Here is a 144,026-nt window from a genome sequence, read left to right as displayed (position 1 = left end):
TCTGAATGCCTTTTGTCACAATTGCAGGGTGGAAATGGGCAATCATTTGAAACTTCTGTCTGTTTTTAAACTGCACAGAACAGCTCAAATTCTGTTCGACACTGCACTATCAGCTCATTGTGGAAATAGATGTGAATTAGGATTAATGTCTACTGTAGTTGGTACAGAATTCTTGCTTGCTCTGTGGCTAGCAACCAAAAACATGCTTGGTATGAAGTTTCAAAGTGTTCTCTTTAAAAAATCTTAATACTAAATCAGGTGGAGTTGATGCCTTGCAGTTTTGGTCATTATTGTTTGGCTTAGATTTGAGTTTTTTCTCTTTCTGTTTAGAAATTCACAGCAAACGTTTGAAAGAGAAGTAAGAATCTCTACCAGTGATCAAAGACTTGAAACGTGTGCTGGTCATCTGTCATGAGTCAATAAACCGTGGTGCCCAGATCGTGTCATTCAGCCTCTGAGAATGGTTTAGTATTTTAGTGCAGCTGCCAGAAGGAAATTCAATGCTAGATTCAATACTAGAGTAAGAGAGATGGGGACTTAAGACACATTTACCACCTGAATGAGTTATTTTGATGCTGTTTAATACTGTGATCTTGAGATGCACACATTGGCAAACAGCAACTTCTATTTTGTCAGGTGTCCACATTTTACAATATCAGTTCTGTATGAATTCCACTCCTGCCTGTGTTTTAATGGCTTGATACAGGATTTTTTTTATTCTTAGAGCTATGTACAAAAATCATGTGAAATTGTGTGAAATAATGCCCATTTTGTCATTGTTCTTTTGGCTATTAACTGCTGTTTCACAATCTCAGGGACTAATAGGCTTGTATTCCTGTTTTATAAAACACTCAAAATGTTGATAATGAACCTTGAGAAAGACTTAAAATGGACTATATTCCAGAAGATTAGAGCTGATGTATCAAAGCGTATCCAAAATTAGTCAGAACTTTTCATGCAGAACATAAATATCATCTAGTTTGTGTACATTACAGCTAAAAATTTGAGGAAACTGAAAATTTAAAGCTTGCTAATTTAAAGTTGTCTTTCTGAGAGTATGTAGTATTTGTCTGAATAAGGTTAACTCTGATTCCTTGGACATACACATGTACTGCATGTGTGTAGTACATGTATGCAAAGTTGAGACTTTCCTAATATTTATAAGCTTAACAGTATACATATTTGTAACAGAGCAGGGTATTTAAAAAAAAAAAAAAAGGCAGCCTAGCTGAGAGAGAGAAGACATAGCTATAAATACAGTAAAAATGGTAAAAATGTTAATTTTAAAAGTTCAGAGATCGATATCCTGTTTTTCTGTGGCATATATACACTAGAATAATTTGACTTAAAATAGGAAATTGAAAGCTGAGATCTCAATTCTGTGCATGGAAAAAAGGTTTAGATATTTTCCCAGAAGGTCCTCTTAAATCCGCAGTATATACTGAGGTAAAATTAAAATAATCTTGTTTTGCAGTTTGTCCTTTTCAGCTACATATTCCTTACATGACTGCTTTAAATGCTGAATAATTTAGTACTTCATTTTTGCTAAATCCTCTGATGGGGCGCTGTGTGTCTAAGTAGCCAGACTGATTGATTATCATATCAGTGGTATCTAAAACAAAAAAGCTTTTGAAAATATTTTATTTAGTAGAGCTGAAATTTAATACTTTCTTGCCAACTTTTATATTCTCCTAGTGTCTTTTCTGTGATCTTCTATTTCAATAGCTTTTGGCTATTGTGTGGCTCCATATTTTAGCAAGTTTAAATATTTTTTAACCCTTTTGCTTTTTGTAACATGTTTAGCAAAGGAACACCGGTTTAAATTGGCCCCATCTATGCTATGGACTGTGCTAACTGTAGACCCCCGAAACATGCCTTAAATTGAGCTGCTTAACCTGCTTGTTGGATTTCTTGGATTTTAACAGGGAATAAGATTTCAGAAGAACAAGACTGGCCAAAATTTGTGCCAAATGTAATGGCTGCAACAATAACATGAAATGGTGTTTAACGTCAAGGTTAGATAAGAACAACAGTTATAATTTTCCTCTTAATTTAGTTCCAACATCCCTGCCTTGCTGCTCAGGAGAGCACAAGGCAATTTGATGTACCTTAAGATAGCAGTCAGCTTTAATTTCTTTTTGATTGTTTCTCTTTAATCATCTACTTTGTCATTTGATTTTTATATGTTGCAGGGGCATAGTCGAGCAGTCAGCTAATGCCTGTGGTAGCTGTGTGCACCCTCTCTCTGTAATGGGATATTCTGGGACCATTTACTAAAAGCAGCAATCGGATGAGAACCTGATGTCCTCCCTCAAGACTGCTCTGTGATCTGGCGGCCACAGTTCAAGATCAAGGTGTTTCCTTGATAGTGCTTTGTCCAACCCACACGTTATTTTAGCCATCAGTTTGTCATGCTTCTGGGAACCTCTCCTTCTGGGTTGTTTTTTTTAATGAGATGTTTCAAGTTCATTGAGTCAGTGGGTCATAGTTGTAGACTGAGTTTTTGAACTATAGTTCATAACACAGTCTATAACTGCCTGTGTTATAATCCAAGGGCATGGGTAACTCCCATTTCCAGCCTCCACTGATTTCAGACAGTCCATCGAGATAGAGCTGTGACTTCTACACAATCACACAATGCTATAAAAAAAAAAAAAAAATGCAAATCCTTCAATTTCACAATTAGAGTTACTAGAAAGTACTTAACACACTACATCTAACTTTCATTTCCCTCACTGATCTGCAGCCAGGGCACAGGGCAGCGTTGGACAGAGTCCACGTGATTTGGGGCTCACCCTGCTAGCAGGGATCTGCAAAGGCGATGTTGGCGGGGAGATGCAGAGCTAGCAAGGGTGAGTCGATGCTGTCTTCATCAGGACTGCCTGTGCAGCCCCAGAGGAGGACATCCTCCCGTCACAGCAGCCTCTCTGGTGGGGTGGCCCGAGGAGCCCTGCTCATTTTGAAAAAAAAAATAAAAATATATAAAAAAAAACAAAACAAAACAAAAAAAAAACTACACAAAACCAAAAGTGAGAAATGGCCTTTTTGAAATTGCTATCTGTTTGGTTTTTTTTTTTTTTTTTAGCAGTGTTGAGAGAGTAACAGCTCATGATGTTAGGAGTCAATTCTCTGGTGAGGTTTTGCACATTTCAAATAAGGGAAGATTCCTGGAGGGCGATGCTACTGTCTTCAGAATGGACAATCCCTCTAGCCAGGTGATATTTAAACACAGAGTTGTTGATACATTGCATGATCAGATGCACATTCCTTTCTGTTTAATCCTTGAGCTTGTGAGACCTTTCTCCAAAGGTCACAAAGTGTTAATCTAAATCTGACAAACCAGTTCACAAAGGTTTTACCAACAGGGAATCTCGTCTTGGTCAGTATTTGTATGATGCCTGGAATAGCTGGTTCTCTTGCACTCTATTACCACACACACAAAAAATCAAATTAATGAATCAGAATTTAAAGGCCTGTATGGTTGCAAATGTTTTTTCACTGCTCAGATCTTTGCTGTCCTGGTGTGACATATTTTGGAGGAAAAACAACCTGTGCTGTAAATTGGGAGATGTACACACATTCTAGCTTTAGCCAGAAATCTGCGCTGAAGCAATTTTGAGGTGGTAAAAAGTAGGTAGGACAAAAGGCCCTGCAGATCTGGACACCGCCTGGCCAAGATCAGGACTTTAAAAAAAAATTACATATATATATTTTTCTCATTACTGTCTGGTTCTTTCCATCTTTGCTGGGTATGGAAACCATAACTGTAATCTTCCAGCAAGAACCACATTTCATCTGCAATTTGTGCTCGGGTCTAAAAATGAGGAAAACTAAAAACAAGGTTTAGGTTTGCTGCAGTTTGTCACTTACAGTTTTTGCCCACCTCCTTCCTAATGCAGTTTATGGCCAACACTGAATGGCAAATCTTAAGAGCAGGTTCCAGCTGAGATTTCTAGGTATAATTTAGTAGCATATCATTACCTGGGTGGCAGATCTTCAAAAGCCATGGAGACCTTACTGCCTTTGCAGGTATCTTCAGATGTCTTCAGCAAGCCCTAACACATCTTCTTATCTCACAGATCTCTTAGAAGCCTTGAAACTTAGTATGTCTTAATTTGAAAAATCGCTTGTGAAAAGATACTCTCTCATCCAAGTAAAGGCATATAGGTTTGTGAAGTGAGTGGTGTTTTTCTGCGTAGCTGGTTGGCACTAGAAGTTTCTTTTGGAAAAAAAGGACTGCTGTTCTGGCTAGGGGTGTGTGTCCTGAATTTCTCCTTCATGAGGTTATTCTTGTTAGGTACAAATGATAGACCTGTTTATTCTAAATGTCTGTTCAAAAGTGGCTAAGAGGAGAGCATGAAGGGATTGGGTGTTGAGCATGTCTCTGCCTTTCTCCTTCCTCTCTTCCACTTTTCACCTCAAGCACTAGTGCCGTTGGGCAAAGGCTTCTCTTGAAGTGAGTGAGCATGCACCATTGGCTGTGATGGTGACACTGAGTTTGTCAAGAAACTACAAACCACAGTTTCCAAAACTGCTTTCTGCTTTTCACTAAATAAAAGCTTCGCTGGCTACAGGCTATCACTCTGTGTCTTAAACCTTCAGGTTCCTTTACAGCATTACAAAATGTGCTCTACTTTACCTGCATTCAAATATATTCTAGCATGCTGCTCAATTTGGTGGTAGTCTGTAGAGATTCTATGCAAATACTGAGCCATCCATGGCACGGGATATTTGGTAACTTCTCTGTTCTTTTTTGGTTTAAAGTTTATGCTGGTTTTGTCATTCTTTCATTGTTACCTTCTTTTATTATGTTAATTTATTCCAAAGATAAACCAGCCTTTCTTGAAGACAGAGTGAACATTAAGTGAAACACTATTATGCCGCAATTAATAGAAACCTAGGTGCACTTGGCAGTGAGAATCACAGGATGGTTTGGGTTGGAAGGGACCTTAAAGATCACCTGGTCTCACCCCCCTGCCCTGGGCAGGGCCCCCTTCCCCCAGCCCAGGGTGCTCCCAGCCCCGTCCAACCTGGCCTTGAACCCTTCCAGGGAGGGGGCAGCCACAGCTGCTCTGGGCATAAAGATTCCCTTCCCACCTTTCCTGTCCCCCCTTTAAGTACTGGAAGGCACTGTAAGATTTCACCAGGCCGAACAACCCTGACTCTCTGAGCCTTGACCTCACAGGGGAGCTGCTCCAGCCCTTAAATTATTGTAATTACTGAAAATGGTCTGGATTTCCTAATGATTACTTTGTTCTGCACAAATTTGTTTTGCAGACAACTTACTATACTGAATTCTTCTTGGATAATGAATTTGTGAATCATTTTCAGCATCACCCTGTGGCAATAGCAGAAATTGCCTCCTCACTGACCCCATATGTTAAATAACTAAAATGGATAGGATCTTGCACAGACCCTGCACACCTGAAAAGCCTTCACAATTCGTAGCTTCTGGAGGGAAAAAAAAAAAAGATCATGTAAGTGAGAACTGTGCTAGAGAATTTGAGCATTATCATCATGGTACACCATTAAATTCATGGAACGTGTCTTTAGGTAAGAGGCATAAACAAATGATATGTGAAAAACAAATTGGAGTAGCTGTAAACTCTCCTAATGTTTCGCTTTCTGCTTTATTAGTCATTGTAAACCTCCTGCTACCCAGGTTATAACTGTGGGATTATTCTTCATAGGATGAGCATATTTAGAGTGAAATCATGTGTCCCATAACTTTAACCATAGCATACGTTATTAAAAATTAATTTAATGGTCCTCTAGGATCTAGCTCTGGAGGTAGCAAACAAGCGTCTCAGTTATATATTGTCTTCAATTATTCATTAAGAACTATGGGGATTTTCTCAAACATATCTCTAGCGAAGCTCAAAGCTGTTCTCTTAATGCCAGCGACAAAGCTCTGCTACTTAGTTTAACAGAAATGGACAGGATTTCCCTGTTGGGTTTCTCTGTATGAACTGTGTAATATTTTATCACATTTAATAAAGTTTATTACAAACATGACTTGGTATGAGAAAAATCCTAGTGGTGAGGCTAAAGCATCATTTAATTTTGAATGGACATTTTGCGAAGAAGAATTTTAGTACATCGCCGTGTGTGAGCATAATAGTTTAACACACAAATTGCACAGCATCGGTATGGATAATTATCGGGTAGGCTAAAGCCATTTTTCAGCAGCTTGCTTGCACTCCTGATTACGTTTCTTCTATCTTCGATGTTACTCTGGTTTGGACTTTGTAGTTGTTGCCAGTTCTTTTTTTTTTTTTTTTTTTTTTTAAGCAAACCTGATTTTCCTCAAAGAAAGTGCTTAATGATGGAGTTGCCAGTGCTGCATCCTCACTCTGGGAAAGGGTCTTGTTTCACATTCTGCACCAGATGTACAGTTGCACAAAAGTACATGGGTCTATGGGAACGGTGTATCTGGGAAAACGTTACCAGTTTGAGAGCCAGAATTGAATTCAGGGTGGTTAAAGTAGTGTAACCTCTTGTGTGGATAACTGTTCCAGTATTTCATTTTCTTTTTAGTTGTATTTCCTTAAACACATACTCTTAGCCATAAGTAAACTTTAAAAGGTGTATTAACTGTTCCAGAAATGATTTCCCGGTGGAGAATTACACCAGGGTTATCATAAGTTAAATGTACACTTATAGTAGGATCACTTTTGTGATGACCAGCCCTTGTGCAGCTTCATTGAAGCTGTTTCTGATTTACACCGCAGCTGACGTTTTTTAAAAATATTTCCCCGTTCCTAAAGATTGCATTGGAGTGTGGTGTTTCTGTAATCCCCACTGGATGCTTTGCATCCAGCAGTTGCTGTTCAATCAATAGTGCACCAAGTGTCCTGGATTTTGTTTTGTAGATAGCGAATTCCTGCTATGAACAGGTCAAATGCACAGATTTTTTTTTGGGGGGGGGGGGGGGGGGCGGAAATTCCCTTATTTCCCTTAACATCTTGCTGTTTGAAAGGTAGAGTTTGCTTTTTCCTGTAATTTTACTGCCCTAGCAGGAGGGCAGAGCATAGGGAGAGGTATGTAGGGAGAAGATAGATTGGTACAATTTTCAACACAATTATAACTGAACTTTCAACAACAGCAATATGACTTTTCCCTCCCACTTGGAAGAAGGTTCGGAAGAGAATACCGTACCACAAACTTCACACTGGCGAATTCCCTCTGCAAAGGCAGGCACAGGTTTGGAAACCTGGGCAGGAACTTGACTGTGTTTTCATCGTGCGGAGACGTGGCTTTCCTGCAGGATTCCTCTTGGAGAAAGGTCCTGGCTGCTCGCTTTCACAGCCGTGTGCTGCTCCCAACAGCCGAACACGGAACCCAGCCCCTGCTCTGTGTGTTTGCTCGCCGATACCTCCAAAACCGGCTGAGCTGCAGCCCTGCTGGTATGTGCCAGCACCCCTTCCTTTCCCAGTGGCACATGTGCAACCTGGATTGCAGGCTTGCAGGGAGCTGATCAACCGCTGCCTTCGCCTGCGCGACGGCCAGGAGCTCTGCATCAGTGCCAGGGTGCAGCTGCGGGGTGACCTTAAGCCCAGAGGTAATGCTGGTGTGGATCCTGGTTGACTTGCTTGGGTGAATTTGCTGGAGAAGCTCTGGATTTCTGGGCCTGTATTTTCTTTGCTAAACCAAATTCGGATTTGACATCAGTATGATGCAAGACAACCCCCTACCAACGCCTCCCTTGCACATCTTTTTAAATTGAGAAGGGGTTTTTAATCTTCCTGGCCAGACTGTCCCTTCCAGCTTTAGAAATGCTCCTGCCCTTTGTATCGAGGCACTTATCACCTCCTGGGATGGTAAATGTCCTGCTAATGATAGTTGCTGTGCTTGCATTACTTGTGACTAATTCGTTAACCCATTTTGAGATGAAAATGTCAATTTTTAGAATAAATGAGGCATCCAAAGTACTGCTTTTTCACATGCTCGTTTTCCCAATGTGCCTTTATATTCCAGGGATGCATGAATACATGTGCATTTATTTGCCAGTCGTATCTTACAAAGCCGTGCAGCTGGGGCAATGCCTGTATGCATGCAGCATGGTCCTATCACTCAAGGTGAGGAAAGCTGCTGCGCAGTCTCTGTGGGGACAAAAGGGCCCCTGGGCTAAGTGAACACCTAGGCCAGTCCTTATGGATATACCCTGCCTACGATTTGTTTCCATGCCGTCTGCTTTAGCTGGATCCTCTTGCTAAATTTCCAGCAAGCGAAAGATGAGTTGATGGTATTACGTGATACGGCAGCTCATCAGGCTCCAGCCCGGAGCCGGAGGGAAGGGCTGTGAGTACGCAGCCTGGGCTGGGACCATGGGGACCCCCAGTCCTCCTTCCCTGGCACCACCTCAGTTCTGGCTGCAAGGGGAAGGTTCTGATGATCCTTCGGTCTGGTCCTTGTGGGAGGAGATTCATGCATGCTATTGGCTTTACCAGTCTCCATCATCTCTTGCAGCCTCTGGGAACAGCATGAACCAGCGTCCGATGGACCCGTTGATCTGCACAGAAAGATCAAGAAAGCAAAGGCATTGCGGGTGGTTTCTGACCATCGTTCGGGTCACGAGCTCTGGGGAGAAACAGTGCTTGGTCCTGTGACATACGTATGGTAGAGACCAGGTAAGGATCAGAGTATGTCTGCAGGACCTGTGGAGACCTCAGTGAAAGGAGAGCGTTTCAGTAATCCCTGTGGTGGTTCGTTTGCAGGTCCCCTTCAGACAGCCTGGCTGTGAGGGGCAGTGCCGCTGCTTGCTGGCCACGTTGGTCATCTGCAATTTGGATGCTGCATCTGATGCTACATCTGCTGCTGCTGAGGGCCACAGGCCAGTGACGCCTGGGCAGCCCAGGGACCCACAGTGAGCAGGTATGTCTTGGCGGGGTGAGGGGCTGGCTGGGGCGAAACCTCTCACCCAGAGCTGGGGCTTGAGGGAAAAAGCTTGTCGTCTGCGGGGAGCCCGGCCACGAGAGCTGGAGGCTGCCTGGAGATGGGGCAAGGGCCACGGCGGGCAGGGAGTGCAGCCCCGGCCGCAGGCAGCTGCTTTACACCGCGCTGCGGGAGCGGGAGAGCTGCGGCCCTGATGAAGCCGAGGGCTGTGGACCAGCACTAGGGATGCTGATCCCTTGCCAGGCTGATCCAGGGCACGCGGGGTGGCTGGGCTCCTCCTGCTCACCGCTTGTAAAAATCACGCGTCGGTCACCCGCAGATGCTTCTTATAATGGAAATGCTTAGGTTTGGTATGGGATAACTCTGAGAACTGGAGTCGTCCCGGTATGGGGGGGTTCGCATCTGGAGAGACCACACAGTCCCCACCAGCCTGAAGCTGACCCAAGCTCTGGGGACAGGGCTGCTCCTGGGGCAGAGAGGGGTGAGCAGGCTCCCCCTGTTTGCTCATGCTATCTCCATAGGTTTGCCTTATCTCCAGACCTTAAGTTGCTTTTTCTTCCTGAGTAAGGGCAGTGATAGTCAGCAAGCAGCATCCCTAAGGTGCTACCAGTAGAGGACAAAAGAGTTTCAGAGGAAGCGTGCCGTGGCAGCAAAGCTGGCATAGAGACCCCGCCACAGTTCTCCACTGCCCATCAGGCACCTCTTGGGACGGGCTGAATACCCCTCCTCTCCATCATCGCCCCGTGCTGCCCTCCTCGGACGTGAGGCAGCAGCTCCACGGCACTTGCCAGGACACAGCACCATGTCCCCAGCGCCTTCATGCACGGCCACCACCGCATCCCCCCGGGAGCACGGCCGGGGCCCTCGGCTCCAGCCCCTTCAGTTGCAGTGCAGGACGTGCTCTTTAGGGCTCTGTTAGCCCATCAAATGAATTATATTCTGTCTTTTTTTGTAGCACATTCAAAGACAGAAATATCCAAGTTATTCATATACCTTGAGGGCTATATTCGGTCTGTCTGTCCATGTGAACGCTTTGGGTCTTTTTAATACAAAATAGAAAATGTCTATTTTTAACTTACCTATTTTAAAGATAAATCTACTGTGAAGTGTGGTCTAATGCAGAATGAATCTCTAAAATGTTTTAACAAAGGGGAGGAGGGTATATGAGACCTGGAGCTCTGTCCTGTCAGAGAAGCAGCCCCGCCAGCGCGATGAAAGATATTCCACCGGGGGATTTCTGACACATGCTGCCCCTACGTTTCTGGTATTTATTATAGAGGGAAAGGAAGACAAAAGCTCAAGGGAAAACAAAAATCTAGGTCTGCCTCAGGTTATTACAAACTGAGAATTGATAGGCAGACTCAATTGCCTGTTGCTAAGCAGCCAAGAGAATTGGTTGACCATAACCTGGGCCTTTAAAAAAAAAGAAAACCAAACCAGAGAGCTCTCTGTGTGTTTGTGTGTGTGTGTGTGTGTTAGGGGTATATGAAATAATGTATAAATACTATATTAGCATACAGAGCCCCAGTATTGTCTTTTTGTTGAATGTGTTTGTAAGACACGGCTGCATGGGTAATGTGAAACAAGTCAGGCCTTGGGTGGACAGGATAACCTCTGCTTTACAATAAAAAGAAAGAGAGGGAGAGAGATTCTGCCACGTCAGCAAGGCCAAGCAGCACTTCCTTGGGTTTTGAAGGGTCCCTTTAGGGCATGATCTTGCATTCCCCTGAAAAGCTGCATGCTGATGGTCACAGGGACCAATTCCTGGGGATCCAAGTCCCTCCTTTCCCAGCCACTGTCCCCAAACTGGCCTTCAGCATTGTTTTTTTCAACTGGACGCAAAACTTATACTGGGTGAAGTAACACCCACTCACGAGGTCCTGGCAGCCCCCACGGATGCCCCCAGGGAGGGAAGGGAGAGCCCAGCCCCACCTGGGCACACCCCCCCACTGACAGGTCCTGCTCAGCTCCCAGCTTTCCCCACTTTGTGCTCCTGGCAGTCGGGTAGCTGGAGTGGGAGAAAACCGGTGTCTGTCTGGCGGGATAGTCTGCCAGAAGGTTATAGGGGTTTTTTTTTGTTGTTGTTTCCTTATTGCTCAGCTAAGCTAAAACGGTAAAATAAAATAGACATTATGTTTGGTGAAGGGGGTGGTGTTTCCCCCCCTCTCCCCACACTCAGAGCGAACCCCCTGGGAAGCTGCTGGCGGCCGAGTGCCGCTCCCCGTCCCGCACCAGCCGTGGCACGTGCTCCTGCTCCACGCACACGCTGAGCGGACAGGGCGGACGTCGGTCCGCAGGGGATTTGGGGTGGTGAAAGCACCCCAGGACCCAACCCAGCTCGCTTGGTGTGACTCCGGAGTGTGCACGGACACGGGGGGGGTGGTGGGGGGCTGTGGCTGCGATGTGCGAACAGGGGCACGAGCGGGGTGGGGGACAGCAGCGGAGCCGCGCTATCGGGCTGGATCAGGCCACCCCTGCCCCCCCCCCCCCCCCCGCCTCCTTCCCCAAGCACGGGCCTAAAAATAGACGTAATCAGGTTTCAAAGAGGAAAAGAAATGAAAAGGTCGAGTGTCACGACCTTAGACATGCTCCGAGGCTGCTTTTCTCCCTGAGTGGCTCGCCTTCACTGGGCCTCCCGCCAGTGTTTCCGGACCAGAAGCGGCCGGGGCACACGCCCTGGGCACAGCCATCAGCTGTGGCCTCTGGTCGGGGGGTTCTTCCCTTTTATCCCTCCCTGTCCGCTTTCCTGCCGCCTGCGACCGGCTCCTTCCTCACCTGCAGAAAAGCACCAGTGGGTACCCAGGGCTCCATCCCCGGCTCCTTGCTATGGTCGCCTCGAGGTGCCAACCCACTCTGCCGGGGCTTCTGCCAGAGCCGCATTCCTTTTGGGGTGCTTGAGCCTCGCTCCGTGCTGGGGGGGGCGCAGGGAGGCACCCAGCGTTTTCCCTTTGTAAGCCCGTGAGCGTTGGGTTTCCATGGCCAGCCCATGCAGCTGTGCTGCTCCATCTGATTTTGTTGAAATCATAATAGAACAAGGTGATGCATTTACTGGTTATCTGCTTCATCTGCAATGCCAGGATCCGCCGTCCGAGGCAAGTTTTGCCTCAGGACCCTTAAAAAACTTTAGCCTGTCAAATAAATCAGAGCTGCTTTAAAAAAATTAAAACCAAGCCCTTGCAGTAGGAAGTTTCCCTGTCCCAGATGGGATCTGGCGTGCAAACTGATGAAAATGTTTCTGCAGGAGACTGTCTCAGCCTGACTGGTTGGTGCCAAGCGGTACTTGGAGACTTCAGGTGTTGCATGAGCTCTTAGTGCTCCCGGTTGAGCACAAGAAAGTTCATGGTCACGGGTATGTTCAAACTTAAAAGGTGTCTCCACGCAGCAGGTACCCCTGCTCGTGGTCCAAAAGGATGTGTGTGGGCCATCATCTCCAAAACAGCTTACATGACCTGGTGGAGGAAAGGCGAGGCAGTGTTATGAGACTGCAGGCTTAACGCACTTGCACCCTCTTGAGCCACATTTTGTAAAATGGGATCCATTGATTTTTTTTTTTTTTTTATTATTATTCATACTGATCGATTCTTGTTGGAACTATTGATGCCAATGCACCTCCCCCTCGGTCCCCCCAGATCCACCTCTGGGACATCAGAAACAAAACCATTCAATGCCAGACCACATGCGGTCCCAGGGAAGGACATGGGGGCTCAGGGTGTTGATGGGGACATCAGCAGCAAGACCCCTGCGGGCTCCCGGGACACCGCAGGGACAACAGCACCCTGAAGACTTTGACAACTGGTTTTTATGGTCTTGTGCGCTGCATGTGCTGACTTAGCAGGTCCTGGCACAGCAGCCCCACGCCGCTGGTGAGCAGGGATTGCTATTTTGGGGATCGAAATCTTGCTCTTACCAAGCCAAGGCGGGGCTGTCACAGGCTTTCTCTTCCCACTAGAGTCAGGGAGGGTCATCTGCCAAACTGCAGGTTGTCAGCCGCATGACTGCCGCAGTACATGGGGCTGTGTCAGCGCTGAGAGTCGCGGGATTACCTCGTGTCCAGTCCGGAAAAAAAAAAAAAAAAATCTGTGAATTTCTACGAACGTAGACTGCAACTTCTCCTGAAAGTTGATGGAAGCTTTCCCCAAAAGCTGGCTTGCTTGTGCAACGAAAACTAGCCTCTGTGTCCATCCTAGCTGAGCAACTTGAGCAGCTTGAACAGGAGCACCAAGCTGACCCGAGGAGGCTGGACCCAAACCTTGCGATGTGCAGCGTGACCTCCCCCGGCAGACAAAGAGCTGCGCTGGCGAGCCAAGTTCCGGAGGTTTTTCTTGAGTTTTTTTTCCACAGCGTTGGCTGACCTTGGCCAGACCCTCGGGTGTTTACCCCCAAGCAGCAGCAGTGTTGCGGAGTACATAGCGAGGGAACAAGAACATGGCAGCGTGCGGTGCTGTGGGTTCTGGGGCACAGAGCACGTGCCCGGGCTGTGCACCCGGGCAAATCCTGCGTCAGGGCTTCTGACACATTCAGCAGAAGCCAAACACGCTTGTGCCCCCTCTGCTTCAAATTTCTGCTCCAAGTGGCACAGTTACACAAAGACAGGGTATGTGGGCTGAGCTATGAACTGACTCGGCGAAAGCTGTAGCTCAGCCCAGGGCCTATACCATGAGATTGTCCCACCTCCTCTTACTCATCCTGTGAAGAAAAATGTGTGCTGGAAATTAAAACTTCCTGAGAGAAGCCTGGTTTAGACAAGAGTGAAAATACTGAGGGATAAATCACACTGGCTAAAGGAGAATTGGTCTCGCATCAAAATATTTCTCGTGAAAGATACTGATTTCTCACGGCATTTTGGCGTGAGCTCCTTAGGCTTCACCAACTTCCCAAAGTACGAGTTTTGCATCAGCTGTCCTTGAGAAACTTCATATCCCAGCAGCCGAGCGGTGCTGCAGAGCCTGTGGCTGTTGCTGGGGCAGATGGAGTTCAATTAGCTGCTGTGCTGCAACCATGATTTTCAGGCTCTTGCTGCCTCACAGCTTGAGCAGGAGGGTCAGAAGCCTTAGTGCAGTTTGAGAGGGGAACCAGAGACAAATAGCCATTTTGCATGGGTAACTCTTTCCAGTGCTTGATCAGAGGAGTGCGATACATCTGAAATATGGAGCCATTTCTTCCTGCTGCTTTGCCAGTTGACTTAGACATGAGGAGACTTCCTTTCAGTCTACCAAAGTGGGATTATCTCCCTGAATGTGAGGCACCCAGAGGACAGCAGTGGTTATCTGAGACCACAAAAAGGTGGAGGAATCTGCTCTTTCAAGATACGATTCCTCAGGATGTGGCACCTTTTCTAAAATTGAGAGCCAAAGCAGGGCCATCATGCTCTGGCTTTTTGACATGAGCACATTTGTAATCCACAATGCAGCAAACTCATGCCTCCAAGGTGTGTTCAATCCAGCAAGACAGACCTGACATATTTTAACAAAAGCTTTTTAATTACTCATTGGGAAATGCTGATGAATTATCGGGAGGAAATTTTCTCAGCTGGGCATTCTCAGAAGATGCAGAGCAGCTCTCATGGAGGTTGGTGGATGAGCCTTGCTGAGCTGTTCAAAGTGAACTGGGGTTAAAAAATGAATGCTACATAGCAGAAAGTAAAAGAACGGTGACAGTGGGTCAGATCTGCTGTGTCTCCTCATCTCCAACCTGCCTCTAGCAACAACAAGTAGATGTTCAAGGAAAGATGAGAAACAGCATAAATGCAAAGTGATCTTCTCCTTGTACGTCCTCCCAACTTCCAGCACACAGTGGTTTTGACACATCTGTAAGTCCCAGGGAAACATCATATATGAGATCTTTTTTAATTCTTATTTCTGTCGTGCATGACTATGGGATTTTTGTCCTGAATCCGCATGGGCTCATTCAGCCACTAAACAGGCTTTTCAGAACGACAGCATTATCGCGATAGTCGGATCTTCTCCGTGGCTTTCCGCATGACTGCTGCGGAAGGGCAGCGTGCCAGGCTATCTAAATCCAGCCAGGAAGCCTACCAAATGCCACCCACCAAGTGACATCAACTCCAGTTTCCTAGTGGTTCCATTAATGGTTGCGACTCTAACCACGTGGGGAATGGTGCGCACTCCTCTGTGGCATGAAAGCAAGGCCACAACATTGTGTTGCTCGGTCTTCCAGGGCTAAAAGGTTATTAAGGTCTGCCGGGATGGCTGCGGATTTCTCTGCAGCTTGGTGGAACATCCCAAAGGTTTTGTGGAGAAGGGAAATGCCTAAAAGCACAGGGGAGAACATTTTGTCTGCACAAGGGCGCTCTACCCATGGTCTGGTGGAGGGGTTTTGAATAAGGCGGGCTCCGCACACGGAGTGGGGAGGACCCCTTCGCAAAATGCTCCGTTTAGGCCCCAGGCTTTGCACAGCAGAGGTGGGTTGTGAGTCATAACCCCAAGGATCTCCCATCCCCATGCCCTCGGGGCATCCTGGAGCGCACCCCCCATCCATCAGCCTCCTGGAGATGCTTGGAGAGGCAGCGGGGCTGCCGGGTCAAGGAGAGGACGTGGCCACCCCGAGGGGCAGTCCCAGGCCGTAACCCACACCGGAGACAGCCCGTTTCCATGGGCTGAGCTAGTGTTAGGAAGGAGAAAAAGGGAAAATTTGGAGCATCCTGATCCAGCATTAAAGTCCTCGCTAATTCTCTCCTTTCTGAGGACACCTGAGCCATGGGGCTGGCGCGTGGGGGCCGGCGGCTGCCGTCTCAGTTGGCTCGAGCAGCTGCAGCCATCTGCAGCCCTTGTCTCCGGCAAGGTACAGTTTCTGCGGGATGGACGCCCCAGGGTTGGATTTCTGCTCCTCAGGAGTCACCCCAGACCTGGGGAGAGAGGGATGCAGTTTTCTGGAGAAAAGGAGAGGGGCTATGTTGCATGAACATCTCTGGTGCCAGGCGGGAGATGCTAAACCGCTGCGTGTCACCAATAGTGTTGCTTGGGAGGAGGGAGAAGTGGTTGCGCAGAGCAAAGCTCTCCCCTTACCCCAGCAGTCTGACCTGCTGGGAGCCAGGAGAAACGTGGGTGCTGTATTAAAAACTTTGCAAAGGGCAGGCAGAGAGAAGGTAGAGAAGTCCTATCCCATGGGGGCAATAGGGCAGGTCGTGTTGTAAGCGGTTCATCTAGAGGTTTTATCCCCAGTTGCTGCCAACGACAGGGGAAACTTGAGTCTGTGAAAAGTTGAGATAAAAAAACTCAAAGTGATTCTTAAATGTATGCTTATAAAGAAGCAATGATCTGTGAATTATGGATTTCGAGCTTTGGATCTTTATAATGTGGTGATGCACACACCCAGATCCAAACTAAAAGTAATATAAACTGACCTGAAAAAAATTCAGACTGATGCAAAACCTAAAAAGGAGAAAAGATACAAGAACAACGTGCTTCACATTTCCCTGTCCTCTCGGCTTGTTAGACCCACTGAGGCTGAGGCAACTTTCAAAACACAAACAATTCAAAGAACTAAAAATAACACCAAATGATTAACTCATCCAAATATATATTCACAAGTGATGCTTACTTTTAAAATAAAAGGCTCAAGATTGAATTTTTAAAATCCTCGCTATGTCACTTAAGTAGACCATGGATTGTGGTGAGTATACATATCTATATCCTTCATCGACTTTGCTTTCTTTTTTTTTTTTTTTTTCTGATTTTTTTTTTTTTTTTTAATCCTTATCTTTATTTTCTGCTGCTTGGAGAATGAAACCAGACCAGTCAGAGAAGATTTCTGGTTCTTCTGCCCTTGCACAGAGCAGCTGGGCCAGTCTTCACCAGGGCATGAAAATCCATCCAGGGGCTCTTGTCAGCCCAAGAAGCATGGGGGGGAGGTCCAGCCTGGAGGACGCTGGCGTAAGGCGAGGAAGGTGAGCAGGGCATGGGAGGAACTCCCACGAATTTCGGTACTGACTCAACTGCAGGAATGCTGAGTGCCCCCGGGGAGGTCCTGAGCTGAGTCCTGGGTCAGTTCCACATCTGTAAAATGGGGACAATGTTTTCAAAGCTTCCACAGCTTTTGGGAGGGTCATGACTATTAATGGTCATGAGAAGCTCCACCATGGCAGAGATGTGGCCCTTATAAGGGCTGCTGTCTCTGTCTTGAGAGAAAAGGCTTAATTCAAATCAGCTGTCCCCACTGGTCTTAAAATTATTATCACCATTTGTCTTTTGGCTGTCTTGGTGCAATCTTTCTCCTTTTAGAACTAAAACTGCATTTTATATCTTTAAACTGCAATTTGACTTCCACAGCTTGGCAGGATTCCTTGAAAATAGGGGTTGGATCTTGCTTTTGATTTTCTTCTCACACTCCTGGCCACGATAGGGCTTGAAAACATAAAAACCAGCCATCAGCATTCAAATAAAAATTACTCTGGAGTCCAAGGAAAAACGGTAGTATTTTTTGGAAGCCATACTACAAACTGCTGGCTACTCAGAACGATAAAACATGGATAGTTTTAGTGAAGAAGTAAAACTAGTTCCTGAGTTTCTGGCCTGAGTTTCCTACCCCTGACTGCTATTGCAGACTGCAGTTTAATTCAGATGTTTATGTGAAGATGCCCTATTGGGATAAGGCAGTGAATCCAGCCAATGTTGCGGAGATGAATGCCTTTATTCTTCTTGAAATAAAAATGGTGTCATGGGATCTTTCATGCCTCCCTGCAGACAGAAGCTTGATTTAAAATGTCATCTGAGGGATCACATCACTAGAAGCACATATTACTTCCTAGCTCAGTGCTAGGGTGTTGACAGAAAGCAATAAAGTGTCCCCAGCCATGGCGTGCAGTTAGACGTTGTGCTCTGAAGTGCAGCTCAGCAGCCGGGCACCTGCGCTGCGACAAGGGACAACTGGGCTCTTCGGTCCCCAGACCAGGAGGGCAGGATTGCACCCCTTCGCTGGAGATATTTTGCTATTCAATTCGGTATAAGTATGGCTTTGCAGAGAGCTAACAGACTCGCAACATCCCCGCTGCAGCGTTTACTCAGCTCGGCTTTCGACAGTGTAATTTCTTTTTCCCCATCCACACTGCTGTTTTCAGACATAGTTAGTACTAGTATTCCAAGTGTAAAGATCCTTGCTAAGCAGAAACTTCTCTGTAATTTATCTATTATTTAAACCATCCATTTAAATGTGTTTGCTTAAGATGTCAGCAACCTCCAGCTGCAATCACTGGATATCATGGACCCCCATCACGCCCCCAAGGAGGGCTGGAGCCTGGGCACTGGGAAACAAAGGTGGCTGCTCCTGCCTTCAACTGGGAAGGATGGAGCAGCAGGCACCACCGCGCCTTCATCCACCCGCTGCTGCAGGACCACCTCTCAGTCCAAGCCTCCTGAACCAGCAAAGAGCTACAAAATCTCCGGAGGTCATTTGTTTTTGCCACGGTCCCCGCAATTTTTCAATGGGGGGAGAGAAGGGGAGCATTTAGCGGTTAAGAAGGTAAAAGGGGGAGCAGGCAGAGGAGCAAGGCTTCGCTGGCTGGAGTGGGATTGCCCTGAGGAGAGCAGGTCTGTGACGGGCATCCAGACTGTGTCTGGAGGTGGGGGCCCGTTTGGAGAAGAACTTTTGAGATGAAAAGTGCTGCTGTTAGCGGTTTGTGACTCCCCAGACTGCCAGCCTGGGGGAATGGAGTGCACTGTGTGGCCAGGGATGCTTGCAGAAGCAGTGCAATTTTCACTGAAGTTGCTATAAAACATGATTTTTGAGTCTGGCTTGATGCCCTGCCCCTCCTGTTGCCTGGTGTGCTTGGGGGAGGCAGGCAACAGGCAGTCAGGGCATTGCCTAACAAATACTTGGCCACAAGAAAAAACTACTCTGAGGTTACTACCAGGACTAGAGCTGTCTCACCACCAACACCACACAGCATGCTTTGCTTTTTGCCCCCAGGAGCCCGTGTCCTCTGGAGCAAACCCCTTCTCTGCTCCCGCATCTATCCCCAGTCTCCTTGTGGGAATTTGCTGTGCTGAACACCAGCTTGGGGCTAACTTTTTGGCAACGGGCCTCAGGGTCAGCTCTGCTCTGCGCTAGCTTCCTCAGGTGTCCTCCAGAGAGGTTTTCAAGGCAGTCATTAAGCTGAATAGGTAAATTCTGGGGAAGAAAAAAATGTGTTCTTCCATGAGTTGCTGTCTTTACAGTGAAGGCAAGAAGTAAACAAAAGAAGCAAAGAGGCATATTTGTTGAGGCCATTAAGATGAGAGGGAAGAAGTTGAGCTGATGGGGGAATGACAACTCCACGAGTGTTTATCACGTGAAAGGGTTTAATGGCATGGCACCAGCTCGTCAGCACACGAAACCTGGTTCAGTTCTCTCACTGCTCCAATCCCTGGGTCGGTAGGCACTGCTGGCCATTTCTGCAAGCAGGGAAAACTGCCAGGCAACAAACCTGCATGTTTGTCTGCAGCCAGGCTGAGGGACACGTTTCGTGCCTCTGCCTGCCTCCGCGCAGCGTCGCTCGGTCCACAGGAGCGAAAGGGCAGCTTTTCCTCCGGGTCCAGTCCCAGAAGCAGCTTCTGAGTCTGGTCCCAGAAACACCTCCGTGCAAAGCGTGCCTGCAGAGGCCGAGGTGGCAGGCTCCCCTCTCGCACTCCTACAACTGCTGCTGCTGAAACACAACCCTCGTTTTAAATCAGCTGCAGTGAAGCGGAAGGCTTTGAGAAAACAAACTCCCTCCAAACATATCCTTAACTTCATTTCCTCTGGTGACCCTCCTTCTTTCTGGGCTAGGTTTCATGGGTCACTTTGTATTTTATTTTTTTCTTCTTCTTCTAATTTTAATTCTTGTCCCACCAGGGGTTGTTCTTTCATAGGATCACAACCATGAATTCTCAGATGGCAGTGAGAGCTGAGACGGGGACTTGCCTCTGTTCTCTTTGCTTTTTTCTGTTCTCTTTTTTCTCGGTTTTAAGCGGAGCTCTAACATATCCCATATTTAATTCATTTATGGGGATTCTTTTACACCACAAGAAAAGTAGATTGTCTGCACGGTCTGTAATCATGCTAAAAAGATTAAAAACAATAATAAATATTGGGTTTTTTCTTAAAACACTTTTTCCACCAAACCCCACTGCTATTGAAATGCAGCCATTTGAGCACCATTTATTTATCACATTTCCAAAACCACAGCTGCATTATCCTTATCGACAGTCTCTTCTTACAGAGACAGCGATGTCCAACACCCTGAACAGGGGTAGGGTTAAGATCCGATCACCCTAGGGGTTCAGCCGGAGTAAAACCTGCAGAGCCTGGCACCATTTCTGTTGGAGCTGTCTTCTGGATCGGGCCCGGAGGAAGGAGGTGAGTGACGGGCTGGCTCCTGCTCCCCAGTTTGCTCCCTCCTGGCTGGGCTTGGCGGCCCGTGGGCTCGCATGGCTGCGTTGCAGCAGGTACCACCCGTGTTTGCCATGGGCTTCGGGGCTGGCTCACGCAAGCACGCAGGCCGTTACTTGCTAGGCGTGATTAATGTGGTCTTTGTTATTCTAAGGAAGTGGATTCAATTATTTTTGCCAGAAAATCTGTTCTTAAGTGCAGTGCTCTCTACCCAGGCGCTCTGGCGGGCTCAGCAGCCCCACCGAAACGCCGCTGGCTGGGATGGGATGGGAGCTAAGCGTGGCAGGTTTTCATCTCCCCCTTCCATTTCTCTTGTTGGCCGGGAAAGTTGAGGTTTGCCTCATGCAATCCAGCGCCTGGAGCGCCGCTGTCCCCAGCTTGGGAGGACCCCCTCGGGAGAAAACTGGTGGGTGGGGAAACCCTGCTCTCCGATATTTGTAATAGCAAGAGAAGGGTCCCAAGGCGCGCAGCTCCTTGTCTCCCCCCCCCGCCCCTGGCACAGCAGCAGCAAGCCCAGACCTTCCCTCCGGCTTCCTCAGCCCTCCGCCACTCCTTCGTGCGGGTGCTTTTCCTTGAAATAAATGAATAAACCGTTCGCAAGTCCATCCCGAGGCGGGGGGGCCTGGGCTGGAGACCCACCTCCAGCCGGGCGGGGTGCCCGGCGGTGTCTCGCTCCCCGCGGAGCCCCGGCCCGGGCCGACCCCCCCCCCAGCCCGGGATGCGGGGCGAGGGGAGCATCCCCTGTGATGGAGGCACCAGCCGCTGGGTGCCACTCTTGTCCTGCCAAACCCCGCCGAAACCGCCGCCGGGGAGGAGGGAGCCCCCGGCAGCCACTCCCGGCCCGCCCGCCCCTCGGCAAGCACCCCCACGAAAATGGGGGTGCAACAAGCAGCACCCCCCCACACACACACACACACACACACACTCCTCGAGAGGGTGCCCAGAGAAGGGGGGGGGGGGGGGGGTTGTTGTTCCCAGCCGAGGGCACCTTCGGGTTGGCGAAACCCCCCCCCGGTTTCTGCTGAGCGGCCGGGGAGAGGGGCGGGGGGCTCTGCCCGGGCACCCGCGGCCGTGCTCCCCGTTTTCCCCACCGTTTTCCCCATCGTTTCCACCAGGCAACGCTAACCAGGAATAAGAGCCAAACCGTGTGCCGAAGCCTTACCGGGGTTATGCACAACGCAAAGCCGGAGACCCTCAGACCAAGCTTTTATAAACGGCATTTAGGTGCTTTACTCCCGTTGGATTCAATGAGAGTCTGACGCTCAGATATCTCCGTGGATCTGAGCGTTAGGTTACACTAACAAAAGGCAAAAGAGCAAGAGAAGTAGGCTAACGCAGGGTTTGAAGCTCTTAATTTGGCAGCAACATTTTACAGCATGTTTTGGTAAAGCGGGTTCATTTTGTCCCTCCTGTAATACTAGCTACCGTGTCTTTTCATGTATTTTATTGAATGGAATTAACTTTTAGATGGAAAACACTGAATTGTGTAGCATTAGGGTAATAGTCTAGATTAACATCTTTACATATTACTTGTGGATGTTTATTTTTAAGCCGGCAAAGAGCAGATGGGCAGCTATCAACAAACACGGGATAGTGGCAAGAGCAGCTGGACAATACATTAGCTCATCTCTATTTAAAAGTATGTAATTGGGACTTCAATATGAGAAGTCACTTAAAAATGGGAAGCAAGTTCTTCCTGCAAACATCAGAGAAATTTTCCTGTGTTCATCACTGGTGAGGTTCAGCAACCGGCCATACTCATGGACGTTTCAGTCTATTTAGAATATTTACACTGACACTTTCCAAAGAAAAGGAGAAACAGGACATGGGAGCGACTCAGTAAGTACAGACTTCTGATGTAACATCTACTGAAAAATTTATGAAGTACCCACCTACCTATCTGTTTGACCCCAGGCCCATTAATCCCATAGTGAAAGCTCTGACAGCTACCTCTTGGTGTGGGCTTTCGGAGAGGTCTTTCTGCTTGGTCCACACGATCCCGTCCCCCCCCCCCCCGCAAAGGAAGCCCCCATCCCGCATGTACACAGCAGCAACATCCCCGTGTGACTTTTATATCCACTGGAGATTGATGGGCCTAGATCTCCACTGACTTGCAGCCATTAAGCTCTGAGATACCTTTCTGTGCGGCTGCCAGCTATGCTCAGTCAGAAGAATTCCTCCTGGAAATGTGTGTATTGAGGGAGGGTGGATTGCATGCGATTTTATATGCTGTAGGATTAACCTTTACTCAGCCTGTATGTTGGGGAGGAGGATTTAAGTGATGTGCTGGAAAATGTCCCCTGAAGATACTAATCTTTTTCCCTTCTTCCTTATTTCACTTTAAGCCTTCTTCAGGAAATTGCCTGTGGTTTAAAGGTGAGATCTCTGATCTACCAGCAAATGCACCTCCCAGGGGCCCAAATCTGCATGTTGCACACATAAACCTCTTTAGCCAGCTCAGGTGTCTGTCAAAGCACCAGGGTGGAAACCAAGGTAAAGAAGAGTTGCGGAGAGCAGAGAAATGTGCTCCTGGAGCCACAGCAGATGAAAGAGCCTGTCTCCAGAACTCAGCAGGAGCTCTGAAAACCGGGATACCGCACTAGTGAAACAGTCAGAACGGCCAAAGAAACAACGATTTACGTGAATGAAAAATTGCTGAAGGTTAGGTATGCCTTTTCTTGATCAAAACTTTACGTTATTGTTTGGGTGGTTTGAATTTCTGAAGGTTGGATTTCCAATATCGTCCAAATATAACCTGAGTGGGAGTTCAGCCATTTATCACCCTGGGAATATAAATCAGACCATGGACTACCACCAAACTGCTCGTTCTCATAGGGCAACCATGAATGTGAAACAGGTTTACGTGCTTCAAAACTGAGCAGGCAGTAATTAACACGGCAGGGCAAAGAGCATTTATTATCCCAAATCCTGAAACGAGCTGTAAAGATATCAGTTGTATCCAAAACATATCATTAGGCTTTTTCTTGATTTTTTGGTAATTAGAATCTTCCCAAGTGTCTCTGAGCGTTTTCATTACTTCGTAAATTTTCCCAAAATAGTTTAGACAAATTATTTTCAGCAGATGGCTTGTTATGAATAGCTTGTGAATTTTTCACTTTGACATCTGTACCGTGTTTACTGGGTGGTTTAATCAGTTCCTGGGCTGAATGACTGAAATGTTTGCAAGGGAGGAAAAATGAACACAGGATACTAAATAAGAAACAGTGTATTTCAAGGACAAACATATTCAGCTGACTGTATGCACAAACACTTTCTGAGATTTCCAGCGATCACTGACTACCGTGCGGATGCTGGGTGCCATCATGTATGTGTGCCTGCGTATCAAACTCATCTCGCTCGGCTGGAAGTGTAATTGTGAGTCTCTTCTCATTTTTAAGCAGCCATGTTAGGTAGTCAGAACTCACTAGCAGAATTTTTGCTCCAACGAGTTATATTTTAACCACATGCCCAATCCTGACTGTCTCGAGACTGATGTGGAGGTATTGTGAAGCAGAGCTGCATGTCCAAACGGGCTACTTTTATCTCCTGGCTTTGTCTTTCTCAAAATAACACTGGAAGATAAGGTACACTCTTTCTTTGATCACTAATCTTCGACTCTTGAATGGTGACCACAAAGGGTAAGTATGCATTGAACAGGAGGCCCAATGATCAGCACATGATTACACTTTCAAGGAGTGGGAAAAATTAAAACAGAAAGCAAAAACCTCAAACATGGGGGAGGCTGGAAAAGAGGGAAAAAGATCTGGTGTAAAAAACTCGAAGTATCTTCAACTGAGCAGAACCATAAAACAGACATATGTATTTGCTGATGAGAATTAGCATATTCTTGCTTTAGTGGTGTCCTCTCCTACCTAAAGGTAGTTTAATTAATAAGAAAACCACAGTAATAGGGAGCAAACCGTTGGGACAAGGATTGCCTCTGTGGTATGTTCATATGGTGCACGGTACAAAGGGGTCCTAGCACTGCCATCATGCAGATACTAAATAAAAATAGCACTGGGAGGAGCGGCAGGAGGTTGTGAGACTGCAGCACCAGTGGCAAAGCCATCTGCAGCAGCGCAGGCTGCAGCACGCTCCAGGCTCTAGCCGTGCCTTTTCTCACACCAGATGCTGCTGCGCCCACCACCTCAGCTCACCCCGGAGTCCCCAGCATGTCTGGCAAGCCACGGCTGGCCTCAGGTTTCTTGAAAGGCTTGTGATTTTCTGCGTTGAGTTGCCTTCCAAATGGTAAGTAATAAACACTTTAATAATTCATAACCAGTCGGTAATATCTTAAATAATTTAACAAACAATTTGTCGTCTTTCCTTGTGGTAGAAGGCGCTGGCTGGAGGGTGACTGAGAAAGGTGTCGTGACCGCCTCACCCCCCCCAGGAGTGGGTTTTGCCCCAGCCCGAGCTCAGCCGGGTGGATGAAGCCCGCAGGGGAGCAACGGGAGCCCACCCCGACCTCGGAGGACACAAGCGCAGACCTGCTGGTCAGAGGAACGGGAGGAGCCACATCCCCCAGTCTCCTCCTGTAAATGTTCAGTGCGCTCAGAGACGTATTTCTGGAGCTGTTCCACCCGCTGCCCTCAGTGACGAGACGTGGGGTCCTCCACACCCTCGTCCTCGCTTTCCTCCGGTTAAGCGCTCAGATTCTCCGCAGAGCAGCACAGACCCTGGCAGCCACAGCTCCTGCCTCGGCACCCAAGCTGCTGAAGGATCGCAGCAGGCCTGAGGCGGGCTGGCAAGCCAAACGGCCCTTCGTTCCCACACAGTTTAAGCAGCAAGTCCCAACAAGATGGATGTTATCTTCCAAAGGCTTGGAGAAGATTTTGGAGCAACGTTCAGTTCCGAGAACCACCTCAGAAGGTAAAACCCCAAGAGCAATAAGAGACCAAACACACCTGAGTCAAAAACAGTAGTTTTACCTGGTTAGACTGTAGCATATATCTGCAGCATAAGCCCCGCATCACTTTAAACACAAACAGCATCCAGTGAAGCCAGCCAAGATCTCCAGGTGCTTAAAATCATACTGGTGCTTAAGATAGTAATTAAGCAAGGCACAAGAGGAACCCAAGTGGTGTCAGCTTAGGCATAAGGAATATGTAAAAAGTAACAGAGAAGCAGTCTTTTATTGTGTTTCAAAATAAGTCTGTGCTCTTATTTCCAAGTAGTTCCAATCCTGCTGATGGATACAATCCCCTGCACACAGGCTTCTTTAGGAGAAGGTGTTGCATTGACTCCAGTGAAGTTATGCTAGGAGAAAACGTGGTCTCTGCGACTCAGCTGTTCCCCAAAAGCCCCTTTAGCTAAGGCATTTGCCATGTCTAAATATGTATTTTCATTTAAGAGGTGTATTTTCAATTAATAGCAACCACCCCGCTATGAAAAGCATTTAAGAGCAAACAGGCAGGCCAGCCCACTGGCGTGCTGGTGAGCGCCAAGAGGATGGCAAAGGGGAGCAGGACAGAGCACCAAACTGCTGCATTGCCCCAAAAACACACCAGAAGGAAGCGCAGCCTGTTCCTGCCGCCACAACGCCCGTGTTGTGCTGCGAGGGCCAGAGCTCAGGCGTTGTTCAGGGCTTGCTCCCAGAAATTGGTCTAGCCCAGAAAATCAGGGGAAACTCGAGCAGCGTCGTTCTTACCCTGCAAACATGCCTGTGGCTCATTGGCACAGTACAGCATTTTCAAAAGCACCCGAGCAGGGCTTAGGAGATTTACCTGTCCCCAAACAGGTGTAAGCTTCTAAGCATTAAATCACTTTAAATATTCCCTCCGGGCTTTAAAGTCACTTTGGTGACTCATGACAGAAGGCTGCTGTTTCTGGGCCTTTTTAATGGCAACACAACACGGGGAGAAGGGAGAACAGAGGGAGACGAGTCTTTCTTTGCATGGGAGTGTGCTGGTCCACAACCCGTGGGGAGTCCCCCTTCCACAGAGATGCTTTTGCCGAGACGCGGCTCGTGCCGGGACGCCTGGGCTCCTGGGGACAGTCCCAGCCCAGCGGGAACAGCCAGAGATGGCAAGCAGCTATGTTGAAGCAGTCCTAGAGATTTCTTTGAACCAAAGGACTTGGACTTTATCCTGTAATGCCTTTTCGGTAACGAGTGACATCTAAATTATCTCTCAGAGCAGCTAGTGTGTGTGTCAGTGCTGGCTCGGTGCTGCTGTTTGCCAATGAAGAGAGCTTCTTTGGGAATTTCTAAATGATCTCATAAATATATGCCCTTGCTCACAGGTCTGCTTACCCACAAACACCAATGCAACGCTCATTAACTCCTCGAAAGTGTTCTCCTCACCCTCGGTTCCTGCTGTCTCTCTCTAGCCCTGCTGATGTTTCTTCTTTAATAGATTTTATTGTGCTCAGGAGATTCCCAACGCTGCAGGCACTGTGTGATGGCAGGGTTGTCCCAAGGGTCACTCCCATTTGATGGTTGAAATAGTTTTTGACTTCTTTTTGAAGCGGTCCTTCCTCCACCTTACAGATTTTTCCCTCAATAACCTTTTTCAAAAAGAAACAGGCTGACACAGTTGGTTGATGTCAGGAAACCTGTCAGTTACTGTATGGGCAGAAATCAGCCTTCTGGGAGATGCAATACATTATTCATCATCTTCTGAAGATCATCTAAAGGTCAGGCTATTTTGGCCTCAAGGTGGATAAGATATGCATTCAGCCTTACGGGCTGGCCATGGTTCCTATGCCTGGAAGCCTGAGGTATTACGCAAGGTGCTTGCATCAGAAACTTGAAAAGCAGAGACGGCTTCATAGCTTTGCAGATCACTGTTGCTGGGATCAGATAGCTATTTATGGGTTTTTGGAGACACCCTCAGTCAACCATGTGGGAAGAGAATCAGCACTTGTGAAAAGGTAGTGCTCTTCTGTTCCGCTGCTGAGGAACTACAGTTTTTATCAGGTTTTCTCCTAACTTTCGGATCTGCACAGTCAGAGAATAAAAGTCTAACAAAACTTCATCCTAAAAGACAAATATATGAACTCAGTTCAGAACGGCTACCTGCCAGGGCCAACGTGGCAAGGTGCCCAAGGACAGTCAAGGCAGGGCAGATGCTGCCTCAACTATCAGCTCCCACTGTCGGGGTTGGGTGTTTTGATCTTCCTGAGATGACCAGTTTCCTAGGAGAGCTCAGTGTTCTGGGAGTTTTGTTTTGACAGTCCTGTAGCCAGTCATCCCCCAGCCATGCTTTTGGCAGTAATCAAAATATCTTTGAGAGCTGTTTAACATTATGGGAAGTTTAAAACATTTTTGTCTTAAAAACAAAATATAATTACACAGTTAGGTGGAAACTTTTAGGGTGCTGTATCAAGAAAAGATTAAAAAAAAAAATCAATTTAAAAAATACAGGTTTTCCATATCTGGGATTTAAAAAGACAATGACTGAAAGACGATTGGTTCCAGCATAGCTATTACCAAGTAGAAATACTGATTGCATCCAGAAAATACAAATCATTCCCTTGTACCTACAGAAATACAACAATATTTCCTGTCTGCTCTGATGCTGCTTATTTTTTTACTGGTGAAGATAGCTGCATCAGAAGAACTTCAGCTGGACCAGATTCTCATATCCAGATTTGTACCTCTCATTCACTCTGCAATATACCTGCAGGTAAAAGGACTATCAAGTACCAGCAGCAACGGAAACACATCAGGCTACTAACAGCAATGGTGTAGGATAATGTGTCTTCTTCTTCCACTTGAGGAACGTGTGTAAACCAAACACAGTGGGTTTTTTTCAATTGTTTGAAAAATAGACTATAATACCATGGATTGGTCATTGGTCAAACTGCAAAAGTTCTGCAACTTCATTTGCAGTCATTAACTGTCACTGTCCTGTGTTGTCCCCCATAAGCAGTATTTGGGGCTTCGCTGGGCTGCTGTTTTCCAGGCTGGGCAATGCTTGCTGTGATGCCGTGAGTGGTGGCTTCTAGAGTAGTAGTGATCACGCTGCCCAGGGATCTTCACGTGCTCCTTTTACCTTACTTGAAGGCGGCTTTGTACATCCATCAACTTCCACCAGGTCTGTGTTTGATCTGCTGAGTGATGCCTGACTTGAGGTCTGCCCTTAGCATCAGCTCATGCACTGTCCTGTTTGGATTTGGTTGGTGAGACATAAAATGTGATATTGTTTCTTCTCTCTGCTTGGGTAAGTGCAAAGCACACCTAGCCATGATGGAAAATGCAATGCACACGGACACATACCACTGCTAGTGAAAGGCATTAATCTGCCCCAAATCCGGACTTAGAAACATGCTGAAAAGCTTGGAGTTGTGCTGGGGACCACTCTGCTGTCCCCTACCATCAGGTGCACACAGGGCTGGGTGCTGGGGACAGACCTGGTGCCATGCCAACTTGTAGTCCATATAAACTGGGATGTTTTTACTCCACAGCAGCAGCTTTAGCTGCTGTCTGAGAGAAAGGCAGAGTTCATCTGGTCGGGCAAGATCCGTAACGAGCTGCTCTGTACTTAAATGACATCTAAATTCCTGGCTTGCATACGGGTTGGGCACCGACCCCACCAAGCTGTGATGTGCCCTGGCACGCAGCTTCCTACCTAGCTGAGACCTGACGATGGACTCGGAGAAGCCTCACTCAGTGCCTTTGCCTCACTCTTATCGGCAAGGTCTCAGCCCAGTTCCACAGACCAGGGGAGACAGGCACTCTCCACAGTACAGGGGGGTCAAGCTGAGGACCACAGAGGTAAGCTGCATGCACACAAATCCATGGGACCAGAGTGGGATGCGCCCGAGGGTGCTGGGGTTGATGGCCAGTGTCACTGCGAGGCCACGCTCTCTCCTCTCTGAAAGGTCATAGCAAACAGGAGTGGTCCCTAATGACTGGAGAAAGATTCCTGCCTTCAAAAAAAAAAAGGCAGAAAGGAGGATATGGGGAAGAACCAGTTGGTCAGACTCAACCCAGTGCCTGGGAGAATTATGAAGCAAGTCCTGAGGGGCTCTGTGTCCATGTCACAAAGGAGAGGGGAGTGATTAGGAATAGCCAGCGTGGGTTCTCCAAGGGCAAAGTGCACCTGGCCAGCCCGCCTGCCCTCCTGATGGAATAAGTGACCTGCTCTGCAAGGGCAAGGAGGGCAGTGGATGTCCCTTTCCTTGGCTTTAGTAAGGTTTTCACCACAGTCTCCCACAACATTCTTGTAGTCAAAGAGAGGATCACGGTACGAGCTGCGTGGATGGACTAGAAAGCGGGTGAAAAACTGTCTGGATGCTTAGGCTCCAGAGGGAGTGGTCACGGATTCAGAGTCCGCCAGGCAGCCAGTTATGAGTAGTGAGTTTTGGGGTCAATACTGAGACCAGAACAGGTTTACACCAGTATCACCCATGACCTGCACGATGGGAGACAACATTTCCCCAGCAAGTTCACAGACAGTGTCAAAGCAGGAGGAAGCCGTTACCCCGGAGAGCAGGGCTACCGTTCAGAGGGACCTGGACAAGCTGGAGAAATGGGGCAACAGGCACCTCATGAAGATCAGGATGGACGGACGCAAAGTCCTCCACCTCATCTGTAACAGCTCACTGTAACAGTGGGGACCTACTGCCTGGGCAGCAGCTCTGCAGAAAAGGACCTGAGGGGCCCAGTGAGCAACGGGTTGAACATGACCCAGCAGTGTGCTCTCGCAGGGATGAAGGCTAACTCCAGCCTGGGTTGGATCAGCAAGTGTGTAATCAGCAGATTAAGGGAAGTTATCTTTTCCCTGTTTTTTAGCAGTAGTGAGACTGCACCTGGGGTACTGTGTCCAGTTTGGGGTTCCCAGTGCAATAAATACATGGATATACTAGAGCAAGTGCAGTCGAGGGTCACGAAGATGGTTGGAGGGCTGGGGTGTGATGTGTGAAGAAAAGCTAAGGGAACTGGGTTTATTTAGCCTGAGAAGACTGGAAGGAGAAGAGGCAGCAGACACGAGTAGTAGGAAGGGAAATCCTACCTGGACGTAAGGGAAAACCTTCTTTGTTGTGAGAGGGGGGTCAGACATGGGAGCAGGGGCACAGAGAGGCTGGGGAACCTCCATCCCTGAAGATTTTTAAAACCACCCTGGTACCATTTTCTCCGCCTTCTATCAATGTAACAGCCACTCTTGCAGGAACTACAAGAAATAAACATTTTTACCTGGCTCGTTCTTAAATGCCTAGCAGGAACCAGAGCAACAAAAAATCCTCATTTACTGAGTGAAGACCTGAACACCTCTGAGGAACAGGGACGCTGTGACTGGCCCAAGGGCTGCGTGAGGGCAGGAAGGTGAGTGCCTGGGGCTGAGGCAACGCTCAGTCTCATCACCTTGGTATGGGACTTCATGAAATGATTGAGAAAGCTGCTAGTGGCCAGTTTAGTTGGAATTTGGCCTGGAGTGAAGTCAACAAAACAGAAAAAAACCCTCAAACATCAAAGCTTTCCTCTCAGGGTCAATTTACACCCTCAAATTGTCTGTTGTCTGAGTCAAACTAACAGCTTGATGCTGAACAGGGAGGGTTTGCTTACCTCCAAGGACCCCCTCTCATGCTTGTCCAGCTCCCTGGTCCCACCACCTCCTCTGCTCGAGCACTCATCAGCCCCTGCTGTCAGCTGCCCGGCGTGTCCAGGGACAAGCAGCAAAGAGCAGGAGCTGGAGAGAAGGAGCAGGACTTGCCCCTTCCTGAAGTGTTGAACTGTTAGATTGGCTCAGCCCCCTTCTGTCACCTCCTGCCAGAGGGCCAGGTGGGAGGGAGTCAGAAGGGGCTAACAGAGAGCTGTCTTGCTGCAAAAGAAAATCCTGCCCTTTGAAATGCTCAAGACCAAATTTCCCTAACCTGGTGCTGGCAAGATCACTTGAACAGGCTCAGCATGGAAGAGGTTCCCTGGTACATGGTGGCTGCAGATGTAGCAGTGCTCCTTCCCAAACACTCCCCCTCTCATGCCACTGGCCGTGCCAAGACAGGCACTGGCTCCTTGCTTGGTCTCTGGGCAATGGATTACAGCATGCATTTACCGCCCGCAGCGGGGAGGTCACCGACTGTGTCCCCTCAGGTGCCCAGAAGACCAAACCCACAATTCCCAGGTGGATGTTTTCCCTCCATCTACCTAAGGCCAAGGAAGCAGGATCTGCAGCTATCTAATGCTGCATAGAGACTGGCATGGGAAGATTACTGACTGACCATTTATTTTTACGTAAAAGAAGCTAGCAAAATGTGTGGGTCAAATTGTCATTCTGCTTCATGCACCACAACCTAGAAGGCTGTTTTCCTACCACTGCTGCAAATCAATCCTTCAAAAGTTTCCTGGCTCGGTCTCCAAATCACTTATCTTTGATTATTTCTAGTTCCACTGTACGGTCCGTTGTGTCTTGGGGCCGCAGGACAAAAGCCAGGAGTCCTGCAGTGCAACTGCTCACTTAATTCCTTGGGTGTCTTCCCTGCTGATACATAGCAGAGATTGGCAACTAATCTATATATAGTACAGCACCGCAGCCGAGACACAATGGCTGCATTCAGCGTGCATACATGATGATGTCAGCAATGGCTGTTTAATTGCATCATGGGAAGTGAGGGGAGAAAAGAATTGGAAGAAAAAAAAAAAAAAAGAAAAAAAAAAAAAAGAAAGGGGGCCTCTGGCCCCTCCACTTTACATAATTTCCTTCACCGCCAGATGGGAACGCATGGGAATGCCGGCCCCGCATCTCAGGAGCTCACTCCCCGAAGCCTGGCATGGCCACATCTGTTTCCCTGATTTCCTACGCTTCTGATCTTCTTCACCTGCCCTGCACCCCACCACCTTGGGCCAGCTTCCTGAGATGCTGCTACCGCCATTTGATTTGGCTTCCTGAGGCTCGCTCCCTCCTTCCTTATTTTTACTTCTCCAGCTTGCGGTAGCATCCAAAGGCCGGTAGCTGTGAAACACCGAGGAAGGGTAGGGTCTGCACTGCGGAGACCACACAAGCCCCTTGGCTGCTTTTATTTAAACAAATGAGCATCTGTACTGCCAGGCAGTGGTTCACAAAAGGGGCTGTCAGCCTCAACGCAACTCCACTGCTCTGCAGCTAGCAAACAGAATATATACAAACTTCTCTTCCCAGCAGCCATCCATCATCGTAAATGTATGGGAGTTTTATTTGAAAGGAGAGACAACACCCTGCTTTAGTAAAGCGAAAAAGGGAAAAGATCCTCAGAGTGACAGTGTTCCCCTCTCTGAGACCTACAGCATCAGCCAAATCAACAGCTTTAAAAAATCTCCCCGAATCCCTGCCTTCCCTTTAAAGTTCCCGCTCCTGCAAACAGTACCCGTGGTATCCTCCTTTTTAAGAAAGCGTCCTTTTGTCTTATCCCCCAGCCTATTTATAGCTCCCGTGGTGGAGGTGTACTGGGAAGGATTTACACCAGCAGGCGCCGGGCCCTTCTGGGCACAGAGAGGAGGCACGCCGCGGAGGGACACCGAACAGCCTCCGAGAAACGCGCGGCTCCTTGGGGCGCATTTTCTGGGAGGAGGCTCTCACCCAAAGGGTTTCAGCTGTTTGTTTTCCCAGCAGCACAGGAGAGGGGCTTCGGGCCCTGGTGTGAGTGATGGGCTGCTTTTGTAAGTCCACATTTACGAAGGACGGCACGGGTACCATCAGGGTCCCACTAAGGAGAGGAGAGAGCCGCCCACTCCCACTGCCAGGGAAAGCTGCCCAGGCACGAGCTTCTCCTTCCTTGGCTCCCTCGTGGAGCGGTGAGGAGGGGAAAGGCCTCTTCACGGGTCATCTCATCTTCCCAGAGACTTTGCAGAGAAGCCGGGATCTGAGACTCCAACCTCTCACACGTCCCCCCGAGCGTGCACCAGCCTCATCCTGTAACCTGAATCTGGAGGAACCGCACGATGCAAGGTAGCAAAAGCTTCCTCTGAGTCCACCTGACAGCTTTCCCTACAGGAAACGCAATTATAACCACAATAAATACTCACACGAACCAGAAATTTTGATTATCGCCCTGCATGGCTGCTTGCTTGTTCATTCACTCTCATAAAGGAGCGTATTATCTTTGCATGTACTGTCCCTGTTTCCCGCTAAGGACAGCGCAGAAATATTTCCACTTTTCTCTCTTGGCATTCAATTTATACCTCTGGAACTGACCCGCCTTGATCAGAGCAGCTGCAGGACAGAGGCAGCACCTGAATGTGGGTCAGGATTAGTGCTGCCCGTAACACAAAATCATCTGAGGGCATGTGCCCTTTTCCGAGGGTCACAGTTTGCGGGTGCTCAGGGAATTAATTACATTGCATGGCCCTGAGGGAGAAGCGGGTCTCTCCAGGTCCCCCAGGGAATGACAGGGAGGCAGAAGGGGACAGGCAGCACTTGGATGCAGATAGCTTTAAGATGTAGATGATTGTCTGTTTGCAGCCAGCCGCAGAGATGGCAGATACGAGTGTCCCTCTGAAGAGGCTACACAAGCGCTTCAGCCTTCCCGGCACAAGGTCAGCCATCGCGGTGCGGCAGCATCTTCGGGGACACTCACACGTCCCGGTTTAGGGGCTGAACTGGGGGCTGGCAGCGAATAGCAGAGGGTGCCGGGCTTCCCAGCTCCCGCAGCCAGATCTGGAGGGGAACAGCTGCCTGCGCCCAGAGTTTACACAGCTGTGGGGAAGCGTTAGCAGCTGACAAGTCGTTCTCCCTTAAGCTTTAGCGTATACCACCTCTTGAGGTTAAAAGCACTCCCCCAGCTGAGTAAAAGGATCTTGCGGATGTGAACAAGAACGAAGGTGGGGTGGACTTCTGAGTTACAGCCGAGTTAACTGTGCGGAGAGGATAAATGCGAAGCGAGGTATGGGAGCAGCAGCAGTGTCAGGAAACGGGAGGCTAACAACAAAACATTTGCAATTATTAGCCCATAATGTTGGCACCTGCTTTCTACCTCCAGCTGCTCAGAGTTTGCATTTCTTGACCTGCAGAGCATGTTTACAAGACACATCTATTCTGCCAAGTTTTTCCTGAAGGGCAAAGTGATCTGGTGGGACGTTTCATTGAAGGTGAGTTTGAGAGCCTGTAATACTACTCCAGCATCGTTTTTTTTGCATAAATCCAACATGCAGACACTGAAGTCACTTCTTTGTGGGACAAAGTCTGGATTGAGACCATTCTTAATGGTAGGCATCAAGTTTGAAAGCTGTGACAGGGTAACAGTAGAGTCAGGGGGAGAAGAACAGACATTTGCTTCTTCTGGCCTTGAGCCCATCCTGGAGGGCAATTGCCTCGCTGTCACCATCAGAGATTGAAGCCAACACAGGTACTTAGCCTAACAAGAAATCTGATTGAACAGATGGTGAATAGAGAGAGATTGGAGAAGTCTGGAAGAGGAAACTGGTTTTAGAGATGCAGTCATTGGGAGGCAAAGGTGCTAAAAGTCCTTGTGGTGCTAAATCCCACTATGTGGTTAGAAATGGATGATTTTCAGCCAGAATTTCTGAAAGGAAGAAGGAATGAATCAGAATGCACAGAAAAACAAAACAAAAAATGAAAAGAAAGGTCATCTAGTTTCAGCTGCATACCAGGTAGTAGGAAAACTAGAGCAAGGCTTAAGCATAAAGGTGTTCTGGGAGACTCTATCAATAGGAGTGAAAAAAACTTTATTTAGCACGTCTAAAAATGACACCTTTGCATCAGTTGCCTGCAGAGATCGGTGCTCTAAGGCAAGACAGTAGGGGTTTACTTCTCTCTGGGAATGGAGAGTAGGAGATCGATCCCTCAGCCTGGTTCTGTCTCTCGGGTTAAAAGTAATATCAGCTGAGTGCAAGATCTCTGCTTCCCAAAGCCAGCCCTTGAAGGGCATAGAGATGTGAAGATGCACACCTACAAGATCCATAGATTTCACTTGCACATGTGCGTAGGGGAGGCTACCTCTGTTCCCCTCTGGATCCTATCACATCCTAACAAGCACATCTTTAAACTCAAGGTGACCCTGCTGTAGGGGAGATGGATGGGTGGAGGAGGGGGTGTCAGGAGCTTGAATTAATATGCTGAGCAAGCCAGTTCCCAATGATTTATACTATGGGGACAACACTTACTACTTCTTTGCTCCCCAACCTTCTACCCTGCTCAAGATCCAGCATACCATACAGGAAGCTCAGCAACGCATGCAGAAAGTTGAACTTACTACTGTACTTACTAATGGATCCAATGACAGATATACGGTTGAGTGAGAGTCAGTATGCAAGAGCAGGCATGGCAAATTTGGAATCTGAGGCAAATTTAGAAGTTTGTGCTCTCAAGAGGAAAAATGAAGGCGGAGGGGGGGGAAAGAAGCACAAATCAGGGCTAAAGTGACTGGACTTAAGTGGCACAGTTGTCCATCGAGTACAGTTGTGTTGAAAGCCAAAAAAAAAAGATGGATATTCCTCTGAGTGTAATGAATGAGTTGCTAACAGTGAGCTAAAAAACAACAGCAAAACCTTCCTCTTTGATTTATCTGGCACTATTTGACAAATGTGAAATCCCCAAAGGCTGCACCAGCATCAAGGTCTTGCTGAAGCCTTTCCCTGTGGATAGACCTGTTGGAAGCACTCCCTTTGTACATTGATTTACTAGTCAAATTCTTGAGCGTGGGAGGCAAAGATCCAAGCAGGATGCAATGCTGTGTCTCCTGCCTCTTTTTTAACAAATAAAGAAGGAAGGGGATTCTCGGGTGCACTGGGACAGGGAGAGCTTGAAGTCTTTAATCCCTAGAAAATACTGTGCAGAACTTGAAGCGATGAACCACTCACTGCCTTGACATTTTATGTCCGCGGAGCTTTTTGGTATAGAAAGACTGGAGATGGAAATGTTTTCTGGGTCCTTAGGTGCAAAACAGCAACAACGACAACAGAAGTTCAGTCCTGTAGGTTTATTATTACCTGTGCACATTCAGAGACTTGCACCAGCTACTCAGGGACTTCTGTTGACGAGCCCTGCAGAGCTTAGTGCTCAACATAGCAGGGCAAACAGTATCTGGCTGCTGGACCATTTCACGCAGGTGGTATAGGGGAGAGCTCCTTATGTGAATGTTTGCCTCTAAAATTACAGTGAAATATCCCCAAACCCACAATTACTGTACCTGGTTCTATTTAACAAAGCTTTTAACCTCCAGACCCCTGGCTTTTCCAGCTGTATTGCTTTTGGCAGGAACACCGTTCTGTTTGTCCTGTAGCGCTGCTGGCGGAAAGCAGATGCTTTCCTTCAAGCAAACGAAGCTTCCAAGTATGGACAGTGGAAAGCACATCCCGACATTGGAAGCAGATGCTAGAGAATGACTCAGGTGCAGTCTTCTGCCCCCGTGTCCTATTTTCCACTGAAATATAAGGGGGGGAAAAAAAAGAAGAAAAAAAAAGGTATTTTTAATGCATACTTTAGCTGCAGTGGCTGGGCAGTTAGTCAAGGACAGACAAATGCTGCCAAATAGAGATTTTCCAACTAGGTGGAAGTTGGCCCGTATCTTCAGAGCTATTTTAATGCTTGTTAGGTGTCTCTGAAGATCTGGCCAGTCATGTCCAGATTTTAGCATTGTTAGAATGTTTTAACAGTTAATGTTTTAACACATTTAAGTTCCGATGCGATCTTGACACAGTTATGATTTCAACACCCTTTAAATGATGGGGTTGCCTTTAGTACAAACTACACCATTTCAAATTCAGACCAGCAACGGGGTACGAAGAGAGGACAAAAGAAAGATGAGAGGAACGGGTGTGAAAAATACTGGAGAGAAGGGAATAAACGCGAGAAACCTCAGCAGAGCGACACAAAGGAGAAGGAGCAGAATGCAGAGAAATGCCTCAGACTCTCACGTAAGCAACAAGATTTCATTTATTTGGCATAGAGAGACAATAGCCCTGCTAACCAGGATAGCTATTGTTCTTTTGTTTTTGAGAAACAAAAAGGGTAAATGCGAAGCACTAGCTTCCCAGGGAAAAATCATAAAAATAAGTTCTCATCATGCTGTCTACCGAGGAACCCACAGCCTCTCGTACTTCACCTATCGCCCTCGCGCTGTTATTCACCCACGCGTTTGTCGGCTTAGGAAACAAATGAAATATACTGAGGCCTTGCTCTACCCGAGAAGAGCTGAGGGGTTTTTTTATAGCAGAACAAGTTAATTGGATCGAAAACCATTGAGTCAATGCACTAAGCAGAAAAATGCACGGTGCTATCTGCTGTGTAGCTGAGCACACAAGTGCTCCAGCAGCTAATGTCTCAGAACAGCGTATAATATTGGCATATTCCCTTTAGCTTTACTTCAGCATTTTTCATAATGAAGACGGAAAGCCATCCATAACCAGAAGAAGCCTCGAAACGTTGCATTCTTTTGGTGGTGGTGAAGGGAGAAGAAAAGCAGGACTTTGATTTAGAAAGACAGAGGTGCTCAAATACGAGAATGACAGCTGGGGAATAAGGACCCACTATTCAGGACAGTGAATTGCTTATAGCCTTTTACAAGCTCTGGGAAGGCGTAAGCTGTAAACGAGGTTCAGGAGCTTTGGCACAAATACAGTGGATCCTGTGAGCGAAAAGGACCTTCTGCAGCGTCTAGGTAGCCTCGGGAACCCGTCAGAGCCATTCGAAGCACGGACGCGCAGAATTCCCCTCTTCAGCCGGTTAGCTGGAAAGCAAACAGCTGTCTCCGAGGAAGGCAGGGGTGTCAGATATGCCTGGAGACACGCATCTGGGAATTTCTGCCCAATTAAAATACTTCTGAACGCAAAAGAGGATGGTTTCTACTGAGGGAGCTAGTGGAAAGCGTTATCTGGGAAAGCCGAACAGATCAACCGCGCGCTTGTTGTTCGGGGAGTTACCGTTCTTCACAACTAACTGGCTTCATCTGGAAAAGCAGAAGCTCTGCAGCATCATCACCCTCTGCGGCAACCACAGGACACGCAGACAGAGCAGAGGGAAGGCTTGATTTTTTTTAACCTCTGCTAGCCAAAGCTGCGGTGGGTTTCACCTGCATGCTCAGATGTGAACGTATGAATGTGTAATATAAAGAACACAGCCCCCCGAGCCAAATCCTTTAGTGATACATAAGGCAAGTTCCCAGCTGTGGATATACTACTGAGGGGCATAATAAATATTCATGCTTGTTTACGACTTAATGGACATTAGTTGCCCCACGGACTTCATCAGCGACTCCCATTGCTTGGTCTTGCAGAAGGACGTTGGTGCTCCTGAGTTCTCAGTTCTCTGAAGGGCTTTTAGGCAGAGATCCTCACAGACACGGCTCGCCTCGTCGCCAGCAGAAAACAAAAGACGTTTTTAAGCAGACAATTTAAGTTACTATCATTTGTGACTCCAAGGCCTATACAGTGTTAGTTATTTGTATAGCTAAGGCCTAAACAGAGGAGAAACACCATTCAATATACTCCAATAGCCAGTTTTCCTTTTCTGCAGTGTTTTCGAAAATTTATTACCATTACTTAACAGTAATTTGTTTTATTTTCCTTATTAACAGACGCTTTCATTCACAAATCTGTATCTTTCCCTACTTTTATTAATTTCCCTTTTTTTTTTTTTTTTTTTTGGCTTTCCAATCCCCAAACTGGTTTCACGCCTGAAAGCTTTTCACCATTTCCAGTTTCCTTGTTAAGGGTAAAATGCCACGCATCCTCCCTTGCTAGTCCGAGCCCCAGTAAAACAAGAGGGTGGCCACTCAGCCGTGCTGCAGCCGAAACTTTCCCTTCAGCAGTTGCTGGTCGCGGGGCGTTCCATGAAAAGCAAATAATTGTTGCGGTTTGATTGAAGTTTGCTCTCGCAGCAGTGCAAATGGCATCGCCGCTAATTTTTGCTAACTTCATCGCGTCAGTTTAAAGGAGAGGAAACGTCTGCCCCTGGCTAAGCGGCAAAGCTCGGGCTCGCCCTCCCGGGCACGGCAGAGCCGGCGGCAACCGCAACGGCGCGGAGAGGAGCCGGCGATCGCCCCTCGGCTGGGCGTAAGAAAACAATTAATCGAGAGACTTAATGTTTAAAGCTGCATTAACGCCCCGAGGCTTTCAAAGAGCAGCCCCGCTCGCAGCCCAAAATGAAAAAAAAAAAAAAAAAAAAAAAAAAAAAAAGGCGGGGGGGTGGTGTGTGTAATTGCCAAAGAAAAAAAAAAAAAAGGCGGGGGGGTGGTGTGTGTAATTGCCAAAGAAAAAAAAAAAAAAAAAAAGGCGGGGGGGTGGTGTGTGTAATTGCCAAAAAAAAAAAAAAAAAGGCGGGGGGGTGGTGTGTGTAATTGCCAAAGAAAAAAAAAAAAAAGGCGGGGGGGTGGTGTGTGTAATTGCCAAAGAAAAAAAAAAAAAAGGCGGGGGGGTGGTGTGTGTAATTGCCAAAAAAAAAAAAAAAAAAAAAAAAAAAGGGGGTGGTGGTGGTGTGTGTAATTGCCAAAAAAAAAAAAAAAAAAAGGCGGGGGGGTGGTGTGTGTAATTGCCAAAGAAAAAAAAAAAAAAAAAGGCGGGGGGGTGGTGTGTGTAATTGCCAAAGGAAAAAAAAAAAAAGGCGGGGGGGTGGTGTGTGTAATTGCCAAAGAAAAAAAAAAAAAAAAAAAAAAGGGGGTGGTGGTGGTGTGTGTAATTGCCAAAAAAAAAAAAAGGGGGGGGGGTGCGAGGGGGGGGTGTCGCCGAAAAGAGCGCTATTAAGAAACGGCCGGGGGGCGGGGGGCTGGGTGGGGGCAGGCCGGGCAGGAGGAGGGCGAATGTTTCCTGCCCGCCGCCGCCGCCCCCCGCCGCCCCCCGCCGCCGGGCGGAAGTCAGCCCGCGCCGTCGGAGCTTTAAAAGGCTCCCGCACGCCGCGCAGCCCCAGAGCCGGCGGCCGCAGCGGGGCCGGAGCCGCAGCCGCCGCCAGCCCTGCGGGCCATGCGCTGCCCCCCTCCCTGAGCCTTCCCCCCCCCTTCCCCCTCTCCTTTCCCCCCCCCCCTTTTCCCTTTCCCCAGACCCCCCCCCCTCTCCCCTTCCAACCCCTTACCCCTTCCTCGCCCCCAGGGCCGCGCCGCCCGGCTCTGCCCCTCCGCACCCCGCCGAGCAGGGGGAAGGCGCCCGGCGCGATGGCTCTCCCCGGATCCCACGCCGCTCGGGACGGTGCTGCCGCATCAGTGAGTAATTCCTGCTAATTCACCCCCCCGGGGCCGGTGGGCTCCGACTCGGCAGATCGCGGGGGGGGGGGGGCGGGCGTTTTGGGTTTGTGTTTTTTTTTTTGTTTGGTTGGGTTTTTTTTGTTTGTTTTTTTTCTGCCTCTTTTCCCCCCCCACCTCCTCCCTCCCCCTCCTCGGGCTTTATATTATTTTTGTTTTCTCAATAAAACACCACGCGAAGAGGCGAGATGACAAAGGAAATGTGATCCTAGGCGCTGCAGGGGCTCAGAGCGAGCGAGAACCGGAGAGGAGGAGGAGGAGGAGGAGGAGGAGGGGGGCGAGCGTAGCGCTCTCGGATAGCATTGCACAGCGGCTCCAATTTGTGCGAGCGAATATAATACACCCCCCATGAATAATTCAGGGCGGCCGGCGGGGACCTGCCGCGGCTCCTCTGCCCAGCCGGTGCGAGCCGCGCCGAGCCCGCGGCGCTGAGCGGCCCCCGCCGCCGGGCACCGCGTGTGGCGGGGCCGCTGCGGGCCCGGCGCTGCCCTCGGCGGGGAGCCCCGCTCGAAGGAAGGCGGCCGGCGGGAGCCGGGGCTCCTGAGAGGTGAGGGGGGGCTGCCTCTTCCCTCAGCTCCTTTTTTTTTTTTTTTCCTCGCCTTCCCATCTCCTCCTTCGCCTCCGTGTCCCGCCAGCGTGAGTCTCTGCCGGTGGGGTGGGCACCAACGCCGCCCTCCATCCCCACCCCCCCCCCCCAGTCATGCGGTGGTGGAGCAGGCGTCGGCGGGGGAGGACTGGAGCCGGAGAAGTCTGCCTGGCCACTGTGTTTCAGTGCCTCTCTCTCTCCTAGAGCTGCTCTGGATTGCAAAAGTGGAGGGGGGAACTGAAACGAAATTTCCCCTTCCCCCCCGCCAAGCACAGGTTTAAAGGAAAAGAGGAAAAAACTCAACGCCCCAAGAAGAAAGAGCGAAACTTGAGTTAAACCCCTGCTGCCCCCCCGCGCCCGGCCAAGAGGGACTTGCACTGCCGCCCCGGCGCCCCGACCCCGTCCTGCGGCCGTGGGAACCGGAGCCGAGCCCCGGCGGAGAGAGATTCGGTCCCCGCTGGATGCGGTGGGGATCGGGCGGTTTGCGCCCATGCACTTTCTGTTTAGGAAGAAGACGAGTAACCAAACCACGTTGTCAAACTGCTGACCCGAGGGGGAAATGAGAAGACTGTGTGAGGTATTGACCGATCTGGGAATCGATACAGTTTGTCTAATGCAACGGGGGATCGGGGGTTAAGTACATGTGAGGGAAGAGGGGATCCATTTGCTGAGAGAGAACGGGACAGCTACACCTTGATACCAAAAATACCCTCACCACCCCCCTCCCCGCGGCAGCAAGTCCGGCAGCGGCAGCAGCGAGGTACGAGGCGAGGACCCAGCTCCCTGCAGACCGCCGGATCGATGACACCGTATTTGCAAAACCGGCCAATCGATCCCACTTGGCAAAACGACTGATCGATGCCAGCTTGCTCGTAAGCCGCTTCAGAACTACCTTCTCCCCGCGCCGCTCGAAACGCCCCCCGCCTCCTGTGGGGTTTCTTCCCCCCCCCCCCCCCCCCCCCCGACTTGTTTATTTTTTTGGTTTTTTTTTTTTTTTTTGAGAGGGAGGGGAGATACTTTTTTTTTTTTTTTAATCTTTTCGTTCTTTAACCCCCCCATCGGGGGAGCCGGGCCCGCCGCAAATGGCTTCGTTTCCCGAGTCCGACTTCCAGATCTGCCCGCTGTGCAAGGAGATGTGCGGCTCGCCCGCTCCCCTCTCCTCCAACTCCTCCACCTCCTCGTCCTCCTCGCAGACCTCCAGCTCCTCCGGGGGCGGCGGCGGCGGCTCCTCCTGCGGGGGCCCGCCGCGGCGGCTCCACGTCCTGCCCTGCCTGCACGCCTTCTGCCGCCAGTGCCTGGAGGCGCAGCGGCACCCCGGCGGGGGGGACGCGCTCAAGCTGCGCTGCCCCATCTGCGACCAGAAGGTGGTGATCTCGGAGCCCTCGGGCATGGACGCGCTGCCCTCCTCCAACTTCCTCCTCAGCAACCTGCTGGACGTCGTCGTGGTGGCCGCCGCCGCCGACGAGCAGAAGAACGGCCGCGCCGCCGGGGCCGGCCCCGCCGCCGCCGCCGGTTCCGGGGCGGGAGGAGGGAGCGGAGGCGGCGGCGGCGGCGGCAACAACCGACACCACGGCCGCCCGCCGCCGCCGCCCCACCGCGCCGCCGGCTCCTCGCCCGCCGCCGCCTCGGCCGCGCCTTCCTCGACGTCGTCGTCTTCCTCCTCCTCGGGCGGCGGCTCGGCGGCGCTGCTGCTGCGGCGGCCCCACAGCCGGCAGGGCGAGCCCCGCTGCAGCTCCTGCGACGAGGGCAACGCCGCCAGCTCCCGCTGCCTCGACTGCCAGGAGCACCTGTGCGACAACTGCGTGCGGGCGCACCAGCGTGTCCGCCTCACCAAGGACCACTTCATCGAGCGCTTCGCCCCCGGACCCGCCGCACCCGGACCCGCCGTTGTTGCCGCCGCCGGCCCCGCCGCGCCGCTCGCCCTCAGCCCGCCCTACCCCGCCTCGCCCTACAACATCCTCTCCGTCTTCCCCGACCGGGCCAGCTACTGCCAGCACCACGACGACGAGGTGAGACGGGTGCGCGGCGCGGGAAAGGGGGGGGGAAAGGAGGAAGGTGGGGGCGGCCGCGCTTCTCGCCCCTCGGCGGCGACAAGAGGGGTGGGTGTCGTCGGTGTTGCCCGCCTCGCTCCCTCACGGCGGGCGGGCGGGCGGCGCTGGGGTCTCTCCCGCCCCGTGGGGCTCGGGGTGGGCTCGAGGGTGCCCCCCGTGGGGGGGCGGGAGCCGTTAACAGCCGCGGGGGGGGGGGGGGGGGGCGTGCGGTGAGGCGGCGGCGGCCCCGCTCCCTCCGGGCGCCGCTCCGCCACGCCGCCGCTCGGGAGGAGGAGGAGGAGGAGAAGCGGGGGGGGGGGGGGGGGGGGCTGCTGTCCCGGTCGTCGGGAGCTGGGGAAGCCGCTAACGGGGCGGCGGGTGCGTACCGAGGGGTGGCGAGAGGGGGGAGGTGGAAGCGGGGGGGGGGGGGGCGACACACTGGCGTGGCTCAAGCCCCTAAGGTTTCTAACGCAAAGTTTGAATTATTTCGTGGAGTCTGTTTTGTAACGTGTTCGGCGTGTAACCCGTCGAAGAAAGGCAAAACGAATAAATGTTGCAGGAAGATAACTGTAATGAGGAAAGGACTCCCTTTTTTTTTTTATATAAATATTTTTCATGTATATATTTATAAGATAGTCAGAAAGTTAGCAAAGATGTTCGCCCTTGCCTATACCTGTCTCCGGCTCTTGGGTAACATTTTTGCTGCCCCTGTGGTGCAAAAGAGAAATTTTTACTTGATACAAAAATGGGAACTCACTTTACGTGGTCTCTATTTAAAACGCTTTGCAAGTTTTGTTTCTGACGATCCAAAGCCTTGAGATCTAAAAGAGGCTGTGGCTTCTTCAAAACGTGCTGAAAGTGTCTTAAGTTTCATCGGGACATAGCTTCTTGCTGTGGTAGTTTGAAACTTGATTTTCAGCTGAAACTGGAAAATGGCGGTCTGCTGTGTGTTCCCCCCCCTCCCCCCCCCCGCCCTCCGCTCTGGGGGTCAACGCAGGGGATTTTGCTGGAATTTTCCAGTTACTTCAGTGTTGGAGGTAGTTTCCTCCCAGTATGAAATTGGGGAGTACAGCAGGCTGCTTCAGGAGAAAAAGCTGCCTGAAGACAGGGCAGCACAAGAGTTTCCTGAGATGCTTAACTGATACGTAAAGGCGTTTAACCTAGTGAAATGTGGTGATGTCTTTGTCTTCAGTTTGCAAGGACTCTTCTCAGATCTTCTCTAATGCTGTTGTACCTCTGAAATAATTTTCTAGAAAGCTCTGGAGGATCTTTTCTTGTTTCTTAAAGTTGCTAGTGCCAGAGGACAAAGTATGAGTTTTGTGCAAAAGGAAAAACCTTAAAATGACACTTTGGGGGTGGGGTGGTGGGGATGTGCTTGAGGGGCAAGGAAGGTTTTTTTTTTTTGTTTTGTTTGTTATTGTTTATTTTTAAAAAGCCAAAACAGATAAACAACCCAAACAGAAACCAGCAACCTTATGGCAATTGAGCTGCTTACGGATTTTTGTGGTATTTAAGTATCTTGCTGCTAGTGGGCTTCTTAAAGAACAGACATAATACTGAAATGCCAGAAAGAAGAGAATCATGGTGGTTTTAATAATCTAAAAAAGCTTTCCTTCTGCATTCATTTTGGAGTATAACTTTGGGCTTGTGGTATGGGCTACAAAAGCTTCTAGTTCTTGTGTTCTCAGTATGACAAAACTTCTTGTTGAAGTTTGTAAAATGAAACAATGGAGGGCTGTTGGCCATAGCAGAGAGTATCCATCTTCAAAAGCAGATGTGTTCATCACCACTTGGTGAAGAGTAGCTGGGACAGGAGCTCCAAGATATTTTGTAGACTCAAGCGTTTAAATTGCAAAGGGAAAAAAGATATTCTAGACTTGCTTAAACTGTAAAGCTTTTCTAGAAGCAACTTCTAAAAGAGCTTGTTAATTTGTTTTACGTAACTAGTTTTATTTCCAACAGTGTACTTTGAAAAGACCACATGTCTTTGAGGGTTGATTTTGGGTGTCCTTGTGTCCTGTAGACCTAGAAATTTGTTTTAAAACAAGTAAGTGTTTTCAAGCCTTCAGCTCCTGTTGAGAAAGGCTTTTATTCTGCAAATTAATGATCTACTGCTGTTGTTTAGTGAGTTTTGGTGGTTCCTTAATGTGGGTGTGCCTGATCAGTACTTGCAAGTATTTATTCACTTAAGGGGAAGTGTTTGGGAGAGCCTCTGACTGTTTGGAACAGTTTATACTGCAAGTCTTTCTCACTTTCGCTAAAAATGTGGGCGAGGTGTACAATTTTTTCGATAAAGGGTGGCTGCAAAACTGTGAGGGTTATTGCTTGTTTAATTCTAAGAATGCTATTTACAGCCTCATAAAAGGAACGATAATAGAAAGGCAGCTTTCCAAGAGAGTACGTCAGCGATGCACTGAGTACTTTGTTTGGCTGTCACAATAGTGTAAAAAACCTAGAATGCAAGACAGGAATGGCAGCTTGAAACATTAATATTAGTGACAGAGCAGGACATTCCCTCAGACTAATGTCGTGTAGGTAAATTTGAGCACAGGCAGATCTCATCTGTAAGCTGCTAGAACGAGTAGTTCTCTTGGATGTGGAGTTCTCCTTCCCCAGGCTGTATCCTCCTCACCCTGTTTGAGATCAGTTATAAGGAGTTTGACCCTGTCCCTGAGGCTTTTCTGGGACAAAGCAGCCGGCTCACTTATTTTCTACATCCTTGCCTAGAACAGGGTAACTCCCTGTCCTTCCAGCAACACTACTTCACTTGTGCCTTTGGCTCTGTTCCTCTCTGGTCTTTCCACCCTCCTCCTGGGAAGCACTGCCCATTCCCCAACAATTTTACCTCCTTCCACCCCCATTTTGAGACTCTCTCAAGTGAGAAGGGAAGTAGCACCGTGGGCGGTTGCTTACTGGGTGTTCCATGTCTCAAAACAAGAGCACGGATATGCATTTGCAAGACAAGATCAATGCAGTTGCTCACCCTTTTAATGCAGAGAAATGTAGATTTTGCTCTTTACTGGGGTGTCTGGAGCAGCTTCTTATTAGTTGAGTTGGTTCGGGTCTCAGCTGAGCTGTTGACTCATGTAAAACAATGGTAACTTGTGTGCTATGAGTACATAAGTCACTGACAACAGGGTATTATTGACTGTTACTGTAGTGGCAAACAAAGAAAGTGGACCTCTGAACGCTGCTTTCAGGGTGGCTAGTGCCTGCAAATAGTACGACAATGCATGAAAAGGAAGGAAACTATTCCTGCAAAAAAAAAAAAAAAGGCAAAAGCCAATCTTTCATTGCCATAGAGCTGCTGTTGAAACCCTGTCTGGTTGCTTACTACTTGGAACCTCACTGTCTGAGGTAAAATGCTATCAGGCCAGCAAGGGAAATGCTTAATTTCAGTCAGATGTTTCAAAGCATTCTACAAATGTAGCAATATTTGTGTTGCAACCCTGAAAAAACTCTTCTGTGTGACCATGTGTGTATGGATAGAATTATCAATGTTACAGTAGTAACTAGATGTTATTGTCATAAAAGCCACTAGAACAGGACTTTAAATTTGAAAAAGGGTTTACTTTAGTCTTATCCATGTTTAAATCAAATATAGTAACTGATATGTTAAAGCGTGCTTGATTGTCTCATCTCTCTGACTGAAAGAGCACCTCTATTTTTATTTCCATAGGATTCTCAATAATAGGCTGCAAACCATAGGATTCTCAATAATAGGCTGCAAACCAAAGCAGATGCTTAGAAAATGTTGGAACAGCTGTAGGATGCTTGGCTTGTATAGAGAAACTACCTGGATTCAGATGGGTTTGCTGTTGCAGAAAGTGGAAAAGGCCACGAGTTTCAAGTTCAATAATGCGGGGTTTCCTTTATGCCAACTCTCAGCTGCTACATGCTTTAGTATCACTTGGTGATAACAGTGGCGGATGGTCAAAACACTTCAATAGCAGACTTCTAACGCTTTCTAGGGAAAGTGTGGAGTTGCCAAATTCAGTCAGCTTAATGGTCTGTGACCCCCCTAGTTCTCGTATTGCTTTACAGATTCCATTTTAGAAGTGGTTCACAGACTACAAGGCAAAACTCTAACACAACAGCTCTTCCCTCCCCACACTGCAAGAAAGGATTTAAAAGTTCTTTCTCTCCTTGTCCTTAGTCACACTGTTCCTTCCTTTTGCTTGCATCATCAGTTCTGGCTTTGGTCAGATTCTTCATTGATCAGATTATTTCACAAACTCAGAAGTTTCTTGCCAGGTCTGTGAGCTGAAATGGCTCATGGGGATATCTGTGCATGTGGACAAGACTGGCTAGAATTAGATTGCTATATTGAATTCTGGAGTTGCTTATATTCCCGAATTTACTGTCATTTTAGACTACAAAAAAAACCCAAACCCAACTTATTGTCTTACAGATGGTAAAAAAATTGCAGGTTTTGAAGGCTGGTGTATGTATATAGGGGAAGGCATTTATAACTGTCAGCTAAAATGGAAGCTACTTAGCTGGTACCTTGGCTAAACTTGCTGATTGAATTTATACCTAAGCTGTTCTACTGCAGGGTAAATCTCTGGTTTCACAGTAAGGAGCGAACTGTCTTAACATTTCATGGCTAATCAAAGAAGGGGATCTCACTTCCTTCTCTGTTCTTGCTAGGCTTGGTTGTGTGCACTCAAGAGATGCTCTGTGAGCTAATTTAACTTACTTAACACGATGGAAAACTTTTTTCCCTTTTTCCTTCTAGCATTGGTAGGAGTCTATTTGAATTGCAGATGAATCTGGCCCAAATTGAACTGGTATGAGGGAAAAGGAGGAATAGCGTGGCTGGGAAGGAAGGGTAGGCTAGATATGGTTCCTTTTGTGCAACGGCTTGCTAAAACTGCCAGGCACTGAGCTTTATACCATGGTGCTCGTAATGCTGTCCACCCACGTCTCGCTGAAACAGTTGGCTAACACAAAGGGAATATGTCTGTGTCCCCACTTCTGTACCTCTTGCTTGAGGGGCTATTTAGATGAAACTGCAGTATGTGATACAGCCTCTTGCTGCTCCTTTTTCTAATGGTAAAGTTTTTTTACCTCCTAACTTAAAAAATAAAACTTTTAGGAGTGCATCTCAAAGGCACTGATCTTAACATGTAATACTTTATTGTGGTGTTGCTGTTGTGGCTGCTATAGCTTCAAATTTGGAGGAGAATGTGCACAAGCTAGAGGAATTCATACTTCCAATATATCTAAGAAACTGGATATACTTCATACTGATGCATCCTTCACTTATGGTACTTACTGTGTCTCTTCTGATATCAAGTACACATGCAGGTGGCCAGTCTGAAGGCAGTACTTCAGATTCAGTTACTGGCACTTGCATTTTTATTTTTCCTTGGTGAACTCACTGCCCTGAGTTATTTTGCTCATATGTGGTCTATGTAATGTGGACTTAACATCTTTAGAATGATGAAGGGTTTTAATAATCTCTAATTTAATTAACACTTCTTCTTTACTTACAAATAATGTTTGGTGCTAAACAGTTCACCTCTTAGATTACTCTGCCTTACTCTCTTTTTAGCTGCCCTTTCCTCAGCATACCTCTAGCTCCTAGCTATTCTCTGTATGTAAAAGTATTTAACTACTTCTCTTTTGTAAGAGAATAAAAACTTGCTGGGCTTAAACAGCTTCAGTATTTTACTGGACAGAACCAAAACCTCCCTTCCTTTCCCCTGCTTTGCTGTGACTGATGTTCAAATACCCTCAACATTTCACGGTGAACACAGTAAAGTGTTGTGAGTAGTTTGTGTGTGTTTTGTTTTTTTTTGTTTTGTTTGTATGTATGTTGTGGGGTTTTTTTATTTATTTTATTTTGTGGTGATAATCTGATAATTACACTACTGGTCTAATTAAACATGACTTCAGAGTGAGTAAAAATTGGAAGAAACAGAAATGCTTTGTCTGCTCAGGACTGTTTTTACATTGAGAACATCTTTGAAAAACCAACTGCATTAGTACAGTAGAAACATGCAGGCTGCAGCATAGACCTCTGAGGTTATAATAACTCTTGAAAAAATAAGACTGGGGATGTACATATGATAATAAATAGGTGTGAAATTAGTCTCTGCTGCAAACTTAATTTTCTTTAACTTCAGTTTTGCTAAAACTGATGTCTTGATGTATTTCATAATTTGGAGAGAGGATCTGACTGAATTTTTGCTTCAATTTAGTGATGAAATCTTGCATCAAGTGTAGGAGTTTCTCCTTTCAGCTAACTCTTCAGAGCATGTAAACATGCTTGCTAGACCATGCTTCCTTAGAGGAAAACTACCTAGTTCCTCTGTTTTAAAGTTAAAAAGGTATCATTCCTCTTTCAATACTGTCTTGACCCTGTTTCTTCCTAGTTTTCCTCCCATACTCCCTTCCTTCCTGCAAAGTTGTTGGTGTCTTTCCATCAGACAAAGAATCATGATGTGTTGAGAGCACACAGATATTAAGTTGTATGAACAATGCACCGAATGCAAGAGTAATGTTACCACTGATAAGATTTCACAGAAGGGGTTTATTGTCTTTAGCTGTAATGCACTTTCAATAGAGCAGTTACAAATCTTGGATCATAATTATGTAGTACATAATTTTTAGTAATGCCTTTATGCTATCATTCTAAGTCTTAATTAAAAGTGTAGAAATACTGGATGGGAACGGGACTACTGCTTGGCAATGCAAGTATTGGTTAATGTAATGAATGGATGTCCCTGATCCTAAAATACATTAGGCATATGTCCTTGTTTTAGCTGTTCCTGTCATGGGTTCAGCTGCAGCTCCTTCCATGGGTTGTCTGCTACTTCTCCCTGGCTGTGCATGTTGAAGGGCTATGTGGGTGGGATGGGTTTGGTCCTCTTATATAACAGATTATGCTTGTGCATCCAAATCAATTTGAAAGTCACAGGAACAGAAGCAAACCATGTTAAAGAATTGGAGCAATGCTATCTGCTAACTGTTTTCTAACTTCAGGTCAGAAGCTTCTTTACTATGCAATATTGCTTTGGACCACTTTCTCTCTTCCTCTTCCCATCTTAAAGAGAAATTGTATGTGGCTAATACAGGAGGAGTACTTCTTTCATAAAGGTTTTTTGATTCTAAGCTACTTCTTTCTTCACCAACCCTCCATTAAAGAACAAAATTTTCAATTATGGAGCCTGTAGCTAATAATCTAATTTAAGAACTAAAAATGCTGACCCAGCTTTGAACGCTCTAGCTGTTTAGTATGAAAAGTAATAAAACTCAGTACCAACAGATGAGGCTCACAAATGTTCTGTGCTGCCTCTTGGATTGGATGTGTGTGTAATACTGACATCTCCTTCAAGAATTAATTTGTTTCTTACAGCTGAACATGTAACTAAGAGCTCCATTCCCATTATTTCACTTGTGCGTGTAACATGCATTTCTAAAACCTCAGATAGTGAGCTTGTTGGATAGGATGATGCCTGGTCAGCAGTTTTCCTACATATGTAGGTGAAATATTTTTGAAGTGACTAGCACTTGAACAGGAAACTTGAAGTGAGAAGCTTATTGTTTTATGGTGCTGCATGCTTTGTGCTTTATGCCTCTGCACTGGTGCTGATTTGGAGAAAATGGCTTGCCTTCCAGCCATAGGCAACTTGAGGCAATCTCTAAACTTGTTTCAATAACAATGGGTGCAAGTCACTCTTCAGAATTTAATATCTTAATTGCTATAGTGGAAATGGTCTTTACTAAACAAGAAAATTTGAAATATCTTAAACTTGTTTCTGAAGTGGACAGCTTAATCCAACCAAAGGCTGCTGTTGTCCTGTTACCACTGTAGTTATGTTTTACTCATGTTTGTGACTATGGTATAATCTTTACGAAGATCACACAAGTAATCACCAAGGCTGCTCAGTACCCTTACTTTCCAGGACTGGCACAATAACAACTGCCTGCCCTTGGATCTCAGTGCTTTGGGGGAAGAAGGGTCCTTTAATGAGTGAAAGATAATGACTAAACTTGTGTTGCATCATTTTCCCTTTAATGTTGGTCTCCATGCATATCCAAAATATTTAAAGGTATTTTGTCACGTTTGCTAAACCGTATCTTTTTCAGTTGTTTGCTTGTATTACATGCCCATCCCATACATAGCCAATGTTATAAACTACCATCTACTGTAAATATTACCTTTCCCTAGTTAAGGTATTGAAATGTACAGAACTACCAAATGCTGTGTTGGGCTGGATTAAAGGGCTGGCAGGGACCCGAGATTCAGAAATCAAATTTCAGTGGGATTATTGCATGATAACATTAGAATTTGTCACTGTATTTTCCCCCTGTCCCATGTTGTCTTGGGTTTTGTGGATTCTGTTTGCATGCTTAGCTACTTGCTGTCCAGAGTGGCAGGCATATGCTAGAAGACAAATTTTATACCACCTTTTGTTCCGCTGCTCTTGGTTAACAAAGGGCAAACTATTATTTAGGGGAAAATGTCAGCTATCAAACTCCAAATCCTCCCCTTTTCCCTCCCCCCCTTCACTTCAGTGGTTCTTACTACTCACGCCATTCACGCTGTCAGACAGTTAAGCGTATGATATGAAAATCCCTAGCCTTAAACCTTTGGTGCAAGCAAATCTTGAAAGCTGTCTGCATTATGGTTGCCTTTAAGCTTCGTAATCCAACCTAGTGCTGCATCAAGGGGCTGGAGAGTGCTGCGGTGCTCTGTGAGGGTCCGTAGCACGGTCTGTGAATCGCTGGTGAGCTAGTTGGTACTGGTCCCTGTCTCCTGACAAGGTTACTGTTCCTGATCTTCTGTGACCTTGGGTAATGCCATGTCAGGTGATGGAGGGTGCAAGAGATAAGGATCGGGTAGCTTTTAGGGGCTTGCTGTTGCTGTGTCTTTCTGTGGCTTGGAAGTCAACTATATAGTTCTAAAATGGTTTAGTAAGTGCACGTGAGGCAGAGCGGCGCTGTTACTTTGAGGAAAAACTTGGTAGGGAATGGAAAGAATCATCATGCCTCAGAGCCTCCTTTTTTTTTTCCTTTTGAAGCAATGCTGGTAAAGAGTTAAATTTCACCCCCCTGCAGCACACCCCGCCCCCACTGCTATATATGGTGTGCCCAAAGGCACTGGAGATTTAATACATTGAAGTTGGAGCGTGAAGGGGGTCTGCAGGCTGCTAGACAAAGTCACTCAAATTTCAAGAATACTTGATCCATACAAGGATGTTACTTGAGAAAGGCATGACTTCTCTGTAAGAAACTGGTTGCCAAATGAGCTGGCTGAGTGTGTCCTAAACACAGTTTTTGTGGCTAGAGGAGCAAACTGGAAACCAGATTTTCTTTAATTGATGACTGATAAGCAAGCCAACTGAAGTTGTGAGAACCATCTCCCTTCAGAGAACAATGGTTATTTGTAGGGGAAATTGAAAATTGTGATTCTCCCACTGAAGTGCTTGCAAGTTGCAGAAACTATTGTGCAGATAACTAAATTATCTATTGTATCATATTGAATTGACTGAACAAATGGCAAATACAACTTTCCCCCCGCTCTAGTTACTGTAGAAGCAGTTCTAATGTTGCAATGGTGTCCCAACACAATGCATTTGGCCTCAACTTCTGTTAAAGGCTTTTAAATGGACGGGCAAATATTTTGGGAAGAGAGGAGGGACAGTTTATGAAAAACTGAAAACAAAAATAAAAAATAATTCAGAACTGGAAGTGTCAGGCAGTGGTCTGGAGCGGATTCTACCCTGAAAGAAATAACAACCAAACTAACAACAACAAAGCATTAGGGAATTGGAGGGGATGAAGTACAAAAGAATTACTGGAACACTGAGGTCCCAGTCTTCCCAGAGCTGCTCTTGTACTTAAAACAGTAATGGGTGGAAGATGTAATACTCTTCTTGTTGTTCCCCTTTTGTACTAAATACAATTGTGAGGGGGTGGATGGAATAATTCTCCCCACTACCACACCCCGTATCATGGAAGCATTGATAAGATTAGAATTGGGAATTAGATTAGGGTTCTAAATGGTGGCTGTTGACAGCGTCCCAAAAGGTAAAGGCATCTTCTTTCTTAGAGTGAAGGTGTCATCTGCTTTCTCTGTTGTAGACAACATGTATTTAAATTTATGGTACTGTTTCATGGTAGCTCTTGCTCTCTTCTAGCATTACTTATTTTTTTCCAACAACTCTGACCCTCTTACTAGAGCAGAGATGACTAACGTATGACCCATGAGCTTTCTGTTGCTGAAGCACAGCTCCCTGTGAGGAGGTTAGTGGGCAGTCTAAGGAGGTATGAGTGGAAGCAACCCTGGAGGGTCTTGAGCTGACTTCCTTGACACAGCTGACATGCTGCTGGAGGGCTGTCTGCTCCGAACCTTGTGCTGCTCTTCCCAATGACAGATGGCCTACAAATGCATACAAATTTGATAGACTTAATGGGGATCAGTTTTAGACAATTGTGAGTTGTTAAAAGAAATGTGATTTTATCTTCATGTTACTGCCTTTCTGATAAATGTGATGCTATCCCATCTTTGCATCTTGTCAGTACCTCTCATTCTGAACTGTTACTCTCTAAAGAGTAGCAGCTGTGTGAAGCCAGCCTAACTTCTTTGTACCAAAGACAAGTGGAAATCCTCTTAAGGCAATGTTCAAGTGAGCCTGAAGGTGTGGGGGCTTTCATTCTGAGTGCCTTACGGCTGAAATAATATTTTCAGGGAGCAGTTGTATGCTTTGATTGCATGTAATGCTGCTAGTTACAATTAAAATTTCTTTATGATCTAGGAAGACAGGCCTTCCAGAGAACTACTAGAGAGATTCTGCTGGAAGTTCTGAAGCACTGCAATTAAAATTAACATAGTGTGTACATGCATTTCCCCTTGCGTGAGACTTTGCATTGACTGCATATAGGTAAGGTCAGCATGTCTTTGCAAAGACTAGAGTAGTTGGGTTCTCTGGCTGGCCACTTAAGCTTGTAGTGGCAAACCATACACTCAGGCTTGGATTAGATCCAAAGGTTCTTCTTTCACCTGGATGCTTCCTCGTCAGTTCTTTCATTACTTTTCCTATGTCTTGTGAGTCAGTGAAGTGAGTTAAAGTAGTACGTGATTACTGACAGTATTTACTAGTGTTCTATCTTGGTCTCTTGGCAACAGTGCCCCAAAACTTCCTACATTAAGAGTAGAAATGGGAGAACCTTAATTTAAAAGTGTAGGTGTTAACACAAAGCTTACCTTTACAAACGGGAACAAAAAAATCACCTTGAACCATTCTTTCAGTTAATAGTTTCATTTTCATATCTCTGTCCTTAGATGCTGCAAGCAATTGAATTTTATCTACAGAAAGGACCATTATTTTTATAGTTAGTCATTTAGGGTGTTAAACTACTCACTACTTTATTTTAATTGGTTTGCCATTTGCTCATCTAGCCACAAAAACTTGGTGGAGGAGTTACTCAGCCATCTCATTTGGCAACCAGTTTCTTACAGAGCAGTCATGCCTTTCCAGTAACATCCTTGTAGGTACAATTCAAGGTTAGCATTTTCATTCTGTATATGATGTCACTTCTGAAACCTATTCTTAATGCTAGCCTGTGCCATTCAGCAAAGAACAGGGCTGTTAAGGAGCTCAAGCTGATGAAACCCCTCAATGGCGTAGGGTCCAGGCCCAGAAAGTTGCATTTATTACTGGGGAGGTGGGGAGGGAAGTGAGCATTTTCTATGTAGGAAAAGCAAGGTGGCTTGCACAAAACCCAGCTGGTTGCCTCGCTAGCCTTGGCACAGGTATGCCTTGCCATCTAAATGTGCATTTCCTTGCTGCTTCAGCCTCCTTCAGACAGTCTGTGTTCTGTATCACATTGATTAACAACGAGTAGCAGGGTGAATGGCTCAGATCTAAGGAAGGAAGCCTGTGCCAGGCTGGCTGAAATCACTGGACAACGGAGGTAGCAAAACCCTGCAGCTGAAGGTGCTGTAGGGAGGAAGGAGGAAAAGTACTGGTTCCCTTTCTCTTGTCCAAACCTGTTAATCTCTTCTCCTTCCCCAGCTCTGCTTTACATCTAAGATCCCAAACTTTGGAAGGGAGTTAAATAACTTGGGATGCTTTGAATGAATTTTTGGTTAAAGCCATAGTTCCACTTTTCATTGTAAACCATTTTTGTGACTAAACATCTCACTTCTAATTTGTCTTCTTTTTTTTGCTAGTGCAAGTCACTGTCTAAACATGGAGCACGTGTTCATTCCCCTCAGCTCCTTTTTCTGTTGCTATTCATTTGTCTTCGTTATATATTGCCAGTATAACTACATAAACATAATTTTTATATAGTATTTATGAAGGTTTGGCTAGCATAAGACTGACTTATTTTTTTCCTAAACGAAAGATAAATCTTGGCAGTTAATCAATCTAGCAATAATGTATTGAACCAGTATCCTGTCAGAACTGCTGTATTGTTTTCACCAATATTCAATATAGCTGTTTCAGAAAAAATATGGAAAACTGTATAGTATATAGCTCTAAAGTAACTAATCCACAAGGTGTCCTTCCATTTTAATTTAGATATAAAATTATTACGGGGAAGCCCTGAAGCTGTCCTGTCTTATACTCTTTAACATCAGTGTCCTAATATGAGCAACAGAAAAAAAAAGACTCGACTGAAAAGACCATATAATGTGTGAAACTTAATATCATCATGGCTAGAAGAGAAGACAGAGTTTTCATCAATGCTTTTATTGTTTGAAGTTTAAATTCATTTTAATGTCATCCAAGGAGGAAACGTAAAAGGAAACACTTTTCATAAGCTAGGGGATAGATTGAGAAGAGGAAGTGTTGCATATTAAAACAAACACCAAAATAAAAAATAGAATAATGATACCTCCCAGATGAGATTACTATGTGCTATCCAAATATGCTATCAGCAGGTAGGAGACTCACTGAATTGGTATGCTGTCTTGGAAATACTGTTTACTTTTCCAAGTATTCCTCCACATATGAAAGTTCAGTGTTACCTTCTTGCAGAATTCTAATTAATTTGTCTATGGCTTTGTTACCTTGGAATGTAAATCTGACTACTCATAATAATGAGTATATTCTTATTATAACTCTATTCTAGTTGTCTGTTCTTGGGCAACTGACAGAATTTGGTTTATTCCTTGTTTTGAGAAGAATTACATCATTCTATGTTGTGGTATATGATTTTACTACAAAGCTTAGTGGTAGGAATTTTCCTATTGTGTTAAAAAAAAAAGTTGCCACCTGCATTAGTGGATTCTCCTTTTGGAAACAGATTGGCAGCTTTCCATTTGGCTCCTGTGGTAGTGATGCTTTGACAAATAGCAGTATAGTCCCTTGCCCTGAGGAGGAAAGTAGAGGGTAAATAATCCAAGGTGATTTCTGCAGCTGTAAACCTAGTAACTTGTTTTAGATGCACATATTCTAATGAAGTAGCACATGTCTTCGAGCAGCATGATGTGACAAGATAAAAAATACTATACTTGTGATTTAAGAAAGCAAACTCCTCTTCAGAGACCCCTGTCTGACCCAGGCAAACTGCTGCCAGCAGTTCTCTAGGAGCAAATGGCTGTTGTTGAAAGATACTCCTCTAAATCAGTGAGAGTCAGAATATCGTGGTGTGTGGGTTGTTTTTCCCCATTTCATGTATCTGTTTTTCTCCAAGCAGGGGAGGCATTCCTGCTAAATATGTGTTCCACGGCTCTTTTCCCTCTACAACTAGGTAGAAGTGCTTTTAGAATGAAAGATCTTTTATAAATCAAAGTTGAAACAAACAAGAAGAAACAAAACCAGCCAAACAAATTCTCAAAACACCCAGCTCTCATGTGGTCAAAGAAGCCACTTCTTGGAGTAAGCTGACTTGTTTCATGTTTGATCCCATATGGAGTTACGGAGGGAAACCATTCCTTGAGTGCTTTTGTTAAATAAAGCTGTTGCCATGAATTAAGCAACACTGCCCTGGAATGTTTCTGATCATGGTCTTGCAGAGCTTGTGACCTTTGCACTGAACATGTGAACTGAAACTTCATCTTCCAGTGTTCAATAACCATGTTAAAAATTCAGAGGTGAGGCAGTCTTGGGATTTCCTTAGGCTAGCTTAAATGCCAAGTGAAATTTAAGTACTGATTTATACAGTTACTCTTTCTTTTTCAATTTGACTTAGATTTACAAAAAAGCTAAAATCTTTATTCTAAAGCTAAGAATTCTTTGTCAAGTTAAAAAAAAATGCATAGACATTCTTTTATAATGCTTTCATTTACTGGATCCTACTAAACCACTGAATATTGCCACCTTCTTGTCTAGAAGCATCCAACTACTATTAATCTGGAGGTTTGTAGTAGTATACTACTACTGCTACTTAAAGCAATTGCTTCAACCAGGCACTGTCTGTAGCACCTGAAGAGGCTATTCAGTTTAACGGGGCTGGAGCTGAAAGGGGGAGAGGAGCAGTTTGATCTTCCATAAGAGGCACAGATTTTACTGTTTGATGCCACTGGACTTCCTACCTTACCAGAATGCTATAAACAACTAGTATTTTTCTTGTTTACCAGATAGAAACACTGCCACCTCTTGGCTATTCATTGTCCTGACCTTTTTAAAAATACTCTTTCTGGTTTCTCGTGATGTTTTCTGAAGCCGTGTTTCTGAATAAACAGGTGGTTGCATGGTGAAAGTCTTAATATCGCATACTGTAGACTTGAGATTTTGTATGGAAGTCTTAATCACTTACTGATTCTACTCTGGAACAAAAGGAAGGAGGGGGGTACTACTTGGTTCAGTGACTCTCAGCTTTCTGACCCATCTCTGTGTATACCTACCTTAAAAATATACTGGGCTAAGATGGGCTCCTGTCCTTGCTAGATTAGCTGACCAGACAATTTGGCAGCAGTTCTGGCATCTGAAAGGAATGCCTGGCACAAGGGTATTGAACCTTTATGCCCTAAAAAGGAATTGACAAAATAGTTTCCTACTGGTCTTAGTTTTGACCAAATTCAAATAAACAATGTTGATCAAATACTGAATCCTGCAGAGTTGGGGAAAGAGGGTTCTATTCGATTCTGACCATGTTTCTCATAGCAGTTTCAGTGAAGCTGGCTTGAGGAGCTGCTTAAAATATTGCATCTTCGGTACTGCCGATATTTTGTAGGGTTATAATAACCCTTAATTTCTGAAGACTTCCCTCTTGAGAGGGAAGCTATGCATCTACCCAAATTCATTTCCTTGCAGTAAGCAGCCTTGTCTTTCCTGTAAACACCCAGTGTTGTGGTAGCCAAGCGTTTGTCTGCTTGCACAGTGAACATTATTACTGAGAGTGCACAGAGAAGAGTAGCTTCTTCGGCTCAACCTGTCAAATACAAAACCAACCTTGAGGAACACTCCTCATGCTGGATCTTACTCCAACAAGCCAATCCAACAGGGTGCTGGGAAGACTTCCTGCTTAAAACCTGCCCGAGTGAGAGAGAAGTCTGACTTGCTGCTTCTGGGAGGACTTTTCCTGTAGAACAGCTCTGGTGCAGTGCAGTAACACCCGTATCCCAAAGGGCTGTAATACCAGTTAGTGCAATCCCCACCCCAAGCAGCAAGTTTTAGTGGAATGCAGAAACTTGAGACAGAGACAAGGTGCTTACAGAACATGAGAGGACTTCAGGGGTTGAGTGGGATTGTCAGGATACTAACAACATCCTGACTTCTATATTGGCAAATGGAATTAATTTCTTCATGTGTAACTTGAGCTTCATGGTGGGGATAGAGGATCTGGGTTTCCAGCATCTGTTCAGAAGTTACAGCTCAAAACCCTTTGCTAAAGGTAGTCAGTCTCCTTCTTACACCCCTTACCCCAGCCCTTTCAAGTGCGGGGGTGGGAGGTCATGGTGGGAAAAGTTACTTGGCTCTGTTGTATCCCTATTGTATGCACCTCTCAAAGATGAGGCAGGTGTAAATCCAATTTCCTGTGAGTGAACTTTTAAGTCTGAATTTCTGGGATGGTGGTTTGGAGTCTCTTGTGGGAGCTGTTCAGCTTTATAGAGCAGAACCTGCATGGCTGGCTCAAGAGAGAGCAAGGATGAGCCTGGCTTCCTCATCAGTATGTGAGGGGGCAGGGGTTGCGGGGTGCCTGCGGTGCCAGTCTGGGCTCCAGTGGCTGTTATTTCATATCACTAAATGCTTTATCCTGAGTTAAAAAAAAAAAAAAAAAAAAAAGACCCGCACTCTTGTCTTACTGCAGTACAAACTAGAAAATAAGGTGGAATTGCTTAAAGACCTACTGTAGCCATAGCAAATAAGCTCTGCAAGCTATATGCGTAATTTTTGCAGATTTTTTGAGTGAGGAAATAAAGGGTGGAAAAAGAACAGACAAGCTTTACTAAGCCTTTTCTTGTATCTTGACTTTTTGTAAGCACCATTAGTTATCTAGCGTTGTGAATCATAAGGTTTAGAAGTGCTCTGAAATTACATTTGTGGATTTAAGTGGCAAGTAATATGACAGTCCCAGAGGTTACTAGAATAATTTTGTTTAGCAGCAAAAAACCTCTATTGTATTTAGTTTTGATGGCATACAGATTAAAGATGTATAGTGCTGATGCTGCGTCATTAATAAAACTGCTATTTAGTGTCTGTTTTCCAGCATCCTTATTATTGCAGAGCCAGTCATACTGCTTAAGCAGTAGTGACTGACTTTTAAAATGGAGGCATGCTGGAGGGAGGAAGGATGGGCAAATATCGTGTATCTGAAAATTACTTGGAAAACAGTCATTTTCAGAAGTGTTTTTGTAGCGGCAGACCAATTAGGATAAAACACTAACTGAATAGTTCTGGCTAATTTGTGATAAAAGTGAACAGATGATGGAAATTTCAGAATTGCTTGCAGTCATTAGGATGGCTAAGTATTTTGAATGGAAGAACAAAAATCTACCTAAAGATTTTTTTTTTCAGTCTTTTTGGCAAAGCTTAAGAGTTTTTAACATCTCAAAACATGTTTGACCTCCCCACCCTTAAGCCATTTTGACACTCTTTACCATTGCATTTCAACAGGAAAGAAAGATCCTTTTTATAGCCAAATGGCTTCCTCCTTCTCTTCTCCCTCTTTTCCCTTCCATCCCCCACCCCAGAGTGCCTTTCTAGTGCTCAGGCTTCAGCTGCTGCCTGGATACTGGCTACATCTGTCTTGTTTAGATGGTCCTAAGGAAAAACAGCACAGAATGTGACCGGAGGGCCAACAACAAGATATGTTTCTTTTCAGATCTGAAAGGAAGCCCTGCACTTGCTTCTGCCTATTTCCCTAAACTGTTTTTAAATCAATCATGGCTAGGGCTGTTAAATGCCTTCTCTTTTCTTCCCTCCCTGAAATGGTCAAAACCCAAAGCACTTGAAAAGTCTAACGAGATAAATATGGTGGTGTTCACAGGACTGTTTGCCCTTGTACAACTTCCAGTTTGATGAAATAAACTTTTTTTTTTTTATGGGCTCTTGCGTTGAGACAGCCATTGGGAAAAGTTTGAAAGAGGACAGTTGCTCTGGGTAGAATTTAGAGGTTTGCAACTCCATAAAAATGACCGCACTGACAGCAGACTGGGCTTTTGTACTTGCATTAAAAGGGACAGCATTAAAAACTGATTTTGGGTCTGAGCAGTGCTTGATGTTTTGTTGGGATTGTGGTGTAAAAGATGGTGACTGTCAAGGAAAGACTAATTATGTGGGGCAGATGGAGGACAGTGTAGTTCCTATGTTGGGGGGAATTTTCTGATATTTTAAGTGCAGGATGAAGGCTGGATCACTGATGATCTGTGCCAGTCAAGAATGCTGTTATAAACTTATGGGGTGGTGGTTCTGTGTGTGTGTTTTTTGTTTGGTTTGTTTTTTTTTTTTTTTTTAAACAGTTAATCAGCTTGTGGGGGAAGAGCAATGAGACTTGATCCCGTTCATAAAATTCAGCTATAGTTGAAATGGATTTGCCCTTGTGATGGTATCTCGTTACACACAATAGGAGACTGTTTTAAAACATCAACATGTTCTTATGCATTTACATCACAACCTGTGTGTGTGTCTGGTTGTTCTGAGGTGCTAGCTTTTGGTTAGCAGTCCCTTTACCACCCCCCACCCTGGATAATGTGTATTATAATGAACTGCTGGGAACAGAGGAGAAACAAATAGCAGCAGCAGAAATAGCTCTTGTAAGAATTCATGTTACCCCTTGTTTTAATAATAGTTACTGCTACTTTTATCTGTTCAAGAACTTATATTAGGCATTTTCGTTTTTAATAGGCTTATATGGCAGTGAATGGCTGTAGATGTAGGAGCTCTATTTTGTTGTTCATTGTGATGTTTTAGAAAGTAATGGAATAAGGACAAAATAAATACGTAAGCTTAGGAGGTGCAGCCTAGTTTGCATGTTACTGGTGTGACAGAGGTGTCCAAGAACTTGGTCCTTTCAATTTTGTGGAAACATTGCTAGAGTGAGACTCTGGGTTTCATTCCAGCATTTCCTCTGTAGTAACAGTGCTTGAACTTTGGAATCCACTTTCCCGGCTTTTGTGTGGGGAGGCAGAGCAAAATGGATGTTTGCACTGAACTCAGCACGTGCACTGAGGTTCAGATAACAATTATTTGGCTTTTTAACATCCTTGTATTTGGCATGTTGAACCAGCCACACAGGGTTGTCCTATGTATTTGTGGACGAGGTGCAGAAAGCAGCCTGGTCAGCTTGCAGGAACTTTAGCTTTCATTAACCGTGTGTTGCTGAAAACTGGCTTGTGATTCTGTGCAGAGATGTACAACCTAACCCAGATCTGAGGCAGCTTTGGCTTGCGATGGGGAACAAAGATTCTGAAGCGTGCATCTAGGATTTGTTATAAGGACAGTCTCTACCTCAAGGCAGTCTCTTAATGGATGTTGCAGAATTTGTTGTAGAATGGGTAGCTTAGGCCTAAAACTTTAAAAGCTTTAAAATGCTTTAAAAATGTTTCCCTATGAAAATGTGGATTAAATAGGGAAATGGATTTACAAAAAGTGAATGTAATAACTCTGACTCAGCTTCCTCCAGACTTGAAGGGGTACATTTCAATTTCATTCACTGATTTAATAAAAATTAGTGGCCTAACATCGGTCGAGTCTCAGCAGACCTGAAAGAGGTCTGGAATAATCCATGCCTGCTTAATTGTGTTTATACCGGTGGGATTTAAGTGCGGGCATAAACTGACATGTACACTAGCTGCATTTTGTCTTAACCAAAAAGCTGTGAATCCCAGAGTCCAAACATGCCTGTAAATAAACTGTAGCTTTGTCTTGAGACTGCTCCTGAGAGGTGTCCATTTCCCTGACTTGCTAATGCCAAAGGCTTCCCTGTTTTGAAACCTGTGTACTGTTTTACAGTCTGTGCCTTTCCCCTGCAGAAAAAAATGGGGGGTGGGGGGTGTTGGGGAGATGAATGCAGATTAATGTATTAAAATGATTAGCCTTTCATTATTAATTTAGCAAAAGTTGAGAAATTCTGAGTTTCTGATTTATCATGCTGTGAGGTGCTTCCAAAATCCTGCACTTGGTCCGTATCTGTGCAGCCTTCTTCCTCGGGGGGTGGGGGCTCTGTGCCCAGGTTACTGGGGAGGTAGACCCGAAGGAGAAATAATTTGCTGTTCACAGAAGTAGCCTATGTCCGAGGGGACGGGCTGCGGGCGTTAATGACGGCCTGCGCTGGAAAGCGCTAATGGGGACCTGCCATTTTTATTCCCAGCCATTGGCAGCGGGCGTTTGGCCTCTCCGCGGGGCCGCCCGCGGTGCCTCCAGCTCCTCAAAATGGAGGCTGCTTGCCGATACAAAGGCAACCAGCGGTGCTGCCGGGGGGGGCGTTCCCTCCCCACCACTTTTTGCTCCGTGGGGCTGTGGTTCTGCTGTGGCCCCCCGCGCTGGCTGCTGCCGGGAGGAGGGGCTCTCCGGCTGGCAGCTCCCACCCTCTTGCTTTTACACCCTCACCGGCTCTTACACCTGTAGTAGTATTCCGGTCCCTTCCCCAACGTCGGTACAACAAGCCGTATTAGGGAGCGGAGCTGACTTCAGAGCAATTTACAGATTACGGATGAGTTCGGGGCAGTCTTCAGCCAGATCAGTGCTCTTGGTGGCGTGACTGCTGGCATGAAGGAGTTGACTGAACTGGGGGGGATGCTGGTGGGGTGGTGGTTCTTTACTAGGAGGATTTGCTGGGGTCAGCCTTGGAGCAGTTTGGAAGCCCCTGCTACATATTTGCAAACACAAAATCTGTCAGGTCCTGCTGTGTGCTGCACCATGGAATTGATACGTTATTTGTATAAATTTGTAATCTCTTTGGAAGTAGGGCTGATTTCCCCTGTGCAGCCCTGGGGACTTGTAATGTTGACTAAACTGGAGGGGAGAAATGGTTTGGGATTGGGCTAATTACCTGAAGCTGAGAGTCTCTCAGGATTGCAGTGCTTCTGTTTGGCACCGTGAAACCACAGTACTAAACAGCTATCTCTTACAGTAAACCTTGAACCACGTGCACCTTCAAGTCCAAAGTATTTCCTGCAGTGGATTTGCTTGCTCTTTTTTCTTCAGCATGTTAAACTATGCTGCTAAGAGAAGAGCGGTCTTTATCAAATAAAGAGGCATTGGCCCACTGCATAAGCTGAACACAGTGTTACAACTGAAATCTATAGTAGTGGGTTCTCCCCTTGTTCCTCAGTTTACTGGAGCCTTCTGCAAATACCATTTTAGAACGGAGCTCTTGACACTCTCAGGGTTGTTAAACTATAATCCTTTATCTTTCAGATTTGCTGCTTGTCTGGCATCATAACTTTTTCACCTGTCTTCTAATTCAACACTTTTTTGAATCTGGCTTTAATGAACAAATGTAACTTTGGGTTAAGGGAAGAATATTAATGTACAGTGTAACTGGGGCTTCTGTTCACTGTAAGGGTCTTTTGACCTGCTTATTAGTGGGGGCATTGTTCTGGTAAGCCATTCCAGGACCCATCCTGCCAGTCTTCTGCACAGGATTAATCATTTCCTCTTGACCTCCTGCTCTCTTTTCCTAACATGTTGCATTGATCAGAATCCTTAACTCGCAAGTTTGCTCCTGTTTTTTAAAACTGGGAGGAAAAGGAGGGGGGAAGGAATGCAAAGAAATTAGATATAATGTCTGCTGTTAACATTCTTAGTAAGCTTTTTTCCTTTCTTCCTTCTTGACTCCTCCCTCCTCCCAAGAAAAGAAATCCCTTCCTGGTATGTATTAGCTCCAGATCTCAAGCATCTTGAGTGCCTCTATTTCACTGGAATTACTTTTTTTTGAACACGCAACTTCCTGCAAGATCGGCTTTGCTTATAAAGGTCACGTTTAAAGCTTTACGTAGCTGAGGCTTTCAGCTACTGATCTACCAGATTAGAGCACTATATTAATCTTCTCAATCTGCAGTATTTCCATCAAAGGTAAGGCAGCATCAAGAACACTGCATATGACTCAATTTCCCCGTATTTTTTATGCCAGCAGAGGAGGGTATTTATGAGATCATATAGGGCACCTCTTAATAGAGAAAACTCCATATTTGTCTTTACTGACAACATCTTTGATAAGCCTTTAAGGGAGCTGTTGACTTTAAGGTACAAGGGTCTGCTGCCAGCCAGTCCCAGATTATATCAGCAGCAGAAAGGAACACTTGTTCTGTTCAAACCACCAACGGGTCCCTGTATTCCCCTACTGCCTGTGGCTGGCAGCTGAACCAAACTTCCCAAAGTCAGACCTCTCTAGACTTCAAATTTCACTTCTGCCTGAGCTAGTTGTTCTGACCTTCTGTGCCCAAGGGTGATCTGGCTTTTTAGAAGGCTGCTGTGGCTTGTGCTTCCTTTTCAAAAGTGTTAATGGCAGCTCCAAGGGCGAGAGTTAAGCTGAAGAAAGCCAACAGGATAAAAGCAAAGATTTGGTGCCTCTTCTCATAGAACCTCTTTCTGTGAGGCTGCACGTCAGATGTAGTATTCTACTCTTGGCCCTTTTTTTCAGGCAGGAAAGAAACAAGGGGGAGGATTTACCTCCTGGAAATAAATCATTTAACCTATCTTGTACCTCTGAAGAGTGATGCTGGCTGATAAGCTGTTCTAGGTTCATGGCCTTGCTCAGACCAGAGGAATGCTAGATGTCTGTGCCTGCTCCCAGGAGCGCGTTGTGCTACTCTGGGCTACCTGGGGATTCATCTTTGCACCCCAGTTAGGCTTGCAGTGGCTCCCAAGGGGGCTGAGCCCTGTGACTGACAAAGCTAGAAATAGACCATGAGCTGGAAGGTAAAACTGGACATGGTTCCATCAAAAGAAAATAGATTCCGAAGCTCTGCCTCTTGTCTCAGTCCCAAGGAGAGAGCTGACTAGAAAGCCCATCCGCTGAGCCGGTGGAGTCCTGAGACTGAGACATAATAGCCCTTTGTTCTTGAAACTGGGGGTTATTAGCTTTTGTTAACTACTGGTTTTGGAGGAAGCTCCAAATTCCATTTTGTTTCCTGCCCTGAGGTAAGGTTGTGGGATCATCTTCCCAGTAAGAAAACTGATGGCTAGTAATGTCTTCTCACTTCCCAGGGCAGCACGTTAGGACCAAGTAAAAATCCCACGTCACAAAAAACCCCACCTTTTTGTTGCTTTGTGTGCATCACAGAGGATTTGGAGGCAAGAGGGCCTCTCATGAGAACACCTCTGTGGAGATGGAAGTGGGCCGGTTGCTTGCTTGGTAGTAGACAAAGTAAAACAAAACACCTGCACCGAAGGAGGTTTCAGGCTGATAGCTCTGTCATGGTGCGTAGGCGGTCTGGGGCTAGGTGGGGGAAGCCGTACAGCTCTCCTGCTTCTCAGAAGGTGCTGTGAGGTGGGGGTGCTTTCAGCCATGCCCAAGACTTTGCATTGAGTAATTGTTTTTAGCTGCTGTTGGCCACCACACCCGAACATCCAGGCTATTGTCCCTGGCTTCTGCTGCTGGCTGTTGTTCTCTCCACCAGCTCCCCTCCATCTGGCTCTAGTGATAAGAGATATAGTAGCAAAGATGAGGAGGAACATGTGCAGTCACAGAAGGGGGCCTCTTGGTTGCCCCTGGTCTAACTCCCAATGGTCTGTCTTCCTTCTCCCTGACCTTCATTGTAGGAAGCTACAAGGTCCCTTACTGTCATTACGTGATATCAAAAATGGCCCCTTCAGTTAGGATGTAAAGGGGATAGTTGCATAACACTACCCTTTTCATGTGTTATTCTTGATGGACTGAATTGGCAGTTATTACCCTATTCAATAATAAAAAAAATAGCCTATTGACTTTTTTTCTAAAACTGCAGCTGTGTGGGCATACATAGGGTTGTTTTCATCATTCAGTCTGGATGCTTGCAAAAACCATTACACTTGTGTTTCTCCATGAGTGTTTCTTACGAATGGTTTCAAGTCTTAGGGTGTTTTTCTTCTACTGTAATCTTGAAGTCCTGGCTCTGGTCCATTTACAGAGATGAGAATGGAGGTCTAATGGAAAATATTTTTTTTTTTTTTTTTTCCCTAGTATAAGCACAGAACATGTTTTTCAGTTTCACATGGCAGCCAGAATAGGGCTGAGGCAAGATCAGGGCTAATCAGTCACCTGGATGACTCCCATTTTGTTCCACTCATGCCATGTTCTGTTTAAGAGCAAATGACTATGTGTAGCACTGGTCCAGCATTTGGCTGCTGGCTATGGTCCAGAGAGTATATGAATCCCTGAAGACCTCTAGAGCATAGCCTTGTCTTATTTCTAGCTCAAGCAATAAACAGAGCTATCTTTTTCAGTAAAGAAGGTATCTGAGTAGCTGGATTTAAGTTTTTGTAGCAGAAGCTGTGTCAGTGTAGTATCCAGTTCCAGAACTAGCTGCTATATCCAGTCCCAAACCAATGTCACTTGGTGACCGGGTTGTTTGAGAACTACTTTTCTAATCTAGTAATGTGAAGAATAGCTATTTTTTAGCAAGGCCTCTTTAGCTTTGTACATCTTGCACCCCTCTCAGGACTATGGAAGGTAGTGCAGCAACAGCCATAGGAATTAAGTTTTAGCTTGCAGACCTGATGCAAGCTTTGGTCTTTCTCTCTTGGAGGGAAATTTGCAGTGGTGGAACCTATCTTCTATTGCTGTGTGAAGTGTGAGGGGGTAACATTTCCATGGTGCCTCAGCACTGAATTTGAGCATGTGCTAATGTGAGTAAACCAGAATGCTAACCAAGCAAAAAATCTGCCTTTCTTTCCTGCTGCCGTGTGCCCTCCCCCCCCCCCCCCCCCCCCCCCCCCTTTTTTTTTCCCCCCTCTGAAAGGTCTCAGTGAGGAAATATGTCTTCCAAGTCTCTCTAATAGGTGGCTTCTGGTTACTTGTTTTGCTCCTTCAGTGGTACCTGCAGGAAGGATTAAGATCAACTGCCCATCTGTATCTCTTAGTTTGACAGCTAGATGAACTTTGAAGTTGCTTCCTCTAAGAAATTACCAGTATGGCCTTTCAGTGTTCTGTCTTGTTAGTATTTGTTATTAAAGCAGACTTAAATATTCTTTCACTGGTTGGAACATTATGACATTAGGCACTTTGGAGAGAGAAGTCTTGCTTCTTGTGGTTGTCTCTGTGCCCTGCGTATAACAGTCTCTTTATGTTCAGAATGTGTTATGTTTATAATGGCTGTGTGATCTTGAACCTTTCCTAGAAAGAAAGGGTGTGGGAAGAGAGGTGGTTATGCTCATCCTTACTCACCAAGGAATTTAAGGGTGGTATGCTTTTCTCCTCGCCACTGAAAATTAAACAAAACCAAAACACATCCTGGTGGCTAGCAGGACAGGGATGTATTTCTACTCCAGTCATAAATGCCTAATTGCATTTTTCATGCACCTTATATGAGAATACTACTCCTCCTTCCCCCCCCCCCCCCCCCCATTAGGGGTTGTGGATATATGACTGGATCTTTGCCTAAAGTCACTGCTGTGACTCTTTAATTTCTTACATGAAGAGCTGGTACTGCCTAATCCTGGAACACTGGAGCATAGGATGGGGAGGGGGTTCTTTATGTTCTGTTTGGACAACTTGCTGTTCCCTAAAACACAAAGGAAATCAATAGATTTATTTTTTTTATCACCCTTACAATAAAATGTGGGTCGGGTGACCCTTTCAGACTAAGGAAAATGCTTGAAATAGCCTCAAAAATAATCATAGAAATGTCTTAGCTACACATAGAAATCCTTTAACAGCTGACTGCATGCAAACTGGTTTTGTCTGTGTGTGCATGTGCTCAGCTGCTAATGGAGGATCAGACATACTCTTCAAATGTACCTTGGTTGCATCAGAAACCCCTTTGGTATCTGTGCTGCTCCTTGCAGCAGTAAAACCAATCCCTTTCTAGGAACTTGGCAGCGGCCAGATCAGAACTTGGCACGTACAACGCAGACATTCAGCAGGGCAGTTTATAAGGACCAGTTGGGAACTATTACCAGAGGGCACTAGCAGATGAAATTTAAGATCATGGAGGCTAGAGAAAGACAGAAAAAGAACCTGGCCTTTGCTTTCCGTATTTGCTACCTCACCTGTGTAAAAAAGTGATCATTAATGGGGATACAAATAGTCTCAAGGCGGTGTTCTGGTCCTCCTCAGTCTGAAGAAACATGATCTCTATCTCAGTTGTATTGTTTTAAAAATATGCAACTAAGTAAACTGATTTCAACTGTAATTTCTGAAAATTTAAATCCAGGAAAGAAATACAGTATTTTCATATGCTTTAAAGTGTATTCATTGTGTTCTTAAATTCTACTTGCCCTCCCTGCTAGATGAATAAAAGCTACGTGAATGATTCAAATGCTTGTGTGTTTTTAGCTTTCAAGTTTGATAATTTCATAATCTATTATTTGCACTTACAACTTCATAGTGCAGATTTGGTCTGGAGAGATTAAAAAGTTAGTTTAATCTTTGCCTGCAAGACCTTAAACTCCTACTTCTCCCCCAGCCACCCCTTTCAAGGATAATATTCCACTGTGCCAGATTGCCCATATTGCCACCAGAAAATTGCTTGGACCACTTCTTACAAAATCAAAGGTCAACTCCATGCCTTGGTGGCAGCTGGGAAACTAATGATTTAATGCTGCTTTGACCTTTGGCTTCCTAGTCCGTTTGAGTCTGACCCAATGTTTTAATTTTCCAATACTGCTGGGCAGTTGGCTTTTGTCTTTTTCCAGATGTAACTTGCATATTGAGGCCTGTTACTGAAGTGAGAACAAAACATCTCAGCCTACAAGGGGAAGGAAAAATAACAGCACCTAAATGTTTTTATGCTACAAAATACAACTGTCTAGTTAGACTGACTCTTCTATACCTAACAAGGCCAGGTTTAAAATAACAATCTGAATATTTGTCCACTGTTTACATCTAGACTTAAAAATATTTTAATGGCAGTCTCGCTGAAATGCTGCTTTTTTTACAGGTCTGTAAAAAGTAACAGAGTAAAAACAGTAGCTCTTTCCCTTTCTGCCCTCAATCTCTCAAAATCAGTATTTCTTTTTATGGGCAGAAAAGTCTATTCAATCTGATACTGGGAGACATCAGAAAAATAACCAGTTGGGTTTTTGAAAACTCATGTACTTGCTATTGGTGGGGGAATAAAAGTGTAAAATGAGATGGAAAGTGACTGCAAGATGGAAAGTTGCAGGTTTTTTTTTCCCCCCTCCTTTTCCGAAAAGCACTGCAACATTTGATCAAGAGTACTTTGTCATGGATTTTTGGTGTAAATACAAGGTGAATTACCGGTAGTTTTGCAACCATTGTCGCTGCAGTCTGAATTTGCTATTAATGGTGTGATAATGGTGGGGAAAGCACCCCAAGGTGGCCAGCCTTTTCTTAATTAAAAGACTGCTGATTGTTTGGAAGGACTCCCCCTTGAGTACTGATGCATATGGAAACTCCCTCCTGAGTACTGATGCATATGGAAACTCCTCTTTGCCTGAAAGTGCAAATCTCCTGTTTTGTCTGGTCTGCCTGCCCATCACAAGTACCCATCGGACTTGATTCCTGCCTGAACTACACTGCAGCTCTCAAAAGGTCAGCTCCTACGCCGGCTTGTGTGTGAGAGGTTAGTTTTGCAGAGCAGATGGGCTCCTAAAACTTTTATGGTCTCCAGTCAAATCACCTCAAGCTGTAATCTCATTAAATCTTAAGTGAATCAGTGGGTCTGGTTATTACTTGAAAGCAGGGTTACAGGAAGCGATGTTCCTGATGCAGTAGGTCTGTCTTGGCAGTAAGCTACCAGAGGTACTTGCCTGTGTGTGGCTCTTAAAGCTGCTGTTACTTTGATTGCAAAGGTGGTATGCGGGGTGCAGCAAGTTAGCCTTTTGGTAGAGGACAAAGGTAGAGATGCAGCTTTCCCCCAAATCTTTACTGTGTTAATTTAGGGAGTTTTAATTCTCCCTTGCACTCTTGATCACACGTACCTGTTACGCTGTCCTAATAAGCCATTTGTGTCTTAGAATATATTAACTTATTTAGGAAACGAGCAGAGTTCTTAGCACTGGGCGTGCAGTGGCTGAAAGAACTGCATGATGACACTGTCCAAAAGCCTGAATGTCTTCATTTTTTTGTTTTAAATTCATCATAGTTGTGTTTTGGGGAGTTCCTGTGCACAGAAGAATATTCTAGAGGCAGGCAGGTAGTTTCCTTGAAAGTCTTTTGACCAAGCAGACTTGACTCAACAGGTTAATTGTCTTGTGCTTGGAAATCTGGTTAAGCATGTTTTGTTCTTCTGTCTGGATTGCAGAAAGTATTTTTCTTTAAGAGTGAATAATCTACAACCTCCTCAGACTTTCTTCGTAGGCAGGGGACATGTAGGACTAGTTTGGCAATGAATAAAAACTTAATGATCATGGCGTAACACGCAGGACTGGTGTGTACACAAGAGTGTTCATAAAATGTTCCTGCTGATTGTGCAGAGATGATAAAATGTCTTCTGCCTTGCCTTACCTGCTTCCTCCCTCGGGGCAGGGGGAACCATGCCGTGGGTAAATCTGGTCTTTTGGTGAATTGGTGTACTTACACTGCAGTCAAACTCGTGCTGGTCCTTGTCAGAAACAGCGTATTTCTAATGCAGATGACCATGGTGCACGTTCACATGCTTTCACTAAGATAGAGCTTTTTTTGATAGTACGACTAGGGCCTATTTTTCTCCTTGAGAATTGGGCAAGGATTTAACTGTTAGCCATCCCTTCTCCCTTCCTGCTTTGGTAAAGTGAGTCACATTTTTAACTCTTCCCCCCTAGTTCAGCCCGGATAGCTTTTCTTCCCTTCACTGATAATTAAGCAAGCCTTCTATACTTAAATTCATCCTGATTGAAAGCTCAGACAAGGCTATAGTTAAAATTTAGGGTAAGGCTAACTTACCTACACAATACAGGAGCAATCTAAACCTAGTGTTATGTGGACCAGCTGATGCTGTTAATGAAAAGGCTGGTGCCTTCACTGAAGCATTCAAAGTATTTAAGCATTTTAAAAATTCAAAAATCTTTCAAAGTCTTAAGGGGTCTTGAAATATATCGCTGAACCGTGGCAGGGTGGCACCAAACCACTATAGTTTGGTTAGACCAAAACTACAGTGCTTTACAACAGAATTTATTCGGCTGTATGAATACATACACTACATACTTGACTCATGGGAGCCCCGTGGAATGGGTTAAAAATAGACTGTGTATCAATCATAACTTGAACTGGGATGGAAGACTGTCCTCGCTCTCCCAAAACTGAATCTACTACTGTCTATGGCACAATGACAAAGTGCAGTTATTAGTGTTTCATAATCATTCTCATTAAGCACCCCAAATCTACCCTGCAGTTTGAAGAAGCAGTAATTCTGCTCTCCTTCAGTTTTCAATTGAATATTCATCCTGGAATGCTTATCTCTTCCCACCTCTCTCAAATTCAGAAGGAAAGCAATCTTAATTCCTCTCCATGAGGAAAAGGGCTATTGTAGTAGGACACTGTGCAGCACTTAAATCTATGACAGAAAGGCAGAAAGTATTTTTTGGGGGAATGCTTGCTTATACCTGTTATTTCCTGCATTTGGAAAGAAGTGTGAGGCAGGTGAGTAATTTAGTTCTGCAATTTAGGAGGTCTTGCTTCTGCTCTGTTGCCAGAGAGGCAAAGAGCTAGAGATATAGGAAGACAAACTTACATTGTCCATCAGGACTTGTCTTAAATATTAAGATAGAAATAAAAATGTTTCTCATTTTGTTTTAATGGTTTGTAAACAAAGATCTACCAGTTGTTCTTACTGTTCTATAATAATGGAGAAAAAACTACCTTGAGTAAACACTTCTGACATCCCGGAACAGATCTCCTTATTCTTATGTAGTTTTTCTTTTGATTTACAGTACCTTTTTGGCAGCAACCGCAGTGCTGTGTCATTATATGATAGATGGACAAGAATTTACTCATTCACTCACAAGGGATTAAAGAGTAACCTGCAGTAGTGTTTGTTATATGATTATTGAAATGCCCCGTGGCTGTTAAGACAGTTAGGTATTCCAAAACAAACATTAAATACTTGAGTTTACTTGGAAGTAATAGTGCACTAGTGCCCATAGGATAATGCTTTTATGAGGAGTTTTTCATAAAATGTGATTGTGTAATCCTTAAAATTAAGAGTAATTGTAACAAGTGTATTAATCTGACAAATTTCGTCTGGCATTGTACTACAAGCAGTGAAGCTTTGATTCTCAAGAATAACATTGTTCTGAGTAAGATACTCCAGTGTATGTGCCAAGTCCCATGCTGGGAGCAGATAATCATTATTTTTGACACGGATGGTACAATTTGATAGTGTTAGCTGAAGAACTCTGATACAGTATGTATATAATACGCTTTTAGAAACTACTGCCTGGGTCTGGAGCAAAACAATTTTTTTCTTTCAGTGCAATCCAAATTTGGCTTTGCTTAATTAAGATTCCTCATTTATGAGGAATCCCAACTGAAACCTCAACATGTCGTAATTTTTCTTCCTGCTCTGAAACATGTGTACTTAAGCTAGTAAAAATTTTACACTTGCATATTTTTAGTGTGTGAGCTTTTGAGAGGATGGTGGTGTAGAGGGAGAACTTGAATGCTTTTTGAAAAGATAGCGTAGAAATGTTCATGGCAGCCATTTCTGGGTTTCAGTGAAAAGAAGTTCCTTCAACGGCCTTATTTTGTAAGAACTTGGTGTGTGGGTATATAGTTGTAAAAATAGTATTTGGGACAGAATAAGGCAAGAGGAGAGGGGAAGGCAAAGAACAGAGAGGGCCAATTCAGTGCTGCCTTTGTGCTTTCCACAAAACCTGTTCCACATAAGCAGTAACTAAAAACATTGCAGTATAAAACACTTGGAATGGGTTTATATGTCAGTTTTCCCAGACAACAGTCTTGCCTGTATTTCCCAATAAAAGGCTATAGTTGGTCATATTCACTTTGACCTGAGTTTGATGTGCATATGGCACTGGTGGTAACTGGGCTTCTTTAATAGGCATGGATTGTTTCACAATTAAAGAAGGAAAAAAAAAAATAATTAACAGCTCCTGCTGGGGGGGTTCAGTACCATGGCTGTTCTTGTTACAGCTTTCCTCTGAAGACAGAAGAGGTGGGAGGAACAGCAGCGCGGGGTGGTTTCCATCAGACACCCAGGCTGCAGCAGTAGCTGATGCCTAATGCGGGGGGGGGGCAGGGGGAGGGAGGAGGAGAGAAGGATGACATTTCCTTCCCTTACCCTGTCTGCCTCCCATGCTTGGCCAACTGGGCACTTTCCCACTGAGAAAATGCGTGTGAGGGGGGAGGAATTCCTTCCTGTAATATCCCAGGTGATCAGTTTATGTCCTAATGCATACATTTCTGTTACTGTTGTTTGGTTTTTGTGTATGTAAGAGTCTAAGTCTTACCACAAGGAGTCATTGCAAGCAGCCCAAATCCTCCTTTTATAAAAAGATATGAAAAGATGCTTTTTTAATTCTGTAGAGATTATGTAATGTTAATAATATTTTAAAACAAATAGTTGGTACAGAGACAAACCTCTCCCAAATAGAGTATGCACTTGAAGATAGAAAAGTGAAAGATGTTGAGCTACCTCATACTCCTGGTTTGATATTAGTACAACTTCCATATAAGAATGGCTTTATGTGAAACATTACTTTTTGAGCACCATTCTCTACTAGTTGTTTTGACTCCGGCTTCTTGTGGTGTTCCCCTATTATTGACAGTAAGGCCACACAAGTAAAGGGGAACAACTAGACAATAAAGCCTTAAAGTGGGCTCATAATTAATAATTAGTGAATTTTCTAGTACTCTCTAGCTACTGCAGTTTGAGTTGCAGGTTACATTAATGTGGTTCAGCTGTAGGAGTGTTCAAATACATACTTCCAATCTTTTATTTCTTGTAGCAAATTAGTAGATGATTTAATCGAAGCATTACACTGTGTGAAAGAATAAGCACAAACTCATGTTCTGAAGCCTACTTTTCTGAACAAAAATTTCTAGAACTGCTTAAAATAAAATAAAAAAAAAAATCCAACCCCCCACCAACCTAGAAATCCCACATGGAACAAAAAAATTGGGGGTAGAGCCTATCACAAAGCTAAAATAGCTAAAGCCACAGTTTCTTGCGATAAATGCATTATTTTTCCTCATACTCAGTTGAGCATTATGAATCTAAGATGTCTTTCAGACCCTCCGGGGAAGCCTTCTAAAAATACTAATGGGAATCTGTTGCACCAAAGCAAATTTTCTTAGTTAGTGGTGACTTAATGACAGACTAGCTCTATAAGAAAATTAATCCCACAAAAGACCTGTTTGTGCTGGGATCAGGAAGCCTCTCTGGCAAACTGCACACAGCCCATCTGCTTAAGATGTTGTTTCACAATTGACTTGCCTTTGGCGTGAGGACTAGCTGGCCCTTGAGTGAAATCTGGGAACTTTTAGGTCTGTTTATTTCTCTTCCCATTCCCATCATTAAATAAAAAAGAATAAGGTTTGTCTCCAGTGTATTAAGAGACAAAACCATTTTCTAGCTATTGGTTTGCAAGGCATATAATAGAATCCTTGCCATCAGTTTTCCATGTGAAGGTCAACAGTTGCCAAGGACGTGAATGGAGGGAGGAAGTATTGTTCTCTGCAGTGGTGTAGGAACAGCACGGAGTTGAGGAATATAGGTTTTGAGAGGTGAGGCTTGTATTGATGTTAGTCACAGAGGAGGGTGCAGGAGCCTCCAGTGTGCCCTGACTCCTAGCCTAACCCTTCCTGTGCGTAGAAGGAAAAATTTAAAAAGCTCTAATGCTGAGCTCTGTAGGAAAGGAGAAAATGTGTTGTGTAAGGAGTTTGTAGAGAGAGATGAAGAGTTTGTTTCTCTCTAAAAAGCAAATCACCATGTGTAATAGCAAAGAAATTGTCAACCCGTTACAGTTTGCAGCATCACTGAAATCCTGGCCAAGCCATGGCTGAGAACTTTAAGACACTTTAGCTTTCAGAGAGCTGAAGAGTGAGGGAGGCTCGGGGAAGGATTTGCAGGGACTTAACAGTGGTGGCTTGGACAGATGGGCTTGAAAGTAGAGCTGGGTCCTGACCCACTCTAATGTCTGCTTCCACAGCGAGCTCTTAGCTTGGTTGCTTGAACTGCTGAATATTTAGATCCACCCACTGTCCCCTGTGCCAAGACCACCCCGCGGCTACTCGTGTCATGCAGATTTGGCACAGAAGCTGCATTTAAACAGCTAATGAGTTGCATGTTGAAGCACAGGCTGGTCTCCCCTATTGAAATCTATAAAAGAGCTGACTTATCGTTGGCTGAGTAATCTACTAGCTACTGATACTATTGCATCTTTCCACAGACTTGCTGCTTTACCTGCTTTAGTGTTGAAGCAGATGCAGTGACTTTTTTAAAACAAGAACGACAGATTTTCTTGTCTCAAACAATTTATTTGAAGGAAAATTGCAGAACATAGACTTACTGTTTTGCCGTAATTAAACCATAGCCTGCTGTGGAATAATTATACCTGTGCTGCCTCAGTATTAACATTAGGAGAATATTAAGCCTTGCTTATCCTTCTTTAGGAAGAATTGGAGTGATGAGTTAAGGTGGATGTGATAAGTTCTTTCCAGTCCACCAATAACTAGGACTTCTGAGGTAGTGCATCAGATCGGCTGGCCAAGTTCCCTTGCACCCAAGAGCTTTTAGAAAGTTAGCTGATGAGATGGGCAAAGCCCAGGTGCGTGGTATCATGCTCCCTCTGTATTTAAAGTGGATGAACAGGCGGGTATTGCAACTGCCAGAGGTGCTGCTGAGAGAAGTGCTTGGGATGCCGGAGTTCCAGGTGGGTGGCTATAACCAGGAGCTACAGTCATCACATGAAGTTTTATTTATAAAATTTTAACCCCGAACACAGAGGATGTGATTTTATAGCATGCTGGAGCCAGCAGATCCTTAAACCAGATTTGTCAAAGGTGTGACTTCCTGTCTCCTAGCCCCAGTTTGCAGCCTGTTGTCCCACCATTACAGTGGTGATGTGGTCTTCAGAATGAAGTGGATCTTGATTGTCACTTCTAACCCAAGTCCTTTTGAATTTGCAAATGCTGTTTGCATTTGCAAAGACAGCTTAAATGGTCTCTGCTCCACTCCCAGCTGACTGCTAATACCTACTGGGTTTTCTAAACTTGATTAATAGAACTATGCATCTTCAAAAAACATTCAAAAAAAAAAATGCTGTTAGCCTAGATGATTTGACTGACCCAATGCTGTCACCTCAGCACTCTAAAATATGCAGCTGTTTTTACTAGCTTCATGACATTACAGCAGGGTTGAAGAAGGTAAACATCAAGAATTTTAAGAGTATGGTAGACTGGTTTAACAGCCTGTTTAGCTTATCAGACTCAACTTGGGCTAGGCACAGTTCTTCCAGTTAGAATTTGAGATGAATGCTATCAGTAAAAAGATTTACACTGATTTCCAGCTGTGTGGCTGGTGAAGTACCAGAGCTGAACCATGTGGCTTAGTATTGTAGCTCAAGTGATATTTAATAGATAGCTGTGATAAGATTGTCTCCATGTCCTTAGTCGTGGGTTCTTCCTCCTCCCTTGCGCTGGCCCTGCTGCTAATCCGATCCCAAGGTGAGTTGATAGAAAATAGTTTACAAGCAGCAGAAAATTAACTTTTGAATAAAGATCCCCAAATCTCTTCACTGAGACTGGAGGAGTGGTGAAAAGGGGAGGAAAGGAGGAACACAGGAGGCATAAGGGCTTCCTCAAGCAGTGGCTCAGTTTAACTGTGGAGTGAAACGACAACCTTGAGCTGTGTGTGGTTTCACACTGGGAGCAGTGTTGGTTAGACTGGGGGGGTTCATTGGTGAGCTTCCTCCACCCTCACATGCTGGACCAAGAGATACCTGTGTGGCTGAGAATCTGGAGCAAAGAACCCACTGGAGCACGTGGGGAAAGGAGGGTATTAACACTAGTGCTGGAAAAAAAAGCACATGGAGTTACAGCTTTATTTCCTACAGACAGACCTGCATGAGTCTTAGTCACCTGTTAGCTGGGCTTTTATTATTCTGGGTGGGGTAAGGAAATCAAGCTGAATTTAACTAAAGGGCCAAATGATCCTCTTGCACTTGATAAACTGGTCCGTCTCTGTTCAAGTGGCAAACTGGTTTCACTAATCCCGCTTGGTACAACTTTGTGTGCATGCTGCCTGCCCTATGTCGTACAGGGCTGTAATTCTTGTAGAAGGTGCCTGTATTCTTGTAGAAACTTTATTATTAGAATATTGATCAGAATTAGAGAATTAACTCCTGTCTGCTGTGGAGACCCTTCTGGAGTTGGTGTAGCATTTCCCATTGCCACTGGATGCAGTGAGGAAAATTGGTGTTGAGGCGGTATCTTCTACACCAGAGCATTAAGTCAAAACACAAATTCTAAGAGTAATTTGATCATTAACTGGTGCACAGAAACATAAAGGTTTTCAAGTATCTCTGAAAGCAAAATGTTTCAGGTATACTGGGAAACAGCCTGGAGTTCTGTTGTGTGTATCACATGGCTTGCTCATATCTTCAGTCTTTGTATTTAGTATTTAAATTTCAAGAGTTATATCAGTGCAGAAGGCTCACAAAATGCTATTCTGATCATGGTGTGAAGTAAGGTAACTGTAATAAATTGCTATTAAAATGGCAACCAGGGACCAGCTTTCTACAGGGTAAAAACACTATCTCTTTCCAGTTAAACTTGCAAAAATTATCCATATCAAACTCTGAACCTGTCATCCTGAGTGGTGTATTTATATGCTGTTTTTAAAGAAAAAATAATTGCTGCATGCATGATACAGGGAAGCAGCATTTTCTCAAATTGTGAAGGGTGGGTGGGGGGAACCCGCTAAGCAAACAAAACAGTGCTGAAGGAGGAAGACCAAAATTAATTGGAAAATAAGTTTATACTAAATTCAGTCATCTAAGCCTTATACACTGTTTAACAAAGCCACTGGTGTTTGAGTTATTGTCAGGGGAACTAGATAATAAAACACCTTTAGTAATGGAAAACTTTAGGTGGACTATGGTAAGTATGATTTTTTTGGTCATAAACTCAGACTAAGTTAACTTACAAATGCCATGCTGAAACTTTTCCAGAAGCAGAAACCAAGAGGCTACTGTTCTGTCTGTAGCCTTTTTTTTATTGTTGGTTAAGATTACAGGGTAGCTTTTAGAGCATCAGACTTAATATTTCAAAATAATGTGACCTAATGTGTTGCTGCCTTGTACAAATTCTTACCAGTGTAGGCTTAAATAAAATCATTACAAGACGCTGCAATGCTGTGGCAGAAAACAAATGCTTAAACAGGGTTAGATTCCACATGCTGTATTGACAACTGCATTCATACACGCTCTTAAATGTGCTCTGAAATGAGAGAAATCAAGTGTTTGCAAGCTGGGAGGAGAAGGGCACTGTGAGCGTTGCTGAAAGAACATTTGTTTAAACACAGGTTAAGGATAAGCCTCCTCAGATGCTGTTTCTGCCGAATTCTCCTCTGTCATGGTGCCTCCTGCATTCCATTGCTTTTGTCTGGGCTTGGTATTTGGGAAATTTTGGTGAGGGCTGGAAGGTGGGGGGGGGGCATGCTGGAAGCTGGTCAGCAGTAAGGAGAGGAGCACTGGTGTGGGAATTGTGGAGTGGGGTCAGGGTTTAACTTCAGCGGCCATTCATCAGATGATGATTGATTGCTGTGCAGTCCCAGGGGACGTTTAACAACATCTCCGCCCATCCCCCTGCCCCCTTTGAAAGCAGATGGACCAAAAAATGGGGAGAGCGACACCCAGGAATTCCTGCTGTTGTAAAATGTTTTTACGGTGCACTGTACAGCCTTTCCTGAAGCAATCACATTTATGGCCTTGCTGTTGTATTTCTTGGGCTGCTGTGGCTGTAAAAGATGAATAGCCCTGTAATATGGTTCACTGATTCTGTTTAAATTGAAGTAGGCTCCCTTTATTGTTTTGTGTCTAAAATTGTATGCCACCAATTCAGGAAATATTTCCTGTTTGGGAAATAATCAACCCATAGCTGATTTATTTTAAAATAAATCACTTTTAACTATCTCTAAAACTATACCCCTCTTGCTTCCGACTTCTCCATTTAATTTTGGTGGAAATTCTAAAATACTAATTAATGTAGTGAAGTGTGGTGTGGTTTTTTTTTTTTTAATCTACTAAACTTGCTTATGAATCTTTTCCCTTGCTAGGTAGTTATGAAAAGGGATATTGGAAGGGCACCAGTTTTTATCTTACAGCAATTGCTTTTAAGTAAAAAATACAATTGTTTTAGTTTTACTTAATTACTTAATTATTACTACAGAAACAACTAATTAAATGCAATTTACACAATTTTGAATTTCTTTGAAAGAAGAAATCTTGTCTCTGCTTTCTTTTAATTTCTCTTTCCTTGCTGCCTATCTTATCAGAACATTTGTGTGTTTTGGAAAAAACAGCATGTTTGAAGTTTTTAGCCTATAAAACAGTTTTTCATACAATTGAGAAAATAGTGGAATTAACAGGACAATAGTTAATTTACAGTTCGATGGATCTTTTGACTGTATCATCTCTGCCTCTTCAGATAAGGTGGAGAGAGGGAAGTTGTATGACTTTCCCAAGTATTGTGTTTTGTTTTGGTGTAGGGGGGTGTTTGTGGTGGTTGTTTGGGGTTTTTTTGTTTGGGTTTTTTTGCCAGCGAGAATGTGTGGTGTGTGTGTGTGTGGTTTTTTTGTTTGTTTTGGTTTGGTTTGTGTGTGTTTGTTTTTGTTTTTTTTTTTTTTTTGGTTTTTTTTTGTTTGTTTTTTTTTTTTTAGCTAAGTATCATAAGCTGATCTCCATTATGGAAGACATAGTATTACTGTTCTCTTCCTTCCCACTACCCCAGCCCATCCACATTTCAAGACCAGTCTTGTTATTTGTCATTTAATGAGCATAGAAGGAACTATGTGTTATATATTGGGTGGCCTTTTCACATTGATGAAGTTGGAAGAAGGGAAGGCTCAGCCAGCCTTTTAGGTACTCTACAAGTCCATCAAATGTGAATTGAGAACACGCTCATTTATTGTCCTACTTATATTGTTGGTATGAATATGCTTGTTGGGGGGAGGGAGGGGAAGGAGATTTGTCTTAATTTCTCCCCCCCCTTCTATTTAGAAACAGGCACAGAAACTTAATCTAGTAGTATGTGACCTTTGTGGCCGTGACCTAGGGACTGGGATGTGAGCAGGCTTGAGCTTAACAATAAATGCCGGGCTGAGGCTGCAGGCACAGGCAGGCTGGACGCGGTGCCCCAAGCGCCGAGAGCCCGGCTGGCACAACCCCCCCTCGCTGTCGCACCCTGCACAGGTACCCCCCAGTTTAAATCCTCTGGGAACGTGGTCCCACTGCTGGGTAGAGCTGATGTACAGCCAGCTGGGCGCTCCTGACCGCGAGTATGTGGGGTTGGCCACAGGAGGAGAATTGCTGCTCCTGTACCTCTGCCAAGTTTGGGGCTTCTGTTGCAGTCTGTGTCCAGAAAGGAATTTCTGGGGGGTCCCCAATTCATCTTGAAGCTGGCTGACTCTTCCTCCTCTGGTGGTTAGCTCCCTTCCCCATGAAGAGCAGTAGGGATTATGGGTTTGTGCTTTCTCCTGTGTGTATTTAAGGTAACTGTTCTAAATAAGTGTAGTGATGGAGATCAGTCCATTGTTGTCTTACTTGTTTTTGCCCAAGCCTGTTAACTCTTTTGCTCTCAGGTTTAAATCTAGCTTGTTTTCACCATATTGTTTACTAAGAAATAAATACGAGGCTTTATCAATGGCTCTGTAGTATTCACCCAAGACTTTCCCGTGCCATGTCCTATGGAATATGCATATTTTGATGAAATGAGATTACGGGTTTTGTCTCTCTTCATTCTGAATTCAGGAGCGATGGTTTTCACTACATTTTGCTGGGTGGCAAGAGGCAACTGGACAGCTTAAGCTTAGTTTCTGTTTGGTTTGCATAGCTGGATGACTTTGCCGCTGGATGCTGTTACCTTGCAGCTGGAGGGCCTGGGTGACAGGATTTGTGTGTGGTGGTTTACGGAGCCTTTTGCCTTCTGGTGTTGACTATTTTGAAGGACTAATAACATATTTTGCTTGCTTCTGGACTTCTGTTCATATGGTCACCATTTTCCTTTCAGCTGCTCTGCTTGATTGAGGCCCCCAAATCCCTGCTGTATGTTTTTAAAGTATATCGGATTCATATGACTTAACTTGATACCCTGTCTTGGTTTTCATTCTCTCTCTACTTCTCAGTTGTTCAAGTGGAGTCATTCAGCAACATGTAATAAACGTTCCCTGTAATTTCAACAGCAAAATTACAGAACTGCACGAGCAAGTGAACATTGTATACAGATCTACACAAGCGCAGTGTCAAAACAAGGAACCCTCTAGTTGAGGAAGATGATGCATTTAAATAACACATTTCAGAGCCAGCACAGCTTTTTACTTACAAAAGACAGAGGATCTGCTTGACGGTTTAGTATTTGAACACAAGCAAAACAACAGTCTGTTCCAATTTCCCTGCAGCAAAACTTAACTTTCAATTAAAAAAAAAAAAAGTTTTTGTAAAATCTGACATGTGTGCACAAACACACACATACCCCTTTGAGAAATTAATCCATATACCACTTCAGCTGTTGCACTTACAGGAGTTTAAAATGTCACTTTATGCAGCACAGGCAATCTGAGGGAATCACCTGTCCTGTCCTCCCCCTCCCTTTCGAGGGAGAAGGGAAAGGGGGATGTTATGCACTGTATCACGAACTGTTAGCTGGGATCGGGAGTGGCTGGATGACAGCTGGGAGAAGACAGGCATATCAAACACTTGTCCAATCTTTGTTCTGCTCTTGCTCCTTTCTGCAAGGTAGATTCCAAATAGCTGGTGATTTAAAAAATTGTAGTATGAAACCCTGTTTGTCATTGTCAAGTGGGGTTTTGACTCTTTTGTGGTAATCTAGATCTTTTTTATTCTTCCCCCCCCCCCCCCCCCCCCCCCCCCAAATAAATAGTGTATGTAGTTCAGTCCCGTGTGGCAGTTTTGTACTCCTTCACTTGCATCTTTGAAAACAAACAGCTGATTTCTGCTTGCCCCTAAGAAAGCACCCTTCCATGGAAGGCACTATTTGTGTGCTGCTCCCCTCTGCTGGGTGGAATGGGAACAGTTGTGGCTGATGAATGGATCCAGCTTTGCAGGCTAACATCTTGTGTAAGGTTTCATTGTGTTTTGAATATAGGGTTTTTAAGTGCTTTGTGAATAGAATGGAGTTTCAGTGGTTACCCACAGTTCGCTGTAGCATTCATATGCTCGGATGGGCATGCTAATGTTCCAGTCCTGTTCTCCAGCTCAGACATCCCTAAGTATCACTGGCATAGGAAAACTTAGGTCATGTGAAACAAAGGTTTTTTGCTTTGCTGTTGGGAGTGGCAGGAGGGAGTCTTGCCAAATATTGCCACTACCCTGAACACAAGGGATTTGCATATTTTCGAACAACAGAAAAAGGATGGTTCTCAGCATGCATACTTTGTTTTCCCCTTCTGGGAGGTGGGTGTGTGGTGGTGCTGCAGTTCTCTGGTGCAGTGGTTAAATGACCCACTTAAGAGAATGTGGTGTTTGTGTATGCAGGAAAAGTCTTCACCTGAAACTTGCTGTAGATGGCATCTTCAATCTGCAAGTGTTGGCAGACGGCTTCCGCTCTTAAGAGGAGCTGATGTGGACACTCTTCCTAGTATTGTATTGCAAAGAAAACAATGACACTTCCATCTAACTGCTAGAGTATGATTTGGAGCTTACTGGGAGGGATAGTTCTTCCTCTGTGAAGAAACTATTGTGAAGTCTTTGCTTATTGCTGCTGCCTCTGACCATCTCCTTTATAGTTGAGCTGTTGGATTTTTTTCATTCTGGCACTGTTTTCTCTTTAATTCTTCATTAGATAGTGATACAGATTTTTTTTTTTTTTTTTTTTTCCCCTTCTAGGTACTGCATTTCTACTGTGATACCTGTTCTGTCCCCATATGTCGGGAATGTACCATGGGTCGACATGTGGGTCACAGCTTTATCTACCTCCAAGATGCCCTACAGGATTCCAGAACTCTCACCATTCAGCTCCTGGCAGATGCTCAGCAAGGACGACAGGCTATTCAAGTAAGATACTCCCAACTTGAGCACTTTATTTTCCCCTCCTTCTTCTCCCCACAGCTTGTCTGTTACAGGGCAAGGTGTCAAGGCACAAAGCTCTCTGCTTCTGCTGTCAGTCTTCTCACCCCTTCTGTTCTCTCAGATCTGACAGAAGTGGCTGTGGAGCTGAAAACAAAGTGCTGTTATATGAATTTTGCATTCTTGTAGCATAATCCTGTCATGTAAATTGCAATATATATGAAGCCCTGTACAAACGCACTTCAGTGTGAAGCATTTTGAAGAAAGTTCTGATCTTGTATAGCAGTGCCAAGCCTGGTTTTGTTCTTGCAACTGAGGCTTATTTTCAGCTGTCTTTCATGCCAGTACAGTATCTAGCACTGTAACTACCTATGACTCTGCCTGTGTCTTCAGTGTTGCCACCAAATACAAAATACTAATCAGCTGTTGGATCAGTGTGAAACTTCTAACCTGCCTGTGCAGAGAATCTGGAGCTATCTCCATACAAGGATTACTCTGCACGCACAGATGCATACTATAACTGCTAATTGCATCCTACCTCAGCTGTGTTTTACGATGCAAATAGTTTTGCCTGTGTAAAGAGACTTCAGATGGGGAAAGCACAGTGGAAGCTACTCTATACACTACTACCTTGTAGTTTTGCTAGCCTCAAATACCCTAGATTTAAGTTGGCTGTTCTGAAACCCAATGCTTCTATGTGATTTAATAATTATTTTTTTTTTTTTTGGCGTAAACATTGATAGAATGCTATGTATAGGTAATAAACTTACTTTCAGAATTGGGTGTGCTTTCCTGGCACGTGCATGGTACAAACAATAATAATTAAACAAACCAACCCATTGTCCACTCATAATTGCTTGTTTCTAGTAGATGAGGATTTGAGTGGGCCTCTTAAATTTTCTTAATAAATAAAATCTGTTAAATCTCTTCTTCCATTGCTGTTGACAGTGACCACTCTTTCGGTCTCTCCCAGATCATGGTCCTGCAGTGCTACGGAATTCCTGTGTATTCTGGGCAGGTTCCTAGATGTAGGGCTTGTGTGTCTTGGGGACTGGCTGTTTTGAAGTTGGATCCCTTTCTGCGATGTGGCAATTTTTCTGCCTCACTGGGTAGTGAGAATAAGCCATAACTTTTAGCATGTCACATCGTTGTAACTTTAAGCTTGTTCATTGGGACAGGAGCAGCTAAGTTTGTTCTATTTTTTTTTTCTTCCCTCAAATCTTAACACCAGTGGAATGAAATAGGTATTACAATGGTATAGATATTAAACTGTTGTTGTCTCCCTTTAGCTTGTGATGTTAACTTGTTACAACAGAACAGCAAACACCAAATTTTTGGAGCTGGATGGCTAATTTAAAACTCCATGTTAAGACAGAATCCTGCAAACCTTAGCTGCTTCCCAGATTTGTTTTAAAGTGGACCATAAGGCTCTTCAGCAGTATCCAAACTGAAACATTTCACATCTCCCCAGAATGAGCAAGGAAAGGATTATACTCGTTTAAAGAACCTCACCGGTAGAGTTCTGAATTTCTGCAGGCTGTCCTAGACAAGGGCTTGTCGGTTAGTAATTAAATTACTGCTTTTGACCTCCAGGGCTCTTAATCATCTAACTGGTGTGGATAAATCATCTAAGAAGGGACTGTGTCTTCGAGTAGAAACCAGCAGAATATCATTGAGTACCACTTTGCTACTTTTGTGTGAATGCTTTTGTGCCTGCTTGCTTCCCTACTGGGTTTTCTTTGCTCATTCCCCCCCCATTTTCTGCTGGCTTTTAGCTTGGAGACTCCTGCCATTGTGGTGAGCCTCCTACTTGTTGATGGCACAGGTAAAGGGTGGATGGTCCTGGCAGTGCTCATGTAACTCGAACAAGAAGCTGAACTGGAACTTAATTTGTGCGGTTTTGCCCTGATCTAGCTACAGCCCATCCAGGTTAAGAGGCTATCTTGGAAGTGTTAACTGGGCAGCTTCTGTAATGATGCTGTAAAATAAACTGTTCTTTTCAAGAACTGGTTTTTTTTTATTAGTTAAGCGAGCCCTTTAACCTGGACCGCTGTAAAGAAAAAGGATAGTGAGTGAGCAGATCAGTGATGAAGTTGGAGGTGGTAATCTGTGTGTGTATATGCAGGAATGGGAAGACTGTGCAACTCAAGACAGCTACTACCTAAGCAACATGAGCAACAACTAGAAGAGCATATGGTATAGTTAAAAGCAGAGGTGCCTTACTCAAAGGTTGAACCTGCTGTTTAAGTTGTCATGGAGCAGAGCTTTCCTTGCTTTTGGAATGATAGGGCTGTGAAGCTATATATTTATCCTAGGGAGGAGACAGCATGTCAGCATGAATTTAAAACAAACTCTAAAGTAACTAGACTCTAAATGAAAAACAATTGGCTTGAGTGCATTTCGTAAAGTTTAGAAAAGGTCAACAGAGAATTAAATGCCAGTACAAGCTGCAATATGAGGAACATTGACTGGAGCTCTCAGAGGCTTGAAAAGTAAGAAAAACAAAAAAGAAAAGCCTCACTTCTTAGTGTGACTGATTCATACTGCTGTACTAGTAACTCTTTCTTAATAGTCTCTGAAAGCGATAGCTCTCTGATGTGAGATGTTAAGGATGAACGAGGAGGGGTAGTTGAGAGTAAAGGGGAAAAGGTGGAATTTGAGGGGCATTGCAGGAGGGAGGAAATCAAGCCATGAGTCAACTGGCTGGAGAGTATCTGGTTAACCAAAGTTGAAGGCTTTTAGGAAGAAATGTTTATTTAAACTCTTCCTGTGGCTTTTGGAGGAAAGATTGTTTTTCAGTCTTTTTTTTTTTTAAATGCTGAGATTTGGGATACACTTCAGCCTCTTGATCCACTGAAACCTGATGTAGCCTGTCACTCCTGAAAAGTCCAAAAGTCACTTTTCAAAGCAGTTGAAGTCCTCTGTAAGAAATAGCCTGGCAGCAAGAGGCTTGCTTTTTTCCTCAGTGAGGTTCTGCAGCAATGGAAAGCTTCCCCTGCTGTGCTGGTTCTGGCCTGGATCATGCATTTCTGAGCCTGTTCCTTAACAAGAACTTGCGCTTGTGTGCCTGCATGGTGAGCTGAACCAGCTGAAAGGGTAACCTTTCTGTGGGATTACTTTTTGGCTGGATCAGCCCCTCGGCTGGTTCACTGCAGTGCTGCAGAGACTGTTGATGGTGCCAGGGAATGGAGCAGAAACACCCAACTCTGTTGCTGATAGGACCTCTTTCTTGTCTCAGCAGAAAGCTATCCTCCTTGCCGGGATACTTTTCTAGGCTTTACAGAGACTTGAACTGATTCACTGGATGATATGAACACCAAAGTTGACGCTGGATTAATGGTGTGGGTGAAAGCAGGGCTGTTGCTCCTCTATATGGGGAGCTTGTCCTGCTGCCTTGTTTTACCTCACGAAAGTGCACACTTATCTCTCTGCTTTCAGAATTTTTTCCAAGGACTGGGCCACAAACTGAACGTAAATCTGTTATGATGAAAGATATATGGCTGCTTCAAAATGTCATGTTCTTAAAATACATCTATACATGTGTAATTGTATATATGTATGTGTGTGTGTAATCTAATAGAGTTGTGTAACAGTAAAGCGTTAAGTGATCATTCCCATTTAGGGTCAATTTCCAGGTGATCGTGCTAAAAGACAGTTTGATCTGTTCAGGTCAGTTGTCTTAAAAGCGGTATTAATGGAAAACAAATTCTTTCCTAGTTGAGCCTATAGTTGTTTTTGCTGGGATGTTTGACAGTACAGGCTTTCACGTTAGAATTAATGCAGTGAGATTGGTCACGTGCAGAACATAGAGGGAGCCACTCTCTTGTCTAACAGCATGAAAAGTTTAAAGAGAAAAGTTTAAGAGTTGATGGTAGAGCAGGTCAGCCATTAAGGCAATGCCACCTCTTTCCCATATTGTGGGAGAGGTGGTATGAAGTAGATTGACAGCTTTATTCTAGGGAAGGAGGGGGGAGGGAGGTACTGAAGAAACTTGGCCAGCCAGAGGAGGAAGCTGATCTGTTGCCTTGAGCCTCTGCCCTTCAGTGGAAGCTTCCCTGTGGGTTGCCATATGGATCTGTGCTGCCGGGAGGTCGATACCGGAGGAGGATGGCACCACTGTGCTGCGAGGGATCGCTCTGGGGTTGTCACGCCGAGTTAGCTCAGGCACCCTTGTGTGTGGCTTTGAAGTCAGGCTTGCAGGTTTGAGAATCTGAAATGAAGCTTTGTAAACAAAATGGAGTCAATTGTGCTTTTCTAAATCTAGGATTTATATCAGCAGAAGCTGAATTTCTTTGTACTTCTAGTTACTGTTTTGTACTGTATTTTAGCGAGTGCCTTAGTGTAACATATGAGCAGATGGTTATCCGGGGAGATGGATTTGATATGCGTCACTGTCCAAACTACTGTTCTGCCTAAAACTAGGCAAAAAGTCTGTTCTTGCAGTACAAACAAAAGTGCATGTTGGTTTCTGACATGAGTTAACCTGGCCTCTAGCCCTCTCTGCATCAAAGCTTCTTTAAAAATTCTCTAAGTGAGAGTTCATCAGTATTTTACACTTTTAGACTGAAACCTTTAAATTGGTTTGTGATATAGCTGTACCAATCTTCCTGCAAAGCCACTGCTAAGCCTGTTAATCCTAGTATCTTTTTTTGCAACTATACTTTGTATAGGAACTTCCAATTAAATTTTCTACGTTAAAAACATCAGGAAGTTTATATCTGGTTCTTGATGCTGGAAAAAGCTGGCTCTTATGTCCTGGTTGGTTTATCCTGCTCTGAAACAGTGATAAGTAATTTCAAAAGTTTGCCAAAACAAGCCTTCTGCATCTTTTGTTACCCTAAAGAACTGAAAACAAACTGTTTGTAGATGGAAGACCTTCCGTTTGGTGAAGGAGGGCTAATTTGAGATACACAGAAAGGTTTCCTTAAGGTTTTTGTATTTAATGTGCTTTTAAAAGCTAGAGGGGGATTTGTCAGAGAATATGAATCTCAAAGCTTTTTTTTTTTTCCCTTCTAATTAGGATTAACTTCCTCTTAAATTCCTTAGTGTTTAAAGTGTAAATTCTCCATATTGTATATTTAGGATTCTTTGGCTCTTACCTGTGGTCCGTTCACCTCTGAAATACTGAAGGATTCCTCTGAAGAAAACAAAGTTTGCTTTCAATTTGAATTTTGTCTCCAGAGGTTTGCACCTTCATTGCAAAACTTGGGCTGGCAAACTTAAATATTTGAATTAATGCCTGAAAAACTATACCTCCCTCCCACGTTTGGATGGATGGAATTGAAAATCCTCAGGACCTTTTCAAAAATGCTCGTGCAAGCTATCGTGGATGAGTTGCAATACAGTTGCCATAAGCAGCCTTTACATATCTCTTGGTGTTGCCACCATGGTGTGTTGGGCTGCAGTTTGTTCAAACGAGTAGTTTTCTGAACTGGACTGATAGAATCTAACATCGTGGCTCAGCATCTGGATTAACTGGCTGTGCTGTTCTAGATACCTAAGTTGTTAGCCTGCTTAAATAACTGCTGTGTGGACATAACTGGACATACTCATTTAATTTGGGTATCGGACTGCGGAAACCATGCAATGAGGGCATCAGCATGTTTACAGTAGCTCTGCAGTTCTTGTTTGTAGTCCATCAGAATACATGCTTTGTAATGGCTTTTCTTTCCTTTGGAATCTTGTATGCTTCTGATCATATTTTTTCATTTAAAAAAGCAGCCCTAGTGAAAACTTAGGAGTAGTGATATTTCTACAATGTTGCCTTTAAATATTCCATAAGAAAATTTAAGAATAAATTGTAGAAAGCTTTTTGCTAACTTGATGCTTTGGTTCCTGATGTCCAAGAGAAGACAGGAAACGTGAAAAAGGCTGAAAACTGCCATTCTACAAAATAGCAAATCCAGATTTGGGCCCCTCTGTAGTCAGCAGAGATATCCAGAAGCGCAGCTAAGTTCTATGATACTACTTTGCTACTTCTGACTCTTGCGGTTGGTTTCTTCATAGCTTTGTGTTACGGCATCAGCTGCTGTGCCCGAGCCACTGCAGCAAGCCCATTACTGGGTTTTCCCCCCAGGTGGTTAAATGTAGCTAAAGGGGAGCACAGAGAGGTGCCCACCACAAAGGACACCTCGGGGACAATATGATTTCGCTCCTCACCTTTTACTCAAAACTGACTGGAGTATGTAGGACCCATGCCTGGGTCTGCTGTCCTGTCCTGGAAAGGAATATTTGCTTTAGCATGTTGTCCGTAAGCCCTGACACCCTGGGCACCAGTGACACTTTACATAGGGGTGTGTTTATGCAGAGCTGGGTCTAATTAAAGATGTAAAATGTTGTGGGAATTACAGGAACAGCTACCTTGAGGTGTTAATAAAGTAGTCTTTTCTGTTTGTACAAAACATCAGGAGAACTGCCCATTTAATAATCCTTATTGAATGCTTTGAAATCCAAAAGTACGGGTAATACTTCATGCAGTTGTTCTCTTCTGCTGAAGTGTGCACTTTGAATGTTGCTTGTTGCTATTTGGGTAGGTTTATAGAGAAGAGCAAGAAATTCTGAAATGCGCTGGTAGCAGTAGCTAGTGATGATGTCTGCATTGCTTTGCTTCATGAAAACATGCTTTGTCTACCCCACTGGAAGCTCTGTGCAAGGTTTCCTTTTGTTGTGGACCCCTAGAACATATCACCTGCACAAACACTGTTGTTACTTAAATTTTACGCTGAGGAATTGGAAGTACCAGTTTCGACTGTAAAGTTTACAAGGTCCTTTATTTTTTTTAACACAAGGCACTAGTGACATCTTTAATAGAATGGGGAGCAGTATTGGCCATCTTTTGGGCCCTGAGAAGTCACAAGTGAATAGGTACAGCTGCAGATAGGTGGTTTAATGGACTGGCCAACATCAGGAAACTTCTGTTCTCCATCTTGAATTCAGTAACCCAACATGATTCTTTGCTAAACACAGGCCTTGTCTTCTCTTTCCCAGGCATGTGAACTGACTGACCATCTCATTGACTAGCACTGAAATAATTATGACTTACCATGAGGAGAGTGGATCATAAAAGCTATTTCTCTTTAAAAGGATTTGTTGTTAAAAAGTCTGTGTGGTGTCTGACCAGAATAAGAAATGCTGCTGCTTAACATGTCTCAGAGAGGTCAACTTCTTCAGAAACAAGTTCTGCACAGGAAATGCCTGCAGAACAGCAGGAGAGAGTTGTTCTGGCAGAGCTGTGGTATCTTACAGTAATCAAAGAGAACAAGGGATTTCCATGTAAAGAAGGCTCCCAAAAGCTGTACTTGAAGCTCTTGGCTTTTGCTTCAGATTGATAACTTGCCTAATTGTTCTCTCTCCAACCCCCCCGCCCCCCTCCTTGTCTGCTGCTGTGTGTTTGATGCTGGTCAGCCTTCCTAGGCTCTTCTAGCCTGTTTTGGCAGAGTGCAGGATCATGTGAATTTTACCAAAACTTTACCAATATCCTGGACAAGATAAAAGCTGCAGTATTTTGGGCATCCTTCACTGATCTGAGCTGTTCAGACTCAGGCAAGTAAAAATAAATCCAGATGACGACATGAGTTGGTAGACAACCTTGTGCTGTTGAGTATAGTTACTTGCTCTACCATAACTGGTTCCTACGGATGAAAGATCACAACACCCACAGGGAATTAATACCTCTCCCATGATGGAGTTTTTGAAAGGTGGACTGTGGTTTTAGTGAAGGGTTGTGAGGGAAGTTGAGATTGCTCTTAGCTATTAGGTATGAGGAAAGGATACACACAGGTTATGGTCCTAATGGGTACTAGTGTACAAAAAGCTTAAACAAGTAAATCAAGACTTTCCTTCTTTCACAGACATGCTTGTTGGAATATGAGTGGATAGTGTAGTGTCCCTAACACTTCTCATGGAGATACCCATTTCTCTTTGCAAGGGAAGGAAGATGATTTGCTGTAGTTGACAAGAATCCAGATCTATTTTGGAAGAAATCACACACCTTTTCCCTGCAGCAGAAGCTGATTCCATGTTTGAGTGGCAAAGTAGCGATGGTAGAGGCACAGTATTATTACATGTGAACTCTTCCAGCTGGGACTGAGTCTTACTGGCTTTTATGAAGCCTTAATGTGTGGCCAGTTGTGACTTGATGTCTGCTTTGTTAATTGTTGTAATGAGATTTTTGCTTTCTGTCAACTTGAAGTGTTGGGTCACGTTTGTCTTCCAGAAGCTCTGTGTGAAGTCAGGTCAGGTCTGCCTCCACTGGGACCGGGATATTTAGTCTGTCTGTGAGTTTGAAGACATTCCCTGTTAAAAAACATAGTGAAGGTGACTGACCTGAGAGTTGCACAAAGGAGGAATGGCTGAAAGGTGTGCTCCTCTTACTCTGACCCTTGTCTGTGCTGCAGGGGGGATGTCAAGTAGCACTCCTGTTTTCCCCTGACAGTTTGCAAGAGACTTCTTTGGATTAAAGATCAGAGACATTGCCTTGTCTTATTTTCTAGCATTGTCTTTATCTTGTATCTAGAAACTAATCACCTGACCAAGTTAGTCTTCCTTTTCGTTTCAGCTCTCTACTCCTATGTGACCTGGAAGAATACATCTAATTCAAACCAGTTGTTTTAAAATAACTACCTGGAATTAAAATGTGCAAGTAATAGTACAGTTCTGTTTTTACATTTTAGCACTCCCATTGTTGGCATAAACCTAGATGCTGTTGAAATTGGCAGATGAGACTTCAAAAATACTAACAACTAGTTCCATGAAAGATAACAAGAAGCCCTGTCTGACTTTCTAGACAAAGCTGGATCACACTGGGTAGTTCATAGATTGTTGCATCAGGTAGTTCTTGGATTGGTACATACTCATATACAGAATTAAACTGAGGATATTTTCCGTAGGGCCCTGCATGTACAGTAAAGCCTTTAAATGACATTTTTCTCCACTGTATCTAGCCTGCATTTCTGAAGACTAAACATGTTTTCTACCAGAGCGTTCCCTTGCTACCTAGTCTGAAACAGCTCAAGTTCTGAAATGGACCAGTTCCTCAGACCAGAGTGAGGGAAAGGTGTTGTGAAGTATCTAAAATGCTGTATTTAAAAACAAATACCCATGGCTATTTCCATGGCTTTCGGTACGTAATGTGGAAAATGAAGGCGAGTTTGAGTTATGTTCTCAGCTGTCAACAAATTGTTGAGATGCTACAGTCATGTGTAGTATGCTAGTAGGGGTTTAGGTATCTTGTGTATGTTACTTAATATTAAAATTCTAGAAATAAAATGCTGTGGTGTGCCAACCTTATGAAAAAAGTAAACTGTTGATGCTACAGTCAGAATCACAGGATGGTTGAGGTTGGAATGGACCTCTGGAGGTCTTGTCCAAACCCCCTGCTCAAGCACCTAGATCTGGTTGCCCAGGACACTTTCCAGACAATTTCTGAGTATCTCTTAAGGATGGAGACTCCACAACTTCCTATGCTGGTGCTCAGACACTCTCACAGTAGAAGTGTTTTCTTGATGTTCAGGGGGAAACTCCTGTATTTCAGTGTGTGCTCGTTGCTCCTGGGCCTGTGGCTGGGTATCACTGGAAATAACCTGGCTCAGTTGTTCTTGCACCCTCCCTTCAGGTATTTGCATACACTGGTAAAATCCCCTTGAGCTTTCTATTTTCTAGGCTAAATACCCTCACATGCCATCACTTTGTTCTAGAATTTTGTAACTAATAAACTAGTATCTTTTAAACTCTCAGGTTTACAGTCTTATCTGCATGTTAATGCTGGTTCACTGTATGACAAAGATGTTGAAAAGAGTCAGTTAACTGATGCTATTGAACCCTTTCCAGTGGTAACTGATCCTTCAGATCTGCCTGTTCTTTATCTTGTTTGGTTTTATGCCCTTTTCTGTAATATTTTGTGAAACTGGGAGCAACTTGAGAAGGATTTTTCAGAGAACTAAATCGTTCTTTGAGGGGAGAAGAGACATGTTCCTTCCAGATGCATTCTGCATATTTGCAGAATATTACTATAGCTTGTAATACTAGTATTTTAAAAACAAGGTTCTATTAGAATTTGGTCTCTATCCAAGTTGTGAATAACTATATAAATGCTTATTAATGATAACCAACTAATATTTGATTTTTTTTAAAAGTGATAAACTACACATTGTTAGGGGTATTTCTGTGCAACTCAGGTGCATATATGACCACTCCATACAGTGTCATATCTTAACTAGAAGTAGAAGCATCACACAACAACAGTCTGAACTATTTTGTGGGACAAGACAATCTGGGTTCTTTATACGTAGGAAAACATGAGTATGAATTTCTGTGCAGGTCTCTTGTTTGAGTTCATATTAGTTGCTTGCTAGAACTGCACAGGGAATTTAGTCCTGTGGTGTTGGTGCACGGTACGATGAAGGCGTAAACTCCCTGTAATAGATGTAATAAAGTTACATCAGTTTTCAGGCTCTGATGTATTAAATATGGGCGAATGCCTAGTAAAAAAAAAAAACAAAAAAAAACAAAAAAACAAGAGTTGTCACTTTATGCCTTCACCTGAAGGGTAGTGAAATGTAAGCAGCAGTTCTCTGATGTGTTTCTGATTGGTTTGGTTGACTCATAAATGTGTTATCTTTTTTTTTCTCCCCAGCTGAGTATTGAACAGGCCCAGGCCGTGGCAGAGCAGGTTGAGATGAAAGCAAAGGTGGTACAGTCTGAAGTCAAAGCAGTGACTACTAGACATAAGAAGGCCTTGGAAGAGCGGGAGTGTGAGCTGCTCTGGAAGGTATGCACCTTACATTTGTGGTTTGAACTGTCTTTTCAGATTGAACACTAAAAAACTAGTATATGGCCAGATTTCTGATATCCTCCCAAGGAACGCTGAACAGAAACACTATGGTTCGCTGTGAATTCATTTTTCTGTAGGTAGGAGGATGCTGGATTCTGGCCCCGGTTGCTTTTGTGCTGGAGGTATCTCTTAATCAAAGAAACTGGTTGGACTTTTGTAGGAACTCCTGTATCCTCGCCCGAGTTCGGCCCCGCGGGTAGGGCAGGCCTGGCAGCCCTGCCTCCGGCCACAGCGCTGGCCAGAGAAGAGGTCACCTTTAAGCATCTTGTTTTAAAGAATGTCTTCAAAACCTCTTTATCTTTAAAACTTCTTTAATACATTGCTGTAGTAGGTAGGTAGTATATGGGTTTTCTTACATGATCCGCTTCTCATAAACAAAGGAAAAGAGCAAAGCTGTATATGCTGTCTCCTTTCTTAGACTAGTAGAAATTCTGCAAGACTTAACTTTCATTGTCCCCAAACCAAAAAGCTTAAGTTTACTCTCAGTCAAGGTAGTGTCCCTCTGATTTTTATTTCACTAGTAGAAGGAAAATACTCTTCAGCAACACTTATCTGCACAGTGCCAAACTCATGCACTTGCTTCTGCCCATGATGCACGTGTGGTATTTTGAGAGAAGTAAAGGAAGTAACAGCAAAGTTTCTTATACTGGAAAGGTAATTTGGTGGTCGTGGCTCTTTGCTTGTTTAGCACAGGTTAGTTTGGATCGGCCCTTTGGGTCCCCCTTGTAGAATCGAACAGAAACCCACACTCTGCCGTTGGGTTAGGACTTTCAGATCAGCGAGTCAAACTGACTTGTGCTGTGACCACACGATTGCTGATGCTGGTACAGGGGAGCAAAGACAGGTGGTCAAGATGGGAAAAGTTTAGGAGTAAATTGAGCATGCTCCTGTAATATGCATTTGGACCAGATAAAGGGTGGTGGGGAGGCGGGTGCTGTGTGGCCGCTGCCGGTACTGGCAGGGCCAGGACATCGTGTACCTGTGGCCGGTGAGGCACACGCTGCCAAGAAGCAGAGCATCCTGCCAAAGTGCTTCTCCCCTGCCTCTTCTCCATCAACTTGGATTGGAACAGTAATTTTCTAGTTTAATATCTGTTGCCAGCAAAATGACCACTCTGGTATCCGAGTTTATTGTATGGAACTACTCTAGCTACAGCGAGACTAATCCCCTAAAAGGGAAGTTTGTTCTTCTGTAGTTCTTTTGTAACTGTCAACGCAAGATTAAAAATGCACTTTATATAGTTACTGTGCATCTAACGCTGCCTTTTCTGAGGTATTTGGATTGAGGGAGACGAGTTCACTTTTCACTGTCAGCCTTCCTTAAGAAGCTTGGCAGCTGTCTCTTTTGAGGTATTCCTAGTACAGGAGAAGTAAGAGCTGCCCCTGAGATATTTGTATCCCAAGAGGCTGCATAAATGCACTTCATTAGAATGTTTGCACTGAGAGCAATTTCTCTTCAGCTTATAAAACATTATTTTAAGAAGGAAACTTGGTGGTGGTGATAAATCGTTCTAGCAAACAAAAGCTGAGTGTATTAAGCCCTCATGCGATGAAGTGTGTTAGTGAATAATTTTGGGTACCAAAGCTGAGGCTAAAGATTAAGCTGAGACCTAAGATTAGTGATCTCTCTTAGAAATATGTTGGAGGAAGCATCTCTGACTTTTTTTAAAGTCTGGTAAAATTTGCATGCCTTAACTTTCAATGAAATAGCATGTTTGTACATCTGTTACCTAGTCAGTGTATAACCAAGGAGTCTTCAGAGAGTGAGTTGTACCTCATTAAAATACATTGCTGGTATTGTTCTGCAGCCAAGCAGGTATTCAGACATAAGGAAATATATTTTTGCAACAATAAAACAATTACATGTTTCATTGGTTTTACAAGGCAGGTGTTTTTGCCAGATGGTCTAAAGTGGTTTTTCACAAGTAAAGATAAACACAGGGTTTTATAATAGTTACAAACAAACCATTTTTGCTTGAGCTTCAGTCCCCCAAGCAAGGACTGTCAGCAACCTTCTGTGTCGTTTGAAGTGACATTATAAAGCATACCGCTGTAGAGCGCTACCTCGGCATGACTGCCAATATTTACAAGAAAATATTAAAATAATTGGACCCTAGAAATCCCTGGAGATAGATGTCTGTTATCCAGTCACATGAGAGCAGTTCTGGCTGGAAGGGAAATGACAAGAGCCCATGTGCATTAGCTAGTGCTGACTCCTAGCCTCAGCTTTGTGTGATAACAGCCTACCTTCTGGAATTGGTCTCAATTCTGGTTAGAAAAGCCTCTTTCTTGAGAGCTTCCAGTAACCTGTGTCCTCCCTGGAGTTTAAATAAGATGTACCTTCATATTATTCATATCATACCGCCAACTACCTTGCAATTAGAAAACAGAATAGCATTTGAGGAAGCAAATCATTATTAGTAAGCAAGTGACTCTTCCTTTCAAATGGCACTCTGATGTAGCAGATCTGTGGAGTAAGAATGTGTGATTTTTAGCTGGAGGATTGGAGTTAATAGTAATCCTGAATTTGGATAAATTACTTTGTTTCTGCGTCACGGCTTTTAGAGGCTTGTTCTGCAGTTCTGTGTCAACAAGCTGCAACAACTGCACAAGCGTTTTGAGGGACAGTAGGAAATGTTTGTGTTAAGGGTTGTCTTTCCTGATGTAAGTGTGCTTTTCTCTCTCCCCCCGTCCCCCCCCAAGGTGGAAAAGATTCGTCAAGTCAAGGCTAAGTCACTCTACTTGCAAGTTGAAAAGTTACGTCAGAACCTAAATAAGCTGGACAACACCATTAGTGCTGTCCAGCAGGTCCTGGAGGAGGGTCGTACCATGGATATTCTTCTGGCTCGGGACCGCATGCTGGCTCAGGTGCAGGAGCTGAAGAATGTGAGAGGCCTTCTCCAGCCACAGGAAGATGACAGGATCATGTTCACTCCCCCTGACCAGGCACTGTATATGGCCATTAAATCGATGGGCTTTGTCAGCAGTGGGGCTTTTGCCCCTCTGACTAAAGCCACCGGGGAAGGCCTCAAGCGTGCGCTGCAGGGCAAAGTGGCCTCTTTCACAGTGATAGGCTACGACCATGACGGTGAGCCTCGCCTTTCGGGAGGTGACATGATCTCAGCCGTGGTGATGGGCCCAGATGGGAACCTTTTTGGGGCAGATGTCAGCGATCAGCAGAACGGGACCTACCTGGTCAGCTACCGCCCGCAGCTAGAGGGAGAGCACCTGGTGTCCGTGATGATGTGCAACCAACACATTGAGAACAGCCCCTTCAAAGTTGTGGTGAAATCTGGGCGCAGCTACATAGGCATTGGGCTGCCGGGGCTCTCCTTTGGCAGCGAGGGAGACAGCGACGGCAAACTCTGCCGCCCCTGGGGGGTTAGTGTAGACAAAGAAGGCTACATCATTGTTGCCGACCGCAGCAATAACCGCATCCAGGTGTTCAAACCGTGCGGGACCTTCCATCACAAGTTTGGCACGCTGGGCTCCCGGCCGGGCCAGTTCGATCGCCCGGCCGGCGTGGCCTGTGACGTCTCGCGTAGGATCGTTGTGGCGGACAAGGACAATCATCGCATCCAGATCTTCACGTTTGAGGGGCAGTTCATTCTGAAGTTTGGGGAGAAAGGAACAAAGAACGGGCAATTCAATTACCCATGGGATGTGGCCGTCAACGCAGAGGGCAAGATCCTGGTCTCTGACACAAGGAACCATCGCATCCAGCTGTTTGGGCCTGACGGTGTGTTTCTTAATAAGTATGGCTTCGAAGGGGCACTCTGGAAGCACTTTGATTCCCCCAGAGGTGTGACTTTCAATCATGAGGGCCACTTGGTAGTGACAGACTTCAACAACCATCGCCTTCTGGTCATCCATCCAGATTGCCAGTCAGCACGCTTTCTGGGCTCGGAGGGCACCGGGAACGGCCAGTTCCTGCGCCCGCAGGGAGTGGCGGTGGATCAGGAGGGGCGCATCATCGTGGCCGATTCCAGGAACCACCGGGTGCAGATTTTCGAGTCAAATGGTAGCTTTTTATGCAAGTTTGGCACTCAGGGAAGCGGCTTTGGTCAGATGGACCGTCCTTCAGGTATAGCCGTCACCCCTGATGGCATGATTGTTGTGGTCGACTTCGGAAACAATCGAATTCTCGTCTTCTAATCCGTGTTTGAATTAGGAAGAAACTGTCTCAGGGAAATTCTTCTAAGAGAAAATGAAAAAATACAACGTTAATTCAAACCTACCTCATCTTTAATTTTTTTACAGATGAATGTACTTATCTTTTTCTGCAGGGAGTGAGCCTGTAAAGTTAAATTCTATCTACCTCATTGTCCTCCCTTCCCTCCCCGGTTTCTTGCCCCCTTCCCCATCCCCACACACTCACAGTTCAGAATGTTTTACCTCTCCCCCCTGCGATGGGGTTTCATGCACAAACATGTTGCTGTGCACATTAGGTGGTTTGTGTGGCGAGTTCTGTAGACTAAGCCAAAAAAGGCTCTATGTAACTTTTTTTTAATGGAGAAAATGGTAGTAGGTGTTTGTAGAGAATTTGTGTTCATGACCATACTGCAGTTCTGTGGGTGGGGACATGGGAGGGGGGACTTTTGATTTTTGAATTGCTGCTGCAGCAGAGAACTTTTTCCTGTTCTCCTTTTTATACCTCAGTGTGTTTGATTTACTGGTGAGCACAGCGTCTTGTTCCCAGACGACTTTGAACATTTTGTGAAAGTGAGTGGAATTCACTCGCCGGGAAGAGCAAGTTTGCATCTTTTTGGCATTTCTGTGTATTTTTTTCTGAAACACAGTAATCCAACAGCACAAAGTGAAGCTGATGAAAATGCACAAAAATTCTTCAAGTTTAAACCAAATTGTTCATTTTAGTGGCTTAGTGCGGTCATTGTAAAGTTTAGATAAAAAGCAAGGCTTCCTTTAATGTATCCTGTCATTGAGTATTTCTTTCTACCCTTTTCAACAGAAAGTTAAATTAGTTTTTAAAAAGTTACCGTTTCTTTTATCAGTGAGCCTAATCTGGATAACAGAAGAGGTTACAAGGAGTATTGAAACAGGGAAAAATCAAACACTTTTGATTTACTTTCTTGTGAATGACTAGCTTTTTTTTTTTTTTAACCCTCCCCATAGAGAGACTTTAAGGGAAATAACGTTTGGATTTATTAGAACAGAAGTGGTACCTTCTTTCCAAAAGTAAGAAATAAGCACAGCTTTGGAGATTCAGGGTGCGTTTCGGAGAAGTCAATAGGAATTTTCTGTTTAAAGAGGATTGCAATAACTATCAACGACAAAATATTACCTTTTTTTTTTTTTTTTATTTTCTGGCTTCCCCAAAGAACTGGACAGAAAAATTCAGGAAGGTATTTTTTAGAGTGAGGTGGGCCTGTAGCTCCATGTGTCTCAAGCTACAGATCCAAGTGAAAAGTTACCAGTACCAGCATAAGGCAAACTGCATCAAAATGAAACTTTGCTGCTTTTCTCCAGGGCAGTACCAAAGAATTATGTGTAAAATAGATGTATATGATCCTTAAAAGCTTGGAGGCAGGGGGAAGTTAGCCCTTTCAGGGATAATAAAACAGCTTTTCTGAGAAGCAAAACCTTTTGGGAGAATAGAGAACTCTTTAGCAAAATGTGACTTTGAGTCCCTGGAAGTATTTGGTTTTATTCTTCAATTTCTTGCATTCCAGTTTACCTGTTAATGCAGATATGGTCTCTACAGAGTTGTTGCCTTCACCTTCTGGATAAGGCCTTTGGTGGCAAACAAGAATTGTTAAAGTAGGGAACAGAAGGCTTTTCTGTCTCTGCAGTGGAAAAAATTATGTATCAGTACTCTTAGGCTTGGAAATGCCATGGGATTTACCTTACTGTTTGCAAGAGAAGATCTCAAACATAAACATGGTTGTTATCAAAAAGTCTGAAGAGCCTTAACCATCCTCCAAGGAACGGGTTCATCTCTCCTCCAGCCATCATGCACAAAAGTGACCTGAGATTGAAAGGCTCTTTACAAATTTGTGAGAAATCACGAGGTGCACTTTCATTCTTGCTGCTTTTCCCCTCCAAGGAGTGTTAACTTTCTGGGTTTTATAGAAATCCTGATGATGTGTGCAGACAGATAGCTGCCACTTTAGGAGGCTTAAACTAAAGGACCAGAAAGAGACAGACAGATTCATGAGATGACAAAACCTCTTTTGAAAGAAGGGCGAGGAAAAACACCTAAATTAAGTAAGATAAAGTAACTGTGCTGCCTTTCAGCCAAAGCCTCGAGGAAGCAAACTCTTCAAAGCAGTGTGTTTCAGTTAGGCTTAATCTTAGGATAGCACGGTTTAAAAACAGTCTTTAAAGGATAATCTTTTATACAGATGTCTGTCATTAAATTTCTGTGGCCACTCAAAATATGGGTATGAGAAAGCTAGTTTACCTTCAACTTTTTCAAGTTCTGCTTGTGTACATGCCTCCCTTCTCGGGGGTGGCCTACAGTTGTGACAGATGTTTCTGTCTTGTATTATTTAGTCCAAGGATTATTTGCAACTTGGGCTGTGAAAACTAGTAGCCTGCAAGATCTAGATACCAAAGAAAACTGGTTTAAAAAGCTTTAATGTTTAGTTTGCAGTGTCCTTGCATTTATTCTATCATGTCTTAATAAAAATGCCAGGTCTCTTAATACCGTGACCAGAGTGGCTGACAGTGTTGGAGTATGCTAGAAATGCTCTTGTGCTTTAATGCTTGTTGGGTTTCCCATTCTGGGACTAGAAGGGAGTTGTTTTTCAGGCATTAAAAAAAAAAAAAAAAATTAAGCGTGCATTCAGGATTTGTGTTGAACTGCAGAAGCCTTTTTGGCCTCTCCAGCCTGCGTTGTGTAGGTGGTGACAGACACTGAAGTTGCCCGTTGTTGTTTTGTATGAAGCCATTGCACAAACCCCAAGTCTGGCTCTGTCAGGAAGAGGAATGACTTCAACTCTTTCGAAGTTGCTGTTGTTTTTATTCAGTGGGATTTGCTTACAAACCAAACCTCAAGTGTTTGACCTCATGTGTTGGGGATCTTTATCGTTTTAAAAACACTACTATTTAGCTACCCAAAACAATTCCTATATTTGTCATAGCTAGTGCTAAGCACACTTGGTCTCATTGAAAAGTGGTTAGTGTAGCTTATAAAATGGGAGTGTTTTATATGCAATGAAAATAAGTAGCGATAACATACAATGCCAACATCAGATGCCCCATAGGGGCTTTTAAAAAGTAATATTTAAATAAGATTCAAACCTTGCTCTGTTTTTCCATGCGTGTTCTCAGGCTATGCATGTTCTCAGGTTAGTGCCCCAGTATCATAACATACATGCGTGCAGAGAGAAAAAGCAAGGCTTTGAAGCTGGATTGCAAACTGAAGAAGCATTCAGAGTAATCTTCTGAACTAGTGGAAATGGCCTGAGAAGGGTGGGGTGAGCGTGTGCCTCTTTCCCTTAGCTCTGCCGTTGGGGAACAACAGATGCGGGGGACAGACTTGTCTACTAGAACTCCCAAAGGAATTTCACTATATCAGGTTAAACCAGTGGCTCTCAGTAAACTTTTTCTTGACAAAAAGATCAGTCAGTACGGCTGTTTTGGGTTCAGCCTGTGAAGCAGTCTTGTTCTTTCTCAGAACTATTTAACCAGGAACTTCAGTAGCAAACTGAAGCAGACTCAGTACTTGATAATGCAGGTCCTTCAGATAATTCGCTCCTTTTTATTACTTTTTAAATACATCTTATTTAAGGAAGCCCATAAACCTTAAACTTGTAAAGAAAGCAAGGGAAGGATAACAACACCTGAAAACTAATGCGTATTTGGTCCAGCCAGCCAGTTGGGAGGAGGAAGAGCAGGGCACTTGGATGTGGTATTCCCTTGGGATTGCAGGAAAATGGGCCCAGTCTGTTATGTTGCAGTTAAACCAAACTTGATTTCTGAAGAGAGCAGGTTTATAGGCTTATCTTGCCATAACTTTGATCATAAGATTTCTTTGTTCAGTTCCGGTTTGAAAAAAAATAAAATTGTGCCAAAGTGTTTTGGGTTTTTTTTGTTTGTTTGCCTTTTTTTTTTTTTTTTTAAAAAAAAAAAAGGAGTGTAAGCCAAATGGTGCCAAAAGGTAATAGGGTATTTAAAGATAGAGATATTTAGACAAACAGTTTGGAGCTGTATAAAAAATGAACACTGGTACTTGCGTTAGACAAATATTGTACCTCTGGTCTTTGAGTCCTTGGGAGTTTGAAACCCAGTTTGCTGTGGTACAAAATGCACAACTAGAGATGCCACTATATTTTTCTTGAAGTTCTACCTCACTTTGCAGAAGTAAATCATCTACCTCAATTTAGCATCAGACGGGTTTGAGAAATAATTGAGAATCTGCCTGGGGGAAGGATTCATCCTGCCTGTTGGACAAGCATTTTTAACTGAAACAGAAATACTAAGTGTGTACAATGTGGTGACTTCTTGTTTTTGTTTGCCTTTTTTTTTTCTTGCTGCCTGCCCATGGAAATATTAAGCTGCCCTTGCTAGAGAATCTGTAAATAAAATCAAATGTTTGGATGTTCAGGCAAACTGGACCGAGATACATGAAACACTTGTGAGTTTGTTCTGTTCTCACTACAAAGTATGGAAATGTAAACTTTTTTTCAGTATTATGACACTACTAGCTGACATGACATACTTCATGTTCATTTGCAGTGTTCTTATGTCCGTAAGACCTTTAGGTCTTCTCTCTACAAGAGAAAAACTTTTATGCATGCCTACAAATATGTCCTGTTCGGAAAGACTAACGTTACGATTGCTGTAACCACAGTGCTATACCAAATGCTTGAAGGGAATAAGATCCTGATTTTTTCTGACTTGGTGATTGTATTAGTAGCTCTCTTGACTCAATGGGATTTTTTCCACCATGACAAAGCAACCAAGTTCCTATTCCTGGAGGGCAGTTTAGAGTCAGACATTCTCAGGAGAGGCAGATTAAAACCAGTATGTGGGGGTTTTATGCAACTGTAATAGTGACATGCAACATGCCCCTTGTTTTACCTGTGGAGTAAAGTTGCAGTAGCACATTTTCAGATTACTATATCGAAAAAATCTTTTTTCTTCCCCTGCTCATATTAGGGAGTGACAAGTGGGTACAGGGGACCCCTAATAATGATAGACTGTGTTGGGTTTGGTAAATGTTATGGTGGAAAATGTACATTGATGTCTCTAAGTGATCTTACGGGTTAACGAGCCAGACTGGCATCCTTTTCCATCATTGTTTAACCAGTAATGGTTCTAAAAATGCTTTGTGTACCTGCATGGTCTTAGACCTTCTATTAATGATTGTATCAACTTACAAACTCAGGTAGATAATTTTTTAAGCTCTTTTCGTAGAGCCTTACTGACTGAATGTTAAGTGTCTGTGTAGTGATGTAGTTAAGTAACTTCCTTTTGAACTACCAGACTAGTTTAAAAAAAAAAAAAAAAGTCCTTTTATAGGTTTGTAGAGTACTTTTCAGACAATGTAGTAGTTTTTCCTTCAGAGGGAGAGATGTCTGTTTTCTGGGTTTTGTTTTTAGTTTCTTTTCTAAAATGACTAAAAAGTTTTTAACTAGTTTGTACGGTGTGCTTAGTCACCTGAGCTGGTGGGGGTTTCTTACTGTATGTGACTCTTGTTTGTACTGTGCATTGCCTGTCATGTGCTGCTTGGTTCCTGCACAATTGGTTGGAGTACTGAGGGTGCTGAACACATGCCTGCAATTAAAGCCAAATACAAATTGGAAGCCTTGAACAAAACGGAGGTCATCCACATGAAACCAGTGTCACAGATGTGCATTTTTCTCCCCTCATTTAATTGACTGTAGATGTGTGGCCCCATCTTCTAAAACTTCATTACTGGTGTATAAGAAGCGTTGCCTTGGTGCAGGTTTGCATCGGGATCCAGAGTGGTTTTGTCAGTCCTTGGATTTTGGGCATCTAAAGTCAATTTGGTTTTGTAGTTTTCTCTTCTGTTGCAGTTGTTTCTTTTCTACTTTAGTGATTAATCATGCTGCTCTCCTAATAATAATAAAAATGTCTCAGCAGGACAGACAGTGCTCTGCTTTTAATGAGCTGCTCAGAGCTTTTATATCTAATTGATAATGAGACAGGCTGTGACAAGAAATTCCGTGCTCCAAAAAAGGCATCGCATTTCTACTTGGACAAAAAGCGACATAATTTTTAGATGTCAGATGGTGAGTACCACAGAAGGCGGCATGACAGGTTATGTGCGAACTTTTATATAGAATAAGTGAACAAAATGTTAGAACCCTTGTGTTAATGGAGGCTTCTGAATGTATCTTTGTGGTCCATAGGGAAGGCTGAAGGATGTAGCAAGGAGACGATGTATCAGCTACTGGCAGCCTTAAAACAAAGTCAGTGTCTCTCTGGACTTTAAAATGTTCCTATGCAGTTTATTTTATTTTTGTTTAATCAAATAAATGTGAGGAGTTTTTTTCATGGCAAACCAGTGTATGTGTGCTTCTGTATTACCCAGATAAAGCCTTCTCTTCTGTCCGGATGCAAAAAAGAAAAAGCACTTGCCTGCATTTGAACCTGGCTGCCCTCAGGTGATGACCACTGAAAACTTTAACCAGAGGCACCTGCTTTGAGAGCAGAGAGAAGAAATGGTGGGGTGCTGTGGAGGGAAGTGTGTTTTTAAAAAAAGAAAAAGTTTTGATGCAGTGTCAAACTCTTGGTTGTCCGGTCTTACACAGCCTCACTGTCATGACTGGAGGAAATGGCTCTGACACTAAACTCACCACCGGTACTCCATGCAGTTTTTTTCCAGCATTTTTCCAGAAAGTTCCTGGTTTGATGTTGTTAGGTCCATTTCTGCACCTTTGCATCTGTGAAAGTAATGCTTTTTCTGGGTAGTAATGTAAAGCAAACCCACCAGAATGTTTGCTAGTGTATGTGGCATCTTGCAGAGCAGGCTGCCAACGTAAGTTGGGTAAGCAGAAAAGGAGCTCTCTTTCCTGCTTACTTTGGAAATGGGTTTGAAAAGAAATGGTAAACATGGGAAGATGCTCTTCAAGCAAGGTCTGAGAGTTAAGGGTGCTGCCTGAATTCCCAGCCTGGGTAGCCGAGGAGGTGGATTCCAGTTTCTGGAAGTGCTGACTGCACTAGTTTGTCGAAGCTGAGCTGCTTTCTGGCCCCGGCTGTGGGACTGCTCAGCACTGTGCTGTGCTCTAGCTGTCGTAACCCTTGACCAGACCATTGGCTTTTCTTCCTGCTGGAGCAGCTGGTAACACTTCAGCAATGAGGAGATCACTTCAAGTTTAATAAAGGAGGGAGAGAGAAGACCCTGTGAAGGAGGGGGGAGAAGGGCTGTTGAGGTGAGTTTCAAGGCTACCAACTTGGGCCAGCTTTGCGTGGTGCTCTGTATTCCCTGGGCTTCTCTGTGCTCTCTCCTTGAAGACAGCCAGAGCCTGGAAAGCTCACTGAGCTCCAGGAGATGGCTCTGGGCACTGCTGTGCAAGTGCTGTGCAGTTCTTGCACCATGGCCCTGGCCGTGGTTGTCCTTTTGCTTGCCCAAAACCTTTAGCTCTGAGCCCATGGGGGCAAGGAGGCTGAGATGACAACAGGGGTTGTTACCGGGGGTGCAACCTCTTTCTCCTGCTGTGGGAGTAGGAGCCAGGCTCTGCCTGCAGGCATGAGATCCCGAGAGGCAAGGGGATGGCAGGAGCAAGGGCCAGGCAGCCTTTGCTTTAGGAGGTGGCCCAAACCCAAATAAGCATTATTGACTTTCTTAATCTAACACCCAGCCCAGCCTGTGCTGCTCCTGCTCTCTTCAAGTCACAGTGCTACAGCCGGAGGGGGGGAAAAAAAAATAAAATGCCAGAGCTGCTCTGCTTAATGCAGGTGCCTTAGGGCAGAAGAGGAGTCCTTGTGGGGGGAGAGCTGGGGCTGAATGCTGCTGCTCACATGCAGATGTAGCTGAGAGATGTGCGGGATCTGGGGGGAACGACAAGTGCCAGCAACCCCGGAGCCTCGGGGAGGTGGCTGGGCGCTGCTGGAGCAAGGCATTAGCATCTTTTGCATGTGAATGCCCTGCATGCCTGGGGGGGAAGGGGGAGACGGGCAGAGAAGAATCTTCTCTATTCAGGGCCTGGGACCACACAGCAAGCATCTTGAGCGGTTTTGTATTTAATCAGTCAATCTAGGTGATCTCTACATACTGTTTCCTGCCTATTTTTATTCCTATTTCTAAGCTGCTCGCCACCCTCCCCCCCCCCTCCTGCTTCAGGACAGAGCAGGTGCTGCCTCCTAGAGTGATAAAGAGTCATTGAAAAAGGTAGTTGGTCATTATTCTGAAAGCCTTTGAAAAGTGGCAAAGCCAGTTATCCAACAGAAGAGGGATGGTAGCAGGTCTGAAGCTTTCTGCTGTACAGCTTCACCCTGGCTGGCTCCCTGCTGAAGGGACACACACTTGTTCTCTTTCTACAACTTGCACGTTGTTCAGCAAGCTTACTGTTGTTGTTCTTGTTGGTTGGGGCTTGTTTGTTCAAGATCCTGGGGCCAAACCCAGGGCTGACCTGCTGGCTTCCTCTCCTACACCCAGCCGCACCACCTCCTGGCTCAGGTTGCTGAGAGCAGAGCTTGCAGGTCCTGCATCCCCGCTGGCCACGGAACAGTGACCTTCCTGGGGGTGGCTGGAGGCAAAGGACAATGCCAGTAGCGCAGGCTGTTAGCTCAGCTCTGCCCTGGAGCCTGAAGTGGCACAGACCAGCCAGGGAGGGGAGGTGAAGAGAGACGCCGTGTTCCATGCTGGGCTCTGATTATCTTATGCCTGGGTTAAGTCCCAAGGCAGGCTGGCTCATCCCTTCCTCTAAAATATACTTTTTCTTAAAGCTAGGCACTCTGCCACCGTACCTGCACCCTTACACCTTCCTTTAAGACAAAGGAAAACCAGCAAGAAAAGACAAACAAAAGAAACCCTTACCACACACCACCCCCAGCCAGCAAAAGCGAGCACGCTCCCCAGCAGCCTTGCTGCACAGATGAAGGTTGAGCAGCTGTACCAGGTTTTGTCCCTGCTGACCAGTCAGCTCTTCCCCCTTTCCTGGTTTGGCAAACGGCCTTTTGGCTCTTGCTCCCTGCTGAGCTGAATGAAGCCTCAGCACCAGCACGTTCTCCCTCATGCTAGCGCTCTGCCATCATGACCACACCAACTCAAAAGGGGCAGAGGGTGGCTTGTACTAATTAGATACTGAACCAACACCAGTTCAGTCACTGCTGCCTGAGGTTGAGGGCTACAGCAACACAGCAAAGTTGGGAAAAAGCCTCTTCAAGGAATGCAAAACCATAGCTCATGTGTTGGCTGCTGTGTTTTGATACATAACTGCTTAACTTCAGGTAAATGATATTCTCCTTCCCATCGCTTGGTTAACCACTTCTTTCAAGTAACTCCCCTTCAAAACAGCTACCCATCTCTCTGTGAAATAACCTTTCCAAATGCTTCCACGCATACCTTTTTGTTTACATGTTTTATTAAAAATTTACATAAATGAACACACTCCAGCAATTGGGGTATGCAGGTGTCCTAGGTTAAAAAAAAATGTACAAAATCCCAAGCCCTCAGGGGCAGGGCAGCAGCAGTTGAAGAACCACCTCACTTCCTTTGAACAGTGGTGAAAGCTGGCATCTGGATGGGCTGGATTGAGTGGACTGGCTGAAACACGGGCTTCTTCCGCATGTCCGAGAGTGTTTTCACAGAAGGGAGAAGCTGGTTTCTCTTGATGATCTGCAGTGCCAGCTGTGTGTTACCTACAAGACAACATTCAATTAAAAAAAAAAAAAAAAACACAACAACAAAGTACCTTTGCAGACTTCTGAAGCACTGCTCTCCAAACAGAGCTGACAGCAGTCTTCCTGTTCAGTGAAATGCTGACACGGGCATGAGAAGTATTAGAAGTAAACCTGAAACAACACTACTGTTGGACTCTACCTCCTCTTAGCTGAAGACCTCAAGGTTTAACCTCAGAGCTTGAAGATATCAGAGCACCTCTTCTCTCTCCCATCCGCATAGCGAGACTCGCTCTCACGCCAAGTGCCTTCACAATGTGACATTACAGATTGTAATGCAAATGTCAAGGGTGTATGTACAACATGCTTCTAAAACAAGAAATCTGATTTTTCAAGTGTATGCATGGCCCATCAAATAAATACCAATAAAAATGGAAAAAAAAATGTTAAAAATTAAACCTATAACATTATAGGAGAAACTCTGTGAAGTTCTGAAAAGAACATTTCTCCCTGTTGCCAAATACTTTTCTTTCACTAAAGTTTAATTTCAGAAGAGACGCACTGTTTTTGTTGCCATTTACAGAACAAAAAATGTCTTTGGCTCCTTTTGGTTATAAACTTATAATTAGAAAGGAGTGAGAGATCTAAATCCCACCTTCTACTCTCTTCTGCTCTATACTTCCTTTATGGCAGAAAAAAAGGTTTCCAAAATTCCAGCTTGGAAACATCTTTATAAGAAAAGCTCTGTCAGAGTCTCAATTAATGCAAATGCTCAAGTCCCCGGCCTGCAAGGCAAGACAACTGAAGGGGAACAAGCACGCGGAGCATTTCACAACCCAAGGGGCACAGGTCCACAACGATGTCAGCTTCAATGGTGCAGCTGCACCAGTCTGCTCACACTGCAGAATTCAAGTGCAATCTTCCCATTATGTGGAATTTTTTGCCCGTGCAAACACAGTGAATCTTCAAAAGGAAGGATTTTGGAACAGAGTTACCAATGTTACAAACTTTGTTGCAGTACTTGCTACATAGGCTTGACATGGCTTCCTTGGGAAACCTGGATTGCAGTTGTCTTAACACAAAGCCTTTCAAACCCTCTGTCTAGTATAAACCTCATCAAGGGTTTTATTGAGGCTATCCAAGACTGCTGATTTCTACACAAAGTATAGATTTCAGCTCAGAAGATGAATGTTCAGGAAGTCTGGAGTGTGTAAGAACAGGATGGCGATAAACTGTGACGGTGCAGACACGTGGATCTAAGAGTGTAAAAACAGGGCCTAAAGGGCACCATTTAAAATACTGCCCCAACTCTATAAATAGACTAGGAATGATGACCACCGCCCTCCTCCCCTTGTATCCCAACTCTAGGTCGACAGAACAGTTCAAAACTTACCATTCTGTAATTCAAGATATACAGCCAACAGAATAGCCTCTGGAGGGATCTCTTTGGGGTGGATCAGGGAAGCAGCCTTATTGAAAAAGAAGAGGGTAGGGAGGAGAAAAAGTGCTTAAGAGAAACACCCAGCTCAAAGAAAGTGCCCCTTGACAAGATCCTTACCCCCATCTTAGCTAAGAAAAACAAGTAACGAATCATAAACTGAGATTTTTTTTTTTTTTTTTCAAACTAATACACTCTATCAGGTTTATGCATGCAAGGAGAGACTGAAAGATTATCTGCATTGCAAGATTGTTTCACACTAATTAGCAGGACCATCTGCTGTATGCTTCTGTTAATATGACTGTGTAATTCCAAGGCCAATCTACTGTGGCTTCCTGGTGAGATGACAGGTGAAGAAAGTAACCTCCACTGTTCCAAAGTTCAGAATGCAAAGTTAACAAGGATCATTCATTAGCTTTCTATATACAAATACGTTTTAGCTATGAAGTCAATGAATTTATTGTGGAGGCAAAGACCTACTATGCTTTACATCCACTGGTGGCTTTACACTCTCTTGGGCTTTACACACGTGTTACAGAGCCCGAGCACAGACACCTGCCCAATCCTAAGAGACCTCGGGAGGAAAAAGAACAAGACAACTGCCTTAAGTGATTGAGAACCTCACAGACTTTGAACCTGTTCATCTACACAACTACTATGAAGTAATACAGCAGACTGCTGCTTCAGTTTGCAGCTCAGCAATGCATTTGAGTAGTCTTCCTGACAGACAGGAACGACTGCAGAGAGACAGACACAATCACTGAAAGAGACGGGTCCCTGCCATAAGAAAGACTAAGTGACACAGGCTGAGCGAGGACAGAGTTACAAAAGCAGTACTTGAGAATTCCTGGGACAAGAGGCAAGCAAGGAACATACCTCCAGCAGAACTGCAGCTTGTTCTCACATCCCTAAGATTAATGGCTTAGATGGTGAGTTATTAACTGGTTAAAGAGAAGTAAACTCATGGCCCCCAAGAACTTTCTTCTCTGAAATATAACAATTACTATTGGACCATTTAAAAAACCCTACAAAACCAAACCGAAAAGGCTTCCTAGTCTTGATTCAATAGTTTTGATACAACCTAGGAAAAAAAATGCTTCCCATAGTGGTACTGAACTATCTACACAAGTAAGAAATTCGGAATCCTTCATTTTGTGTTACTAACAGAGATTGGTTCATGAGGACAGAAGAGACCTGCCACCTCAAAGTCCGCAAATAAACCTTGGCTGTGAAATCTCCAGATTTACTCTGATCTAGATGGCACTTTGAAGGAAGTACATTGGCCCAGAAAGCCGTCTTTAGAATGCTTTGAGATTTGTTTTCATACCTGATGAAGACACTTTCGAGCTTTGTCGTATTCACTCCTCAAGCAGTAAGCACTTCCCAGGTTAAATAACATCATTGTTCGTGCAGATGTGACCGAACTGGGGTAACACTGTGGTGTCTGCTTGCCAGCTGCAATTAAAAAAAAATAATTTTTTTTCTTCTTACACTTTTACTCCAAACTGGCAAAGTTCCTGTACTCTGCTAAATACAGTAGCTGGTACTTACAAGATTCCATTGCCTCATTCTCTCCTTTGTCAGACCCTGCAAAGAAAAAACCCCACAAAAGCCATCATGTTCCCTGAGCTTTTTTTACAGCTTATTGCAAAAAATAATACGAATACATAAATTTGCTTCTTCATGGTCTGACATTAAAGAGGGAAAACGTATCAGTTTGCTCAAGACACTACATCACTTAAGACTTCCCATCTTTAATGTTTTGCTTTTAGATTTGCAGATGAGTACAGTGAAGTTTAAGCTGCAGATGTGTCCCTGAAATCAGAGCTGCTGTAGACTGAACTATATAGATGGGCTCTGCAGTATTTTTCACTCCCAGCTGGAAGCACTGCAAGAAGATTAAGATACAGATTAAATTTCCCCCACTCTTATCTCTCACTAAATGCAGTGAGTAGACTTCACTGGTACTCCAAAGCCTGGTTTAGGGACTAAAAAGCTGGAAGGGAAAGCATGAAGCCCAAACTTAACCTTAATCGCACATTTAACAAAAGCAGCTTTCAAAAGTTACCTTCAAACGAGCCAGGACACTACAATATATAGTTGTATTTATGTCACATGATTAGCCACTTCAAAGGAATTACAAACATGCAAGAGACAAACCAAGCACAGAGTAGGAACTGAAGCCCGGAAAACAAAACCACAAACAAGAAAACCACCAAACAAACCTACGGTCTTAAAACAAGAGGTCTTAAACATCATTGTATTTGTATATAGAAAGTTACAGCAGGAAGGCAGCTGAAAGCATAACCAGTTCTAATGAAGTGGGGATTCATTAACCTTGATCCTGCTCATTTGAAGAGATCCCGAGGGAAACATCAGTGACGTTCTCGGGGTTCAAGTGAGTGATGGCATCAGATATTCTGTCTAGAGAGATGAGAGCTTCTGCTGCATACAAGTGCCCGAGAAACCTACAACAGCAAAGGGTTAGGTACAAACGTCAACCTAACAACTCCCACAACTTATGTAAGACAAACCAAACACGGTTTTTAAACATGAGCACATTAAAAACTATTACCTGAAACACTTGCATGGAAGTTAGCTTGCTTATAAAGTATTGTCATAGTACCCAGTTCTGCCATTTACTGCTTTTAGGCACCAACGTTGTGAAAAAATCTGTATCTGAGTCATGACAATTCATTCATGTGCAGGAATGGCCATTCCAGAAAGACTGTACCTTGGTATGCCTTTATCTCAGAGAATTAAAAAAGGAATCCTTACAAAAACACCCCAGGATACAGATGCATCTATAATTTGAGGTGTCGTGTGACTTTACATTCAATATAAATCAAACTAATTCTGTCAAATAGCTGCATTTCTGTCTATGGGGCACAAACACCTTCCCAGCTGCAGGTTTTATAAAAGAATCAAGCAAGTCTGATGTTTGACACTTGTAGTTCAGCTCAACTAAGCAGCAGCTTTCCTTTTCAACTTTGGAACAGAAGGAATCCTGTCAATCAAGAGCATAGTTAGCTTACAAATATTTAATCTGAAACAAAAATTGAGCAAAAAAGTTCACACTTGATCTAGGCGGCTGTATACAGCACACTGCAGACTGACTGTATAGTCGGTTGTAATGAATTACAAAACATCAGGTAAAAAATAACCCAAAATAACTTCTGCAATTTAGATCTGCTACAGCAAACTAGCTTTCTACATGCAGTTTATTTCACTTAAGAAAACAGGAACGGTTCAGTATTCCCAATCTACACAAAAGCCTGTTTTCCTGTGACCAAGATACACGGCGCTCTTGTCTTCGTAAAAAAAGTCGTCTTGCATTTCTTGCATTACATAATGGTAACGTCGCCTTCACAAAATTATGTGTTACCTTGCAAACGCCTCTAAAACACTGCTTATACAATGCTTGTGCAAAAAAACCTGAGCTTCTGCAGTAGTCTCAAGCATGGGAGCCAAAGAACTTAATTGGCACAGACCATTTTAGAGTATGCTGCCAGCATATAAAATAAGCACAAGCTAGCTTGCTTTCTGCAAGTACATTACCAGTTTTAAAAAAAATATTACTATCATAAAAACCTCCGCTGTATTTTTATCCTGTGTATGACAAAGGAATTCAATGCACAAACAAGGTCAGAAGGATGGGGCTAAAGCTGCCTTTTTTGAATTTGCAGAGATATATGAGAACTGGTGGGTAGAAACAGAATGAGATTTGAATATCCTTCCAAAAAATACAGTGCCAAATGAGAACTGCAAAAGAGAAACTGAAGGATGGAACCTATAAAGCAACGGTAGTGGGTGAAGTGACAGGCCTGCGTGCCCAAGATCTGGTGCCCGACTGACTGAGCAAAGCTTTCCCTCCGAGGCTGTAGCTTCAGAAGCAAACTTTGAGCAGCGTGCTGGTTTGGGCTGGTGTTGCCTGCCCCCAGCTGCTCATCCCTGCCCCGTGTGCTCTGCCAGCGGGAGCACGTGGAGCTCCACAGGGAATCGGGACAGAGACCTGACGGTTCTGCCACTGCATGAGACCCAGAGCTGGAGAATACCAAACAGCGAGCAAAGCAGCAACAGATTCTGAATTACATGGCATTCATACACAAAGGAGGGGACTCGTGTTCCTGTGTCAATGAACATTTAGTCAGGGCTTCAACAAGAACAGGAGCAGGCCGAGCAATTCTCTGCATCAGATATACAACTGGCAAGCAGCTACAGACATTGGGAGCTTCAACTCAGAACTCTCCAGCAAAAAGCAGGGCTGAGAAAGAAGAAACGACCTCATCAGACTTACTTAAGGGACCCTGACAGCTTTGGTTGCTGAAGAAGTTTATCTGCATGATTCAGTGCCATAAGGTTATCGCCCAAAGCCAGAGCCACGTAGGCACTACACGCAAGTATTGAGCACCTGGAGGGAAAAAGAAAGGAAAATAAAGAAATGGATAAAAAAAATAAAAAAGGGAGGGGGAGAAAGTCAACATGTTAAACAGAGAATTCTGTGATTCCAAATGCAGCTGTTAAATTTCTTTCTTGTTAAGTGTTGAAGAAATAAATAATAAACTTTCAATAATGTCTTTGCGTCAAACGATGAAGTAAAGGAGCTGGTGTTTCATTATCTATGGCCTCAATTGCATTCTCTGAATTAGGAGATACACACGTTGTGTTCTACCAGTATAAACCAAGGATCACTCATTGTGCTCAGTAAGATTTTGCAATTTTGATCATAAATAACAGAGTAAAAATAGATGGACCTCACCACCTGTGTAATTTTTCTTATGGACCGTTTCCCTTTCTCACCCTCCTTTTATTCGTTTTGTCTTGGACTCTGATCTGTACTTCCCTGCCCTCCCCATCTGCTGCAGCAAAGGGTAGCAGATTTGTAAATGTCTATAACGTACAATCCACAGACATACACTAGCAATCAATTAAGCTGCAACATATTTCACTCTTTATTGGACAATGTTTGCACACAGGGAGACAATAAACACCAGAGAATTTGGCATTTCCAGCTTCGTGTTCAACTGAGAGCTGTTACCTGCTGCCAAGACCCTGATGGATCTGTGACATTTTGTTGCTGTCACAGACTTTCTTAACTTCCAAACCCATAAAATCTCTGACAGTTCCTGTAATGAAATCTGAACTACTCGCATCTTCTGTCTTCAAACAATAACCCCACGTCGGGATGCCATCGTTAGGCCAAGCTTCACGCTTTGTAATAATTCCCCTCCCCAAACACAGCACCTGGGGATATTTTCCACTTTGTAGGACATCGTCCAGCACAGGCTGCCCTGTCCTCTGGGCACAAGCCTCTGCCCGCAGCGCCTTGCTGTGAGCACGGTCTCTGTCCTTCTCCAGGGAGGAAGAGCAGGTCCTTAGTGGGGTCTCACGCCGGGGTGATGGGCAGAGAGCCTCCGACTCGCCCGTCCGGAGGTGGGCTATACCACACCAACCTTCTGGCAACTGTCAAGCCCACTTTTGGTCCAGCAGTAAGTCGTGTAATTCGTGGCAGGACCTGGGGTGCCTTTATTCCCTTTTCCCAGGAGGCATGCTCCTTAATTATGCACAAGTAGGATAAGAAACCTCTCCAGTGTTTCTCCCTACCCGCCCCCCCCCCCCATTTCCTCTCCACCGTGCCCAGATGTCACATCAAATCTGAACACAGACAAAAGCTTGGGAGAGGAAAGCTTCCCCAGCTCAAGTCCCAAACCTAAAATATTTCTGAAAGGTTGCAACTGGGGAGGGGGAGGGAAGGGGGAAAAAAAAAAAATCTCTGTAACAACAGCCTGTTTCTAACTAGCCTCTTCGTCTCTGCCTTAAGGAAGCAGAGCTTTTAAACCAGCAGAGATGCTAAGTGTCACCACCCAAATACCCTCAGACACAAGGCAGGTCCTGCAGTTGGATGCTACTGGCTCTTTACATCAATGTGTCTTCTATATCCCACAACCATTTTAAAGCCTATTTTTTATTTCTGAAGGTGCAAATTCAAATACAAGACATTAGGTAATTCTGGCAAACTGAAACATGCTCTCTGCTCTAAGGACTCGTCACTCGCCATGTAAGAGCTGGCAAGAATTTTTAGCAACAGCCATCTAAAGAGGAGGGAAATATTCAGGTTTTCTTCCCTGCAGTACTGTTCTTGCGCGCTCGGATCCATTGTTGAGTCGGTTAGACCAAACGCTCAGGAGAGCTGACAGCTAACCGGAGCAGAAGAATTGCACCACAAGGGAAAAGACAAACTAGTTTTTCACCCCGGTCAGGATTCCGACAAAACTCCACAGGTCGCCTTTGAGCACGGCAGACTTCCAGCACCACTGAGCCTCCGCGTGCCCTAAATAAAACTGCCTTTGCACTAGGACAAAGAAAAATTTTTTTTTTTTTTTTTTTTTGAACTGCCAGACTATGTCAAACAGCTTCTTGCATAGGTCTAGGCAACAAGATTTGTCAGCCCACACCCTGGCTCCAAGTTTACAGAACCCAAACTCCGCATCTGATGACTTATTTCTCAGGCAAAGGGCAAGCCAGAGCAATTCCAATTCTTCCAAACTTACTACAAAGGCACCAAAAATGGCAATTCTAAACCATTTAGAGAATATCACTCATCTGAAATAATTTCAAATAGCCAACTAAGCACAACAGTGGGTATAAGCTATCTACTTTTTATGTTTCAACGCAGGCAAAACAATCCAAAATATTAAGAAATACAGAATGCAGGCGGTGCTTACGCAACGGGGAAATTCAGCACCAGCAAAGGGGAGATGGGGAGAACTCCAGAGAGGCTGAGAGTGAGGAAGATGAGAGTGAAACAGCTATGGGGGATAATCCTTGTAAGATTCCAGTATTGTGACAGTGCCAAGCAGACCACTGCAACCTTTAAGCAGATAAATGAAACAAAACCAGGTAGGTGTGGAAAAGAGACAAGGTGCATTGGTGGACAATGGGGGTGGTCCTTACAGTGTTACCTCTGAAATTACTGGCAACGTCAGCGATGCTCCTGGAATACCATATACTAGGGTACACACATTTCAAAAGTACACCAGTAAATAAAATAAATAAAGCATAATGATGGACTGGAGATGGTTAAACGGAAGAGAAAGAAGAAGGGAAAAAAAAAAGGGGGGTAAAATTGGATCACGTGCCTTATAGCACAGGCTTGCAGTTCAAATCTATTCCGGACAAAGTGGGTGATCAAACTATTCCTTTACCTCTAGCTGCTCTGAAGGGGAAAATTAACATTCTCAAAGTTGTTCAATCTAGGGAGAAAAAGACTACAATAAGGTCTGTTGCTATCCATCTCAACAGTAACATCCACAAATTTTTCCAAGTGTTGCACTGTGGTCTACCAGAACTTATTTACCCTTGATGTATCTGAACAGTGTTGGGTTGTTCTGGCGCCCTGAACATACACAGGCTGACAGCAGAGCAGGGAACTGCCTGCTCGGAGGATGAGAAGCAGCGAGGAGCAGAATTGTTTAGAAAGAACTCAGGACAAAAGTCTGGAGCTTCTACTTCCTATACAGAAATTCTTAGAAATGTTTGGTGTCCTGAGACTTCTGCTTGTTGCTTTTAAAACCTTGCAATTGAATTACTGCTTATTATGAGAAGAGTCTGATTAACTAATTTGTGCACAAGTACAAACGATACATATGAAACACAAGCCTATTCTAGATGGTATTTTTAAGAGCAGTCAGTCATTTTAAACTCTTTAGGATGTGCATCTGTACAAAATGATGCAAAAAAAAAAAAAGCATTTAAGTTCCCCATTTCAGTTCTGGAAGCAACAGAGGTTTTTCAATCCAGTGACTTAACAGGGAAAAACTGAATTGAATAGATACCTATTTCTCAGGGTAATTCTTGCCAACATTTAGTATCTTTGTTACTTTTCCCCTGACTGAACAAAAATTTTGATTTTCTCACTTAGGTCCTTAGTGAGCAAGACTACAGGAATATACTAACATTTGAGTATAATGTTTTTTGCTTTTCACAACTATCTGCAGAAACGTATAAATGGTTTTAGCAGAATCACTCTCTAGAGATGTCTATTCCCCTGGATTTAACCATCAAAGCAAGTATCGCAAAAGCCATAAATCAGTGCTTTTCCTTTCCTTATATGATGGTCTTTACCAGCAGCAGTGTAATTCTTGCTGAACTGATAAGTTTTTTCCTGACATGTTGTCAGGTTTCATCAGTAGATAACAACAGATGATTGTGAGAGAAAAGACTATGTATTAAAAAAATAATCACAGTGTGACACCATGTAATTTTGACATGTGGCAACCACATTTTCAACAGTCAGCAGGAAAAAAGAAACCAGCAAATACACACAGCCAACCTACATCACTGTTTTTAATCCAGTGCTTTCCGTTTCAAGTAGCATATTCTTGTACCACTTCTGAATAAATAATCAAGGTCTCAGAAATGTCTCCTCACAGATTCCTGCTAAATTGCTTTTAAACGATTACAAGTAGATTTGCTACACATAGTGGAGCAAAGTAAAGGTTAAGCTGGTCATTCTAAAACACAGGTTACCTGGGGTTAGGCTGGAACAGAGTGTTTACCCAAGAGTTTAAGTGGGAAATTACTGTATGCTTTTGTCCATTATGGAGACCTAAAGATTTATTTTTTCTAAACAGGTTCAAGCTTTATAGTAAGAGAGATTTTCAGCAGTCTGGCAGCCACCTGAAATAATTAACATTGCCAGCAAATGATAATCTTGTTGGGGAAAAGTAGAGAGCTTCCAGAGAACGGGATACCTATTTAGACACACAGGAGTTACTCCGTTTGGAGAGCACTCAGATTGCTGAACAAGTAGTGTAAAGGATCTTTGAGTTTTGAGAACATGAACAGTCAAATTTTACCTATGTTCTTCCATGCTGAGGAATTCAAATGACTAGACAGAGGCAATTTCTCTTTCTTTTTGTTTGCAAACTATGGTTTTACTCCTGCTGAAAGGAGCGCTGCTCTCATCTGAATGCATGCATAGCTGGTTTTACCACTTTTATTGCTTTTCCATCCAACCAGCATATAATGTTGTGGGGGCTGAATTCCAAACTAGCCTTAGCAAGGCCTTTCAGGGAAAAGGTACCATACAGTAATTTCCACCCCTTCCACCAATCCTAACAGTCACTGTCAGGTTTTTAGCTTTGCCATTGATGGGCCTTGATTTTTTTAGTTTTGCCCAGTGTATAATGCCAAGCCCATAATAGTGGGATCAGACAGACTGATCTACCTTCTGAATTGAAATTCGAGTTTCTATTTGTTCAGATTCAAAGTGCAGAAGAAAGGATGTACACACATTTGAAAAAAAAACATCCTTAGATTAACAGCTACAATTCAGTGTTGCAAGTGCCTAAAAAAGCGCTAGGACTGGCTCCGGAATCCTAGCGCAATTTCAGAGGGGGCTCATTTAGAGGTGAATATTTTATAATTATTTACTTGCCTTAAATTTTCTAATTCCTGTTTCTTCAAAGGCGAAGAAGGTGGAGCTGCAATGAATTTATCCCCTTCGTGACTTTTATTGCTAGAATAAAAACAATATATTAATTATAAGGAGTGACTGTAAATAATTAACTAAAAAATTCTCAGTGTACTAAGCATTGATACTTATTCACTCCATTTAAAAGGACAGCAAAAGTTCTGTAGCCCCAAAACCAGGGAAATGAAACTCTGCAGAAATTGAGGCACGTGCTCTTATCTCATCCATTCTAATTGAGAAGGGGGACATTTGCTGGGAAGGATTTGACTGACAGACCAAAGGACCCACACCATTCTTCACAGCCTTGATCTATATTTGAAGTTCAGTGTAAGACAAGAAATTTAAACCGGAGAGATGCAGAGCTTGCTGCATTTGTAGCCTCTCTTCTTGCAGTCTGTAAGAAAAGCAGTAATCTAGTTCTCTCCCTAGACATCTTAAAAACTAATTACATACATATTCTAGAAAACTAACCCACAAAGTGCTACAGATTCCTTTAGACTTCTAGCTGCCCTTTATTTTTATTCTTAGTTCAATATGTCCTTTTTTTAAAAAAAAAAAAAAATAAAATTCCACTTTCTTAAAATTATACTAATTTTTTGGGGGGAGCAAGTATTCACTCTATTTAAAAAGTATGTAACTTCTCCAATACACTGAAAGAACCTCCTTCTGTAATGAGAACTGAAGGCTAACAGCTGCACCTTGGCAGAGACAGACACTAAGGTTTAGAAACAGATTTAAAAAATAAATAAATCAGAATTGAAACAGAGTCTGTCCACTTAACAAGAATTTTTAAATTGATGTAGTTTCATATTTATTTGTTAAAAACAGGTAAGATAACTCCAACTTACACCTTCAAAACAGAAAGCAGACTCCAAGGAAACCTATACTCAATACTGTTGTGTATCTACTTCATGCCTTTGCCAAAAATTAGATTAAAAAATACCCTTAACCATTGAAAATATTCAGTGTTTTCTTGTGAATACGAGAAGAATCTGCCTCAGAGTCAGCCTGCTCAGTTAGTGGATTTGCTTCAAAGCCATCCTGTTCAATTAGTGTGATTTTCTTCAAATGCCTTATATGTTTTACTGTTCTCTCACAGAGGACCCCTTGTCAGAAGAAACAAATCCTTAGAGAACCTTTCCGAATGACACACAAATTCAAGAACAGCCTGCTCTGTTGCTGGATATTTTGAAACTGGCAATGACCCCAGGGAGATAAGAGGGACTCTTTTTTTTGTTTGTTTGTTTTTAAGCTGAAGAAGCATCTGGTTTAAGCAGAAGGTAGTAAAGGATCTTCCCATACAGGGCATGGTTTCCTTTTCTCACTCCTATAAAAACAAACAAACAAAACAAATGAAAACAAAAAAGATCTTGTCTGAGTAAGGGCCACCATTTTGTTTTCATCACTGGCCCTTAGTGGGCCCCATAAGCTTAAAATTGAAGTTTCATTTAAACCTGCGAAGTTTCGTCTCGATGGGCTGCATGCAGCTTGCCAGGGGAAGTTAGTTTGCAACCTCCAACTTTGTTGAGAAAAAAAAGAAAAAAAAAAACAAAACAAACAAACAAACAAAAAACACAAAAAACCTCTAGACTTTTATAAATCATTTGGCCACTTGACAGGAAAGATTGTCACTGGGGGAAAAAGGGTTACAGAGAAGAGCCTTCAAATATTGTTACAGCAGTAACAGCCACCAACCCCCAGCCCTTTTTTACTTCCAGACAACCTCAGAATATGAGGATGCACCTTGTGCCTACACCACACAACATAGGTGCAGTAAATCCTGCCATGGGACAAATCCAGCTTAAAATGTATCCGTACTTGGTTCTGACAAAAACATTGTGTTATTTCATTACTGTCTAAGTAGTTCAAGCTCCAACATAGTCACTTTTTCCAGATTAGTTATTGTAACTCTTCCCCTCTCAAAATGGTCATTAATGAAAGTGTAGGCTACGGCCAAAGTTACTCTTCAAATGGAAGTCTGGAATGTAGCAGGGTCAATGCAAAAAATTAAAACAACTTCTTGATATTTAACATACAGTGTCTACAAGTTACTTTTTCTGAAGCTTTAAGAAGGAAAAAAAAAAAAAATATTTTTCTCCAACTTTTTTTTTTGTAAAAAGCAATTTATTAAGCAATAGCTCCACGTTGCTTTCCTACTTATCTTCTAAATCTAGTTTCCCATTTCTAGTGTAAAACAAACACAAAAAAGCATACTAGGGCTGATGAATGTCAAATCTGATCATGGGGAAATGTTTACATTTATATATTGAATCAAGTACATGGCGCACGTGCACACACACAAAAAAAATCACTAACATGTGAAACTTCACTTACAATTAGAGATATACCAATATGCACGGCAGGAAGGTGTGGGAAAACATAACATTTGCAGCACAGAAAAAAAAGACGGCCAGTGAAAAAAAGAATTTCACTGTCTGATTTATTAAAATTGTTAGTAATGATAGGAATCAACTCTGTATTTTAGTCTTAAATTAGCATACCAGCAATTAAGTCAACGAGCAGCTAAGTAATTTCCTTGGATATCCCAACACTGTTAAGAGAATTTAAAAATACATTATTTTTTTTGTCTGGCCAGACAGGATATGTAGCAGACACAGACTGTCAGCCCACGGTTACTTTGGACAAAAATAAAAGTTTATATGCCATTCTGTTTACCTGCATGCTTCACTGCTTTCACTGTTTTCTGTATTTCCCCCCAGCTGATTACTAGTTTTAGATCCGTTTTCCTGCTTTGGCTCCTGCTGATCTTCTGGCAGTAGCAGCAAGGCATTTCTTAGACAAATCGCTGCAAATTCCATACTGGCTACAGGTATTGCTGAGGACTGCCCATCACTTAAAGAGACACAGAAGTTAGCCACTGAGTAGAAATCCTACTAAATTAAAAAATAAAAGCAGAGCTCCAGAAAGATCTGAACGCAGAGAAAACTATCCTAAAAGAGTTAAATCATGTTTTAATATAGCACATTTAATTTAGGAAAATGTACCTTGCTATTCTTATATATGGAAAGTACACCACAATGCCCAAATAGAGTGGGCAGATTCAACCACATAACTACAAGAACTTATCTTGTTATTATTGACTTCATTTCCTGAAGTTTTATGGCAGAGCAACTAGATTCTTCCTGCACTTTTCTAAAGTGGATTACTGAAAATACGTATTTTTAAGGCAGAAAAAAGACAGATTTAGCTAAATGGAAATACAAATTTCAGATAAATCAATTTTAAGCTTTCATGCCCTTCTTAGGTACAATGAATACACAGTTAAGCCCTCTGCTGGCCATCACAGAAGAGGCATCCAAATGATAAATGTTTAAGTAGGATTTATCAAGCATTCTAGCATGACTCTCTCTTCACTACATTAGTAATTCCAAAATGAACAGTTATTCCATGACAGTTTTAAAAACTCCTGATAAACAGATATGTATCCTTAACAAAGCTATGATAAAATAAATAGTCCATGGAAAATATACTTACTTATAAACAACATTCTGTATTGACTGGGATGCTAGGACTATCTTACGGTGGTAGCCTTGACCTACTATAGATTGCACAATTCCCTTTTTGCTGGGAAGACCTTTAGTCTCTTGTTCTGATGTCTAAAAGGACAAAAAAAAAAAAAAAAAGACACCAAAATATCAAGGCTGTTGAATGAGAGCTTGACAAAAACAGGTGAAAATTGGAAGATTACTTTGAACCCTGATAAAATGTAAGAATTCCTAGTTTATATGAGTACAGTTTTAAATCTTAAGAGCCATGAAAGATCAGGCACCTTCTATTGTCTTTGTGTTGCAGAGGGATTTTACTGCACACAGTGTAGCCACAGATTAGTTCTGACAGCTTGTCTGATAGCCTACTGACCTAGTTTCTCCTCTGTTTTGAAAGCAAAAGAACAATGAACCAAGTCGCATTCAAAGAAGTCCTAGGATATCTAAAAAGAAATCATATGATCAGCCAAATAATATTCAGAATTGGCACTGTAACACTTGCCATCTTCTCTCTCTGCTTACATAGCATTCAGAAGTCTCTGAAAAAGCTGCTCTCAAACCATTCCATGGGCAGCGTGAAGCTGAACCACAACATATGCAAAGTTACATTAACTTATTTAACGGATTTTTAAGTACACAGACATTCCGGAGGTCAAATGAATTTAAAGCACCTCAACTCTAAGTCCCAAGAATTATCTCTACACCATATTTACTCGGGTTTGTTTGTTTGTTTTACCATGAGCCATCTTAACTTTGTTGGTAAGTGTTAGTGATGAAGAATCATACTTGTAAGGAAAAACTTATCCTAAATTGGTATTTTAAATAACTAGCACTTTTCTGAAAATTTATCAGAATCTATTGTGAAGAAGAATATTGACATTATTATGGTATTTACTGTTGAATAAAAAAATACATACAATAAGTTTGGATACAAAGCACATTTTAGAAAAGGTGTTAAAAAAACTGCCGTAAAAGGAGTCATCGTCCATCTATATTTTATAAACTAAAATACTAAAGTGGGAGAACTAACTTCAGTAAAATTACTTTTCTGTATAGTGTTCAGAGCAAAAATATGAATCCATACTTAGATAGCAAGGATTATTATCACAAATTGAGTTACAAGGTCAAATTAAACACACTACTGATTTTAGGGCCTCACTTATGTTGCAAATCTATCTCACAATTTAAAGACAATTCCCCTTTGGCTTTAATATGAACAGCATCCAAAGTTATTTTTTTTTCCTCATAAGATTACAAATTTATGAAACAGCACGTTGGTCGTATGACCCAAATTCAAGCTCCCTGGAATACAACACAACATCACAACAGTAGGAAGAAGAAAGCTAGGCTTCAGGAGCCTGGAATGATCTATTGCTTTGGCTGGTCCGTAGTAAATGAAGTGCCCCACAAGAGTCTGTGTTTCCCTTTTCCAGACTTCTAAACACTGTCTTTATAAACACAATCCTAGTTTTGTTTTTTTTTGCCACAAAACCTATGCTAATCCAGTCTCCCATACCCAGCTTTCCACTAGAAACGATCAGCCGTATCTTCTTTACGTGTGATTTGTAACCAGTAGGATAGACAGAGAAAACTGCAAAATCAGAAAGCTGTTCTTCCTGCACTCTCCGTGCTTTATAAAGCTCACAACTGTCTGACAACAGCTAGCACGTACACAATCCAAGTCAGTGCATTTTTTGACTCGACACTCTTGAACCTTCAATGCTGTGCCTGTGAAGTGGGGATATAAGCACAGCTAATCTTTAATGCTATAAAGCTGTGAATATCTTTCTTAAATTTTCTGAAATAGAGACACCAAAATAATGAGCACCACTGAATTTCCCAAGGGAAAATTTACAAATTTTGTAGTTGGAAGAACTCAGTGTGCAGTAAAAAAAGACACACAGGCCACTCACGAGGGGAAAACAGAGAATTCAGGGGTGGAAAAAAAAAATAAAATAAAAATCAAGTGAATATAGCCATTTGTTCAATTAATCCCACCCATTCTGTGCACCGAGTGAAACGGGCATACTGTGGAAATAACCTCATGGGATCATGTAATTATAGATTACATCATCCCGCCCACACACAAGAGGAGTGAATTACAGTTAAACAGGGAATTAAGTATACTATCTCTTAATTTCACGGACGTACTAGTCTGGTGTAGCTTTCTGTTCTAAGAACAAATGATTCTGTCCCACCCCTCTGAATTTTAACATACAGGCTTATCCTAAACAGGCATGGATCAACAGGTTGAAACCAAGATGCCCCAGAGGACGTGCAAGAAGTCTGCTGTCAGCAGGTTTTCACAAACTTTGCCAGCAGAGAAACAAGTCTCAGCAGTTAGGGATTCAGTTCCCCAGCGGCTGTGATCACGACAGCTTCAGGATGGAGAAGGCTTTCTCAGCCTGTGCCACTTCGAGGCGAGCCACACTACAGTCTCACCCCTCTCAACCTCTAGCAGCAACTGAGTGAGGAAATAATGCAATTTTTGATGAGTTCTGGCGGCATGGAGAGAAGGAAGATCACATGCAAAGATTTCAGTGGAAATCAGAGCACATCTTGTTATCTTCATCCATTTTAATCCTACAAAATGAGGCCACATCTGAATTTGGATAGTGGATTTACAGTAGGCAAAATAAGAAAAGAAGTTTAGGGAGTTTTGTATTACTTGTACATCAAGAAAACTGTAAATAATTACAGAATCATAGAATGGTTTGGGTTGGAAGGGACCCTAAAGATCACCCAGTGCCCCCCCCTGCCCCGGGCAGGGCCCCCTTCCCCCAGCCCAGGGGGCTCCCAGCCCCGTCCAACCTGGCCTTGAACCCTTCCAGGGAGGGGGCACCCACAGCTGCTCTGGGCACCCTGGGCCAGCGCCTCACCGCCTGCACAGGGAAGAATTTCTTCCTTATATCTAATCTAAATCTACCTAATCTAAATGTACCCTCTTTCAGTTTAAAGCCATCACCCCTTGTCCTATCCCCACACCCCCTGACCCAGAGTCCCCCCCCACCTCTCCTGTCCCCCCTTTAAGCCCTGGGAGGCCGCTCGAAGGGCTCCCCGGAGCCTTCTCTTCTCCAGGCTGAACCCCCCCAACTCTCTCAGCCCGGCCTCCCAGGGGAGCTGCTCCAGCCCCCCCAGCATCTTCGTGTCCTCCTCTGGACCCACTTGAGCAGGTCTATGTCCTACAAATTAATTAAGAACATCCCAGGAAGGAAGCTTCTCTTTAACCAAATACTTTTAGTAGTCCTCTACAAGAGTCTTTGCATCTTCCAATAAAGTTCTAGGACACAATGCTATATTTTGTTTTTAAACTATTCACCAGTCTAATCCAATAACCATATTCATTAAAACATCCAAAAACTAACCTTACTGTCTGCTAGAACAGGAACAACATACTTTCAGTCCTAAAGTAGTAATTTAGTAGCCTTAAAGTAGAGAGAAAGGATCTCTACTGGATAGATGTATGTTTTCTCCTGCAACTCCAGCTAAAATTTAAGATAGAACCTCATTGTTTCAGTAGAGGTAATGCAATTCCTAGAGTTTAAACATAAAAATCCGAGACATTTCAGTCAAAAATTTTCAAAAAAGAAAAAGAAAAACAACTCTTCCATAACAAACCATCAGCAAGAAAAGTTCTCAGAGTTGTTTCTGTGCATCAAACCTCCAAGAGCAGCAAAAAAGTTTTGTTTCCTTGGATACTACAAATGGTCACTGACTCCAATTTCACCTTGTTATTTCTGCAATCCAGCAACAGGACTCTTTGGAAGTACAGAACTTAGTAGAGAGTAAAGTTCTTGAGTAAGTTTAAGTCTTCTGTTCACAAAAAAAAGACAGAATTACTTGTGGGGTTGGTTTTTTTGTTGTTTGATAATGTGTTATTTTACATGGGTTATATATATATATATGTATATAAATATACATAAACCCTAAGATTTTGCAATCAATATGAAAGAAGTGTGGAAAGGTGAGGCATCATAAACTATCTATAAATAGTAAGTCAAACTGTTACTGTTAGTATGTACATTTTAAGTTGAGAGCATTCGCTGCAGAAAGAACATCTCTCTTCCTGTTATGAAGTAATGTCACATTAGTGAGCAATACAAGTTTCTTACCAAATAATATCTTTATGTTTATTTCTAAAACTATTTCAAGACAAAGTAAGGTAAACCACCAGATGACTTGGAGAAATCTCACATGCTTCAAATCAATTCAGGATTACCCATTCAGATTATGAGTTGGAATGCCAAAGGGGTGTGATGGTAAATTGCCGAAACAAAATCATGCTTAACCAGTCACTCCAGCAAAAAAACTTAGAACTTTATAGAAGAGCAGCTCTAACAGCCATTAAAGTGTTTCTGTTGTATCTCACACCAGTCTTTCGAATACCCTACTCAAACTCTTCTCATCTTAGAAAAGTCAATTAAACACTGGGCCTCAAGACACTGTTTTTATGGTGGCTTTCCTCTACCCCTTGCAGCTACAGCTTAAACATGCAAACACACATATACACAAAAATAACTAAACCAGACTTACACAGACGTGTTGCAACACCAGGCCTTTAAAATGCATAGTTCAACTTAATATTTCTTCCTTTCTGTGATCACATGTATTTCATAACTACAATCAAAATAAGGAATTTGCAAATCTACTTACCCCTTTATTGGCAGCAATGCAGCATTCTGCTATTCTCAGCCAAAGACGAGGGTTTGAGTGATAAACCTGGACTGCCTCAATCAGGCATTCAAAGGCAGCTAAGGGCCTCCCAATATGCAGGAGCTGAATCCCACAATTGTAGAGCAGCTCATACCGTTTGTTAGTCAGTAGCGTACACATGGGTCTCCCTGAAAATTTTTTACCTGCAGAAAAGGATTACATCATACTGGATGTGCAGCTCAGGAGAGTAGAAAACAAATCTGGGAGGAGGGGGGGGAAACTGTGGGAAACACCCAAAAAACCCTTTCATCGCAGAAATTCACTAGCCTCCCTCTGTTAATAAATTCCTCCCCCACCAAGGCTGATACCAAAGACAAATTAATTGTATTCTTAATAAAGGCTGAAGAACTAACCATTTACGTTCCTCATCACTCAAGCTAAGTATTACATATTAATATCGAATCCCAGATTTGTGAGAACACACATCTTTGTTACTCATAAATTCCAGAAGAAAACCACTTGTCTATTAAGTAGCATAAAAAATTTTCTGCCTTCACACTGGTACTTAAGATTGCACTTAGGTACGGGGCCAGGGGAGGAACGGGAAAAACAATAAAATGCGTGATAATAACTAGGTTTTTTAAAGAAGACAAGAATGAAAAAAGTATCACTTCATCATGAAATCATTTATTGGGAAGAAGCAAAATACTTTAAGTATTATTAATAAAGCAAGAAAACTTAAGGTTTATTTTTCTGTCTTTTGTGTACTTTCAACAGAAGTAGATGGATAAAACTAACCATGAAACTAAAAAACAGACAAACATTTTTCATACTTGTCTGGGAATTGTTCAGTAAGAGAGTTTGAGAAATACACCATCTACCAAATGCTAACTTAACAGTATCACACTCATTTTCTACATCTTCCAAGTTAAAAAACCAAACAAACAAACAAACGCACCCCCCTCCATCCTTTAAGTCCTGATGATTCTACCTACTGTTACAGCAGGACTCTAAATAACATCTTTAATGATGCATAATAGGTCACAAACTTCATTTTACCATATCTCCCTGACTGATGGTCAAAGACTATAAATGAGAGAGAAGTAATTGCCCCAGTCCCAGAGCACATGCAAAAAAAAGAGCGTATTTCATTATCATCTATTTCTGGCAACAGCAACTATACTCTGAAATCAAGTTACAATCAAAATTATCACCCTCTTTATCCTGTCTCCCACAAAGAGATGGAACAGGAATTTTGCTGATAATTACTGAAGGTTTCTATCCTCTAAGTTTCTTGATTCACCCACCCCTCTTCCATCAGCTGTTTTCATCTCTTGGAAGCCTTACCTGGATCTGAGCTGCCCGTTCCTAGCTGGGCACACGCATTATCATTTTCTTGCAAGGCTTTTTTAAAGTAAAAAATTCCTAAATTGTGCTTTCCCATTGCAAAGTGGATGCAGCCAAGATTGTTCCAGAACATACACCTTAAGCATTCACCTGAGAGAAGAGCAAAAGACCATTTTCGTAAACTGAAAAATGTCACTGAGCCCATAAAAGGCTCACACTACTCCCCTCATGGGTCAGCATATTATGGTAGTCTATTAAACATGTTCTTCAGTGAGATGCTAATCGATTATGCAGTTATGTCCCTGCCTCACAAGCATTTTAATAACCTACATGTCTGTACATCATTCTAGTTCTCTTGACAGTTGACCTGCAATGACCTATATATAAGCAGCCACAGATTTCCAGGTCTTGTGTACCACATTCTAGGAGAGCCAGGTTTAAAGCAAATTTTACAGATTGCAAGTTGAAGTAAGTTCACCTGGAGGTTTTCATAGAACTTAGCATGCAAGCACTTCCAGGTTTCTAACAGATGGCTCTTGTAAAAAGGAAATTTTCAAATGATGTTACCTAAATTTTATAAAATAAACAAATGTGTCAACCTAACCATACAAGTGGGAAACGCACTCTCATTCCTAACTATATCATGTTCACCTAACACTGTAAGAAGTTCCTTCTGAATAAGGACAGAAAATTAAACTTTTGACTTATCTGCTGGTAACTGAAGCTTTACAGTGTTACCATTCATAAAAAAGAAAAGAGAAAAAAAAACCCAGCACCCTAAAAATCCAGACAGCCAAGAAACAGACTATTAACAAATTAACCAGGCATTATTTTAATTGTAATCTAGGAAGACTATTGAGCGAACATCCTACTGTGCACAAAAACTAGTGCCGAAAAGTTATATGAAAACAAAACTTTCCAGAAAAATTTAAATTGTAAAGAGACCTTTAAGCATAAAAACTGTTAGATAAGTTACAGCAAATTCTAAAACAAGTGTCAAAATATGCCAGAATAGTCATTATGACAAATATATTGAATGTTTTCTATTAAATTTATCTGTAAATACAGTTTAAAAAATTTACTCAGAAGGCCAACTCTGTGACTTCTATCACCTAATTGCAATCTATGTAGCAATATCTACTAGATAAAAGATCTTACAGCACAAGAAATTAAGAGTACTATCACAAAAATAGCACTGAACATAGTAGTAAAGAAATTCAGTAGTTTTAGAGTACAAGTATTTTTTAAAATCCTAACTCTCTACTGACACAAGACACAATTTTCTCTCCATATTTTTCAATGTTTTAAACAGTCAACTAAAATCTCAAATATATTTAAATAACACTGTATACAGTGAGTGTATATATACACAGCATATATATTTATAGTATATAAGTAACTTTTATATCTAAAAAAAAAAAAAATCACACATGTATGTGCTGTTGTATTTCTGTGCATGTCTACACATACATACTTTCTAGATACAAAAGAAGCTTCAAATGGCATACAACAGGAGTCAAACCTTAACACTTCATGAAACGTTTGCACTTCCCTCACAACCATTGCAATTGCTATAGTCTCCTCCGAGTACAATCTGAAATCTCATTTCTAGATCTAGTACGTTGCCTTTTGTTTCATGTCTTGGTTTAGAGACCCAAATATCAGCCTTGCAAATATTTTTACACCTTCACAAATACATTTCCATAGACAACCACTGCATTGTCTAGAAGAGCGGTCAGTGTTGTGTGGAGGGGAACAACAAGAAAGATGAAAACATACCCAGCATATAAATTCATGTCATTCAGGGCCTACTCCCTTACGTAATCATTAATATGCCTAAAATTAATGACTAGTTCTATTATACTATGCATTTAAGGAGTTGCAGGATGAATGTTTTCTACCTTACCTGTTTTCATGAAGCCTGGATGTTCAGCAATGTTTGCACTGTTTAAAAGTTTGACTGCTTTACGATAATTGCCCCTCAGATATTCAAAATTGCTCTTAAGAAAGAGAGAAGGAGCTGACTGCGAAGGAGAAAACAATAGTTAATTATCTCATTTTATGATTTCTACTGCTAGTGTTAAATCACTCAACAGCTTGCCTCTGCTGCCATTTTAAAAATACGTGGGCTTAGACCCAAATACTTTCAAGAAGTAGCATTTCTTTGTTGAGCCAATGATTAACACTTACCTCCTCCGAACTACAAAACTATGCATACTCTGTGTTACTGCTCTAAACCCCAACATTATTCTAAAGAACTGTCATGGCAACGACTAAGTGCAGAGGACCTCCTTTTTTGTTTAAGTGGATATTTCTCCAGCCTGTCTTCTAGTACACTCCTCCCCATGCTTCCCTCCCTGTGGAGTTCAACAACTTCCATCTGGGCTGTGATCTTCCTGGTCTGTCAACAGAGACCTCATGATCCAGAAGGATTTCTGTCAAACTATCAGCTGTTGAGACTGGCAACAAAAGGGAAGTGCTCTCCTCCCATTCCCTGCTCCTCAGTTAATGTAGAATTTATCTGGGATGGTGGATGTAATTCTGAGTTGAGAACTCCTATATAAAAAAAGAAACTGCTTTCTAGCAAGAGGTAAGCCTCGAAAAATTTAATCAAAAAGAAAAAGCCCCAAAAACTGCATATTCTAGAATTAATCTTTTATGAACTGGTTTAAACCACCAATTACATCAGAAGTTTGTAATACCCTTAACATTTATAGAAGACTAAAACTTCTTTTGTGCTGCTCAGCTTATAAAGCAAACTGAGTCTGTTTATTATATAGTGTTTCACTGTTATTTTGGTGTCATTAACAATAAAGTGCATTCTTCTGAGCAACTGAAAACAGCGCCAATAAGGATATTCTATGTTAATTATGCTTGCAGAAAAGAGATTATAGACCCAACTGACTACATAAAGCATTATTTCAGACATCCATGCTCAATAAGACCTTTCTTAGTAAAGGAAGTTAGCAAATTTAGTTTTAAGGTAGAGAACAGATCCAGATTAGAAAAACAATAGCTTTAAGAATACTTACATTCCCAGCTGTATTCATAACAGACTTGATCTCCCTTTTGCATGCTTTTAGTGACTTCATCTGGATGTAGGCTCTCACCTTATACTGTTAAAAAATTAAATTTGTTAAATAAAAAACAATAACTTGTCCAGGTTTGCAAGATGAACCTTATCTAGAGATTTATTACAGAATATTTGATATACATCTTAAAAATAGGTAGTTTTTATATACGTTTTAAAAATAGATAGTAAAAAGCTGTTTCAAAAAGCCTTCCTAGAAATGTAATTCTACTCAGACTTTCAACAATGAATTTATAGGATTCATATTTACAGTAAGCAGATGCACATTTTGTTCAATGGACCACAGCTAGTCTATACTCAAACACAGATACTAGCACTTAAAATGGCAAATTAATTAAAATAACCTCTTATTCCCAGACATTTACCTACTAAACAGAAAACACCAATAAGTGAATGTTGTTAGAGAAGCATTTTGTTTCTTCATATATTTTTCCACAGAACAGTACAATGAAATAAAATTGCAGCTGATTCACAGAGTTAGAGGTCTAACAGACATAAAGTCAGTGCAGCTAAAAAAAAAAAGTGCAGTTTAAAAAAATAATGATAAACTGCAGGGACAAACAGGTTTGGGTTTTTTTTTTGTGTTAGGACAGTTTTTCCTGTATATGGATCTTACAAAAAGGAAGAGTTAGATAAATTAATGCTTTTATTTTACAATGTGAAATTCAAGGAGACAGAGTATCACAATTCATGCTGGACTAGATTTGAAGCAGATGGCACTCAGTTTTAAGAAAAACTTGAACTAACGTTCTCGTATAAATATTATGCAGACACTTACCTGATGGATCTTAGATTTTGCAACTTCTATTAAAGCTCCACTTTCAGCTTTTTGATTTGAGGCATCTTTATTTGTATTATTACCCGACTGTGAAACAAAAAAAGAATAGCTACTATTAGTCACCTTTTAAATTCAGTTCACAGATTTTTCAATAAGTTACTTTTATCAATCTCACATGAAGAAGAAAAATAAGGATTTAATAGTCAAAAAATACACATCCCACCACATATTGTAACTTGAGCTTAACAACCAAAATCCATGAACAAATACACCAGCCCATGAAGAGTAGAATTCTGTATGAACATCAGTGTTGTGTTATGGTATACTGCTCAGCAGCTGAGGCGTTTTAAGAATTCTCCTACCCAGAAAGAAGAAATGCACATTTTAGAGTATTTCTAATATTTTCTTCAGTAGAATAACTATATACTTAAAGTTAAAATGTTTTATCTTGTGTGACATTCTATCATTAGGAAAAGACCGAAGTGTCCTCTTTGCACTTACAAGCCACTACTCATTCTACTGATTTTTTTCCAAAGGACACATACAAAAGATTTCTTTTGAAATTATGCCTCTCACTTTCAGATACCATGTAAAAAAGATGCTTGATTTCCCATACTATGGCACACAATTTCAATTCCTCTCTGACAATGACTTCCCTTCCAAACTTATGGTCTCAGATGGTCATAATCCAAGACAAACAAGGAAGACTACGTATGTTTGACCCTGAAGACAACTGTTTTTCCAGTGCAAGTCTCTGACAAAAAATACTTCTTAGCTCCCTGAGAGTAAGAGAAAAGGGTAAAAGAGAAGGAATAAGCAGCTGCTGTATACAGTTAACCCAGTTACTAACATGCATAAGTTGCTGTCTGACATTACAGGTGATCTAACTTAGTTTTATAATTCAAAAGTATTTTAAAAGAGTAATTTCGGATTGAGATAAAACATACTTCTGGAAAAGACTTAGTGGCATTTGTATGATTTTAAGCTTACCTCATTTTTTCCATTCTTGCTGTTATTGTTGCCCTGTGAAATCATTTTTTCCAGAACAGCAAGCAGATGCAAAGCTTTCTCAGCTTGGTAAGTTAGCAGGTATAAGTCTACAAGCAAGAAGCACACAGCCTGGGCAAACTTCTCTTCTGTATAAAGCAAAGTAGTAAAAACGATTTTACAGCTCTAATACCAATCCTTCCAAACATGACTGAAGAAAAAAACTTGACTATAAAGTGCATCTACACAACATTATGAGAAAAAACAATAAAAAAAAGCAGACATCTACACAATGTAGATAAGTACATATAGTGGAAAAACAGGTGATTTGTTCACATGGCATCAGCATAAAAGCATAGACAAAGGACAGCTTAACATGTATTTCATGTTTATAGATTTTAAGAATTGGTCTAAGCACCAAAGATCCAGCATCTAAATAGACAGATGGAGTCATATGCATACGCAGAATCCCATAGAACTTGAGAGGATTCCACACAAACACATTTCTGCTTGGCTGGTTTCACAGAGTAAGGTCTAAATATGCATAATGAAAACTGGAAGGAATTGAAGCAGAAAAACAGTAGCATTTGCTTAATTTATTAAGACACACACATATACCCCCCAGCCTTGTCACCTCTAAAATTCAACAAGGATTATAAAGTTATTGCATACAAATATGGCAATTCCACTACACAGGGTGCCACAGCTCATAATAGATGGAAAATTTATATTCAGATATGAGCACATACAATTATGCATGATCTAATGCAGGCATTTCAAAATGTGAGTGCCCTGACAAATATACACCCACCCGTGAAGTTGTATGATGACTCAAAATACTAGATTTTAAATAATTTAATTAGCTTTTACATATTATTTACATAAATACCTCTTAAAGTTGTCAAAAATCTATTTGTTTCATTACAGTTGTCTGCTAAATGTCTCTGAAGTACCTTGCCCCCAAATTCAACTGTTGTCCTTGATATAAGTAAAACACATTCTTCATTCAAAAACCTATCTACTTTTTTAGAACTGTATTAGGCAAATTACAATTCACTTCTCTGATAGTGAGAAAGCCTGAATGATCTTTCTGTAGTTACTGCATGAACAGAACTCTTCTGTCTACGTACCAAAAGGCTCTATAAACTGGTACAGCTTCTCCCCAACTGATATAGCTTCAGTATACTGACGCAGATGATACAAAATAACAGCTTGATTGTAGTACAGCATACTATTTTCAACATCATCTAAACCATCCATTTCTTCAACAACAGAGTGAACCTGGAAAAAAAGCCCCACTCATTTCACTAAACTTTCAATACCTGTGATTTTAAAAAGCGTCAAATATTTTTACAAAGTAATCCAAAGTTATCAATCTGTCTAAAGATAGGTCAGTAAGAGTTATAAGCTAATAAACTTTATTGCTGTTCCACGTAAATCCAGCAAAAAATGTACAATGAAATAGAAAGCTGTCAATTGAGTAATAAGCATTTTCACTTTTTTTATTTCACAGACTCTTTCAGGCTAAGGAACTTTCTACTGAAAGAACATAGCAGGTCTTTCTATGGTTATAATCTCTAAAACTTTTCAGCATCAGATCAATTTCAACAATAACTAAAAACATAACTATAAAACCAGTTTCCTAAATGATTAAGCAGACTGAGAGGTTTAAAAATAATGCTACTTTCTTATTCTTTTATTAAATCTAGGGGACAAGGGGCAGAAGTTTTATTCCTATTTCACTGGAAGATCTCACCACCATTAAAATAATACACAAAATCAAGTCCCAATGCAGTATGTTTGCATTACCTGGTTCTTCAGCTGGTTAAGGGTTTGTCGCAAATTGTCTGTTGTAGTCTGGTTACTTTTACAGAACTCCGCAACAGCAGTATTCAAAGTTATTTTGTAGTCATCTTTGTTTATGTCTTGAAGGGTATTCAGGTGTTGTAAACAAGCATCATAGTTTCCAGCCTGGAAATTGCACCCATACCAGAAACACACATTAGAAGATACAAACTTAAAACAAGCAAGCTACTAAGTTTTAATGAAAGTTTCCTCTGTGAGTTTGGAGCGCAAAGTAGTATTTCCTTTATCACAGCAAGTGAAGCAAACTAAACCTCTACACACATAATTCATTATTTATGCAGAATAATATCGATGAGAAATAAGTCTAAAAGTTGCAGTCATATGCAAACTTCAAAAAGAATTTTGTGGAGGAAGGACAAAGAGAGTAGTCTATTATAAACAGGTATCTCCATGAAAAGTGTTATTCTAGTTTCTCTTCATCGTATTATTTTCAGTTTCAAGATTCTTTATTTCCTCAGTTTTCATAACCTTTCCCCATCACATGTACATTGAGTATCCGCAGTTGCTTTTGTAAATCCCAGCCCATCGTTTTATGTTCATTCTTCATCTGGAGAGACTGTGAGATACCATTTAGTCTGAGGAAGTCAGATTAAAACAAGTTGTAAGAGGGTGTCATGTTCCCAGTACAGGTTTGAATAATATTTTTACACATTTTAGCTGTTGAAAATTAAGTATTCAATCACCTGGGCATGCCTAAACTGGAACTAGGACCCAAGCACGATGCTCCTCTGAGGTGTGATTTAATCAAGAAATTGCTTTTGACATCAGGAACAAGCAAGGACTTCGGAATGGCTCGCATCTTTCTGCTTTCAGTTTTAGTCTTTTCTGTGTTTGTGCAGGAGGAATCTAGTGGCATCAAAGAATGAAAGAGAACTCCAGACTTCTTTAACCATGTTAAGCCTAAACGATCCTTCATTCTCTACAGTTCCATTCCTATACAAGAACAACCACCTTCACCTCTTCCATATGAGGGTGACCTCCAACCTGGTCAGTCAGACAAGCAGATTCATTTCCACCTCTGTCAATAATGCTTTGCAATCAAAAGCTATGCTCTCAAGTACCACAACCACTCTCCACTTCCTCCTCCGTTGTAAGTGCTGTTCCATGGAGCTTCTCCCCGGCTCCTGACTAGCTTCCTTTATTGAGGGAAGAATTACAACAGAGAAAGGCTCTGTGGTCCTCCTGCTCTTCCCGAGAACGTTGCCGTTCTGAGGCTACTCTCAACAGAGCAATCCCAGTTCCTTCAGTCTCCTGTGAAAGCACAGTAACACAATTTACAGAGAGATGTAGCAGGACACTGACCCGCAGCATTTCCCACAACTCTAAGTATCATCTTGTCCAGTGATGACGTGCATAAACACTGGGGCTTGCAACTCAACTGCTGGCGTGCTTTCTAATCAGGACATTTCATCTCCCAGCGACTTTCTTCATGTGTTCACACTCATGGCTTCTCTTCAACGGGACGAGCTTTCAGATCACAGCAACAAGGCTTCTAACCACAGCTGGACTAAAAACCCTGAACCCTTAAAATGCTCAGCTTATTTTCCGATGTTTTTCCTCAGCTAACAGTCCTTCACTTCACTGTACTAGACAGGATCTAGAATATACTATAGAATTTTATAGTAATTCTATCAGGACTGAGATTGGAAGCATAGTATGATAAAGCAGCAAGCAAGGCAGTCCACAAAGCTATTTACAGCAACTCAATAGCAAGCAAAATTGGCAAACAAGGCACCAGATTAATTCTGCTCATGTCTGTCACCACCTCACAACTCTATGAACTTAGGGAGCTCTTAAAGCAAGAAAAAAACATGAGATACACAAGATACACTGGACCAGTATAAAACTAAATATGAAGTAATCAGCAGATCCAAAGTATTTTAGGCATGTAGATCTGTGGGCAAGGTGGAAAACAGATGACCCTTTCAAGTCCCCTCAGTTCTCGGGATCAAATGCCAACGAGCAAAAGTGAACAACATCAACAGTAGTCACTTTAAAGTCCAACTACATGTGCTTCATGTAACAACATTCCAGACAAGATAAAAGTAATGAGTGAAACATACAAGCAGAAATCTCAAATCTATTTAACACATCCAAAACTGAATCACGCAAGGCATTGTGAAGATAGAGATACAGCAATTGAAAGGAAAAGCAATTATACTTCCTGTCACTTGCTAGACTAAATAAAATTAAGAGACAATACAAAAAAAGGAGTAAACTGAAAGACCTGGTATCTGAATTTTAACACACAAAAAAAATCTTCCAAGAAACATAAAACGGGTAGTAAATACTGCCTGTAGATGTTACATGTTGAAGAATATGTTTTAGTGTAAAGTAAAAGAACAGTATAAAGTGCTTTTTGGGAAATAATGTAACAAGATGATAAATCAAAAAAGGTTTGTTTGGTTACTGCTTTTGAAATACATGTGGTTCTTTTAAATCCTTTAACACAGCATTTTCAGCTTGAAGCGATTAATTCTTCAGAAAGATCCTGCATTTCCAACACTGATACAGAATAGCAGCCTACTACTTTGAATTAACTCATTACACAGCTTTTAAGGTTACTAGGTTTTGAGAACTGAGATTAAACGTGCTCTTGTGCACTTCATTAAAGTATCCCCCTTCAGTCTCCTCACATCATAGCAGACAGAGAATGCATTTGCTGGCTTTATAGCACTAGCACTACTTTTGATATAATATCGCGTTAATACATTTGCAACAGTGCTAAGAAAATAGGAAAAATAATTATATAAACCCATTTAGCAGTTATGTGGTAAACTAGAAGCCTCAGAATTTGGCTTTGTCTTACCAGAAAAGCTTGTAATGCACTGCTCGACAATTCCTTTTCCTGATCAGTAATCCCAGAAGTACCCGCTCCTTCATGTTTCTCAGTACCTTGATCTGTGAAGTGGACAGAATATTACAAGGAAGTTAGCAAATGTGATGACAGCTATTCAGCTTAAAAATTTGGTTTCTTCCAGTTCTCAAGATCCTCCTGCCAGTACAAGTAGCTTTCCAGATAACTGCTGAACTGTCTCCCTACTACACTAAAATATCTCAAGTTATCCTCTACTCCTACTGAATTCCTCTCCATAAAACGTAAATGTAATAATCCTAGCTAAATTACTGTGCTCAGTCAATAGTCAAAGTCCTGCAAGTTAACTGACAATGCATACATTTTAGATTTCTCTTTAAAGCTTCACTCATACACTAGAATTATCTTTATTTGCACAAAAATTAGCAGTGAAGGCTACATATAATGAAATTAGCACCACACTGGGTTAGATGAAAAACCCATGTATCCTGTATGCAGCTTCCTCTAAACAGCAAGCAAGAGATGCTTTAGGGAACAACATAAAAAACAGAGCAAACACTGGAACTTCCACCCAGCTCCCTGCTCTAAAAGAATAAGTCTCCCTAAATAAGAGACTGCAACTGAACCATCATTGTTAATGATCACTGACAGACCTGATATATTTTTTAAAACACTCCATACTTTCATACTCGTCGATATACTCCATCAAATGCTATCTAGGAATTATACTGCAAGACATGAGCAAATGCTGCCCATTCACTTTTTGAGCCTCACTCCCAATCTTACAGATCTTTTCATCTCTCTTCTGAGGTGAGCAGGCACAGCTTATTCTGCATCTTCCTCATGTTTTTTCTCCAGAATCTTCTCCAGTTCTACTATATAATTTTCCATATTCAGACAATAACAGCATGTAGCAATTATGATGGTGGCCCCTTTGAGGCATTTATACAACAATATAATAAAGTTTTAATTGTATCCGGTTTCTTTTACACAGAATTCCTAACATTTTACCTTGCAGTCACTACTGAGCATATTGTTTCAGAAAGGAGTTTACTGAACCCTTTTGTCATCATGTAATTAATAATTCAGTGAAGTTGCATTAAAAACCACAGTACAGACATCCCATGTCAAAGCAGCTAAAAAAAACCCACCAAACTCTGCCTTGTACTGAACAAAAACTACTGGAGGAAAAAAAATTCAATCCAAAACACCACACAGCCACCACACCAGACAGCTCATTTCTAGAAGTATTAACTCATGGGATAGAACATATGAAAATCTTTTAATGTTTCTGAAACAAACACTTTTCTTCACTTTTGCAGAAAATTATTTCTTGAATTTCACAGTGAAAGCTTTGCTCTAACCTACTTTTTGCTACCTTAATAGGCTTGGTAGGCTTTGTAAAGTCAATGCCTTCTTTCTCTTCGCTAGAATCCACAGCGGTAATGCAAACTCCACTAATTTTGTTTTCACTTTGAACAAATTAAAACACTTATCTGTGAGTTCCACTGCAAAATCCATTCCCCATCATCACCAATATATCTGGATCATCTGCTACCGACTATGAAAATTTACAAATATAAGACAAACAACAACAATAAGGGGCAACCAAACCTCCAAAGATTCACCAATTAACATCCACAGTAGGAATAAAGCAGACTTAGTAATCTATTCATAGCTTGTGCTCATTGTTGGGAAGATGGCGAGATCACTTCCATTGCCTTATGCAGTAACACATTTGAGCAAGGACTGTAAATATTTTGTTGTGACTTTCATCCTGCATCAAGATGCCAACAAAGCTGAGATTTTAAAATCTCAACTGTCTCACACCTGCGAGTCACAAAATTACACTTTAGACAAACTTCAGGACTCTGCAACTTCAGTACTCTGGAGGGTGGATCCTCAGGGGGCTACAGAACTGCACACAGCTGCAATAAAATCTGACTGCGCATAAGTCACTGATCAACTTCACTTGGCACAGCCTCTTCCTTGAAAGGAGAAAGCATGGAAGAAAATTCATACACAAAAAAAGCTCAGAAAATTTTTGATGTGTCAAGGTTTTCCACAGCAATAGAGGAAAGGAACAAGAAGCACCTCCCCTTCAAGATAAATATAGAATAGAACTGATTTCTGCTCTAAATCTTGTGGTTGCACAGCTGAACAGAAAGCTATCACCCTCCAAGGATCTCTAAAGCAGCAGCAAATAAGCAAACACATCTTCCCTCAAACCTTCACGCTAACGGTTACCTTGCCTGCTTTACTTGCTCAGCATGCCTTTCAGATTATGCTAGTAGAAGTAACCATAGTGCAGAGATTTGAGACTCTAAAACTCTTGAAGTTGATAACAGTCTGGTCAAGAGGTTACTCACATACAGGTTGACCCAGCAGGGTGCCATCAACTACTGAGTGCATTACTGATTCCTGCCTTTGTATGCAAGTTCGTAAAAACAAGCATCTCAAACGAAGGTGGGCTTACGGGTGTCTGAATCCTGAGGCAAAATGTCTCCATTTAAGTGGAAGATAAACCAAAGAGACTATGGTCTAGGTTGCATAATAAAAGCACCACTTATAAAACTGTTTGATGTATTTCCTAGGGAAAAATCCAGACAGGTCTACAGATTTCACCGTGTCTTTAAGTCTGCTAGTATGGAGAAAAAAAAAAAAAAAAAAAAAGAAACTGAGGACTACTTTAAGCAAAAACAGAGCTGTCCTGTAAAGTCATCTTTATGGTTGTAATCCAATCAACTGTGCCTACCATGACTCAGTAAACATAGCAGGTTTGCAAAACCTGAACTGGAAGCTTATCAAGAAAGGATAAAACTAAAGTCCAGGTGACATAGTTAACCGAATAGCTCCTTCCTTTGGGAAAAAAACCCACTTTTGCTACTCTCTACCCTTTTTGCCCAAACACACTTGAAACCTGTTAAAAGAGCTAGAGGTCCTTCTAATCTACTGTAATCCTGCCATTCCTGTTTAGTCCATGATCTGCTGCTTCACTTGATCTCTCTTATCAAGAGATCTCAGAGAGGAACCTGGCGCGAGATACTGGAAAGAAACCTCCAAATCCACTTAAACGAGGGGAGAAAAAAAGTACTCTTGCTCTCTTGGCTGCAAATGGTGATCAAGTGCTTGAAAATAAAACTATTATTTCCATATTTCTTGAGGCATTTGAAAATGAAACAGTAGGTGCATTGTTCCCTGGCTAAACATACAGCATGCCACTTGCTCACTCAGCTCTAGTGATCCTCAGCATTCTTGTGGAAGCAGGTGGTGTGGGTAACACATGGCACACCAGTCACTACCGACATCTCCTAGCCATACAGTAATGACAATTATCAGCTGAAATATCTGAAACAGTGCGGATTCTCTGCTTTACAAATGACAGGACTCAATTTCTCTCTGTAAATTGTATTTACACACGGACCTGTTTGTTTAACTTTTCATTTTGTCCAACTTTCACGAGTACAGAGCAACTCCAAAACTAATACTTGTCAGGCTAGTGATAAGGGGCAAAAGGGGCAACCTGGAAAAGGATGTAAAAATCAGCTGCTCAGATTGTGATATGGAGGGAGGTGATGCACTGAGTTTGAAATTAAAGGCACAAGTCAGGAAATTATCTTCCCAGTCAGCAATCTTGGGCCTGACCAGCAGAAACACTAAGTCCCAGAGGCTTGTTTGCTCTGCACAGTCGGGCAGAAGTTACATCCTGGTGGACAGCAGAACTTGGGAAAAACTGGCTCTGTGAGAGAACAAGGAAAAGCATGAGAGTGCCACCTGAAAAGGGAGATTGCTCTCCTCATCAGATTGCTGCCACAACATCATATAAGCCGTAAGAAGCCACATCTCCCACATACCTGAAGACACCTGGAGACTGACTGCAATCATTATCCTTCTCATACCTGTTCTCTGTAGCTCCAAGGACTGCTGTTCCTGAGCTCTCTTGTTCCTAGGCCCTGTAAACTACATCTTGCACCAACTCTGCTGCTGAACACAGAGCATCTCTGGAAATTTCCAAACTCTACAGGCAGGGTGATAATCTCTTCCTTGTAAGGGGACGAATCTATTACATGACTCTTGCTGCAAACATATTTTGAAGGGTATGAAGACCAGACAGCGTTCAGCCTTTATAAGATAATGACAGTTTGTGACACCAAGACTACATTTTTCTATCAAGCACTGCACTGCTAGTATAAACGTAACAGACTTCTTCAGTGCTGTACAATAGAAAGCAAACACCCACCGGTGGAAAGTTATTTCTAAATAACTGCTATGAACAAGTACCATATGTAGAATATCTTGCCATAGTTCATATCTGTGATTCATTTGGGCACATACTTTCCTTTTAAGAAAGTACAAACAACTGAAAAGTTCCTTCAACAATTCAAAAAACAACAATATAAAAACAATATAAAAAAGGTAATGCCCTTTTTTTTTTCTTGTAGGAGATGCTTACAGTGCTTATAAACAAACACAGGATAGTTTAGTACACATCACTCAGTTCAGTACACTAATTTTTCCCACCATCTTTTTCAGATCCTGAGGAGTTTCATATTTAGTATCCAGAGAAAAAAATGCTTAAGACAATTTTAAATAATGCTCCCACCACGTAAAAGCAACTGGAAAAAAAAAAAAAAAAGGAACACAAGCAGATCCCTTTGGCTTTCCTCCACATCACCCTCTTCTCTGTCCCCACTGAGCTGCCACTGAGGGAAGGACTTTTCCTGCAAAGAGAACTTCTTGCTTGAAAGGCAGCGTCTTATGGGAGATGGACGAGCAGTAGCTTATCAATGCTAATGAGTTACATGGCAACTGTACTTGAGATTTATTTTGGGTGTTTACCAGAAGATGATTTATTTTTTACTGTCTATCATTTCTCTCTACAGTGCATTTTCGGGCCCAATTTAGGAAAGACTCACTCCTCCCATGAGACCAAAGCAGCAACTCGGAAGGGATCAGACTCAACTCCAGAGATTAAGCAGCGAGGCGAAGCGTTCCTATCTCCCCAGCACTTTCCGAACGCCCCAATTTAGCACGTTAACCCAGTAGCTCAACTTCTGTAGCAGTTACTTAGCGCTGGGAGACACCTACCCGCGTCCCTAACACCCCCCCCCCACACCCCCCCCTTCCACGGCCAGGGGAGGTGCAACCGCTCGGCCCCCTCGCCCAGGGCACGGAGGGCCCCGTCCCCACTCGCCGCAGCCGGCGACCCGCCAAGCCACAGGCCCAGCGGCGGCGACCGGCGCTCCTGCTGCCGGGGGGGGGGGGGGGGGGGCGCCGGGGAATACTTCCCCGGCGGAAGGAAACAGCGCGGGCGCCGTTGCTTCTTCCGCCCGGGCCGTACCGACGCTCACCCCCCGCCCCCCCCCCTTATCCCTCCGCAGCGGGCGGCCCAGCACTCGCACTCACCCGCAGCCTTGTCCGCCGCCATCGCTCCCGCCGCGCAGTCGGAGCGCGCCGATAGGGCCGGGACTTCCCCCGCCGCGCGCTTCCCGCACCACCGCCAACCGGCTGCTGTCCGTCCGTACCCCCCCCACCCCCCCGGGTCCGGGACTACTTTGCCGCCGCCGCCGCCCTCCGCGCGCTGAGCCCGCCCCGCCGCCGGCGCCGCTCGCTCCGATTCGCCCGCCGCTTCCGGGTTCCCGGCGGCCTCGCGACGTCCGGCCGTTGCCGGGGGACCGCGCGGCTTGACGTCAAGACGCCGCAGCGCTTCCCGCTGTACGAGTGTGTGAGGGGGTAGGGGAACGCCGGGGCGAAGCGCATGCGCGCCACCGCCCGCCCCGCCCCGCCCCGCCCCG

At 43.4% G+C, this 144,026-nt stretch overlaps 2 protein-coding genes across 3 annotated transcripts; one reads left to right on the top strand and one right to left on the bottom strand.

Moving 5' to 3' along the window:
* The first annotated feature begins 42,029 nt into the window (after positions 1-42,029).
* Positions 42,030-98,984, top strand: TRIM71 (tripartite motif containing 71). Its single transcript, XM_042806456.1, has 4 exons — positions 42,030-42,960; positions 83,493-83,660; positions 94,306-94,440; positions 97,206-98,984. The coding sequence occupies exons 1-4, from the start codon at positions 42,034-42,036 to the stop codon at positions 98,655-98,657; spliced, it is 2,682 nt and encodes an 893-aa protein (XP_042662390.1). The 5' UTR covers positions 42,030-42,033; the 3' UTR covers positions 98,658-98,984.
* A 9,013-nt stretch (positions 98,985-107,997) lies between these two features.
* CNOT10 (CCR4-NOT transcription complex subunit 10) lies at positions 107,998-143,777 on the bottom strand. 2 transcript variants are annotated; one of them, XM_042806328.1, is made up of 19 exons: positions 143,638-143,776; positions 138,226-138,317; positions 135,360-135,521; positions 134,681-134,831; positions 133,554-133,699; positions 132,564-132,650; positions 131,727-131,810; positions 130,601-130,718; positions 128,695-128,844; positions 127,348-127,550; positions 122,684-122,805; positions 121,865-122,041; positions 119,153-119,233; positions 114,011-114,124; positions 112,051-112,181; positions 111,265-111,300; positions 111,041-111,168; positions 109,669-109,744; positions 107,998-108,296 (listed from the first exon to the last, which is right to left on the bottom strand). In XM_042806328.1, the coding sequence occupies exons 1-19, from the start codon at positions 143,657-143,659 to the stop codon at positions 108,142-108,144; spliced, it is 2,235 nt and encodes a 744-aa protein (XP_042662262.1). In that variant the 5' UTR covers positions 143,660-143,776; the 3' UTR covers positions 107,998-108,141. The 2 variants fall into 2 exon arrangements, with proteins under 2 accessions (XP_042662262.1, XP_042662263.1); XM_042806329.1 differs by lacking the exon at positions 119,153-119,233 and having other exon boundaries at positions 143,638-143,777.
* Between the last annotated feature and the right edge of the window lie 249 nt (positions 143,778-144,026).

This window comes from Tyto alba, unplaced genomic scaffold, assembly GCF_018691265.1.
Source record: "Tyto alba isolate M040663 unplaced genomic scaffold, T.alba_DEE_v4.0 Super-Scaffold_46, whole genome shotgun sequence".
Taxonomy (NCBI): domain Eukaryota; kingdom Metazoa; phylum Chordata; class Aves; order Strigiformes; family Tytonidae; genus Tyto; species Tyto alba.
This window is presented reverse-complemented; position numbering and strand designations above follow the sequence as displayed.

Bases quoted from the DNA above. Each gene is read 5' to 3' on its own strand.
- CNOT10 (XM_042806328.1), bottom strand. From the start codon at position 143,659: ATGGCGGCGGACAAGGCTGCGG. The intron at 130,719-131,726 runs GTAAGTATTCTT...TCTCCTTCGCAG, and splicing joins TTATGAATACAGCTGGGAAT to TCAGCTCCTTCTCTCTTTCT. The intron at 122,806-127,347 runs GTAAGTAGATTT...TTGTCCTTTTAG, and splicing joins GCATTGCTGCCAATAAAGGG to ACATCAGAACAAGAGACTAA.
- TRIM71 (XM_042806456.1), top strand. From the start codon at position 42,034: ATGGCTTCGTTTCCCGAGTCCGACTTCCAGATCTGCCCGCTGTGCAAG. The intron at 83,661-94,305 runs GTAAGATACTCC...TTTTCTCCCCAG, and splicing joins AAGGACGACAGGCTATTCAA to CTGAGTATTGAACAGGCCCA. The intron at 94,441-97,205 runs GTATGCACCTTA...TCCCCCCCCAAG, and splicing joins AGTGTGAGCTGCTCTGGAAG to GTGGAAAAGATTCGTCAAGT.